The 131,897-nt window shown below is 48.1% G+C and overlaps 3 protein-coding genes and 1 pseudogene across 4 annotated transcripts; all 4 read right to left on the minus strand.

Annotated features, from left to right (window-relative positions):
* Positions 1-12,557: 12,557 nt before the first annotated feature.
* Positions 12,558-67,540, minus strand: LOC146333998 (basigin-like). Of its 2 annotated transcripts, none has more exons than XM_084825243.1 (8): positions 67,358-67,540; positions 27,957-28,116; positions 25,112-25,200; positions 23,558-23,694; positions 22,673-22,949; positions 21,803-21,827; positions 19,878-19,947; positions 12,558-18,544 (listed from the first exon to the last, which is right to left on the minus strand). In XM_084825243.1, exons 1-7 carry the CDS (start codon positions 67,425-67,427, stop codon positions 19,890-19,892), a joined length of 816 nt encoding a protein of 271 aa, XP_084681369.1. In that variant the 5' UTR covers positions 67,428-67,540; the 3' UTR covers positions 12,558-18,544; positions 19,878-19,889. The 2 variants fall into 2 exon arrangements, with proteins under 2 accessions (XP_084681369.1, XP_084681368.1); XM_084825242.1 differs by lacking the exon at positions 67,358-67,540 and adding an exon at positions 32,478-33,281.
* On the minus strand, positions 31,066-32,241 carry LOC146333999 (basigin-like). Its single transcript, XM_084825286.1, has 2 exons — positions 32,121-32,241; positions 31,066-31,659 (listed from the first exon to the last, which is right to left on the minus strand). The coding sequence occupies exons 1-2, from the start codon at positions 32,239-32,241 to the stop codon at positions 31,202-31,204; spliced, it is 579 nt and encodes a 192-aa protein (XP_084681412.1). The 3' UTR covers positions 31,066-31,201.
* A 4,124-nt stretch (positions 67,541-71,664) lies between the features above and the next one.
* LOC146334000 (ubiquitin-conjugating enzyme E2 R1-like) lies at positions 71,665-99,279 on the minus strand. Its single transcript, XM_084825244.1, has 5 exons — positions 98,848-99,279; positions 82,282-82,368; positions 81,277-81,374; positions 78,846-78,980; positions 71,665-76,331 (listed from the first exon to the last, which is right to left on the minus strand). The coding sequence occupies exons 1-5, from the start codon at positions 99,022-99,024 to the stop codon at positions 76,121-76,123; spliced, it is 708 nt and encodes a 235-aa protein (XP_084681370.1). The 5' UTR covers positions 99,025-99,279; the 3' UTR covers positions 71,665-76,120.
* An 11,083-nt stretch (positions 99,280-110,362) lies between these two features.
* On the minus strand, positions 110,363-111,332 carry LOC146334001 (tubulin polyglutamylase complex subunit 1 pseudogene; annotated as a pseudogene).
* Positions 111,333-131,897: the final 20,565 nt, after the last annotated feature.

Consider the following 131,897-nt stretch of genomic DNA (forward strand, 5'->3'; position numbering starts at 1 on the left):
TGGTTTCTAAGCCTTTACAACAAACAAACAAAAATTCGCCTTTTCTTTTCCAGGCGCCATGAGGTCTGGAAACCTGACTTTTTGCAACAGAACGGAATATATGAGTGTTTCTTCACAGACAAGGGGAATCTGAATGCATCTGATTTCTTTGTCTGTGTGCATGTTCATTCAGGCCTTGAAGTTCCTCCCCACCCCATTTTATTTTGAGCATGGGGTTTTGTTTTGCTTTTGCTTTTTCCGGGTTTTCGCAACCCCCGTTTTCCTGGCTGTTTTCAAGAAACAAGGAGGGCTAGGAACTTGATATCCCAATTTGCAAACACGAGCATCTGCATAAAGAGATGTACTTTATTAGTGTGACTGGCGGTCAGGCAATACGACACCACAGTAGCGTGTACAGTGTGCGCACACATGTGTCTTTGCAGTTTGGGCTCTGATCCTAAACACGCTTACTGCCAGGGAGGGACCATTGGAATCAGGGGGGCTTTTGAGGGTTTTGCTTAGGGTTGTCCTGCATATCTTGAATTTACCTAATGACCAGCCTTTGAAACTCTCCGTGCATCTTGCTTTCTGCTCCCTGCTCCCAATCTTTGCTCTCTCCCCAAACCTGAAGCCAAGCTCCCACCCTGGTCATCCTCCCCCTCCCCCCACACACCCCTTCTGTCTTGTCTGGTTGGTCTCTGTCTTTCCTTCTGGTTTGCAAGGACAACATCACCCTAGAAAGACTTGTCTGGAACTACTTCCCCAAATCCGAAGAAGGTCTTGGGTGTTACTTACTTACTTACTAGCCAAAAGTTGATGTAAATTACTACCGGCCACTGATTTCTAATGACCCAATTCTGCTAATGAGTGAGCTGAAATCTGTGGGGGGGGGGGGGCAAGTGGTGTGTTTTGGAGCAACCTCTCACAGTAGTGTTCCTTGCCAGCCATGCATCTTTTCTGTTGAATGTACAACCGATAACTGATTATGGCTAAACTGACCAAATGTCTGAGTGGTGGAGGTGGTGGGATTTCTGCTGCCTACAACTGGCCGCTTTCTGTTCCTTGAGCAAGCATCCACCTGCTCATCTGGACCCATCCTGTGTAATACACATGGCAGAACCGAACCACGCCTTTTTGTGTATTTTGCTCCCCACCTCCCCTTCCCCATGGTCAGACAGGGAGTGTGCTTGACGAAGAGGGTGAGTCTTCCTCCAGGGCTGTGTGTCAAATTCTGGACCAAGGTAAACCACATTGGGTTGCGGGAGAAAAAAATCTCAACTGTATACCTGATTTGAATGTGCATAATGGCTCTCACTTTGCAGAATGGATTTGAACACTTTCCTCCCCCTTTTTTTTTACATAATTGATTCTACTGTCAACCCTGAAGAGGGGTACAGGAACTGGGCATAAAAGCCCCACCTTAAAACCGCTGACAATTGTATCCAGCAGACATTCTCTGTATATGTGTTCAAACATTCTGTTCTGCCACAAGGACTAGAAAGAACATTCTGTTCTTGCCTTGCTTTTAAAAAGTGGCAGGATTTGGGGGAGGGCCAATTCTGCACTCAGTTACTCCTTTCTCTGGGTTTTCTTGGGATAGGTTTATACTGCCCTCTATCAATTTGATGTATTTGTATTCAGTGTTGTGGCAACCACACACACACCAGCCTTCCTTGCTTGGATTCTTAAATGGAATTTAGATGAATTTCCTCTTTATACTTTGGAGGGAGGGAGTGTAAAAGACAGGCTATTAACTTGTGGGAATGACTGACTTCTCTTAATGGCAGATGATTAACACAGTGGTGGATAATTAACACAGGATCTTCCTCTTAATGGATTTTCTGGCTAATTAATCCCAGCATTTTTTTTTTTTTTTTACTGCCCCTTTCTCCGCTTCCCTTCCTCTTCCGCTTCTCCATCTTGCAGGTGGCTCTGCCTAGATAATGTGCTCTCTGGTTTGGAGAACATAATGTCTCATCTCACATGGCTAATAATGGGATCCTGTCGTGGCTCCTGCTGGCCATACATGCATCGCATTTGAAAACCTTCACTCCGGCTGTTCGCCCCAAAGTCAACCTGCAGCTGTGTTGTGCTTGCCAGCACAGTACTGCTTCCCTGGGTGGGGTTTTTCTAAGGGGGCAACTTTAGAATGTCAGAAGAGCCCTGCTGGATCAGACCCAGGGTCCATCTAGTCCAACATTCTGTCCACACAGTGGCCAACCAGCTGTCAACCAGGAACCCACCAGCAGGACATGAGGGCAACAGCACCCTCCCACCCACGTTCCCCAGCAACTGGTGTACACAGGCTCACTGCCTCTGGTACTGGAGGGAGCACAGAGCCATCAAGACTAGTAGCCATTGATAGCCTTCTCCTCCAGGCATTTGTCCAACCCCCTTTGAAAGCCATCCAAGTTGGTGGCCATCATGACACCCTGTGGTAGGGAGTTCCACAGTTTAACTATGCGCTGTGTGAAGATGTCCTTCCTTTGATCTGTCCTGAATGTCCCACCCATCAGCTTCATGGGATGACCTCAGGTTCTAGTATTTTGAGAGAGGGAGAGAAATGTCTCCCTATCCACGTTCTCCACACCAGGCATAGCTTTGTAGACCTCTCTCATGTCTCCCCTGGCCCTCCTTTTTTCCAAGCTCCACAATCCCAGCTGCTGTAACCTTCCCTCCTAGGGGAGATGCTCCAGCTCCTGGATCATGTGAGTTGTCCTCCTCTGCACCTTTTCCCAACTCTACAGTATCCTTTTTTAGGTGTGGTGACCAGAACTGGACACAAGTGTTCCAGGTGTGGCCGCACCCTGGATTCGTATCGGGGCAGTAGGATATTGGCAGCTTTATTCTCAATTCCTTTTCTAATTACGCCTAATGTGGACTTTGCCTTTTTCACAGCGGCCGCACACTGGGTGGACATCTTCATTGCGCTGTCCACCACGACCCCCAGATCTCTTTCCTGGTCGGTCACCTCCAGCTCAGATCCCATCAGGATAGACTTGAAGTTGCGATTTTTGGGCCCAACGTGCATCGCTTCACACTTGCTTACGTTGAACCACATCTGCCATTTGGATGCCCATTCTCCCAGTTTGGTGAGATCCTTTTGGAGCTTTGCACAATCCCCTTTTGTTTTAACCACCCTAAATAATTTGGTGTCATTGGCAAACTTGGCTACTTCACTGCTCACTCCTAATTCCAGATTGTTTATGAACAGGTTGAAAAGCATTGGTCCCAATATGGATCCCAGAGGGACCCCACTGTTCGCATCCCTCCATTGGGAGAATTTACCATGTATTCCTACTCCCTGCTTTCTGTTCTTTCACCAGTTACTGATCCATAAGAGGACCTCTCTTGTGGTCCTCCAGATGTTTTGGCCTGCAAGTCCCATCTGTGTAGCCACAATAGTGTGGGATCATGGGAGCCCCTCTCTCTCACACACACAGGCCCAAGTTCCGCTTTGGAGAAGTTCTCCGGGCTGCGTTCCAGTAGTGGGCGTGGCCAAAGGCAAAAGCAGGTGGGGTGAGAAAAAAAAGACCAGCATAATTGGGCTTGAAGTGCTTCCTGCCTCAGGAGAGGCATTTCAGCCTTTTCGAAGGGGGAAGAAAACTGCACATGCCAGGAAACCCCCCAACCATCAGGGGAAAGTGGTGGAACCCCAGAGGGCTGGGCTGGAGCTCCAGGTGGGCTGTGTTTGGCCCACCAAGGCTGTGGTTCTGGTGAGTCCTATGTGTGAAAGACTTGAAGAGTGCTGTAGTGACACAGCAGCGGCTCGCTAGATCAACCTTCCCCAAATTGGCACCCCCTGGATCTGTAGGACTACTGGGAGCTGTAGTCTGACACACCTTGGAGAGCTCCTTTAGAGTTCTGACTGAAACCCGGAACGGGTTCACTGCCCCCCTGACACCGGAGCCACCAGCCTCTGCTACCTTCAGGGCCCCAGGCAGGGAGCTGCACTCTTGTCTCTGGGGCCTATCCTGCTCCCGCTACTATGATGTTTTCCTCCAGCCTTGCTAGCTTGGCAGTTTTTCTTTTCTGTCTTGCTCTGCCTTGACAAGTTCCTGGTGGGAGCAACAACAACAAGCCAAAGTGCCAGGAAAGTGGCCTGGGGGTGGAAGAGGGAAGATGGCATATATACAGGCCATGGCTCCTTTGGGGAGCCTAGAAGCATGTCAGCAGCTCACTAATTGCAGTTAACAAGCCATGTCCCCCCCTTCCTTGAGTGCCTGGGATTCACCATGCAGCAAGCCAGCCATTAGAAAAAAACAAGCGTGCCAGGGGACAAGGGGGGAAATGTAGGGCTGCTGAGGGAGGCTTTATTTGTTTTTTTTTTAAAATGCACAGGAGCACTTTTAATTATTGGTGAGAACTTGGCAGATGCTGGGGAGGTTAGAGAGAGGAGCGCTTTGGGGAGGGGGTGTTTGCAATAATGGGATGTCAGTCGCTCTTGCTGCTGCATTGGAAGCTGCTGTCCACAAGCTCAGACTCGTTGCCCATCTAGTCCAGGATTGTCTCCTCTGGCTGGCAGCAGTTCTGTAGGGTGTCACCTGCTCCCAGATCCTTTCTCAACAGAGATGCTGAAGATTGCACCAGTGAGCCTGGGACCTTCTGCACAGACAGAGTGCCAGGTTTTGAGGGCCGTGGGGTCTTGCTGGTGGGCCCACACTCCAGTGGGGGCTCTCTGCAGGTCCATGCTGACTCTTGGCATGCTGACTCTTGGCACTGGCCCTGCACAAGGGGATTGAACCTGGGACCTTCTGCATGCAAAGCAGGGGCTTTGCCATGGAGCTATCATCCTTTCCCCTAAATATATTCTAGTCCTGATGGCTCTGAATAAAGGGCTGATTTAAATGGGAAGCTAGTCATGGTTCTAAATGAAGGCTGATTTAAATGGGAAGCTAGGCCTCATGGTTCTACATGAAGGCTGATTGGCCTGCTGTGGGCAGCAGTGGCTCTCCAGGCTCCCAGGCAGAGAGAAGGGGACTTTCCATCCCCCTGTTCCCAGTCCTTTTAAGTAGTGGTTGACCCCGGGACCTTCTGCAGGCAAAGCAGGGGCCCTGGACTCCCCTATTCATGCTGAGTTTTGACAACGCCACCTAGCAGCGAACAGCTTAAGGAAAGTATTTTAAGCAGGTGGGAGGCCAGCTTTTTGGAGACATGCAGGAGTGATCACAGATGCATGCCATCAAGCCGCCGTCTCATTCACCAATACTTCTCCAGGCACACAGGGAGTTCATTTCGGACTGACTTCCCCAACCAGGTGCCCTCCAACTGTTCCCAAACTATGACTCCCATCAACCCAGACCATTGGTCATGCTGGCTGGGGCAGATTGGAGTTGAAGTATGAAACATCTGGAGGGCACGATGTCAGGGAAGGCTGCTTTCTGCACTCGGTGTTTTCAGTCACCAAACTGAGATTTTACCCATTTGAGCATTCATGATCTTCCATGCCAACAGACAGGAAGGCCTTTTTCCCCCCCTACCATGTTTAATTAGGGTTAGGGAGCAATCCTATGGCCGCTAGTCAGCAGCTAGATGGCCATAGGATACATCGGTTTCCAGGAACTGACCTCGGAGACCACGTTCCGAGGTCAGTTCCTGGAGACCACAGAGACCACGTTCCAAGGTCAGTTCCTGGAGAACCGACCTTCCCCCCCTCCTGCGTGCCTCGCAGATAGCTCAGAACAGCTCTGTGCTTGGAAGAGGAGCATGGAGCAGCAAAAACAGGGCATTCCGGGGGGGGTGTTCCGGGGGGTGGGAAGGCAGAAATGCCAGTACTACACATCCTATGTGTTGTCTGGCAGCCGCCACCCCCGCTCTGCCTTCCTGCGGCTAGACAGTCAAAATCGTCTGTCTAGCCGCAAATGCAGGGCGGCTGAAGCGTGGAGGGGACAATCCCCTTTGCACTTCTCCTGCCATGCATTGGATAGGTGGTTACCTCTGAGTTCGGAGGCGGCTGCCTATCCCCATACGATTGCACCTTTATTCTTTTATTTATTTAAAATATTGCTATCCCATTCCTCAGCCAAAAAGGCTTCCAGAGTGGCTTACGTTCAGCCCATAAAACAAGACAGTCGCTGCCCTGCAGGCTTACAATCTAAAAACAACAACAACACGACATGCAAGGAAAAAGGGACGGGGAGGGATGAGGAAAAAAACACGAAGTAGTCTTTCAGCATTGCTTGTCAATGTCCTTGCTTCCCCTTACTGCTCTCTCTGTTTAAGGCTCGCTGGTTTTCTTTTTTTCCCCTGGGCCCTTCAGCTCATTGGCAGCATGTTTAGATGGGAAAAAGTCTAATTCGTGTGTGTGTGTGTGTGTGTGTGTGTGTGTCATATATTTATATTATGCATGTTATATGTCTCCTATGTCTCATATATATATATATATATATATATATATATATATATACATACACGTGTGTGTCTTATTTCTCTCCGTCTCTCATCTGTTTGTCTATGTCTGTTATGTTTCTCACTCTCATGTATGCATGCATGTATAGATAGATAGATAGATAGATAGATAGATAGATAGATTGATAGATATAGTCTTATCTCTCTGTCTCTGTCTCTGATGCATGTTTAGATGGGGGAAAGTCCTACAACTCCCAGCATGCCCCAGCCAGCCAGGACTTTTTGTAGGGCTTCCCCCCGCCCCCATCTAAACATGCATAGGATTATGCCCTTAGTTTATAATACACAGGGTTTATTTTGGCTGGTTCCTTTAGAATCAAGTTGCAACATACCAGGTCATTAATCAAATCATCATTATTATGTAGTTGCATATATGGTGAAACACCATTTTTATCTTGGTTTATACATATTGAAATGAAGTTCTTCCAGGCTGTATCGCCACCGTTGATCAATGAGAACGTGTTTCATCCCATTTCATCACCGGGGTTTGTTTTCTCTTTTGCAGTTGGTGTGGATAAGATACAAGTTTCCTTTTCCTCTTTGGTTAGGTATATTCTATTATTTCAAGGAGAACTTTCTAAGCGAGATGCAATTTGCCTGTTTTGTTCCTTTTGTCAATGAACGTGTTGAGAGGGTGTGGACGTTTTGCCATCCAGGTTTTTGGTGATACCTACAGTGCTCTGAAGGATTTATTCTGAAAGGTGTTGGGCCTAAAAATAAACCTTTTCCCTTGCACCTGGGGATTTCCTCCCTTTATTTTCCCTGTACTCGATGTCTTCCCTTTTGATTTCTCCTGTTATTTTTCAGGGCCAAATGCCGCATCCCCTTCAGCACTCCCAAAGTAATTTTCTGTAAAAGCAGCTACACCCCCCCGCCTCTCAATTTGGTTCACCTCCGTTTGTTTGTTTGTTTGTTTGCCCGCCCATCTGGCTGGTCGCCCATCTGGCTGGTCACCCAGCCACTCTGGGCAGTGTACAACATACAATAAAACAGTTTAAAACAATAAAATTCTACAATAAAAACGTTTTCTAAAATACCCTAACCCACCCCAAATGCCTGCCTGAACAGCCACGTTTTTAATGCATGGCGGAAGCTCATTAAAGAGGGGGCATGGCGGAGTTCCCTAGGGAGGGAGTTCCACAGAGTGGGGGCCACCACAGAAAAGGCCCTCTCCCTCGTCCCCACCAGTCTAGCTGTCCTGGCTGATGGGACAGAGAGGAGGCCATCCGAGGCTGATCTTGTTAAGCGGCCTGTCTGGTGTAGTTGGAGGCGCTCCTTGAGATAGGCTGGGCCGGAACCATATAGGGTTTTAAAGGTCAAAACCAACACCTTGAATTTGGCCCGGAAAACAACTGGTAACCAGTGCAACTCCTTCAGTACTGGAGTGATGTGATCTTGCTGGCGGCTGCCTTTAATCAGGCGAGCTGCCGCGTTCTGTACCAGCTGCCGCTTCGAACTGTCTTCAAGGGTAACCCCACGTAGAGCGCATTACAGTAGTCTAGACGAGAGGAGACCAGGGCATGTACTACCGATGGGAGCAGATGGTCGGGAAGGAAGGGGCACAGCCGCCGTATCAGATGGAGTTGGTACAGCGCTGTCCAGCTCACGGCTGACACCTGAGCCTCCATGGACAGCTGGGAGTCCAAAATGACCCCCAGGCTGCGGACCTGGTCTTTCAAGGGTAGCCGTGCCCCATTCAACACCAGGTCAACATCCCCCAGCCTCCTCTTGTCTCCCACCTGAAGTACCTCGGTGTTGTCAGGGTTCAGCTTCAGCCTATTCCTCCCCATCCAGCCACTCACCGTCTCCAGACATTTGGACAGGGATTCTACGGCCAACCTTGGTGAGGATTTGAACAAGAGGTAGAGCTGTGTGTCATCCGCATACTGATGACACCACACCCCAAACCTCCTGATGATCGCCCCCAGCGGCTTCACATAGATGTTAAATAGCATCGGGGAGAGGATGGAGCCCTGTGGCACCCCACATGTGAGCAGCCATAGGTCCGAAACCTCCTCTCCCAGTGCTACCCTCTGGTACCTGCCGGAGAGGAAGGACCGGAACCACCGCAATACGGTGTCTCCGATGCCCAGCCCCTCCAGGCGGTCCAGGAGGATACTGTGGTCAACGGTATCAAAAGCCGCTGAGAGGTCAAGGAGAACAAGGAAGGAGCATTCGCCCCTATCCAGAGCCCTCCTCATATCATCCACCAGGCGACCAAGGCAGTTTCTCATGCCCAGGCCTGAAGCCCGACTGAAATGGATCTAGATAATTGGCTTCTTCCAAGTGTGCCTTCAACTGCATCGCCACCACCCACTCAGTCACCTTGCCCCAAATGGCAGCTTCGAGACCGGGCAAAAGTTGTTTGAGACTGGGCGAAAGTCTCCTGCACTACTCCTCAGTTCAGATCATCCCCCCTCCCCCCAATGTACTATCAACTACATAGGGGGAAACTTGTGCGTGTGTGTTTTTTTTTTAAGCTTTTCCATTTTTTAGCTGGTTAAATTCCTGTTTTGCAACCTAGGCCTTCCTGAAATCTCTGTAGCCAAAGTCTGAAAAGTAACAGCCCCAAATGTGCTTAAATTGCACGAATTTTTATGCTTTCTACTGTTGCTGACTGGTGAAGCTGACAACCCCACCAAGTTGTCTGTTATCCAGATGTGGGATTGCCAACTCCCTGGTATCGTGCTTAGCCGACCTAAGAAAGTGTAACCAGCACAGGCGCTCCAGTGCTTGAATTTTGGGCCATCCCTGGCCCATGATCATTTTCGGTAGCCCCTGAAATGACAGGGAAGTGGTTTGGTGAACATTTGGGGAGGCTTTCTGGTTTCCTGGTAGATTCCATCCCATGCCCCTCATGACCCCTTCTCTCTCTCTCTCTCTCTCTCTCTCTCTCTCTAAATAGACAGCTGCTAGTCAAGAGGGCTCTATATTACCTCCCGCATCAGAGGCAAATATACCGCTGTAGCCCAGCCGAGAAGGAAGTGTCTGTTACCCTCCTGTCCTGCTTGAGGGCTTCCCGTTGGGGCGTCCGTGTGTGTGTGTGTGTGTGTGTGTGTGTGTGTGTGTCGGGGGGGGGGAGAGTTTGGACTACATGGGCCAAAACGTCTAACCTTGGATCTTCAGGTCTTGGACTACAGCTCCTATCATCTACAGCCAGTGGCTGTGATTGATGGGAGCTGTAGTCAGACACTACCTGGGGAGCCCAACTTGGGGACAGGCTGAGAAAGGCTTTTGGCCTCATCTGGTAGGGCTCGTCTCCAGTTCTCTGCTCCTGAGTTGAGTGACGTTGACAGGTGTTCCAAATCGCCATCATATTCTGCTGCCCTGGGCTTGTAATCAGCTTTTCCCGACCTGGTGTCTCCCAGAAGTCATGGATGGCAACTCCCATCAGCCCCAAAGGTCAGGGATGCTGGGTGTTGTAGTCCAAAACATCTTGAGGGTCCTTGGTTAGGAAGACTGCCCCAAGATTGAATTTTTGTGAACCACCTGGAGAGCGTCAGCCATGGGGTGGTATACAAACATAACAAAATGAATCATGGGTGGGGAATGCAATTCCCATCAGCCCTAGCCACTGTGATTGTGGATGATGGGAGTTTGAGTCCTCCATCCACCTGCAGGGCCAGACATTCACCAGGCCCTGTCCTAGAGTTTTCCAGAGTTGCCTCCTTGGGGCTGCAGCGTTTGGTGAATATAGTTGGCAGGCCTAAAATTGGTCTGGATCTGGGATTTGGTCCTGCATCGGACTCAAAGAGTGCTCATCAATGGGATCTTCTCGAACTGGGGAGAGGTAACGAGCAGGGTACTGCAGGGCTCAGTCCTGGGCCCAGCACTCTTCCACATTTTTATCAATGACTTGGAGAAGGAGGTGCAGGGAATGCTGATCCAATTTGCAGATGACACCAAATTGGGTGGGATAGCTAATGCCCTGGAAGACAGAAACAGAATTCAAAGTGACCTTGATAGACTGGAGCGCTGGGCAGAAAACAACAGAATGAAATTTAATAGGGATAAATGCCCAGTTCTGCACCTAGGAAAAAGAAACCAAATGCACAGTTACAAGATGGGGGATACGTGGCTCAACAACACTACAAGCGAGAAGGATCTTGGAATTGTTGTAGATCACAGGCTGAATATGAGCCCACAATGTGATGTGGCTACAAAAAAGGCAAATGCTCTTTGGGGCTGCATTAACAGAAGTATAGCTTCCAAATTACATGACGCAGCGTTCCACTGTGCCAGGAGGTGGAACATGAAGGGCCTTTCTCTCTCGTTCCCACCAAGAGGGTTACAAGAGCAAGCACCGCAGACCGCATGGTTTCAGAGACAAACTACAAAATCACAGAATAGTAGCGTTGGAAGGGGCCTATAAGACCACTGAGTCCAGCCCCTGCTCAATGCAGAAATCCAAGTCAAAGCATCCCTCAGACGGCTGTCCAGCCTAGTGTGGGGGAGCCCAGCACCTCCCTAGGCAATGGGTTCCACTGTCATATTGCTCCGACAGCCAGGAAGTTCTTCCTGATGTTCAGCTGGAATCTGGCTTCCTGTAACTTGAGCCCATTACTCCGTGTCCTGCACCCTGGGATGATCGAGAGGAGATCCTGGCCTTCCTCTCCGGGACAGCCTTTCAAGCCCTTGAAGAGCACTGTCCTGTCTCCCCTCAGTCTTCTCAAGGCTCAGCATGCCCAGTTCTTCCAGTCTCTCCTTGTAGGGCTTTGTTTCCAGTCCCCTGATCATCCTCATTGCCCTCCTCTGAACTCTCTCCAGCTTGTCTGCATCCTTCTTAAAAGTGCGGTGCCCGGAACTGGACACAGTACTCCAGATGAGGCCTAACCAGTGCTGAGTAGAGGGGAACTAGGACTTCCCGGGATTTGAAGCTATAATTCTATTAATGCAGCCCAAAATGGCATTGGAAGAATTCTGTCTTCCAGGGTATTAGCTATCCCACCCAATTTTGTGTCCATCAAGTCCAACCCCCTGCTCAATGCTGTTCAAACCTTTCACTAAGGCTAGACTCATTTTCCTCCCAGAATAGCTGGAAGCGTATTTCAAAAGATTAAGGGCGCAATCCTAGGACAGAAAGAAGTCCTGTAACTCCCAGCATGCTCCAGCCAGCCAAGTTGCTGGGAGTTGTAGGACTCTTTTCTGTTGAAACATGCATAGGATTGCACCTTAAGCCACCATTATTGGGTGCCTCTAGCACTGTATGGCCTTTGTAGAAGTGTAGAGCTGGAAGGTACCTGGGAAGTCATCCAGTCTGACCCGCTCTGCTCAATGCATGCTTTGTAAAGCAGGGTGCTTCTCCAGCATTGTTGCTAGCTGGCCATCCAGATTCTGCTTAAATATCTCCAGCAGAGAATCCACACCTCCTCTGGGAATCTGTCCCCTTGCTGAACAGCTCTCACTGTTTGGAAGTTTCACCTAACATTTAGCCAAAATCTGCTTCCCTGCCATTTCCACCTGTCAGTTCATGTCCTGTCCTGGGGAGCAACAGAAAACAAACCTGCTCCATCTTCTGCATGTATACCCATCAGATATTTGAAGGCTGCTATCGTGTCTCCCTGTAACGTTCTCTTCTCCAGAGTAAGCATAACCAGCCCTTTTAACTGTTCTCCGTTTCCAAATCTGCGTCACCCTCCTGCTTAACCCTCCTTTGGACAAGATCGTTTGTTAGCATCCTGCTTAAAATGGGGTGCTCAAATCCAGACACTGTATAGTCCCTTCAATGAGCAAATGTCCTAACCACTCTGATTCTTTGCCACTGCAGGATACACATCACTGCAGTGACATTACTGCCTCAGGATTCCAGAGGCTACCTGGTGCATAGCAGACAGGGGCCCATGCAAGAACCCTAAATGAGGGATGCTGGAGAAATCCACCAGCATCAAATGAGCTTGTATTTCTATGAATATGACCTGTGGATTCCACAGCAGACTGGCTTTTTCCAAGTTGCATTGACTTGCGGACTGCTTTTTTCACTTTTGGGAGGGATTTGCACTAATTTGTATAAACTGTGCATTTGCGCAACTGCACATTTGTGCCAATGCACACTTGCTCTAATGCAAATTGGCGCAAGTAGAATGAAATTCTGGTTTTAAAAAATGCAATTCTGTCAATGAGCAGGCGATGGAATGAAAGCCACCTTACAAACCATGAAACACAGACGGAACTGATTTTAATTTTTGTTTATTGTTTCAACAAAACAAAAACAAACCCAAAAGAAATGTGCAAATAGGGCTATGTGCTTTAAAGGCCTCAGTTCCGAATATTACAATACTCTAAAAATAGAAAAAAATGAAGGAATGGTTTATACATAAACTTCAGTAAAAGCAGACCAACTATCCAAATATAAGTCCACTAGCAAGTGACTCTTTCAAATGTTGCTAGTGCTGTTAGGTCTTCAATCCATTGCATTATAGGTGGTGGTGAGCTTTTATCCTTCCAGTGCTGTAATATCAGTCTTTTAGCAGCCAAAATGGCACAAAAAATCCATTTACACTGACCATGTGTTAAGACTGCAAACAGCAAGTAAATAATTGAAAAGAACATGTACATCAGTAAATATTAAAGGGTTTTTCCATTAGTCTTTGCTAATTGGCAGCTGCTCTCAGACCATCTTTTCCATCATCTGCACTCCTCTCAGCTGGAGATGCCAAGGACTGGGCAGGGGACATTGGCCATGCTGGTTGAGAATGTGGGACTTGCAGTCCCACCCATCTGGGAGGGCACCTGTAGTCCTGCTCAATCCTCTTGGGGGGTATCTCAATACCAAACGGGCATCTTCCAAATATTTTCCAGCCCAGCAGTAGCGTAGGCTTCGTGCTCAAGTTTGACTGGGCCAGCCGAGGAGAAATATAAATAAAACCGAGCAAACAGGGAGGGAGACTGTGTTACTTATAAGGAGGAAAGGGGTGGCTGTTTTGAGTTTTCCTAATGAACAAGGCAGAAAACAGTCTGTGGAAAAGGTGAAATCCTCCATGCTTTCATGCAAGCACAGCTGAGCTTTGGTTAAAATACATCCACATGGTCTAAAATGCTTCCCTGGCAGAAGAGGGCCCTCTAGTGCCCTGTTTGGATCACACATTTTCCCCATAAAATAGTTCTACTGTATCAGCCATGCAAGGGGGGAAAAAATCAGATGAGCCACACATCAATCATAAACTGAAGCAGTGAAACTGGGAAATGCTGTCTTGCCGGCTTCCTAAAATACATTTCTTATGGAATTTCACAATTAGGGTGCAGTCCTATACCTACTTATTAAGGAGAGAGCCCTGTACAACTCAACAGGGCTTTCATCTGCGTAGACATGCACAGGCTTGCAGTGTCCCAGGTGCAAAAACAAAATCGAGCTGGCCACTTGGGCTCAAAAAGACTACACTTTGCAGGCCGGTGATAACGGTGAATGCAATAAACCTCAGGCTAGATGTGTTGCGACTACAGCTTGACCGTTGGCCATGCTGGCTGATGTCTGATGGGAGTTGAAGTCCACAAGAGCTAGAGGGCACCTGGTTGAGGAACACTGCTCTAAAATGGGTGGGGAAACTCCAGCCCTCAAGATGCTGTTGAACTACAACTCCCATCTTCCCTGACCACAGTGATGGAAGTCAGAGTCCAATCACATCTGGAGTCCCAGTTCCACAGGCCCAGCGATCCTGCCCCAAGTGGATTCCACAAAGCAATGTGGAATGGGTTTCCAAAACATCGACATTGGGAAAACAATGGCCCTGGAGAAGCAACACATGGGGAAATGAGTTCAGATCAAATGAGTTCGGATTTCTGTGAATCCAACCCTGGATTCTGCAGGAGACTGGTTTTCCATGAATTCTGCAGACTTGCAGACCATTTTTGTTCTTACTTTCCAGCATTTTTTGCAAATTTAGTCATAGAAAAATACATTAAAAAAGCACCTACTGGAAATGGCATTTCCCCATCAGCTAACGGATGAAAATGCACGTGGGGGATATGCGCATTTTCACAGCTGCAGATTTGTACACATTTGGGAAATTGGGGGGAAATCCAAGTCTGCCAATGCACGGACGATGGAATGAAAGGCACCCGACAATCCATCAAATGCGGACGGACCGGCTTTTACGAAATCTGTATATCCCTAGTGGGTGGTATCTGTCTCAGGATGACTAGAAGCTTGAGAAGTTCCTGATTAGGGCAGCGGAAGTACACAGGGGTGCAAAGGCATTCAAGTGAAGGCCAAAAGCAGGTGGGCCTTTTTAGCTGCAGAAAATGGAGAAGTGGAGAGAGATGCTTGTGCGCTGTAAATTTAGCAAGCACCAGACAAGAGGCTTTAGCAATATGTTCTCCCTGGCAGCTGTCAAAAACAGATGCTGTTGAGCATGTTGCAAGCTGAGGCATGGATTTCCCAACCCCCCCAACAATGCTCCCAGATTGGGAGGAGCCCAATACAAAAGCAGTCACTCATGCAGAACTGCAATGGGCACTGCCTCCGCATGGGGCTTTGGTTTATTTCGTATGCGAACAGCTTGCTACGACTGCATTCGATGCAGCATTGTCTATACCCCACGTTACAGGAAAGTCAAAATTGTATACCAACCTAACACAAAGCCTGCTGCCTATTAAACCTGCAAATGCTTCCATCGATTCGCACAATTCTGCCATTTTAACTATCCTACACAAGTTGTACCAGTTCCACTAGGAGGGCAAAATCCTGTCCCGTGCACCTCTTTCCACTCATTCATCCCTTCCCCTTTTGATTTCAAGCGTAATTCTTTAACCATAGGATCTAGAAACTTAACAAAAAAGTTAAAAGAACACCCACCTTCCGCCATGAGTAGCAGACATGGCTTTTATCCTTGCAACTTTGTGAGGTTAGTCAGGCTGATAACTTGTCCGGGGTCAGCCAGTGAATTTCATGGCTGAGTTGAGATCCATCTATATCGAATGCTTTAGCCCCTAAACTAGACTGGTTCATCATGAAGAAGAGATATCCACAAAGTTGAGTCCTTCACTGATTACTGTATTCTTCAAGGCAGCTTTCCCCAACCCCCTGATGTGCTGGATTCCAACTTCCATCATCCCCAACTAACCTGGCCAGGCTGCTCTTGGTACGCTCTTGACTAAAGACTTTGTAACCCTTAATTCAAGAAGCAACTGTAGTCTTTCTAGCCTCCTCCCCCCTTGATGTGGGACTCGATGGTCTCACAGGCCCCTTCCAACCCTAGTATGCTATGATTCCAACTGACTTGGCTTCCCCTTTTCCATTTTGCTCCGTCCTTCCCAGTCACCCAAGAGATTTAATTTCATTAAAAAGTACAAATAGTGCTTTATAACTTGAGTCTCTCAACTCAACGGGCAGGCCACAAGCTGTCCAAGAAAATGAGCGACGGAGATTTTTATTTTTTAAAAGTTTTTCACATCGAAGGGCTCACAACAGGCAAGTTTGGGTGTCTATTATCCGATACCTCTATAGACTTCCGGTTACATCTTATTCGGCAAAAACTTGTGTTTGGGGTTTATTGGACGCCACAACGTCTCTTTAACAAAGGTTTGTCAAACTCTGCTAATTGCTGGATGCTCTGCATGTAATGCTGTTAACACTTTTTACTCCTATGTTTCAGGAATGCCCAAGAGTTGCCTCCTTTGGGGAGGAAGTTATCATATGAATAAACTTTGTATTGGAAAGCTCTTTAAAATTTACTGATGTACGTGTTCTCGCAAACTATGTACCTGCTTTTGGGGAGTAACACATGGTCAGCGTAAATTGATTTTGGGTGCCCTCTTGCCTGCTAAAAGACTGATACAATAGTGGAAGGATAAAAGCTCACCACCTATAATGCAATGGATTGAAGACTTAACGCTAGCAACATTTGAAAGAGTGGTATAGAGGCGTCACTTGCAAATGGACTAATATCTGGATATCTGGTCTGCTTTTACTGGAGTTTGCGTGCAATCTATTCCGTTTTCCTTCTTTTTCTCCTGAGAATGTTGCATTATTTGAAACTGAGGACTCTGGAATATGTTGTTATATTTCCAGTTTTTCGGTTTCGTTATGTTTTTGTTTTAACTCACAATAAAAAATTGATTTAGAAAAAGGCAAGCAAACGGAATGTTGCCAAGGCAGCGACAGATGCCAACAGAGCTAACCAGGCCTCCGGTAGCTGCTGTGGGTTGGAGAAAGCAGTGCGAAGCAATCTGGAGAATTTGCACATAGGCCCCAAGGTGAGATAGATCTGAGATTCAGGGGTGCATAAAGTTCCCCAGAAAGTCACACCCCCTTCCTTGCCTCCAAGCACCAGCTGTTGGATTTCCCAGTTATTGTGCAGTTTTTTTCCCCACTCTAAATGGCTGAAATGCCCTCTTGCATTTCAACGTCAGCTTGGGTTCTGGCGATCACGATAACCGGCACTGGGAACTCCCTGCTCGATACGTCCACACAGCCGCCTGCAGATTAGGATGCTTTCTTTAGGGAAGAAAAAGGTAATATACCGAGAGCTGGAATCCTCAGGACTGCCCGCTCGCAGGCTCATATGCCCCGGCCGCCACAGATGCGCCCACAGAATTCTCCTGTTCAACGTTGATGCATTGTTTCTTGCGCTGTACATTTTCTGTCCAAGCATCAGATAGTGAATCTTGTTCCTCCAGCTTGCTGCCCCTTCCTCCCTGACTTTAGCGCCCTGCTGCTCCTTTGCTTAGGGCCCTCTGCTAATCTTCGTTGATGTTTTTCCTGCTACTGTAATTTTCTGCCCTGTACTGGCTGTCCCACACGTCAAATGGAACATCAAGGTTCTAGTCCTTCAGATCTCAGGAAAGGGGGCATGGGTTTAAAACTATCTCCCTCTAATTCAAGTGAACTTCCAGTATTTTCCTCATCTTCTCCTCAAGCCTCCCTCCGCCCCACACCACTTCTCTTGCAGAGAATCCCATTCTGGAGCAAGGAGAAGTTTCTGAACTGGAGAAAACGAGAATTCAACAAGGAGGGTCAGGGAAGGGGAGACACAAAAAAGTGAGTCTGCTTTATTTGGAGAAAGCCAGTGTTTAAAACAGGTGAACTATTTAAACAGTAATCAAAACAAGGGTGACTAACAGGAAATATGGATCTTTCCCTTTTCAGACTCCGGACAGGTGTTGAATGAGGATGAACCAGCATGGGGGTGTTCTGTGCCCACTGTCTCTGTAGCTCTGTAGCTGTTGCAATAGCTTCTTACCCAGAGTTCAAGCTGACAGCAACAGATTAAGAGGACATCTCCGAAGAGTCAGAAATTAAACGCGACAGGCATCAGCTTCAGCTCTGGCATTAAGCTTGGCAGCAACAGGGGCAAAGAAGGTGGCTGTGGCATAGAGGAAGAGGTTGCCATGCCTGTGATGCCGCACGCTTTGAGCAATTATGGCACAATTTTGGGGGGGGATGTCTCTCCAGAGTCACAGGGGAGAAGGCCACAAAGGGCCAAAGGGAGAAGAATGCTGCCCATGAACCGACTTACTGGAAAGGCAAGGATCTGGAACCAGACTGAAACTGGTGGCTCTGTGGGGCAACCTTGGCTCGCTTAAGACACCCTAGTGGCTCTAGGAGCCAGAGAGAGGGGGCTTCAGCAGAGAGGGGAAACTTGAACACACCCACATCCAGGCTTCCTGGAATTCTGCCCCCCCAGTCCCAGAAAAGGCAGAGTGCTGGATGTGGGGCTTTGGAGCAAAGAAGGAAGAGGAGAGACAACTTTGCCTCTTCCCCCCATGTCTGGCTAGTTGCTGACTGCTGAAATGGTGTCCTTCCTGAAACTGAGGGACATTTGAAGGGCTGAACACACCCCACTCTACTATATAGCTCAGTGTGGACTAGTTGATTAGCTTCCCCTAGGGTTGGCTGCCAGAGAAGGGAGCCGTTGACTTGAGGCAAGGAGGGACTACAGACGGATTTCAGCCCACCCTTCTACATTCTTCTGCGGTGCAGATCTGTTCCTAATCCCCCCCCTCCGCCGCCCAAGGCTCAACAGCGAGGCCTACGACAAAGAAAGGGTGCGTGTTAGAGCTGATAGGTAAAAAAAAAATGGCCTCCCTCTATGAATGTTTACATTTCTCTTAAGAAGTGAAATTAACCCATCTTTGCAAGGAAGCACTAGAATATTCTTGGTGCTGCGATACAAGACAGACAGAAGAGGCATCTAAGCTGTCTGCTTAGCTGGCACGTCACCTGGGAGAGAGCGAAAGACAAGACACAAGTAGACATGGTTAATGTTCTCCGGAGCAATGTGCGGTTATCTTCACACAGGGTTGTTTTCCATAAGCGGGGTTAAGTATTGCACATGAACATCTAAGCCATGGCTAAGAGAGCCCTCAAGCTGGGATGGGAAATCACACTCGGACGTGGATTTGCAAATCATGGTGGCATTAACCACGGTGGCACTGAGCAAACCACGGTTAAGGTAGTTTCACTCATCTCTCCACATTCTCCACTTCCAAGGGGACAAGGAGGTTCTAATGGTGTCTCCCACCCCCAATACATACCCTCCTCAAGGGGCCAGGGCTTGGCACATTTGGGGTGTTATTTATTTATTGCATCTATATCCCGCCTTTCTTCCTCTTGCAAGGAACCCAAGGCGGCTTACATTATCCTCCTTCTCTCCATTTCATCCTCACAACAACCACCCTGTGAGGTAGGTTGGGCTGAGAGTGTGTGACTTTCCCAAAGTCACCCAGTGAGCTTCCATGGCTGAGTAGGGACTAGAACCCAGATCTCCCGCTCCCAGTCCAACACTCTTGTCACTACGCCACACTGACTCTCCAGTGTGTTAACCAGGGTTAAGGCAAGAAACCATGATTAGCACTAACTGTGGTTATGTCTGTACTGGGCTACAGCGAATGGTGTGCTTGGCAGAGTTAAGGGCCGCATGCAACCCCACCATCACCACCAGAATTCTACTTTAGCCTCCCCTAGTCTCAAAGGATATCCCACAATCCTGGGTTAGCTCTGTCATATACTGCTAGGCCTATGCCCACACACAAACACAGGCCAACACGACAGCCTTGTCCAGCCTGGTTTCTCCCATCAGGAAAATAGGGAGATGGGATCTCATCTACAGATTCGGGCGGCCCCGAGAAAAGTACCAACAGGGTAGGAAGTGTTCACCAGGTTCTCCTCCTCTCCAATCAATCGTTAATCTTGCTCCCTTCCTCTCCTATGCTCAGGGTGCCATATGTGGGGGATACTCTGTATCTATCCTCACAACATCCTTGTGAGGTAGGTTGGGTGGGGAGACAGCGACTGGGCCAGGGTTAGCTGGTGAGTTGGGCGTGATGCCTGAATGGAGACGCAGTGCCTGGTCTCCCTGTTCCAAATCAGACACTATCAACTGCAGCAAAGGAGAAAATCCCTAGCTCAGTGGTCTGCAGAAGCCATTTTCTAAGCCAGAACTAGAGGGTGCTTGGAGGGCTCTGGAAGGAGCTGTGAAACACAGGCACAATTCAGAAGGGGCTCTGCTGGCTTTAACCCCTCTCCCCTGTGGAAACCCAGACAGCGTGCCCACCTTGGCGTCTGCTCAATTTGCGTTCCTCTGTTGCACGTTCTTGTCCTTATGATTTGCAGCATTGCTTTTCCTGGAGGGGCGAGGGAAAAGAACAAGTGTCATCAGAGCACGAACATGCATGTGCATGTGAGAGACCTTACAGAAGCCTGCAATGGAAAGCCAGGCCTTAGTAGCCGCCGGGGATAGGCCCAAAGGCATCCTAGTGTCTGAGGCAGGGAAACCCCAACGGGCCCCTTCTCGGGCTAAATGCAGAGCACACAGTCCATGAGGAAGCTCTTCCACCTGGGCCTCCAGAAGAGCTGCGCAGCAGCACCGCCAGGGACCGCAGTCCCTGATGGGCCTGATTCACGTGCAAGGCCGCTGTTGGTTCTGGCAGCAGGGGGATGCTTCTCACTCCCTGAACCTGCCCTAGATTGGCATCCCTGCTCCTGGCTTACATCCTAAGCACACACTGACATGACCAGCCTCACTCTATGCCCTCTGGAGAGGTACTTCTCTCTTCTAATCTCTGTTCACTGCTGTTCCCACTCTTTCCTCCTCCTCCAAAGGACATCAAGAGCCCTGCTGGATCAGACCCAGGGTCCATCTAGTCCAGCATTCTGGTCACATGGTGGCCCACCAGCTGCCCATGGGAAACCCACAAGCAGGACGCAACAGCAACAGCTCTCAGCTCGGGTCCAAGTTAACTGGAAGACTGTATTCTCCCCTATGAGCCTGCTCGTGCCCTGAGATCTTCCGGGGAGGCCCTTCTCGCCGTCCTGCCACCACCACAGGCATGTCTGGGGGGAACGTGGCAGAGGGCCTTCTCAGTGGCCGCCCAAAGGCTCTGGAACTCCCTCCCCAGGGAGGTGAAAGGGGCACCCTCCTTGGTATGCTTTCGCAGGCGGGCAAAAACTTTTTTGTTCTGGCAGGCCTTTGGGGACAGCTAGTCTGGACTTGTGAGAATAGGATGGGTGGATACTATATTCCTTGTTGTCTTAACATTTTGATATTTTATACAATTTTAATATTATTGATGAGTTAATTATATTTTTAACTTTTGTATACTTCTATTTATAGGTTTTAATTGTACAAGTTCTAATGTTGCAAAGCCGCCTTGAGTCCCAGTATTGGGAAAAAGGGGGGATATAAATAAATAATTATTATTACCACCCCCCTGCCCATGTTCCCCAGCAACTGCTGCACACAGGCTCACTGCCTCTGGTTCTGGAGGTAGCACAGAGCCATCAGGACTAGCAGCCATTGATCACCTTCTCCTCTAGGAATTTGTCCAACCCCCTCTTCAAGCCCTCCAAATTGGTGGCCATCACTACATCCTGTGGTAGGGACTTCCATAGTTTCACTCTGCGCTGTGTGAAGAAGCCCTTCCTTTGATCTGTCCCGAATGTCCCACCCATCAGCTTCATGGGATGACCCCACTGGGTTCTAGTATTTTGAGAGAGGGAGAGAAATGTCTCCCTATCCGTGTTCTCCACTTCATAATTTTGTAGACTTCAATCATGTCTCCCCTGACCCTCTTTTCCAAGCTGAACAAGCCCAGCTCTTGTAACCTTCCCTCATAAGGGAGATGCACTAGCCCCCTGATCATTTTAGGGCGCAATCCAATGCATGTTTAGACACAAAAGAAGTCCTACAACTGCCAGCATGCCCCACCCAACCATGCTGGCTGTGGCATGCTGGGAGTTGTAGGACTTTTTTTTCTGTCTAAACCTGCATAGGATTGTGCCCTTCATTGCACTTTTTCCAGCTCTACAATATCCTTTTTTTTAGGTGTGGTGACCAGAACTGTGTGGTCGCACGCTTAGTAGGCTCCTCTCTAAACAGCACCCAGCCCAGGCTCGCCAGGGGAGGGTTCAAGGGCTTCCCGCTCCACCCCTTCCCACGCACTAGAGGCCCCAAAAGCAGTCAGGCCCTGCGGTACTCACAGCGGTGCTGATCCTCCATCATCATCTTCAGGCAGGCGAAGGCATCCGAGAGAAGAAAGAGCGGCATCAGAAAGCGACCAGCACACAGCGCTTCCCCGGCCTCCCCTCCCTTGGCCCCCCAAAAGCCATCTTGCACGATCTACATGGTGTTTAGATTAGGAACCGTCATTCACACTGACCCTGCAAGAACCACGTTCTGGTATTTCATGGCATTTTTAATATTGTTTTAGCTTGCTTTGAAAGCGGTAGGCGGGGAGGCTTGCAGCAGAAATAAGCTCCAACCTCTGCTGTTTTACGTATTCCAAAGTCTGAAAGCGGCAGGGAATGATGGCATGCGGAAACCAAGGGCCAAAGACATTGTGCTTCGTCGCTCTGCAGCATTGGGAGGGAGTCATTCTGGGTCTGTACATCCTTCCTATGTTTTGGCAACAGAGTTCTTGAAAAAAACGAACACTTGGGATGTCATCCAAAACCGTGTGGCCAGGAACAACATTTGCAAAGTGACCCTTTTCCCTCCGTGTTCGTTAATCTGAAGACATACCACCCTCAAGAAGGGCTGGATGCACCCAATCTCCTCTGATCTCAGAAGCTAAGCAGGGTCAGCCCTGGTTAGTCCTTGGATGGGAGACCGCCTGCGAATCAGGCTTCCTGCATTGAGCAGGGGGTTGGACTCGATGGTCTTGCAGGCCCCTTCCACCCCTATGATTTCTATTCTCCTCTCCTCTTCTATTCTATTCTAGGCTGCCTCACATGTGTGCACTGGACACCCCCTTCCACAAAGGGCCCATCGGGATCCTCCACAAACCCACGAGCACAACCCTGTGCCATGGAGCTGGCCAAAGAGGCGGGAAGTGGTCATCTCTGCCTTACCATCAGGGACCTCATTGGGCTTTCTCCTCTTCTCATAGATGAAGATAATCGTCACGAGGACCAGCACTTCGGCCACAATCCCCAGGAAGGGCCAGAGAGCCACCAGGCGGCTGCGCACCCGTAAGCCCACCAGGGTGCTGCTTTCCCCCTGCTCATTGGTGGCGTTGCACATGTAGTCACCCGGGTCCTTCTGCAGGTCCAGGGAGGTGATGCGAAGGTCTGTCCTGTTGCCTTCCCATTTGATGAAGAAACGGTCCTCGGAGCCATTGACAATGGGCTGGAGAGAAGGAAGGAAAGGGGGAGCCTCAGTAGCAGCTACAGGGACAAGGGCCTGGTCCCTGGTGGGCCACATGTGGGATCAAAGGGCCAGAAATGTCGGCTCCTTCCAAACCCCAAATCTAGTGTGCACTATAAACCGCAAAATCTGACACTGAGCAGAGGCACCCTGTCTTGTCAGACCTCTGTATCAGCAGCTGTTCTCCAGGGTTTCAGACATGTCCTTCCCAGACCTACCAATGAACTACAGCTTCTTCTCATATACCAGCACTGTATCAGCTTTTAACAAATGCAATGATGTTTCTAGCCCTCAGGTTTATGGGGAAGAGGTCTAAGGGGAAAACGGATGCTGCATGTCTGCTTAGGAGAGGACAGTGAGGGTCTCAAAAAAGATTTGGCCGTGTACAGATTTAAGCAGGAGAAAAGGATTCTTGTATGCTTGAGGGAGCTCAGGTTGTCAAGGGCCACCTGGCAAGAAAAAGCAGCTCACCCATGCCCTCTCTCCCAGGCGGGTGCCCCCAGGCCCCCCTCCCCCGGGCCCTCGCAGGGTTGCACCCGTTTTGCGCAGGGGCCAAGGGGCAAAATGTTTGCTTCAGCGAAGACACTCACCTGAGGCACGTCGTCGACCATCTTGAACCACAACCACTGGGTGACAGGAGGGTAGGAATTGGTCTTGCAAGTCAGCACCCCGGTATCACCCTCGTTCGCGTGCTCTGACTTCTTGTAGGCAAACACGTGCGGTTTGACTGCAAAGGAGACAAGAGAAGCCGGCAGGTGAAGGGCAGCGACAGGGAACCAGGGACGGCTGTGGAGCAAGAAAGCACTCACTCACCTGTGACGAGCAGGGTTTGCCAGTAGGCAACCAGCAACAAAATTTTCAGCAAACTGCCCCTGCCCCTTTTCAGGCTGCTGAGGTCACAAATGACTTCTATGGTTAAGTGCAGGCAGATGGGCTAGTAAAAATTTTGTAGGCTAACTTTTGTGGGCTCATTTGCAATGCTGGAAGAGCATGGGAAGATGCCTTATATTGAGTCAGAGCACTGGTCCATCTAGCTCAGTATTTGGACACCTCCAAACAAAGGAGCAAAAGAAAACACTTGGTGCAAAACAAAGGAGGAAGAAGTGCTATTTTTCTTCCCGAGATGAACACAAAGCTGAGAAAAGCAGCAGTTCACTCCCCGCTGATGTGGCAAGGTACAAACAAAACCAGCCCTTTGCTCCCAAGTTCAACCTCACAGAATCATAGAATAGTAGGGTTGGAGGGGGCCTACAAGACCACTGAGTCCAACCCCTGCTCAATGCAGGAATCCAAGTCAGAGCATCCCTGACAGATGGGCTGTCCAGCCTCGTCTTGAAGGCCTCCAGTGTGGGGGAGCCCACCACCTCCCTAGGTCATGGGTTCCACTGTCGTATCGCTCTAACAGTCAGGAAGTTTTTCCTGATGTTCAACCGGAATCTGGCTTCCTGTCACTGGAGCCCATGATTCCGTGTCCTGCACTCTGGGAGGATCGAGGTGAGATCCTGGCCTTCCTCTCTGTAACAACCTTTCGAGTACTTGAAGAGTGCTATCATATCTCCCCTCAGTCTTCTCTTCTCAAGACTAAACATGCCCAGTTCTTTCCATCTCTCCTCATAGGGCTTTGTTTCCAGTCCCCTGATCATCTTTGTTGCCCTCCTCTGAACCCTCTCCAGCTTGTCTGCATCCTTCTTAAAGTGTGGTGCCCAGAACTGGACACAGTACTCCAGATGAGGCCTAACCAGTGCTGAGTAGAGGGGAACTAGCACTTCATGTGTTTTGGAAGCTATACTTCTGTTAATGCAGCCCAAAATAGCATTTGCCTTTTTTGCAGCCATATCACACTGTGGGTTCATATTCAGCTTGTGACCTACCACAATTCTGAGATCCCTCTCGCTTGTAGCATCGTCGAGCCAAGTATTGCCCATCTTGTAAATGCGCATTTGGTTTCTTTTTCTAGGTGCAGAACTTGGCATTGATCCCTACTAAATTCCATTCTGTTGTTTTCAGCCTAACGCTCCAGTCTATCAAGATCACTTTGAATTTTGTTCCTGTCTTCGGGGTATTAGCTATCCCACCCAAGCAGTGAAACTGCTGCCATTAGAGAAGGGGAGCAAGGAGAGTGCTCATGTCTCTACAATAGTTACCTTTCACGTGCACGGTCCCTTTTGAGAGCGGAGTGGTGTCGAAGACACAGTGGTACACCCCCGAGGTTTCGTGATCCACTTTTGGGATCCTGGAATGAAAACAAGCAGGGAGGGCCTGCAGCCTGCCACAACTCAACAGCTGGGATTGATGGCCTCATGTGCATCTGTACTTTCCCAGCTGCACTGGCTGCCAGTCCATTTCTGGGCCCGATTCAAAGTGCTGGTGTTAACATTCAAAGCCCTTAACGGCTTGGGGCCAGGTTACCTGAAGGATGGCCTCCTCCCATATGTGCCTGCCCGGACCTTAAGAACATCGTCAGCGGCCCTTTTCCGGGAGCCCCTGTCAAAGGAAGTGAGGCAGGGGGCTACTAGGAGGAGGGCTTTTTCTGCTGTGGCACCCCGGCTGTGGAATGAGCTCCCTAGTGAGGTTCGCCTGGTGCCTACGTTGTATTCCTTTCGGCGCCAGGTGAAGACCTTTGTATTCCCCCAAGCATTTTAGCATTCTAGTCTTTTAGCTTTGGTGTTTTAAAGTTGTATTTTAAATCTCTGCATTGCTGCTAGGTTTTATTCCGGTTGTATTGTTCTATTGTGGTTTTAAAGCTTTTATATTTTATATTGTTTTATCCTTCATTTTTGGTTTTAATTCTTGTGTACCACCCAGAGAGCTCCAGTTATTGGGCGGTATAGAAATCAAATGAATGAAAGAATGAATACTGTGCCCCTTGGCAGCATGGAACCCCCCTACATTCCAGCTTGGGGCCAATTTGCCCCTCACACGAAAAGTGGTTGCTTTCCCCACCCATGGTTTAAAGTACCAAATCCCCAAGTGAAATAACACCTCCCCCCACCCACCCCACACACACACAAAGGGGCTGGGCATATTTACTCCCAAGTGAGCTTACAGAAAAATCATTAGCCTGCAGGGAGGGGAGAGAGGAGGAAGAGAGAGAAAACAGATGGAACTAGGGACGAGGCAGGAGCACTGCAGATAATCCATTCCCATTCAGAATTCAATCCCCTCTTACTGAATGAGGTTCTCACCAATACCTTCAGAAGCTTTAAAAACACAGGGAAGGGAGGGGTGGGTGGGTGAACATAATCCACCTTGCGCCTAGAGGTAACTCTGACACTGGCGTCTCAGTTTGGAAGCTTGTTCTGATGGGATTTTATGGATCAGCCAGACCACCCAAAACACACACACACGAGATGTCAATTCTTCCCAGGGAGGGGAGGTTGCTATGTGCCCCAGGAAGGGGTGCAGCTCTTTTACTACACAGGGAAGGGCAAACCCCTGTTTCCTTCTATCTCCCAGGCTTGGACCTGCTTTCAACACATACACACAGAGACTGGCCAGAGAACCGAGGGCATGCGAGGGAGGCTGGGGTATAAATACGTTAATCCTCGTGCAGCTCCCTGTCGCTATGGGGAGAGAGGCACATCGGCTCAACTGCCTGGAAAGGACGTGATGCCTCTCCAGCTGGCTGGGCTGCCGCCAACAGGGAAAGGACAACCATCACAGTGAGGGCACTGTTTTGGTTTCTGGGAAGGCAATGGCTGGGGCAGTGAGCCATCAGGCCATGCAGAGGACAACACTCTGGGCACAGGAGGAAAGGGAAATGGGTTTGCAGGAAGCAGTGCTCTCAAGCTACCGAGAAGAGCATTTGTGAAGCCAAGAGAGGAGGCAGTTAAGGAACATGACCCACAACAGGTCTTACAGACATGGACTGAACTCCTTCACACAAGGCGGCCACTTGATCCTAGGCTCTGCATCTCGTTTGCAGCACAAAGCACTGTTCTGCAGGTTGGCCTGGCTTACAAAAGTCCACATATTGTGCCAGAAGAGGACCGCCCCCCCCCGAGGAATTTCTCTTTGTTTCAGCAAGGCTGATGGATGACGCTTTCATTGTGTCAACCCCTCGCCAAGCGCCTCATTCCTGCGAGGTAACCCAGAACACACAGCTAGACCTCGAGCTATGCACACCGGCAGGCATCGGGAGAAAACGGGAGACAGCGACCATGTGGGCTTCCCTCCTCTCGAACTCCGATAACAGGGGCTCCATCTCCCTGCTTTACGGGCCCCTGCAATATTGGGGCCTTTTGCAGTATTTTGCAAAACACGGGTCAACAGAAGCCTTCAGAAAGACCTTCTCAATGCATGCAGCAATCCAGATTTCTGCTTCAGGCCCTGCATGGTGGGTGCTTCATCACTCGAGCAAAGGACCCCAAACGCAACCCCCCTGGCCAGTCTTCTTCTGTATCTTGGAAGGGGGGAGGGATTGTCCCCACAACAGCACTGAGCTTCAGGGTGGTCAGGACAATGACAAACAAGACCCAAGCTAGAGAGAGAAAGGCTGGGGCTGGCAGTTTTGGCAGCCGAGGCACTCCAAGCTCACCAAAACAAGCCCCCCCAGGTCTAAAAGTTTGGATTAGAGAGAGGAGCATGGAGGAGTCTCCAGCCTCCTGTACAGACGCCGTCAAAGGCTCATTACAATTGTGTGCACACTCCCTTGGGAATAAATCCCACGGAATGCAAGCACAGGTTCCTTGCCTGTCACTGTAGTTCAGACTTCCCCAGCCTGGGACTTACTGCCAAGGCAATGCACCTGGTTTTGTGCTGAAGGAGAAATGGGGGGGAGGCCCTAGCTGCCACAAATTTGGGCTTGGCTTGAAGCATATTCCACAGTACTAAGCAGTGCAGGGACTCATTTTGGGGGCACCAGCACCCGCAAAGCTTCTGCAAGCTGATGAAACGTGTTTCCCGGTTTGGAATTTGGAGGGAACCTGCCCACCCAGAGGCAGAGAGCCCCAAACAAACCCAGGCATGCCCCAATCCGGAGACACCTACGTGTACCAGGTGAACTCCGAAGAAGTCCAGTTCGACTCCAGCTTCGTCTCCTCCTTCATCCAGTAGTGACCTCTGATGACCGAGGGTGGCTCGCTTATGTTACAGAAAAGGGACACGTTGGAGCCCCCAGTGATGTCTGCAGAGGAGGAAATTATGGGACCTGGTTTGGGAGAAGAGAAGGAAGAGAGGTGAGGGTCACCTGGAAGCACTGGGAAAGTGACACACGGTGGTTCCGACTTGCTTCTAGGCCTTGCCTAGCTCCTAACATTCAAAGCAAACACTCGAGGCGTCAAAGGGCACAATTGCTGGCCACACAGTGAAACGAGGTGGGGTTAACACTCCCGGATGGGCTCCAGGGAAAGCGTCCAGAGATCAGAAGGCAGAGGTGACCATGGCAGTGGCTAAGCCTAGCACAACCGCACCTTCCATGCTCGCTGCCTATCCCAGCCCCGGCCAACAGTAAATATTGCTCTCCTGGACTCTTCAGAAGAGACATTTTTATTTATTTAATTGCATTTATACCCTGCCTTTTTTCCTCTTGCAAGGAACCCAAGGTGGCTTACATTACCCTCCTCCTCTCCATTTTATCCTCACAACAACAACCCTGTGAGGTAGGCCGGGCTGAGAGTCTGTGACGGGCCCAAAGTGACCCGGTAAGCTATTATTAAATATTGCTCTCGGAAAAAAGGAAGAAGAGTAGGTTTATGCAAATCTGGCTTGCAGAACTTATTCTGGGCACAATCGTTGTGGGTTTGGGGGCAAAGGAGGCAATAGGCTTGATCGGCTCTGCCCCCCCCCCCCGCCCCTTTCAGGCCCTATCCAAACATCCTGGACTCTTCAGAAGAGACGCTCATCACCATTCTATCCCAGCCATGTGCGCTAATGTACAGGGCATTTTAAAAGTGCCAAATCATTTGACATTTAGCTTTGTCCTGGCAGCAGCGATGTGGTTGAGATTCTTAAGATGGCTCTAACAGAGAAATGACTAGGGCAGCCTTTGCCAAGTCGGTGCCCTCCAGATGCATTGGCCTACAACTCCCAGCATTCCCCAGCCAGCCACGGGGGATGCTGGGAGTTGCAGGCCAGCACATCTAGAGGGTGCTGGTGTGGGGGAGAACGGACCAGGTCAGCAGCAGGCAAGTGAAAGCCTCTAGGCCAAATGTAGACCTCATGCAACTTGTCTCATGTCCCGCCATTTTAAAATCCTTTAGGTTCAAACCTCTCGCAGTGGGGAGAGGAGAAAGCTGGAAAGGTTTCTTACTGTCTACCTCTCCTAGGCATCCTCTCCTTTTTATTTTATTTTCCCAGGCACTTTAGCTTTCTAGACTTTTAGCTTCGCTGTTTTAAATCTGCATTTTAAATCTCTGCATTGCTGCTAGGTTTTATTCTGGTTGTATTGTTCTATTGTGGTTTTAATGCTATGTTTTATATTGTTTTACTGTGTGCTTTTTGGCTTTAATTTTTGTGAACTGCCCAGAAAGCTTCGGCTATTTGGCGGTATAGTAAGTAAGTAAGTAAATAGGTGTTATGTGGGGCTGTCAGGTTCAGTGGCCACAGAAGGCAATGCCCCCTCACCATTACAGGTTGGAAAGCCAGGTTCCTTGCCTACTACTGACTCAAGGCCCTGTGTGTCGACAGAAGTGCCCGTCTCATAGAATCACAGAATAGTAGGGTTGGACGGGGCCTGTAAGACCATCGAGGCCAACCCCCATACCCGGGGGCCCTCCACATCTTTGGAGGCGTGACTACAGACACAAGCCGGTCACTGACAGGATCCGCATCATGCTGCCTGGCTCACGAGGACTGGCAGGTCTGAACGACACCAGATCATTTGCACAGAGTATGTGTGGGCACCACGTGGCCGTCTGTTTCTTCTGGAGTTAACCGGACTGAGTTAATATATGGTCATCCCCTATATGGGGCTGCAAGCAGCCATATATCATGAAACCCTCCAAGAGAGGGATCTCCACACCCTCAACTGGAGCACCAAACGTTGATCTTGGCCAACTGTCATATCCAAGAAGAGCTTCCAATTTCAAGGCAACGCTGGTGGTGGACGTTCCTTTCCCCTAACCCGCCCCACACTTCTCCCTCCGAGACAAGGTACTCAGGAGAGCTGAAAGATGCGCTTAAGACTTGGCTCCTAATTACTGAAACGTTTAATTACTGAAACGAATGATTGAAACGTTTGTGTTTTTTTTTTAAAGTCATGACAAAGAGCAGTGGCTCTCAAACTCTCTTCGTTTGGGTAACTGCTCCTCACAAGAAGCCCCCCTGAACGTTTGCTAGCGAAGCCCAGCTGCTTGCAGGAACACCTTCTACTACAACTTTCCACAACCTGACATCCTCCGGATGTGTTGAGCTACAAGTCTCAGCATCCCCCGGGTAGCCATGGCTGCCTGGAGGATGCTGAGAGTTGTAGCTCAACACATCTGGAGGGCACAAAGTCGGGGACAGCTGCTTTAGAACATGCATCTAGTTCATAAGGGGGGGGCTGGCCAGACCTCACACGAACAGGGTGTGTACCTCCCCACACATTGTTCCCCTGAGGCTGTACACTGGGGGGGGGGGGTCCTTGAGCTGCCATTCCTGATCTTCTCATTCAGGAAGGCTTCATAACCTTCCAAGGAACTGTGGGGCCGGGGGGGGGGGGGGAGAGCAGTTCTGAACATTATTTGAAAACCACTGACAAGAGGATGCAGCAAGAGTGAGAAGTCTTTTCGTGTCAAAATCCAAACGGAGACGCGTCAAATCCGATTTGTGTGTTTAATGCTTCTGCCATTAAGCGAGACGTTTCCCTTGCTGCTGGGAAAGCTGGACCTTCAGCTCTGCATTTGGGTGGGGGGGACACACAAACTAACTGGTCAATACACAGCCCAGTACAGTCATATTACCAAGCGGTGCACAGAGACAGCAAGGCCATTTCACAAATGCCTGTAATTGTCCAAAGCAAAAAGGCAGCTTTAATCCCCCCCGTCCCCCCACTCACACCCCTAAGCAAGTCAGGAAAAGCATACAAGGACCAAGACTGTTGATGTGCAGGAAGGAAAACTAGGGGAGAGCTGAAAGGAAAGGGCTGCGTGAAGCAGATCCAAGGCCTTCGATTCTACATGTATCAAGAAGCACAGCAAGGAGAAAGAGGCAGGCAAATCAGGTCCCAAAAGGTCCACCATCGTCCAGTGGTGTATTTTGGATGGAGCGGCAGCGAGAAGGGTTCATGGGAGGAAGCGAAGTTGCTCTGATTTCTACACACTTAGGGCGGGAAGGTGCGGGGGGGTTCTCGGGAAGTCACGGGACACCAGCAAAGGAGGGGTGGGGGCACCGGCAATGCCAGCGCCTGGGGGCTGCCACTCATGCTCAGTGACAATCATGTTTGCCTGGGAATGGACCCACTTGACTTTGGGGCTCTTCGACAAGTGGTTGCGATCGGGGTCGTTGCTGGCCTGGCCCTCGTACATGCCAGAGTCGTTGAGCATGAGATTGGCAACGGAGATGGTGCTGGTAGAGTGGTGCTTGTAGGTGGCGTTGATCTGGATCCGGTCCTGCCAGGCCCCATCCCACAGCTGGACGGCGGTCTCATTGGGCTCGGCCCCTTTGAACCACCACTGGATCTCGGGCACAGGCCTGCCGACGGCCTCACAGTACAGCTCCACCCTGTCCCGGGTCAGTTTCTTTTGAGACAGCAGCGACTTGACAAAGCCAGCTAGGAGTTGGAGAGGTGTCAGTGCAAAGCATTAGTGCAAAAGGGGCACATTCAGGGACAGAAAGGGATTAGTGGCTTTTAAAAAAAATGCAAGGGGGACTCGAGAGGTACACTCGCTCCTGGAACTGCTGATTCTGTTACAAGATGTGGAAAGGACTGAAGTAAACAGAGCATGGAGACACCACCACCACACACACACACACACACACACACACACACACACGCTTGTCCTTCCCTCAAAAGACAGTGACTGCCTACGGAGAAACAGGACACGGCCAATGTTCCCAGGAAGATCTTGCACTCTCTAGTGCAGGCTAGGAAGTCCACCCTGGTGGACTTCAAGTCCCAGTGTCCCCCACCTAGAGCACTCCGGTCCCTGTTGGGTCACCGTGTCCTTCCCCAAATCAGGATCTCTCAGCAGACCGACAAGCCTCAGAGGCAGCAAGAGCCTTAACACGCACCTCGGGTCTTGCTTAAAGACAACCCATCACAGCTCCAAATGCCTCCCTTATCAGCAGTGCCATAAAGCAGTGGATGGCAGCCAAGATTTGCACCATTTTTGCATGCAGCCATCACAAGCATGGCTGAGAATCTACAAAAGAGTGTCACTTTTCTTGTCAGAGATGGCCTTCAGAAATGGGTTCACGGGGAAGGCCCGACTCCCGCTTGAAGTCTGGTGCACACGAGTGAGCACTTCCCGGGTGCCTTCAGTTTGGGAGGCAGCTGCCCGTAAGCAACAGGGATGTGCGGGCAGAACTGGGTTTTGTGTGTGACATTCTGTCAAAGATCTAAGCCCTTGTGGGGCTGAGAGTCCCCACCTGTGCCTCGGTGCAGTCTATTTGCGCCTCCACTTCTTTCTGAGAAAAAAAGGGGGGGCAATAACTCAGTAACGCAGGTCATACAGAGACACGTTAATGATGAAGACAGTGACACATTGTCTATACCAACTGTCAGACCCTGCACCATTTAGCCACTGCCAAGAGAGTTTGCTGTCATGGCAAATCCAGCCAGTTCCTCTGTTAAGGCACGCCAAGGTACAGAGACAAGGCTTTTCGGACAATTACAGAGAAGGGACCTGTCACAACCGGCACACGTCCTCATGCGTACCACACAAGGGAAACAAGTGTTCCTTTGCCTACCCTCACACAGCCCATATGGTCAGCTGACCCAAACTGGAGAAGTGGCACACGGCTTGGCCATAGTGACTCAAGAGCATTGTGTGGGGTTCCTTATTGCCAGCGTATTTCACCAGCTCTCTGTGGTACATTGTGGACTTGCTCTCTTCGTGAGCCCCCGACGCCCTCATTCTCTCAGCAATGCAACAGGGCACGCACACCCTTGCAGAATCTTATGCAAGTCGGCAGTACAGTCAGGCAAAAAAACACACACTAGAAAATGTTTTACCAAGGCTGAGCACGAAGTCCACTTTGCTAAGCCTTGCCTGAAGCAATTAGTGTTAAGACCCCAAACACTGGAAGGGGTCTACTCACAAAGATGAGAAGGGGTGTGGATTTCTTGGGGGGGGGGTGCGTGTGTGTGTGTGTGTGTGTGTGTGTGTGTGCGCGCGTGTGTGGAAGAGAGATAGCATTCTGTACTAACACTTACAGGTTAGGCACTCAAGGGTTGTTGTTTTTCTCTCTTCCGTTAAAGCCAAGGTACACCCTGTTCTTACTGGATCTAGGTTAGCTGTCAGCCAATATACCTTGTTTAGCAACCAGTTAACACGAATGCACATTCAGAAAAACATGCATTTCAAAAGGGGGCGTTTGATTTACACTGACAACTTAAAAATCGTTCCTATCCATCCATGCTGCTTTGCAGGGACAGGGGCCTGCTTCAAAATGTCCCAAGTGCCTTCAGAGAGAGATCTGCAGATTGAAAGTTCACCTGAAGTGCTTATGTGATCTCACGCACAGAAGTGGAATGGTTCTTTCAGTGTGATGTCTGGCAAGTCATCACCCTGACACTGCCCTGATTCACCTCTTGATAAGGGTCTTTCCAACGCAACTTACACATTTCTAGTTGAACTGAGTCATGGCTTTTCTCCCCCTGCCCCACCCAGAGAACTTTAAATTGCTTCAGTTATGCACACAGTGTGTGTTGCAATGTGTCCTGTACATACCAGGCAGGCTGAGCAACATTCAGCTATTAGAACAGCTGCCTTGCTTGCTCTCTGAAAAGCTCTGCAAGCTTCCCAGAGGTGCGCAAAGGGCATCTCTGCCTACAGAGAACACGTAGAAGGCAGTGGCAAAACTTAGCAGATTGATACAAACAAGAAGCCATGCACTTAAAAGCAGTCTGAAATGTTGCTGCGAAATCTGAACAAGTAAGTGATGCCTAACAGCAACTCTGCAGGCTGGTTTTTGCACATTTGGCCAAGAGTCCTGTTTGTCCATCAAAATGCACTTTAAAAAGACACCGACACTTGGAAAGGGAGTTTATGCCAACAGCAAAATAATTGCTGCACTCTGGGGCGAAGGAGAAAATATCTACGTTTCTCTGCTTCTTGCATAATGCTAGAAATCAGGGTCACCCCATGACATTGTTTGGCACGTGGTTCAGGACAGGCAAAACAACGTACTACTTCAACAGAATGCAGGGGAAGCAGGGCGGTGGAATAGATGGATTCCAGCAGGGCCATTCTTACGTTCGACCGAAGGAGCAATGCCAAGGGGAGCAACAGAGTTGGTGCTCCTGTTCACCTGCTCAACATGGCAAGGGCTGAACCGATGGGGGCAGCGTGCATGGCCCCTTGCCCTCCTTGTGTGCTTAGCCTACCCTGTTCAGGTTGAACATCTGAACAGGGCTCTAGAGTTCCCAGCTCACACCACTCGACTGTACCAATGATCGGCAGCCCGTCATGGACAATGACACTTCCTTCTCACAGGCCTTGGGTGGTAGGCCTGTACTTGCATACAGCCAGTCTCCCAACCTACAACAGCTACTCACCAGCAACAGCAGACCACGTAACAGAGATACAGACCCAGGAACCAGCCCCTGTGCCAATTCTGACCTCATATCTACTCTGCCAACACTGTTACAGCACCTAATAATGTATCCACAACACCAGAGGTTCACACACCTGCTCATACGACGAGCAAAGGGCTGAATGTGCCCGATCTCGTCCGATCTTGGAAGCTAAGCAGGGTCAGCCTTGGTTAGCACTTGGATGTGAGACCACCTGGGAAGCAGGCTTCCAGCATGGAGCAGGGGGTTGGACTCGATGGTCTTGTAGGCCCCTTCCAACCCTACAATTCTATGATTCTATTCCAACGTGACCATTTGCCAGCAACGCCCTGCTGTGTTCTACAGAAGACAAAAAGGCCCGTCTCTACGCAAAAGAATAAACAGACACACATCTGAGATAAGGAATAGCAATATTCAGAAATCAGGGTGGGGAACATTCAGCCTCCAAGGACACTGTGTCACTGACCTTAAGGTGGTCATTCTGGAGCAAGGGAATTTCAGAGGGAGAGTGCAACATGAAACAGCTGGGCTACAATTCATCAAGAGGTTCAATTCCTGTGGCTTAAATAGGACGTTTTTTAATCAAATGATGTTAATTAATTCGCCAAGGCAAGGATGCCTGTGCAATCACCCAACAACTTCACTGTGAATGGCCAATATTAATGAGGTAATTATCACTGCCTATCATGATAGTGTGGCCACTGAACTTGAGCCGGACATCCTCAAGAGTGAAGTCAAGTGGGCCTTAGGAAGCATTAGTAACAACAAAGCTAGCGGAGATGACAGTCTTCCAGCTGAGCTATTTAAAATCCTAAAAGATGATGCTGTTAAAGTGCTGCATTCAATATGCCAACAAATCTGGAACACTCAACAATGGCCGCAAGACTGGAAAAGGTCAGTTTACATTCCAATTCCAAAGAAGGGCAACGCCAAAGAGTGTTCAAACTACCGCACAATTGCGCTCATTTCACATGCCAGCAAGGTGATGCTCAAAATCCTACAAGCTAGGCTTCAGCAGTATGCGAACCGAGAACTACCGGAAGTACAAGCTGGGTTTCGAAGAGGCAGAGGAACTAGAGATCAAGTCGCCAACTTTCGCTGGATCATGGAGAAAGCAAGAGAATTCCAGAAAAACATCTATTTCTGCTTCATTGACTACGCTAAAGCCTTTGATTGTGTGGATCACAACAAACTCTGGCAAATTCTGAAAGAGATGGGAGTACCAGACCACCTTACCTGTCTCCTGAGAAACCTGTACGAGGGTCAAGAAGCAACAGGAAGAACCAGACATGGAACAACCGAGTGGTTCAAAATTGGGAAAGGAGTACGACAAGGCTGCATATTGTCGCCCTGCTTATTTAACTTATATGCAGAGTACATCATGAGAAACGCCGGGTTGGATGAATCAGAGGTCGGAATTAAGACTGCTGGGAGAATTATTAACAACCTCTGATATGCAGACGATACCACCCTAATGGCAGAAAGCGAAGAGGATCTCAAGAGCCTCTTCTTGAGGGTGAAAGAGGAGAGTGCAAAAGCTGGTTTGAAACTCAACATTAAAAAACTAAGATCATGGCATCTGGCCCCCTCACTTCCTGGCATATAGAAGGGAAGAAACGGAAGCAGTGACAGATTTTACTTTCTTGGGCTCCAAGATCACCGCAGACGGTGACTGTAGCCATGAAATTAAAAGACGCTTGCTCCTTGGGAGGAAAGCTATGGCCAACCTAGACAGCATAGTAAGAAGCAGAGACATCACCTTGCCGACAAAGGTCCGTCTAATCAAAGCTATGGTTTTCCCAGTAGTAATGTATGGCTGTGGGAGCTGGGCTATAACGAAGGCTGAGCGCCGAAGAATTGATGCTTTCGAACTGTGGTGCTGGAGAAGACTCTTACGAGTCCCCTGGACTGCAAGGAGGTCAAATCAGTCCATCCTAAAGGAAATCAACCCTGAGTGCTCATTGGAAGGACAGAGACTGAAGCTGAAGCTCAAATATTTTGGCCACCTAATGCGAAAAGAAAACTCTCTGGAAAAGACCCTGATGCTGGGAAAGACTGAAGGCAAAAGGAGAAGGGGACGGCAGAGGATGAGATGGCTAGATAGCATCACCGATGCAATGAACGTGCGCATGCTCCAGGTGAGAGCGCAGGACAGGAAGGCCTGGCGTGCTATGGTCCATGGGGTCACGAAGAGTCGGACATGACTGAACGACTGAACAACAACAATACTTTCTGCATTTCATTTCCCTCTATCCTCACTGTTTACAACCCCACCTACCCCCTGTGTATATACAGCTGTAACTCAGGACAATGCTCCATGCATCTGACAACGTGGACTCCAGTCAACAAAGGCTTCTGCCATAACCAATTTGTTACGTCTTTACGATTCCACAAGAGTCTCCTATTTTTGCTGCTAACCAACATATTCCTTTGGTAATGCATGAAGAACTTTTTCCTCAAGTCCTTCCATTCCAAAAGCAACTGTAGCGTGGAGAAAATCTCTCTGCTCTGGCCCATAAGTAGCAAAGATCTGATGGGTGGGTACGGGGCCTTTTTGGAGAGCAGTGCCGTTGGGGAATTCTTGCCCTGCGGAACTCTGGGCTCTGAAGACAGTTTTATTCTATCAGGGTTTTTACAACTGATTTCACCGTTTCTGTACTGGCACCTTAGATAGTCATGCTGATGCATTTTAATACTTGCTGACTTTAAGTTGCTTTGTTTTTGTTGGGCTCTTTGGATTGTAAGCTGCCTTGGAAACATTCTCCCCCTGCCCCTCACTGCAAAAGTGGCATGTCACTAAGGTCATCTGAGGGTATGTTCCTGGTGGTTCCACATGGACCTATGGCCCAATTGGCGCCCACCAGGAGAAGAGCCTTCAATGTGGTGGCCCCCTTTCTTTGCAATTCCCTGCTCCTGGAGGTCAGGTAGGCACCAACACTGTGCTGTTTCCAGCACCTCCTGAAAACAGCACTGTTCCAGGAGACATTCCTTAATTGACCAGTCACGGTTTCTACTGGTATTTTGTTTTTAAAAATAGCACAATTTTAATCTGGTGTTTTAATCACTTTACGCTTTTACTGTTTTATCTCTTGTGTTCACTGCTCCAAAATCTGTTCTAGATACGGAGCAGTATACAAATATTGTAATAAAATAAACTAGGGCACAATCCTGTGGAGAATGTGGATAGGGAGACATTTATCTCCCTCTCCCATAATACTAGTACCCAATGGGGTCATCCCATGAAGCTGATTATGGGAGATTCAGGACATAGTCTAACTATGGAATTTACTACCACAAGATGTAGTGATAGCCACCAATTTGAATGGCTTTAAAAAGGGATTGGATTAATTCTGGACCTATAGGGCTTGGGTCCAGGTTATCTGAAAGAGCGTATTCTCCCCTATGAGCCTGCTTATGCCCTGAGATCTCCAGGGGAGGCCCTTCTCGCAGTCCCACCACCATCACAGGCTTGCCTGGTGGGAACACAGGAGAGGGACTTCTCAGTGGCTGCCCCAAGGCTCTGGAACTCCCTTCCCAGGGAGGCAAGAGTGGCACCCTCCTTGGTATGTTTTTGTAGGCACGCAAAAACTTTTTGGTTCCAACAGGCCTTTGGGGCTAGATAGTCTGGACCTAATGGATATGATGGATTGATATTGTTTATATTGTTGTTGGCTTTTTTACATTGTAAAATTTTATACAATTTTAATGTTATTGATTGAATTATATTTTTAACTTTTGTATATTTCTATTTATATGTTTTAACTGTACGTATTTTTAATGTTGTAAAGCCGCCTTGAGTCCCAGTATTGGGAAAAAGGCAGGATATAAATAAATATAATAATAATACAATTCCCAGCATTCCCCAGCCAGCTATGCTGGCTGGGGAATGCTGGGAGTTGTAGGACTTTTTTTGTGTCTAAACATGCATAGGATTGCACCCTAAATAAATATAAATTAGTAAAATAAAAGAATGTTGTAGCAAGGACTTGGAACACCGTACGGGGCATCATTTTACTTCCTTAGTATGGAAGGCGTATTCAAGGAAGATTATGGAAAGGGGAACCTCGTGAGGTACATTATAAACAGATATTCTGTAATCCTCTAATTCTGAAGAGTTTCCTATGCAACTGCAACTACATTTTAACTGCAGCCTTAGCTACTATTTAGCTTCCAAAACAAAGACGCTTGGTTCACAATATAGTCAAAGTGTAAGTTATTCCAGGGTTACTAAGTTTGTTGTTTATCATATTGATCTTATCCTTGCGAACCACCAGGCAGCAGTTTTGTCTGAAGGGCAGTAGAGAAATGCATCAAATATGCAAGCTCTAAAGATCAGAAAGGCCAGCCCCTGTCACAGGTCACGCCGGCTAGACACCTCGGCTGCTATTTCCTATTCCCAATGAACCTGAGAACGCACAGGGGAGATGATCCAAAATAGCACTACTCTTCGAAGTACAAGACAGATCGAAGCAAGGGGCAAGCTAGAGAGTGGGTTTCCAAGGAGGCCCCGAAAGGATTGCTAGCTGGGAGAGACGGAGCAGTGACTGATGAAGTAGGGAACATGGATTGTGAGCTGCTGACGGACAAGTGACAGCTCCACGCTCAGCCCTAACACTTCCTATGCATGTAGACAGAAAAAAGTCCTGCAACTCCCAGCATGTCCCAGCCAGCTGGTTGGGGAATGCTGGGAGTTGTAGGACTTTTCTTCTGCCTAAACATGCACAGGACTGCACCCGTAGCCTTATGCTTGGACATGGAATGGTTGTGTTTCCAATGAAAAGCAGGGGAAGAGGGAAAAAGTAGCCTTCAGATGTTCAAATACTGTGCTGTGAGCATGTGTTTAAAAACAAGGACTTTGAGAAACGTTGGAGTATTACCAGGGGAGGAGTGGGTGGATGGAGAACAATAAAATTCAAAAATCACTATGTTGTAACAGGAAAGAAGGGTTCTAACTTACCCTTCTTCCTGCCATTCTAGTTTTCTAGAAGCAAGGATGGTGTTTTTGTTTGTCTTAACATGAGGCATTCAAACATGCAGTCACCCTATCTGATGAGGTCTGAAATCACACACTATTTCCAAACCTGCAGTTCCGCTCCTAGCCCCTATACAGGATTGACTTTTGCTGGGGCAAAGTCTTGACCAGGCACTCAACCTTAAGCCTGCTGCAACTGGAAAATGAGTTTCCTTGGTTTTCAGTTCAGCCCTCAGTCGGTATGGAGAAAATTAGCCAGAATCACGAAGGACAAAGTACTGTATCAAAAGATAGAGGCAGACTCCAGTTTTCTCAGCTGTTTATACCCAGCTCCTATGTAACCTGCCCCAAGGAAAAACACATGATCTGCTCATTCACTCAAAGTAAAGTCACCTTCAGCTAAAAACAGACACTCCCCACTCTGAGCTGAGGGGAGGGGCTGATGTGCTGCAGACTATATCAGGCAGAGAGAGCCAGGGACAGATCTTCTTGTGTGGGTCTTGGCCAAATGCCATATCTTTTCACAGACACAGATCACTAGATCTGTTTTTGTTTTTGTTTTAATTTAAAGAAGACGTTCCAGCTACCAGGCCAACTTCTTTGGACAATAGTCTCCACGTCCCAGTTCCAGAAATCAGAAGTACTAACACAATTGACTGGATGAAACAGTACATCCTGAAGTTTAGTGCACCTCCATATGCATGTAAGGGACTGATGCTCAGTTCAAATTTTACACAGATACCCTAGTTAAACCTGGCCAAACATATCCGTTCCTTGGCACTGCAGAACAGAGGCAACATTCAAAATAAGATGCAATTTGCAATTCTGGAGCAGATGATAAAGCAATCCAACTGGAAGCACCTTGAAAACAATGCCGTGATTACTCGAAGCCAACATGGATTTGTCAAAAACAAGTCCTGCCAGACAAATCTGATCTCATTTTTTGATCAAGTAACCTCCCTTGTAGACTGTGGGAATGCTGTAGACATCAGATACCCCGACTTCAGAAAAGCTTTCGACAAAGTGCCCCATGATCTCCTGATGAGCAAACTAGCTCAAAGTGGGCTAGATGAAACAACGATCCGGTGGATCCACAGTTGGCTACAGAATCGGACTCAAAGAGTGCTTCTCAATGGGACCTTCTCAAACTGGGGAGAGGTAACAAGTGGGGTACCGCAGGGCTCAGTCCTGGGCCCAGTGCTCTTCAACGTTTTTATTAATGACTTGGCGGAGGAGGTGCAGGGAATGCTGATCAAATTTGCAGATGACACAAAATTGGGAGGGATAGGTAATACTTTGGAAGACAGAAACAAAATTCAAAGTGATCTTGATAGACTGGAGCGCTGGGCAGAAAACAACAGCATGACATTTAATAGGGATAAATGCCAAGTTCTGCACCTAGGAAAAAGAAACCAAATGCACAGTTACAAGATGGGGGATACGTGGCTCAACCACACTACAAGCGAGAAGGATCTTGGAATTGTTGTAGATCACAAGCTGAATATGAGCCAACAATGTGATGTGGCTGCAAAAAAGGCCAATGCTCTTTTGGGCTGCATTAATAGAAGCATCGCTTCCAAATCCCGGGAAGTCCTAGTTCCCCTCTACTCAGCACTGGTTAGGCCTCATCTGGAGTACTGTGTCCAGTTCTGGGCACCACACTTTAAGAAGGATGCAGACAAACTGGAGAGGGTTCAGAGAAGGGCAACAAAGATGATCGGGGGACTGGAAACAAAGCCCTATGAAGAGAGACTGAAAGAACTGGGCATGTTTAGCCTTGAGAAGAGAAAACTGAGGGGAGATATGATAGCGCTCTTCAAGTACTTGAAAGGTTGTCACAGAGAAGAAGGCCAGGATCTCTTCTTGATCATCCCAGAGTGCAGGACACGGAAGAATGGGCTCAAGTTACAGGAAGCCAGATTCCGGCTGAACATCAGGAAAAACTTCCTGACTGTAAGAGCAATACGACAATGGAACCAATTAAGTGGGGAGGTGGTGGGCTCTCCCACACTGGAGGCCTTCAAGACGAGGCTGGACAGCCATTTGTCAGGGATGCTCTGACTTGGATTCCTGCATTGAGCAGGGGGTTGGACTCGATGGCCTTGTAGGCCCCTTCCAGCCCTACTATTCTACTATTCTATGATCTGAGCCACAGTCAGCTCCAGGTCTTGTTTTGACTGACTGTATAGAGCTTCTCCATCTTTGGCTGCAAAGGACATAATCAATCTGATTTCGATATTGACCATCTGGTGATGTCCATGTGCAGAGTCGCCTCTTGTGCTGTTGGAAAAGAGTGTTTGCTATGATCTGCGTGTTCTCTTGGCAGAACTCTATTAGCCTTTGTCCTGCTTCATTTTGTACACCAAGGCCATGCTTGCCTGTTATCCCGGTTATGTCTTGACTTCCTACTTTGGCATTCCAATCCCCTATGATGAAGAGGACATCTTCTTTTGGTGTTAGTTCTACAAGGTGTTGTAGGTCTTCATAGAACCGATCAACCTCAGCTTCTTCGGCATCAGTGGTTGGGGCATCGACTTGAATTACTGTGATGTTGAATGGTTTGCCTTGGATTCGTACTGAGATCATTCTATCGTTTTTAAGATTGTACCCCAGTACTGCTTTTCCCACCCTTTTGTTGACTATGAGTGCTACTCAATGTCTTTTATTTTATTTATTATTAAATTTATTAATTGCCCATCTGGCTGGTCACCCAGCCACTCTGGGCGATGTACAACATACAGTAAAACAGTTTAAAACAATAAAATTCTACAATAAAAACATTTTCTAAAATACCCTAACCCACCCCAAATGCCTGCCTGAACAACCATGTTTTAATGCACGACGGAAGCCCATTAAAGAGGGGGCATGACGGAGTTCCCTAGGGAGGGAGTTCCACAGAGTGGGGGCCACCACAGAAAAGGCCCTCTCCCTCGTCCCCACCAGTCTAGCTGTCCTGGCTGATGGGACAGAAAGAAGGCCATCCGAGGCTGATCTTGTTAAGTGGCCTGTCTGGTGTTGCTGGAGGCGCTCCTTAAGATAGGCTGGGCCGGAACCATATAGGGTTTTAAAGGTCAAAACCAACACCTTGAATTTGGCCTGGAAAACAACTGGTAACCAGTGCAACTCCTTCAGCACTGGAGTGATGTGATCTCGCCAGCGGCTGCCTTTAATCAGGCGAGCTGCCGCGTTCTGTACCAGCTGCCGCTTCGAACTGTCTTCAAGGGTAACCCCACATAGAGCGCATTACAGTAGTCTAGACGAGAGGAGACCAGGGCATGTACTACCGATGGGAGCAGATGGTTGGGAAGGTAGGGACGCAGCCGCCATATCAGATGGAGTTGGTACAGCGCTGTCCGGCTCACAGCTGATACCTGAGCCTCCATGGACAGCTGGGAGTCCAAAATGACCCCCAGGCTGCGGACCTGGTCTTTCAAGGGTAGCAACACCCCATTCAACATCAGGTCAACATCCCCTAGCCTCCTCTTGTCTCCCACCTGAAGTACCTCGGTCTTGTCAGGGTTCAGCTTCAGCTTATTCCTCCCCATCCAGCCACTCACCGTCTCCAGACATTTGGACAGGGATTCTACGGCCAACCTTGGTGAAGATTTGAACGAGAGGTAGAGCTGCGTGTCATCCGCATATTGATGACACCGCACCCCAAACCTCCTGATGATAGCCCCCAGCGGCTTCACATAGATGTTAAATAGCATCGGGGAGAGGATGGAACCCTGTGGCACCCCACAAGTGAGCGGCCACGGGTCCGAAACCTCCTCTCCCAGTGCTACCCTCTGGTACCTGCTGGAGAGGAAGGATCGGAACCACCGCAATACGGTGTCTCCAATGCCCAACCCCTCCAGGCGGTCCAGGAGGATACCATGGTCAATGGTATCAAAAGCCGCTGAGAGGTCGAGAACAAGGAAGGAGCATTCACCCCTATCCAGAGCCCTCCCTTATTTCTTCTAAGGGATTCTTGCCCACAGTAGTAGATATGATGGTCACCTGAATTAAATTCGCCCATGCCTGTCCATTTTAGTTCGCTGATTCCCAAGATGTCGATGTTCAATCTTGCCATCACATGTTTGACCACCTCCAGCTTACCTCGATTCATTGATCTGACATTCCAGGTTCCTAAACAATATTGTTCTTCAAGGCATCGGATTTCCTTTTCACCACCAGACACATCCGCAGCTGAGTGTCCTTTCGGCTTTGGCCCAGCCGCTTCGCGCTTTCGGGAGCTACTTGGAAATACCCTCTGCTCTTCCCCAGTAGTATATTGGACACCTTCCGACCTGAGGGGCTCATCTTCCGGCGTCATCTCTTTTAGCCTTGGGATACGTTCCACGGGGTTTTCTTGGCAGGAATCCTGGAGTGGGTTGCCATTTCCTTCTCCAGTGGACCACGTTTTGTCAGAACTCTCTGCCATGACCTGTCCGTCTTGGGTGGCCCTGCACGGCATAGCTTATGGCTTCACTGAGTTACGCAAGCCCCTTCGCCACAACAAGGCAGTGATCCATGAAGGGGAAGTGAATCTGGACATGACAATTATTTTAAAAAAGAAAAGAACAGAGGGTACTCCTGATACTCCAGGCTGGTGCCACTTGCAAGAAGAAACCCCTTGTGCTTCAGTGTTCATGATGTGGGTTTCCCAGAATAGGTTACATTAATGTGTAAAAAGAAAAGTTAGCTATATAGAGAGAGCTGATGCAAATTAGGTTAGTTTGCATAGGGTAAGTTGCATTGGAAAATCTTCAGTGTTCATCAGAAAATTTTCTGCTGCCATAGAATGATCTAATTTGACATGTGTTTGTTCTTACTTGAAGTCATTAAACAAAACTAAAAAAGTACCCATTCTTTTTTGGTCCCAATACACAAGTATTTGACCTGAAATACTGGAGGGAAAAAATGAAAACATACTAAGGGTGCAATCCTATGCATGTTTAGACAGAAAAAGTCCTACAATTCCCAGTATGCTCCAGTCAGCAAGCTAGCTGGAGGGATGCTGGGAGGTGTAGGAAGTTTTTTTCTGTCTAAACATGCACAGGATTGCACCCTTATTATTTAAATGTTATGTCAATTTTTTATTGGAATACTTGTAAAAATTTAAGACATTAGCATGTACGTCCCTTACATTGTTTAAATTTAATGGGGGGATAGGAAACAAAAGGTACTAAAACCTGTTGACACTAATACATTTTAGCAACCCAAAGAACTGTGCATGACACGCTCAGAATGTCGAGACTGCCAAGGTTGGCTACTATTGTATTTGCAATTGGCATCCATTGTCACAAATGAACTTGTGGAACGGAAACTTTTCTGTGGGAAAAAGTTTTCTGCACAGTGTGATGTTTCTAAGAGGCTGAGAGCCCAAGGAGATTGAGGCCAGAGAAGAACTTGATTGGGGGCAACAACAGAATTGCATGGGGCCTGATGGAAGTGTAAAGGGAACCTGAGGTTTACTTCCTGGCAGGGCATCTCTCCAGCAGGCCCCGGGTTCAACGTCTCAGGCAGCAGAGCTGGGAACGACCTCTGCGCAAGATCTGCTGGCATTGGTACTCAGCTGGAAGAAGCAATATAGTCTGGCAGATAAAGCAGCTTCTTGAGTTCATAGATGATTCCGTGCCTGATTGAAACAGACACAAGCTCAGCTTTTCCACAGACCTGGATGATCAGGGTCGGCGCGGTTTCTTTGAAGCACCAGAGCCAGCGGCATCTAGAATTACACGGCTTAAGGGAAGTGCTGAAGTGGTTGAGCATTTCAGAACACCGCCGCTCTCGATGTTCCATTTTGCAGCTCTGTCCTGTCAAGCATTTTGTCCCAGTAAAATCTGGACTGTAACTCTAAAGCTGTGTCACATGCACATTCTTGGAGGAGCTAAGCTAATGATCTGCTCAAAGATTGGTCTGATCAAACATTAATCGACTCGTTTGTACACAGAGGTCAGCCTCTGCAACAGCGTTGCCCAACTAAACTATCAAGTCTCGATATTCTGCAACATGGAGGTATTAACAGCTCAGGGAACAAGCGTCCTGGCCTTGGATATGGGTAAACAAATGTTGGGTGGCAAAGGCAAACCACCACTCAACTTCAGCTCCCCATGCGTAAAAATAGGGAAAAACAATGATCTCCCTTACAGGGTTGTTTTTATAGAGCCAAGTGAATATAGAATTTTTATAGAGCTAGCAATACCGCTTCAATGATTTCTACCACTAATACCTACTTCTACCGCTACCTAGCATTATGGTAACGGTATCAATGATTGGATTCCTACAGTGTTCCCCAACCTGGTGCCCCTTCAGATGTAATGGACTACAACTCTCATAATCCCAAGCCGGCATGGCCACTGTGACTGGGAATGATGGGAGTTGTAGTCCAACACATTTGGAGGGCACCAAGCTGGGGATGGCTGGATTCCTAGGTTTACAAGACCTTCTGCTCTCTCACTCGGCCACAGCATGAAGGAGGGTGATGCACGACTGCATGGAGCATGTTCTTCTGAGTTTGGTGTCCCGTCCCCGATGGTCCGTCCAGCCAGATTGCCTCCGGGAAGCCCACATCCAGGACACAAGGGCAGCCTTGTATTCAGCAACTCTCCTGGTGGCTCGAGGCACCAGCAACTCAATGCAGGCAAGTGAGGGCTGGCACAGAGGAGGGATGGTTCTCTCCACCACCACCCCACTTGGTAGAAAGCAATTTTTAAGTAACCTGCAAGGAGCAGAGAAGCCTGTGTTTGCACTCAACCTGAGAAGGGGACATCACTTCTTCCGTGGCCAGCACAGAAATGCAGGCGACTAGGATGTTCTTTTGCAGGTTAGTATCTTTTGCAGGATTGTTTACAAGGCTGCATAAAGGCAATGCCTTTCCCCTGTTATATGTCTCCAGTGCCTAGCATTCATGGGTAAACAGCTTCTGAATCTGGAGGCTGGATAAAACCGCTCTATCCTCCATGAATTTGCTGAATCTTTTTTAAGAGCCATCTAAGCGAGACTGAAGGCAAAAGGAGAAGGGGACGGCAGAGGATGAGATGGCTAGATAGCATCACGGATGCAATGAATATGAACTTGAGCACGCTCCGGGAGAGAGCGCAGGACAGGAAGGCCTGGCGTGCTATGGTCCATGGGGTCACGAAGAGTCGGACACGACTGAACAACAAAAATCACCGAAATGTTATGACAGTGAGGTCCATGAGTTGATTACGCATTACATGAGAAACAGTTTGCCTGTCCTGAACTGACTGCCCATTGATTTCATCAGGTGAACTGGAGTTCTACAGCTTTTCTTAAACTAATGTTTCAAACAGCCAGTGACAAACCTTTTGTTCTGCAGATTTAATGTTGCCTGTACACAAGTACGATGAAGAAACATTTTGCGATACCGCATACACCATTTCACTTGAAACAGAGGTCTTTCCTTGTTTCCTGGGTCATTTTCACCTTCCACAAAGGAGCTCTCTTTTAGCTATTGTTGTCTAGCAGCCTTCCCCAATCTGGCACCCTCCAGACGTGCTGGACTACAACTCCCCAAATCTCCCAGCCTGCTGTATGGCATTCTAAACGACCTTGAGCCTAGGGAACAGGGTGGAATATAAATTTAAATAAATAGAACACTGAACAGTATCCCATGGTGTCATTCTGCAAACTCAAATAGCGCTAGCAAAGCTCCACTGAGTCTTTCTGTTACGCAGACGGTTGCTCATTATGCTTGCACAAGCATAATGCACATCCGCTTGTGCAACTGTGCTTGCACAAACATAACTTCAGTTAGATCCTTCTCTTGCGCATAGCTCAGACCTTAGTTTCCGCTAGTGCAATGTCATTTGGGCTAACGGAAGGACACAGTTGAATACTGCCCTGTAAAACCAGGAAATGCTGCTGAAAGATACAAGTGATCTTCAGATCCCAGAGTCACATGTATCTCGGACAATTAAAAATGCCAGCAAAAGAGGTTGAGACGTTCTGGAAAACCTGTGGAAAGACAGAGGTATTCTAGGGCCCACCAGAAGGAGACGTAACAAGCCAGACTTTCCAGCATCAGACAGGTTCATAGCATCTCACAGGAAAGATTTTTCAGTGACAGCTGATTAAGGGTTTGCAAACATTGTCCGGCACGTAATCTTGAGGAGCTTCATTGGGTATGAAAGCTTAGCATTAATAGGCCTTTATTTTTTTTTAGAAAAACAGAATTAGACAATACAAGCAACAGTATCTACTGAGGGGACGATTGCCTGGATGCCAACAGCTGAAGCTTCGGGACAATACCTTATTTCCCGAAGATTAAAGGTTTGATGGAAAAAAACAAGTCTCTACTTCTGCAAGTGACAAAACTTTAGCAACTGTGAGTAGATAACAGAACAGAATAGAACAGAATAGAATCATAGGGTTGGAAGGGGCCTCCAAGCCCATTGAGTCCAACCCCCTGCTCAATGTAGGAAGGCTGATTCCCAGGTGGTCTCCCATCCAAGTATTGACCAGGGCTGACCCTGCTTAGCTTCCAAGATCAGAGGAGATTGGGTGCATCCAGCCCTTCTTGAGGGTGGTATGTCTTCAGATTAACGAACACGGAGAGAAAAGGGTCACTTTGCAAATGTTGTTCCTGGCCACACGGTTTTGGATGACATCCCAAGTGTTCGTTATTTTCAAGAACTCTGTTGCCAAAACATAGTGTAGCAGCCATATCGGGGGTCAGACTAAGTAGCCTCATGCAGTCTCATGCTTCATGTTCTTGCTGAGCTCTTTCTCCCTTGAATATATTGTTGTAAGCTGACGAGACACAGGAATTCCTTATCTTGTCAAAGGTCATACAATTGTATATCTTGTTCTCTGCTGTTCTCTTCTGTTCTCTCCTTATCACGGCTACCCTATAACCCAGTTCTTGTATTATAAACAATAGTGCTAGGAGAAGAAATGTTGAGGACTGCAACCCCACGTGGGAGGGAGAGAAGGAGCCGTTTCATATGTGTCACAATGTCTATAAAACATTGGAGGAAATGTTTTATAGACATAAGTTTTCCTCCATTGGTGGAGGAAAACTTGTGCTGAGTCTGACCGAACACAGGTAAGAGCCCACTATCGAGCCTACTCTGTGGCGGTGAGGGTGGCAAAGAGGCAGTTCTTTTCCACCAGCATTGCATCTTCTCAGTGTTGTCCGGCGGAGCTTTTCCGAGTGGTTCGCGGCCTGTTACATTCTGGGCCAGGGAGAGAGACGGTGGAACCCTCGGTAGCACGCTGTGACGAGTTTGCGCGGCACTTTGAGGATAAAGTCACTCAGATTCGTCATGAATTGGACACCACGATTATTGCAGTTCCATTGGTAGAGGCGTTCAGAGCACCGTCTGGTCCAGTTTTATTGGATGAGTTTCAGTTACTGAGGCCTGAGGATGCGGACAAGGTGCTTGGCCAAGTCCGATCGACCACTTGTGTGCTTGACCCTTGCCCTTCATGGCTTATTAAATCAAACAAGGAGGGGATGTCCGGCTGGGTCCAGGAGGTTGTAAATTCCTCCTTGAGAGAGGGAGTGGTGCCTGCCGCTTTAAAAGAGGCAGTAATTAGACCACTCCTGAAAAAGCCTAACCTGGACCCGCAGGACGTTAGCAATTATAGGTCGGTGGCCAACCTCCCCTTCCTGGGCAAGGTGGTGGAGCGGGTGGTTGCGGGACAGCGCCAGGCACTGTTGAACGAAACGGATTATCTAGATCCATTTCAGTCGGGCTTCAGGCCTGGTTTGGAACGGAAACTGCGGGGTCGCCCTGTGGGATGACCTCTGCCGGGAGAGGGACAGGGGGAGTGCGACCCTGTTGATTCTCCTGGACCTCTCAGCGGCTTTCGATGCCATCGACCATGGTATCCTTCTGGATAGGTTGTCTGGGTTGGGAGTAGGAGGCACTGCACTACAGTGGTTCCGCTCCGACTTGGATGGCCGATTCCAGAAGGTGGTGCTGGGGGATTACTGCTCTGTGCCATGGCAATTGTGCCATGGGGTTCCACAGGGCTCTATTCTATCCCCCATGCTGTTCAACATCTACATGAAACCGCTGGGGGAGGTTATCCGGAGGTGTGGGCTGAGGTGCCATCAATATGCGGATGACACCCAGCTCTACCTCTCTTTCTCATCAAAACCAGGTGAGGCAGTGGCTGTTCTGAACCAGTGCCTGGGCACGGTAATGGACTGGATGAGGGCTAATAAACTGAAACTCAATCCAGACAAGACGGAGGTACTGTTAGTGGGTGGTTCGTCTGCCCGGCTAGGTGATATTCAACCTGTTCTGGAGGGGGTTGCACCCCCCCCTAAAGGATCAGGTTCGTAGTTTGGGGGTGCTCTTGGATCCAGAACTGTCACTTGAGGCACAGGTGAACTCAGTGGCACGGAGCACTTTTTATCAGCTTAGGCTGGTATACCAGCTACGCCCTTATCTGGACAGAGATAGCCTAGCTACAGTTATCCATGCTCTGAGAACTTCCCGTCTGGATTACTGCAATGCGTTATACGTGGGGCTGCCTTTGAAAACGGTCCGGAAACTTCAGCTGGTCCAAAATAGGGCAGCAAGATTGTTAACAGGGACTGGCCTGCGAGCTCATATTACGCCAGTACTTTTCCAGCTGCACTGGCTGCCAGTCCATTTCCGGGCCCGATTCAAAGTGCTGGTGTTAACATTCAAAGCCCTTAACAGCTTGGGGCCAGGTTACCTGAAGGATGGCCTCCTCCCATATGTGCCTGCCCGGACCTTAAGATCATCATCAGCGGCCCTTCTCCGTGAGCCCCTGCCAAAGGAAGTGAGGCGGGTGGCTACTAGGAGGAGGGCTTTTTCTGTTGTGGCACCCCGGCTCTGGAATGAGCTCCCTAGTGAGGTTCGCCTGGCGCCTACATTGTACTCTTTTCGGCGCCAGGTGAAGACCTTTTTATTTTCCCAGGCATTTTAGCTTTCTAAATTTTTATCTTTGCTGTTTTAAATCTGTATTTTAAACTCCTGTACTGCTGCTAGGTTTTATTGTGGTTGTATTGTTATATTGTGGTTTTAATGTTCTATATATTTTAAATTGTTTTATTGTGTGTTGTTTGGTTTTAGTTTTTGTGAACCGCCCAGAGAGCTTCGGCTATTGGGCGGTATAGAAATAAATAAATAAATAAATAAAATAAAACCAATGTGCTGATGTATTTCGGGGCTTCTGGCTCTTTGGAAATGATTCCAGCCTTAAGCCCGCGCGTTAAATAAAGAATCTCTTTTTCCTTCACTCCGTGGTCTCTCTGACTCTGGGTTCTGCAACATAAATGGTGCTGTGACTCGGATGTGGCAGGCTCTGAGCCAGACAGGTGGCAGTTGCCTGCTCTTGATCGCCGCACCGGGAAGACGAGCTCGGCGCATGCCTCCCTTTCTTGGCGCCACCGACCTTTTTGTCGAGTGAATGGGAGAAAGCCTGTGCCGAGATCGCCCAAACGGCAGCGAGCAGCAAGAGAACCTTGGGAAGCGGAGGAAGGAACTTGAGCCCTGCCTGTATCGCAGCTGCAATTGAGCTGAAACCCACATTGGAAGCCTTCAGGAGAAAGGTAAGTATATGGGAAAAAGAGGGCCCCGCCTTTAGGGAGAAAGGCCACTGGGCAGAAAAAAAGAGGGCCCCGCCTCATGAAGAAGGTCAGTGTTGGTGGTATACGTATACAAAAAGAACCTACTCCTTGCGGGTAGAAGGGGGGCCTGATCACACCCCCGAGAGGGCGCCAGTACCCAGCATGCCAGTACTCAGTAGGAAGCTGAGGAAGCTGAGGAAGCTGGGGAAGCCGCTTTCCACTCTGGTAAAAAGTGGGAAAAGTGGGTGGCAGGGACATATGGATGTAGTGGAGAGATTGATGATTGTGTGAGTGGCTACTGCGGTTTCTGACGCATACCGTTGACCGTCCGGGTGCCCAGGCCAGTAGCAAAGTGCGTGGTATGAAAAATCCTCTTGTGTCGGCCAGTGAGACCCCTTACTCACTGACCAATTCCCATTCCCTAATTGTGTCTGTCTTCAATTTAGGAGGGAGGCTATGGGTGGTGGGAGAAGCAAACCTTGCACCCCCTTGAGGTGTATGTCAAACAAAGAAGGAAAAAGGTTTTTTTAAAAGATTCAGAATAGAAAGAGAAAACAGCAAAAAGCTCAAGGTCGAGCTGAGAGGAAAAAAAACAAGATCTGAGGCTGTTAATTAGAAAAATGTTGCAGGACAGTCTGGCTTTTAACAAAGCGTGGGAGCGTGAGAGTGTAAGGCCGAAAAAGTAGCTGTTAGCCTAGCGCGCCGAGAGAGGGGGGGCAGGAAAATTGCCCACAACGTTCTGAGTTGTACAACATCATCACCTCGCCTAATTGAGATGAAATCCCTAAGAAATGGAAACTGAAAATGAAGACCCAGAAGATGAAGGCAAAATAGAAAATAAAGGTGAAGAATCAGCCCCCAGAGCACAAGCTAGACCCCTCTTCGAGTGAAAAATGTGCCATAAGACTGTCCCAAAGCAGAATGAAGTGGAAAGACCACGCTGAAGATCTCTGTCAAGGTAACTGTGTTTAGCTTTGAACTGTGTTAGAATTGCATAGAGCCTGTAGCTACTGACCATCGGCTATATAATTTCTGAAGAGCGTAACCATTAAGCTTTTGCCGTGGGATTCCCTGCAATGAAGAAATCTCACTGATTTAAGAGTCCAGTGTTACACTGCCTAAGTGTGTGCTGAAGAGACCAAGAAACCAGACAGCATGTTCCTGGCCAAGCCAAAATCACGCTACTACCATGCTCCTGAAAGCTGCAATAAACTGTGTAAGCTGGGAGACCCAACCTGATTGAGAAGAAAAGAAGATATTGGAGCAACTGTCTTAAAAAACAATGAGATCTGTGTAGCTGGCTGGCTGACGCTGTCAGCGATGTTACAACTTTAAATTAAGACTGTTTTCCTGTTTGAGACCCCAGCGAAGAAAGCTAACCCGAGTTATTTGTTGCCCGTGCCAAAGCAAGAATTTGGTGGCCCTGTACCTCATCGTGTCCTGTTTTGAGCTTGGGATTTACAAATACAAACAAACTGAGAAGCTTGCCTTTGAAGTCCTGCAAATCACCCCACCGCCTCCCCGAAGATTAATGGCTGCCTGAAAAATGCAAGTATAAGGCGATGCCCATCACCCCCCAGCGTCCTGAGTTTCGGCACTCAGTGTTTCAGTGCTTTCATGTACCAGGTTAGAAGAGAGAAAAAAAAAGAGTAAGTTTTTAAAATGTCTGTGAGAACCTGACAGAAGTAGAATAAAATTTACAGAGGAGTTGCCCAGGTTAAAGCGTCACGGCTAGAAAGCTGAGCTGTGCCGCTCTGTTTAGACAGAAGCCTTGCTAAAAAGTTAAAGGCCCTTGTCTGTCAGAAGGGGTGTAGGGCCACACTTCCCCTTTTTAAACTGATGCAAAAGTAGAGAGCCTTTGCTGGAAACATCTCATCTTCATTGCCCAGAGCCTTCTCTGTTTGCCTCCATCATTGTCTGGGCTTTTTAGAGACACTCTGCACATGAACTAAAATTTTAAATTGTCAAAGACTTGCCATGGACAGTGCTGTGAAGCTTTTGATAAACTTGAACTCTCATCGCTGTGGACCGTGTGTCTATGTTTGTAGTCAGCTCAGTGTACAGCAGGCTGAGTTTGATCTGTGACTTTTAGATTTCCTTCTGCCAGAACTCATGCAGCATAGAGTTGCCGAGGCAAAAATGGTGACCTAGAACTCTTTGCGTGTGTGGGTATGCCCGTCCCTTGATTTTAATGGGCCCTGAGCTTTCAGCCAGAAGAGCAGTATGATTGCTGGATCTGCTCCATCATGCCTTACCATGCAAAAAGTGTTTTCCATTCATTGTGTTAAATTGCAGAAAAAGTTTGTTGTGTATATTTTATGATTTCTTAAATATCATAAAATATATGTAATATTTGCAGATTAGTGTTAGTTGCAACTCCAAATAATACTAAGTGTGGTTCCCAATGGATGACAAGGAAAGAAAGACAAAAGAAAGTAGAAAAGAAGGAATAGAGAAAGTAGAAGACAGATAGAGAGGGGGGAAAAAAAAGAAGAAAGAAAAGGCAAGAGGCAAAGAAAAAAAAAACATTTGTAAAAAAGAAGCGTGGCCACAGTTGCCCCCAGGGTAAATTAAAAGCAGCTAATTGTGCCTGGGGTAAAGTAGCCACAATAATGTAATAGTTCTTTAAAATGAAGAAAATGTAACTAGAAGGAAAAGAAGACCCTATCCCAAATGTGTGTCATTGGGACTAGTGTAAGGCAGAAAAGTTTAAGTAAGTGAGTTTAACTTAAAAAAGACAAATAAAGAGACAAGGCTGGTGCATGGAGCAGAAAGTTTTATATAAAAAGTTTGAAACATGATCTGCAATACAGGCAGATCAGCAAAGAAAAAGAAAGCAAAAGAAAGAGAAAAAATTTGTCTTCCCATACTAATAAATAAAAGTGTTATCACGCACTTTGGGAAGCGAAGTTGTTTACAGGAAGCTGTGCCTGAGAACCAAACACTTCTAGCCTATGCTGAAAATGCTTGCTAGTGTTGTGTTGCCTCATGGGTAACATGTATGGTATAAAACCCATTTAGCCCAATAGCTCGTGGTTCAGAGAAGCTGTCTGATCCAACCATTAAGTACGCCTGTGTGCTGTAAGTTACCCAATAAAACCTCCTTGTAAGTAAACCCCCCCGCTGGAATCCCAAAACACAAGTGGGGCTAGAGCGCCTCACCCAGTATCAAACCCTGCTGTTAAAAGCCGTAAAGGCAGGTATGAAGAACTCAATTAATATGACCAAAGTGTCTAAAGTGCTGCAAGGTGCCACCGAGGCCCCAGAGCATACTTGGAGTGTCTTTCAGATGCCTATCGCCAGTATACCCCCCTCGACCCAGAGGCCCAAGAAGACGTAAACGAAAAAAGAAAAGAAAAAGACCCGGCAGAGGCAGAAGATTCTTAAAAAAGAACCAGTGTGCCCAGTGTGGACAAGATGGACATTAGTGGCATGAATGCCCAAATAAAATACATCAAACACAAAGGAGAAAACCAAAGGGGCCAGAATAGGTGAAGAGGGAGACAGCTTGAGAGGGGCCGTGACATTGACTGTGAAGAGCCCTGACATTGACTTCATAATTGACACTGGAGCAGCATCGAAAGCAAGCAAACCTTAGCCTTAAACAAGAAGTCCAAACACTGAACAAAGTTCTTCAAGCCCAGCGTCGCTTTGTCTTAAAAAATAAGCCCCCAATTCCCATCACAAAAGTTCATCCTTTCCAACCAAGAGTTAAAGTATGAGTTAAAGAGGGAAAAATAACCCTTTGACTCCCAGATGGAGAGGACTGAGAACTGTCATACTTTCCACCCCCGCAGCTATGAAAGCAGCTAGAGTTAAGCCCTGGATACATTAGACACGAGTCAAGACAGCAAGAGGGGGAAAGTAGACTGTAAACAGAAATCCTGAAAATCCTTTAAAAATCATTCTGAAAAAGCAGTAAGAAGACTCAGGCTAGACCTTACTGTAGACACACCGGGAGACTGTCCCCCTGCATACGGTCAGACCTGCAACTGGAGAATTGAAGAAGGGGACTAGACCTTACTGCAGCTTGCCAGGTGAATAGCTGCCCAGCGTACGGTCAGATCCCAAAGAAGATCAAACATGCGGGTTGTAGTGTTAGTAGTGTTGCATTGTGTCTCCTTAATAAGGTGCAAAAAGGGGGGCCAGCCCCTGAAAGAGAAGTTTGTCCCAGTGATTTGCTGATAATTACTGGCTTCACCTGGCTAACATCACGAGAGTAAAACATTTTTGTTTGCCAAGAAGTATACCTGCAAACAGGCTTATTAGCTCTTGCCTGATACCTGTCTGTAGACATCCTAGAAAAATTCAAAAAGATACCATGTTAAGAGTTTATGGTGTAAGTTTAACTTATTCCCAAAATGCTAATTGGGGCGTGGTTGCAAAGATCCTACCCCCTACAGAGTTCACTCTACGCACCCCCATCGTTGCTAAAACAAATGCTACGTGTGCACAAATGCTTAATTGTCAAAATTTTTTCCAGAAAATACAAAGCTATCCCTGGCCCCCTTCCACTGTAATAAAATTCAAAACATATTTTTTAATGATGCCAACATACTTTTGCCTCATAGATGGTTTTAGACATGTAGTTCCCTCACTTGGTCATTCATTCCTGCCAACTTGTCTAATAACCACCCATGTTGCCTCAGCCGCCAATTAAACTGGTGCCAATTCTTCCCCTGTAGCCTGAGAAAATCCGTCGACGGCAGCCTCGAGCACTCCAACTAACTAAAAATTGTAATAGTCATGTGCAGTTATATTCTGACTCAAAAAATTGGCCTTAGCAATGTCACTGGTTAGGGTTCCAGGTTTAGCCTTGGCTAATGGTCTAAAGATCAACCTCACGAGCATTGTCATTGTTAAATAAAGAGTTGCGTAACCTAAGAGGTGCAGTTCTAGAAAATAGAGCTAGTATAGATTACCTCTTCCTTCTTCATCATTTAAGTTGTGAGACACACCAAAAGCTCTGTTGTTTTAACTTAACTGATAATGGCAATGCTGTAGATGAACAGATCAACAAGCTGCGCAATATAGTAGCTAACAAAACAGTAAGACAAAACAATTAGCTCAATTAGTTAACCCCTTGGCTTCCAGATCTTAGCTGGCTTGAAGCATTGTTCATCCTAATTCTACCAGTGTTGTTCATAAAAGTTCTGTTATGTCTCTGCGTTCCTTGTCTTATGTGCTGTTTAACCAATCTGTTTTATGTCTCAGCTAGTAAAACTGCTGCCCTCTACGCTCTAATAGCCCAACAAGAGGCTAAGTAATATGTATGTCACAAAAAGCTTTGTATGGTTATCAGAAATGCTATAATTGTAATGAAATTATGCATTTAAGGGGGGACTGTAGCAGCCATATCGGGGGTCAGACTAAGTAGCCTCATGCAGTCTCATGCTTCATGTTCTTGCTGAGCTCTTTCTCCCTTGAATATATTGTTGTAAGCTGACGAGACACAGGAATTCCTTATCTTGTCAAAGGTCATACAATTGTATATCTTGTTCTCTGCTGTTCTCTTCTGTTCTCTCCTTATCACGGCTACCCTATAACCCAGTTCTTGTATTATAAACAATAGTGCTAGGAGAAGAAATGTTGAGGACTGCAACCCCACGAGCCGTTTCATATGTGTCACAATGTCTATAAAACCAATGTGCTGATGTATTTCGGGGCTTCTGGCTCTTTGGAAATGATTCCAGCCTTAAGCCCGCGCGTTAAATAAAGAATCACTTTTTCCTTCACTCCGTGGTCTCTCTGACTCTGGGTTCTGCAACAATAGGAAGGATGTACAGACCCAGAACGACTCCCTCCCAATGCTGCAGAGCGACGAAGCACAATGTCTTTGGCCCTCAGTTTCCACACGCCATCATTCCCTGCCGCTTTCAGACTTTGGAATACATAAAAAGGCAGAGGTTGGAGCTTATTTCTGCTGCAAGCCTCCCCGCTTGCTGCTTTCACAAGCTAAAACAGTATTTAAAACACCATGAAATACCAGAACGCAGTTCTTGCAGGGACAACATGAATGACAGTTTCCAATCTAAACACCATGCTGCTGAGAACTGTTTCAGCAACACTGGAGAGGTGTTTAGATGAAATTATGGCTGCACTGACATTATTTATGAAACACATGGATGACAGAATTCTTCCATTAGGAGATTAGCATATTAAAGACTGTGCAGGCACCAAAAGGACGCTAGAGAGAGAATGAAGATCCATTTTCCTTTTACAGATGGTTAAGTTTATGCAAACTGACGAAATCTTCCTACCTAGTCCTTGAGCTGTTAGCAAGGAATAAGTTATTTATTTTACCATTTGGAAGAAGGGAGGAGGAACAAACCCTGAACAAGCAGGAGGAAGGACGGGATCAAACCAGCTTTGCAAAATCGAAAACATTAATTACACTGTTCAACCTTTAAAAAGGAGAGTTCCATCAATCTCACAGCCCCAGGAGATATGGGTAGAAAAAGTTATTTTGGAGAGAATGTAGCGTTTTGCTCCCTTCAACCCCCTTTATTTTATTTATTTATTTATTAGATTTATTAGCTGTCCATTTGGCCAGCTACCCGGCCACTCTAGGCGGTGTACAATACTAACAAGAAATACAACAAATTTACATAATCAACTGAACAAAACATAACAAAACAACACTGCTCTAAACCCCCCCAACCCACCCCAAATGCCCGCCTGAACACCCAGGTTCTTAAAGCCCAGCGGAAGCTCATCAAAGAGGGGGCACCCTTTCTCCATTTCCAGATTTTGGGAGTAAGGAAGAGATACAATTATTTCCAATGACTGAAAGGCATAGCTTAGACTGGTGGGCCCCACTCCCCAGAAGGATAAGACACCCATACAGAGGCATGCATACGCTTGGGCATGACCAGACCAGGCCGAGACTTGTATGGGATTTTAAGTGGAAGTACCAGATAGTTTTCCTTTCTCCCATGTTCCGGCTCTCCACCCCCCTCAGTCAAAACATGGCTTCTGTTTCTACTCTATATCCTAGCACCTCTACTGGCAATAAAACCCCACTTTGCTTTTGAAGGTAAGGAGGAAGATGCATCGAGGACTCCCAACCCTTACATCACGTTTGCATCCTCCTTCATATGGGAATGAACTCACCCCGTCCCTCTTTTGGAAGAGGAACCCATCTTCCCACAAGCCATCACGCATCTCCAGGGCATCCCCGTACTACTGTGGTCAGACTCCACATAAGCAAAGAGAAAACGCCCCCTGCAAATCTAGAGCCTGGCTCTCACCAGCACCAAAGTACTATGGGCAGGCAGAAAGTCTCACCGTCCCGCACTTGCAAACACCCAGACCCCTAATGTGGGTCTTTCACTGCGCTGAGGAAGCAGCAAGGTGGAGGACAAGAGGCAATTCCAGCCCTGGCTTTCCCGCTCCTCTCCCAGCAGAGCCTTCAGGCTCTCTCCAACCAGGGCATAGGGATGCAGGAGAAATTCGAGACGAACTAAAATGAGCTCGGATTTCTAAGAATCTGACCTGCGGAATCCTCTGCAGAGTGACCACCTCAGGCTTCGTGGAGTCCGTGGGCTTCCAGATGATTTTTTTACTTCCCTGAAATTTACGCATATAAATTTGTCGGAAAATACGTTAAGTTTTTGCTGAGGAAACGTTGAATGGAATGGGGGACAATACGCTAAATGTTACGTACTAAGGTAAGTTATGTAAATAAGGAGACAGAGGCGAAGAGGGAAGTGGGCTGCAGGAAGCCCAGGGGGCTGTCCTTTGTCCTTCTGAGTGGCTGTGAGCTCACCAGGTGCTCCTGAGAGCTCCAACTGAATTGGGGGGGTGGGGGTGGCCTTGTAGTAAAAATGTAACCTAAAAGCCATTGCATGTGTCTTAAGCAGCACGTAGTACTGTAAGAGCTGCGCATGCCTGGAACGAGCGGACAGTAACCCTCGATAAGGCAGCCAGGCAAACCGCTGGCAACCAATCAAAGTGACACGCTGGCTGAGGAATGCAAGCTGAGGTGATAAAACTGTGGCGCGGGAGCTGCCCAGGGTCGACTCTGCTTTGAGCGTGCGCTCCTTTGTCGAACTGTTTGCAAACAATAAAATCGAGTTGGACCCAGCCTGAAGTTGACTCTCCTCTTTGGGGCAAATTGGACTCGCCTCCAGGGGGCGACACCAGCATTTTGTGCAACAGCCTGAGTACTCCCAGCAGCTGAGTGGGCGGGAAGCTTCAGTCTGTGTCCCGCCTCCCAGCTGAGCAGAGCAGAGCAGAGGAAGCTGCTCCAGCGGCTATACAAGGAAGCAAGCTCCCAGAGAGGGAGCGAACAGGGGGAGTAAACAGGAGTTGGCCAGGGGAGTTCAGAAGGGGAGGTCAGGGGGGAAGCCCCTAACTTTTTATTTTAATTTCTTTTTCTTGAAACACACACTTCCATGCCAGTGGGACTCTGTTTTTAACCTCTAGTGAGTAGAGCACCGGCCACAGGCTACTCTAGAACAACCAGGAAGCTAGACACAAAAAGGGAAAAGAGACTACGGAAGGACAAGACTCTGCGGTGGTGGTGACCTGCAAGGCCTGTGCCATGTTTGTTTTCTTGCCTGAGAACAACATGGCCTACATGTGCGACAGGTGCAAGTTGATCACGCTCCTGGAAGAGAAAGTAAGAGGACTGGAGCAGTGAGTGTCGACCCTCCGGGGCATAAGAGAACACGAAGAGTTCTTGGACAGAAGGGGGAACTGCAGCGGCAAAGCTAACGCAGAAGAGGAAACTGATGAGGTGAAGAAAAATGAAGTAGAGGATATTCCTTGGAAAAGGGTGACAGTTAGGAGCAGAAGAACTAGAAGCCAGCCTACAGCAGTGGAAGCAGTGGAGCTGTGGAACCGATTCCAGGTACTTGAGGATGAGACTGGAGGACAGCCTACACAGGAAGAATTACAGGGGATCATGCATGAGAGTGAGCAAGAGGCTGAAGGTCAGCCAAGCAGAGGCGATGAAACCAAGGCCTACAACAAGAAGAGAAGAGTGGTAGTAGTGGGAGCCTCCTTGCTGCGTGGGATCAAGACCCAAGTATGTCGCGAAGACCCGTGGACTCGTCAGGTATGCTGTCCCCTGGGAGGACAGATTAGAGACGTGACTGAAGGGTTGCCTGCACTCATAAAGCCCACTGACAGGTATCCCTTTCTTCTCATCCATGTGGGAACAAATGATACAGCCAAGCGGAGCTATGAAGAGATCACGTCAGACTTTGAAGCTTTGGGAAGAAAACTCCAGAACTTTGGGGCCCAGATAGTTTTCTCATCCATCCTTCCAGTAGTTAGAAAAGGATTAGAGAGGGAAAGAAAAATACTCCAGGTGAATGACTGGCTACGAAGGTGGTGCCGACGAGAGAGATTTGGATTCTGGGACCACAGGCTATACTTCCTGGAAGATGGGCTGTTGGCAAGGGACGGGTTGCACCTCACAAGGGCTGGGAAGAATGTGCCTGGCCAAAGCATGAAGAACTTCATCAGGAGGGCTTTGAACTGAATCCTACGGGGGAGGGAGACATAAAGTTGGGGGTAACAACGGACAAAGGCTCATGCACCGCAACAGAGAGAACAGCTCTAATAGCACCCAATAGTAGGCTTCACAAACATGTAGGAAGAAAGCCAGAGCATGAAGCACACGGTCTTTGATGTCTCTATACTAATGCCCAGAGAGTATGGGAAACATACAGAGCGAACTTGAACTCTTAATACAAGAGGGAAATTATGACTTGATCGGTGTAACTGAGACTTGGTGGGATGACTCCCATGACTGGAATACAGCAATTGAAGGATATAACTTGTTCAAAAAGAACAGGAGGAACAGAAAGGGAGGTGGGGTTGCACTGTATGTGAAAAATATATACCTCTGCACAGAAATACAGGAGGATGAGCTTGGTAGCCCCATCGAGAGCATCTGGATCAAAATAAATGGAGCAAAGAATAAAAGGAACCTGCTGGTTGGAGTCTACTACCGGCCACCCAATCTAGGAGAAGACGAGGACGACACTTTTGAAAAGCAAATAGCCAATGTTTCAAGGAAGCATGATGTAGTAGTAATGGGGGACTTCAATTTCCCCGATATTTGTTGGGAGACAAATTCTGCAAAACATGCCCCCCACAGGAAATTCCAGACATGTGTGGCAGATAACTTCCTCCTACAGAAAGTAGAGGAAGGAACTAGAGGATCAGCTATCCTTGACTTGATCCTAACCAACAGAGATGACTTAGTGGATAAAGCAGCAGTTACAGGAGCTCTGGGGGAAAGCGACCATGTTATACTTGAGTTCTTGGTTCTAAAGGAAGCAAAAGCCGAGTGTAGCCAAACACGTACCCTGGATTTTAAGAAAGCTGATTTTAATAAACTCAGAACAATGATCAGTAAGGTCCCATGGCAAGCAACGCTAACAGGAAAAAGAGTCCAAGATGGGTGGGAGTTTTTAAAAAAGGAAATTCTCAAGGCACAATCACAAACAATTCCAACAAAAAAAAGACAGAAGACAACAGAAGAAGCCACTGTGGCGTCACAAAAAGCTTAGGGATGACCTGAAAACAAAAAAGGACACGTATAGGAAGTGGAAAGAAGGCCAAGTAACAAAGGAAGAGTACAGGCAGGTAGCACAGAATTGCAGGGATGGCGTCAGGAAGGCTAAAGCTGAGAACGAGCTGAGGTTAGCGAGGGAGGCTGAAAGCAACAAAAAAGCTTTCTTCAGCTACGTGCATAGTAAAAGGCAGAGGAAAGAAATAGTGGTTCAGCTATTAAATAAGGATGGGAAAACAATAACAGATGACAAAGAAAAGGCAGAGGTGCTCAATTCCTACTTCGGCTCAGTCTTCTCCCAAAACAGGGTCTATGAGCCCCCTGGCAAAGGCGAAGTACAGGCTGAAGGGACAGGATTGCAGCTTGAGATCGATAGGCATATGGTCAAGGAACACCCAATGACTTCAAATGAGTTCAAATCTCCAGGGCCAGATGAACTGCACCCTAGAGTAATAAAGGAACTGGCAGAAGAGCTCTCAGAGCCAGTATCTTGAGAAACCATGGAGGACGGGTGAAGTGCCAGATGACTGGAGGAGGGCTAATGTTGTCCCTCTCTTCAAAAAGGGTAAAAAGGAGGAACCTGGGAACTACAGACCAGTCAGTCTGACATCAATCCCTGGGAAAATTCTGGAGCAGATCATAAAGCAATCCATCTGTGAGCACCCTGAAAACAATGCAGTGCTGACTCGAGGGCAACATGGATTTGTCAAGAACAAATCCTGCCAGATGAATCTGATCTCATTTTTGGATCAGGTAACCTCCCTTGTGGACTGTGGGAATGCTGTGGACATAATACACCTTGACTTCAGCTAAGCTTTCAACAAAGTGCCCCATGATATCCTGATGAGCAAACTAGCTCAAAGTGGGCTAGATGAAACAACGATCCGGTGGATCCACAGTTGGCTACAGAGTCGGACTCAAAGAGTGCTTCTCAATGGGACCTTCTCAAACTGGGGAGAGGCAACGAGTGGGGTACCGCAGGGCTCAGTCCTGGGCCCAGTGCTCGTCAACATTTTTATTAATGACTTGGAGGAGGAGGTGCAGGGAATGCTGATCACATTTGCAGATGACACAAAATGGGTGGGATAGGTAATACTTTGGAAGACAGAAAAAAAATTCAAAGGGATCTGGATAGACTGGAGCGCTGGGCAGAAAACAGGATGAAATTGAATAGGGAGAAATGCCAAGTTCTGCACCTAGGAAAAAGAAACCAAATGCACAGTTAGAAGATGGGGGATACGTGGCTCAACAACACTAGAAGCGAGAAGGATCTTGGAATTGTTGTAGATCACAAACTGAATATGAGCCAACAATGTAATGTGGCTGCAAAAAAGGCAAATGCTCTTTTGGGCTATATTAACAGAAGCATAGCTTCCAAATCCCGGGAAGTACTAGCTCCCCTCTACTCAGCACTGGTTAGGCCTCATCTGGAGTACTGTGTCCAGTTCTGGGCACCGCACTTGAAGAAGGATGCAGACAAGCTGGAGAAGGTTCAGAGGAGGGCAACGAGGATGATCAGGGGACTGGAAACAAAGCCCTATGAAGAGAGACTGAAAGAACTGGGCATGTTTAGCCTGGAGAAGAGGAGACAGAGGAGAGATAGAATCGTGCTCTTCAAGTCTTTGAAAGGTTGTCACAGAGAGGAAGGCCAGGTTCTCTTCTTGATCATCCCAGATTGCAGGACATGGAATAATGGGCTCAAGTTACAGGAAGCCAGATTCTGGCTGAAGATCAGGAAAAACGTCCTGACTGTTAGAAGAGTAGAACAATGGAACTGATTACCCAGGGAGGCAGTGGGCTCTCCCACACCGGAGGCATTCAAGATGATGCTGGACAGCCATCTGTCGGGGATGCTCTGACTTGGATTCCTGCATTGAGCAGGGAGTTGGACTCGATGGTCTTGTAGGCCCCTTCCAACCCTACTATTCTATGATTCTATGTAAATACATAAATACTTCTGTAATTATTCGTGCATTTTCCTGCGTGTCCAAAAAAAAATGTTCACATCTGTGTGTGGGTGATGTTGGAACAAAAGGCACTTGACAATCCACAAAACACAGACGGAGCGGATTTTACACAGTCTGCACATCCCTACCAGGGCGGTAGAGTACCCCACATCTATCGTGTTTGCTTCCATTTCTCCAGCAAGCCTGAGAAGCAGCCCAGATGATGAACGAATGCATTGTGTACTGTTCCAACCAGCCATTCTGAGCATCTGCCTCTCCTCCCTGTTGGAAAAGGAGGAACTGCAACTCCAGCACCCTCCCTCCTGTCAACCTGCCCCCCAAGTTCTGCCCTAAGTTCACCATGGGGAAGGAGAACAGAGGATCCCTTGCTGTGTTCACTATGCTGCACATTTCCCTCGGACTTTGCTCTGGATGGCAGTCAGGGAGGAGAAATAGCCCCTCATCCCTGCACTCACCATCTTTCCTTGACTTGCACCTGACTGATCTGTCTCCAAATGGGATGTATGTACACTCTACACCAACGCTTTGTTTTTCTGTCCCCCTTCAGTCTAAGACCATCCCATTAACACCTACAGCCGGACTCCTTCGAATAAAGGGGAACTGTTGAAAAAGAGGTTACCTTTTTTGTGAATAATCCATGTCTGCTATGGATTATTCACAGAAGTCAGGGCTTGACATTGCACCTTCCGCAAAACTGTATGGGGAGTGGGGTAGAAGAGGGTTGAAAGAAGAGAGACCCTGAGCCTTCAAAGAGGAGTGCTTTAAAAAACAACAACACTTAAAATAAATGAAGCACCATGCATTTTCAAACAATAATATTATGTATGCATATACTCATAGAAGGACTAATTCTTAATGCTGCATAAGAACATCAGAAGAGCCCTGCTGGATCAGTCCAAGCGTCCATCTAGTGTGGCATTCCGTTCACACAGCGGCCAACCAGCTGTCAACCAGGAACCCACAAGCAGGGCATGAGTGTAACAGCACCCTCCCACCCATGTTCCCCAGCAACTGGTGTACACAGGCTCACTGCCTCTGGTACTGGAGGTAGCATCATGGGCTAAAACCTTCATCAGCCCCAGCCAGCACAGCCAATGGTCAGGGATGATGGAAAAGCTGTAGTCTAACGCCATCTGGAACCACTGCGTCATAAAGCCTCTGTTCTCAATGAAGCACTGGCCTTGAATCTCGTGGTATGACTTCAAACAGCCTCGCATGACTGAACGCATCTCGATACAGAAACAAAAATCCATACACACAATGACCATGACCATGTCAGAGAGAAGGCCAGGCTAGAACTCTTTCCATGAATGTTTGATGTGGTTTTTTTTCCCTTTTCATACAAAGAAATGTTCCATCACGTGATCCCCCCACCTGTCACCTGAAGTGGTATAGTCCAGACACAGGGTTGTAACCCAAGTGAGAGCTATGCCCAAGGAACACAACCCAGGACGGGGCTATGCTGACAGTAGCAGGTTTGATTTCTCAATGGCTGGGAGATTCTCACCAGAGAGAGATTTGGCCCCTGCCCCCTTTCAGATAAGCACGTGGGCACCATTAACTAGTATAAAAAGCATAGTGTGGCACAGGAGAAGAGAGTTGCAGTGAGTGCAAAGCCAGCCTGGGCCCTTCTCCCCCTCAGGGTGGCCTGGACTCCCCCACCAGTGACATGTGCACATGCACCTCTGTACACAAGCCCTACAGCCATGTATTTCCTCACCCTCCCCGCTAGGTCTTTGCAATATAAACACCCTCTCTCCACCACATTAATCATAAGCAACAGTCTGCTAGCAACATATTACATTTTATTAATGCTACATTTTGCAATCATAACAATGCTATGCACATCAGTATAGATATTAGCGTAGTTATGGTCTCCCACATGGTTGAGATTTAGATTGTAGACACCTCGGGGCAAGGACCTGAACTTTAGAAGTAAACAGTATTTTCAGTGCCCCTGCTATCAGGCAGGCGGCACATGGGGATGTGGAACTTTGCCAACTTTGCCAAAAGGCGTTGGCTGTGCTGCCACTTCCGCTTAGAGTTTGAGTCTGCTTAGTTGCTAACCTGAAGCCAATCAGAAACTTGTAAGCACTTTTAAGTTTGATACCCATGCGTAGGAGATGCTTTGCATGCTGCCTTGTGTAACTACCTCAGAACAAAGACATTCCAGGCTACTTTTCTGTTTTGAGGCAGACTGCCTTGCTGCAGCAATAAAACAGCATTGGATCCTTACCCGGGGTCTACGGCTTTGTTGGACCCGCACTAGATGCGACCTACTGGGGCCATCCTGCCCTCTTACCACAGGGCCTTCAGTGTGGTGGCACCCTGCTTGCAAAACTCCTTTCCCAAATATATTCACCAGGCACCTACTTTGTTGAGCTTTAAGACTATTCCCTTTGCCAGTACTTCTAACCAGACAGTAAGGTGGTTTTATAGAATTTTGCTGCTGTGTTGTATTATTTTTTGTGACTACTGATTTCTGCACTCTTGTTAGTGTGTTTTACAGATAAGTTCAGCAAGCATTCTATAGTGTTCTGCCTTTCAGTTTTGACAGGGGAGCTGCCACGATGATATCTTCTTGCAATATTGAAAGGTGGAATTAAAAAAAAGGTACCCTAAATCAACAAAAAAATAAAGAGCATATATTTTTTTTTAAAGAAGTAATGAAAGCCCATCATTTCTCTCTTTATTTTTAAAATAAAAATACTTTCGTAATGTATAAACCCAAGTAATACTGCTGCCAAAATAGTAAGATGTACACGTGTATAAGGAAGATGCATAGCAAACTAACCCCCTCCTTTCAGCCTCCCCCAACTATAACATATATGGGCCACCCTCTCCCGTTATATGACTGGCTCCCTCCTCCCATAATACAGGTGGGAGCATCCTCCTTCCCATAATATACATTGGAAAGTCCTCACACCTTCCCTTGCACGATAGGAACAGGTCACCCTGTCCACCTCTCATTCCAGCCCATAACATGGGGCCATCTCCCCCGCCCTTCAGCCTTCATTACCAGATCGGGGCCTCCTCACACCTATCCCACCCTCCCAGTATAGGAGAGGTTCGGTCTTCATGCCTTGCTTCCCCCTCTCTTCACTCTCCTGCTTCCCATAACCCGAGAGGGGCCATACTCTCCCCCTCCCCACCCCTCCTTCTGGCCTCTCCCCCTCCTCACACCCTCCCCCCTCCCATCATATGAATCGCCCCCTCCCTATAACACAAGTAAGCCCATCTCGTCCTTCTCCCCCCCTTCAACCTCTCCCCATCCATTAAAAGACTGGGACCCTCCTCCCCCGTCCCATTATATAAGTGACTCCCCACCACCACACAATTCAAGCAGGGAGCCGCCTCCCCCTCCTCCCGTTCCGTTCCATCAGTAGCTCCCCCCCTCATCATGTATAAGGGACCATGTTCTCCTTCCTCCATTCAGCCTCCCCATTACAAGACTACAGCCCTCCTCACAGATCTCCCTTTCCCCCACTACAACAGGGGGACGACTCCCCACTCCCCTCCCTCAGGGGGATGACCGCTTCCTCCTCGCCCTCCCCAATACATTAGGGGAGGACCGCCGCCCTCCCTGAAGGGACGCCCCCTCCCGCGACTGGGACCAGCTTCGCCGTCCCCACCGAGAGCGGCCATACCCCCATGACACCCCCCCCCCCGTCGTCCCCTCAGAAGGCCCCGCCCGGCCCGCTTCCTACCTGCCGCCAAGGCCCCTCCGAGGGCGCCAAGGAAGGCGCCCAGCACCAGCAGGATCGGCCTGGCGCCCATGCTCCCCCACTCGTTTCTGTCCGAACTACTCCGACCGCCACCTAGGCTCTCTGCCGCCGGAGGCGCTCGTCGGCTCCCCACAGGCGAGGGCGGAGGGGGCGGGCCGGCAGGGCGACAGCCAATCGCCGACGGGAACAAACCCGGCGGGACACGCGGTTGGGCCGAGCGAGAGCGACCGGCGGGAGGGAGAGCCAATCGGATGGGAGAGCGCACGAGACGGGACGGTTGGAAGGCTCGGCGTGGGTAGGGAGACGCAAAGGGAGAAAGGCAGGCGCCCTCACTAATCCGAGAGGGAGAAATAGGTCTGCGGGGTGCGGAATTGGTCAGTTACAGGCGGAAGGTGGGGCTCGCAGTTGAGACGTTGTGATTGACACATAGAGATGCCAATCGGAAGAGGAAAGAGTGAGACGACGCTAGTCACCAGCTTGCATGACTGGGCTACAGCTACGACACAGCCCTCTGGGCGGTTACGTACGCAAGAGAGGCGGGCATAACATCTCTAACCAATTGGAGCGCCGTCTCCCCAAAGCGGCAGCGATCAATCATGCGCCGCGTTCACTCCAGTAGCGGATGTCGTCAGAAGAGTACAGCGCGAGGGGAGGAAAGGGTGGCTCGCCCCCACTTCAACCCTCCTTCGACGGGTGCCACGGATTGACAAAAAGCCTTCAAAAAGCGTTGCGACGCCCTTCTGTTGCAGGTCGAGGGCGCCCGGCAGGACTTTGTCAAATTCGTGTATCTATAGTAAAAATAAATAAACAAACAAACACACACACATATATATATGAGCGCGCCAATATATGCTATATTAAAAAAAATTAATATAGATACGCGAATTTGACAAAGTCCTTCCGGGGAGGGGGGAAGGAGGGAGGGGGAGATTAAATATCCATGGGGTCACGAAGAGTCGGACACGACTGAACAACAAATTAGATATACAAATAATACATATAAATATAGAAAATACAATTATATTTATAGGAAATATTGTTAAAATTATATACATAAATACTCATACTCTGACCATAATATGTATTTACTAATATATTGTTAATAGTAATTATTATTTTATTAATTAATAAATAACTATTATTAATAATAGCATGTTATTGTTAACATTTAATGTTATTAATTATTAATAAAATAATTATAATTATTAATATCATTATTAATCATTGTGCACCATCCAGAGAACTTCGGCTATGGGGCAGTACAGAAATATAATAACTGAAATATATCATTATTATTAATTATTGTTAATTATTACCACTTCTGAGGGAAACTGCTGTGTCCCTAACGTTAAGGGAAACCCACTGCTCCAAGGGAAATGGGGGGCTGGGTGAGGGTCCCTTTGGAAAGGGCCACAGGCCTGCCCCTTCTTGATTTGAGCCAAAGGCCCGGAAGCTGCCATGGTTCCTGTCCTTTGTGTCCTGCCAAATAAGGAGGCAACCCGAGCTGGTAGTGCAGTGCCAGACACCAGCCTGTTCTGAGATAACTCAGCGAACTGTCAAGTGGGGGACCAGGCTGCCTCAGTAGCGGGCCACCTTTGCTGGAGGTATTTAAGCCGAGGATGGAAGCCTACCTGCCAGGGATGCAATAGCTGTACCCTACATCGCGTTGCGCAGAGGTTAGACTAGATGACCTCTGAGGTCCCCAAAGTTAAAATTCGATGACTATGGCCCAAAGGCAAGCAAACCCAGGCCTCCTCAGTCCAAGCCCCGTGCGCTAACCCAGCTTTCCTCAACCTGGTGCCCTGCAGATGTTTTGGACTACAGCCCCCACCGTTCCTGACCGTTGACCATGTTAGCTGTGGCTGATGGGAGTTAAGCCCCAAATACCTGGAGGTAGCAGGTTGGGGAAGGGTATTCTAAGGCACTAGACAACCCGCCGTCATTTTTCATAACTGCTGCGACTACAGCTGCCCTGACTCAACAGCCTCCTGCAATGTTATTTGCTTAGCTCAGTGGTGGGTGACCTGCAGTTGTGGACTACAACTCCCATCAGCCCTAGCCAGCAGAGGCAATGGTGAGGGAGCTGTAGGCCAAAACAGCTGTAGGGCCACACGTTGCCCACCCCTGGAATGGGCCCCACTGGCTGGAAATGAGCAGAGTTGCAGTCCCTGACTTTCAGCCTAGCCTACCTCACAGGGTTGTTGTGAGGGTAAAATGGAGAGGAGGTTGCCTTGGGTTCCTTGCAGGAGGGGAATAGGTGGGATACAAATGTAATCATAAAAATAAAGAAGGCACTCTAGAGTCAAAGCTTGGATTCTGGAGAGGATACTATTAAAGTGGTGCAGCTCAGTCATTTTAGACTTCTGGACTTGGGACACAATCCTATGCATGTTTAGCCAGAAAAAGTCCTACAACTCCCAGCACACCCCGGCCAGCAGGAAAGAAGCCCTTACTGGTCTTTTTTGGGCTAAACATGCATAGGATTGCACCCTTAGTTTAGATACGAAAGGTTTATTCTGGCTGCTTCCTTTAGAATCAAATTGCAACATTGCTTTTATACCAGGTCATTCATTCATTCATTATTTAGCAGTATGGATGGCAAAACAAGTACAATGTTGCTTTTACTTGATACATATTGAAGGATTAGCACCTGTAGCTAACCTTAATGAGATGAACAAAATTAAATATTTGTTGCCAAGTACATCCAAGTTTGTTACACTTAACACAGCTAGATTTGCTGTAAAAGCCGCCCAGCTTGGAACAGCCCAAGAGGATCAATGTTTTCTTAAGTACTCTCTGCAATCACATATTCTTGTAAGGCACTGAGCATTTATATATGGAATTTTAACCTGGTGATAGAATTCTTATCATTAATACCCTGTATTGTATTGATAAGGGTCTGTTGGTCTCTTTGGCTATAACCTGTACTTGGTTGCCTAATAAATAAATGAGGAATGATACATATTGAAGTTCTTCCAGGCTGTATTGCTCGCCTTCAAAAATGAGCAGGTGTTCCCATTTCATCATCTGGGTTTGGTTTGACCTTTTTGCAATCTGCATGGATTTGTTCAATGTTTCCTTTCCGTCTTTGGTTCGGTATATTCTAGTATTTTGGTGGGAAAGTTCTGAACACCACAGGATTTGCCTGCTTTGTTCAAAGGGTGCTTGCTGGGAGTTTTAGGACTTATCTGTCAAAACATGCATAGGATTGTGGCCTTAATAATCTCAAGGGGGATGGGGGGACTTTAGAAGGTGATGTGCTGTGAAACACACAACTATAAATAAGAACTGTGCAGGATCAGACCCAGGGTCCATCTAGTCCAGCATTCTGTTCACACAGTGGCCAACCAGCTGTCGACCGGGAACCCACTAGCAGGACATGAGTGCAACAGCACCCTCCCACCCACCCATGTGCCCCAGCAGCCAGTGTACATAGGCTCACTGCCTCTGGTGCAGGAGGTAGCACAGAGCCCTCAGGACTAGTAGCCATTGATAACCTTCTCCTCCACGAATTTGTCCAGTCCCCTTTTGAAGCCATCCAAGTTGGTGGCCACCACTGCATCCTGTGGTAGGGAGTTCCATAGTTCAACTATGCGCTGTGTGAAGAAGTCCTTCCTTTGACCTGCCCTGAATCTCCCACCCATCAGCTTCAAGGGGTGACTCCACTGGGCTCTAGTATTATGGGAGAGGGAGGAAAATGTCTCCTTCTCCACTTTCTCCACCAGGCCTCATTTTGCACCCTTCTGTCAATTCTCCCCTTACTTGCCTTTTCTCCAACTAAACAATCCCAGCTGTTGTAACCTACAAGTAACATTCCTGATATGTTAGAACAGCAATGGTAACAAGAGTTAACTCTGAGCATGTGCAGTTTTGCATTTTAAACTCACTCCAGTCATAGCACCGCACCTGCAGGAATAAAATGGGGTGTGCTTCAGCTGCTGCTCTTTGGTGGTGGGGGGGGGAACTTGGGCACCTCCTGGGCTGCAGGACCATGGACTTTGGACCCAAAGTCCAGTTGTAGCTCTACCACGATTAACTGCTTCTGCTTAAGGCCGCCTTCCCACCCTTGCAAGAGCCAAAGTGCATGCGTGGATATCCGGTTCCTTGGGGGCTTAAATTTCAGAAAAGTCACAGGGCTCAGGGGGCTTGTTTCGAACTAGTACTGTGCCGAAAATTTCTCCCGTATTTTTTTATTGTTCTCATTCAATTTTCAGAGAAATTACTTTCAAAAAGAAATTCAATACTGAAGAATTTTTAGATAAATTATCATGGGTTGGGTTTGGGTTTCTTGGGCATATCTTACTTAGGAGGTGGCTGAGGAACAAGCCCAAGCATCCTGTTTTTCATTGTACAATCATCTCTCTGGCCACCTGCAGCCTCCTCAGCTTCCCACACTTCAATTAAAGCCCAGTTTAAGGCACCATGAGCTAATTTCTCCCTTAGGGCTTTTTCAGATCAGGACGTGCAGGCAGCCTGGGAGGTTAGCTGCGATTAGGTACGCTCAGAAACACTACCAGAAGAAATTCAATGTAAATTATAGACTGTCCTGAGAATGAAGCAGGATGACAGAAGCCCCTTTCATGGGGGAAGAAAACTTTCTGGAAATTAGAGGACATATTTTGGCAAGGCACTAACTCCACCTCGTCCCTGGAGCTGGACACCACACTGCCCCCACCTGCATTGCATTGGAGGCCTTGGGGGCAGCCTGCTAAGATAGTTGATGCTTTTGCATCACGAAACCCCACAAACCCCTTACCAAGAACAAAAGAAGTTGGGCATGTGGCTTAGCACTCAAATGGCATGGTAAGCATTTAGTTCAACGAAAGCAGTGCTTTCTACTGTGAGGCCCGAGGGTTACTGCAGCTCCCAGTCACCTGGAGTGCATCTGTCTGCCTCCCTCCCTTTCTCTTTCTCATTTTCTCTCATTTATTGTAGCATTGTGCCGAAAATTCCTCCCACTTTTTCCGACCGCTCTCATTCAATTTGATAGCAGAAAAATTGCTTCCGAAAAGAAATTCAATGAAGACATTTCGGAGAAATTCTCAAGGGTTGGGTTTGGGGGCTTACTTTCCTTAGGGGGCTGAGGAATGAGCACAAGTGTCCTGTCTTTCATTGCACAATCATCTCTCTGGTCACCTGCAGCCTCCTCAGCTTCCCACACCTCAATTAAAGCCCAGTTTAAGGCACCAAGAGGCAATTCCTCCCATGGGGCTTTTTCGGGTCAGGATGTGCAGGCAGCCTGGGAGGCTAGCTGTGAATAGGTAAGCTCAAAAACACCACAAAAATAAATTATCAAACACCCCGAATGAGGCAGAACAATGGAAGCCTCTTGCATGGGGGGAAAAAGCTTTTGGGAATTGGGGGGCAGATTTTGGCAGAGCATTAACTCCACCTCATCCCTGGAGCTGGACACCACACTGCCCCCACCTGCATTGCGGTGGAGGCAAACCAGGGACCAGTCTGCCAAGACAGTTGATGCTCTTGCATCACAAACCCCCCCAGACCCCTTACCAAAAACAAAAGCTGTGCTACAAGCCCTACCAATGGGGACCCCTGCCTGGGAGAAACTGTGGAGAATTTCTCCTTCCCCCAGAGACGCTTTTCTCCTTCTCATATAATACTAGAACCCCACAGGGTCGATCCCATGAAGCTGAATGGTGGGAGGTTCAGCGCAGACAAAAGGACTCCTTCACACAACACAGAAACTTTGGCATTCACTACTACGAGAGATAGTGCCAGGTGCAAACCTGGATGGCTTTAAAAGGGGATTAGACAAATTCATGGAGGCTATCAATGGCTACTAGTCATGAGGCCTCCGGTATCAGAGGCCTCTCAATACCAGTTGCTGAAGAACACGAAGGGGAGGGTGCCCTTGTCCTACTTGTGGGCTTCCCATTGGGGCAGCTGGTTGGCCACTGTGGGAACAGAATGCTGGCCTAGATGGACCAGGCGTGGACCAGTGCCCCTGGGGCACTGCAATAGTGGGGAGGGATACAAACACCAGTATATTTTAGTTTAAAGTTCTTCCTGCCAGTAACTAAGCCTTAGGAGAGGCATTTCAACCTTTCAGAATGGGGACAAAAACGGCATGAGAGCCAGGAAACCCACACAACGATTGAGCTGGGCAGGGCTCGGACCCCCTGAGATAGGCCTTGGGTTTGATCCCACAGTCATCCTCGTGTTCGCAAGCAGAATGGTGGCCAAGAGTTGAGTCGCCACTGTGACTCGGCAAGAGCTGAAGGTGCATCCAAGAAGACGGCCGATGTTTCCCCTGTGACTGCATGTTGTGAGGGATGTCGGGCGAGCCGTCCATCAGGAAAGTTTGCACCCAGCCCCCTGCCAATCTTCTCATCAAGGGAACCCCTTTCTTGACCTGCTTCTCAGTTCATCGTTCTAAATCTCCACTTTTAAATGGATATTTAGAACGATCTTTTCAACTTGAATCGGCAACCCTTGAGCTGTCAGAACTTTTGCCCTGATTTATATCACAGAATCATAGAATCGTAGGGTTGGAAGGGGCCTATAAGACCATCGAGTCCAACCCCCATATCTAGGGGTTTCGTTGGTAACAGCCAGCTTATTGCAGTTTTGTACTGTACAATCTTTCTGACATGGCCTTTCCCAACTCGGCCCCCTCTACATGTGTTGGACCGCAACTCCCATCATGCCTGGCTGGGAAATGATGGGAGTTGTGGTCGCTAGCTTGGGCAGGGCTGCTCTCGCTCAACCAGTTTTTCTTACGCCAGATGCCGCCATCCATACAGTGTGTCCTTTCAAAGTCCTTTTATTAAATAGTTTCAAAAACCACGAAAACAAACAAAAAAGGAATAGAACAAAACCACAAAGCAAAAAAAGGAAAAAAATCTCACCCACTGCTGACTTAAAAGCACTGTCCCCTTTCTTACCAATTCCACAAAACCATCATTTTCTGCCCACAGACTCCCATGTCTTTCTAACAGCCTCCCCTCTGTCCCACCCCAAGGATTGAAAAACACACCACCAAGGTGCAAAGAAACCCCACCCCAAAGGGGGTGGGGGGCTGGGCAGGAAAGGAAACGTCAGAGAACGGCAAGTGCTTGGAACGGATCTGCCTCCCGGTGGCTCCGACGCCAAACCAAGGGGGACCCCACCCCAAACTCCCAGGGTCATGCAGTTTTGTGGAGAGAATGGTCTAGCTAAAAGCACGACCGGCAGGTCTGCAAATCTATCGTCCTCATCCCTCACTTTAGCAGCTCTCACGGAGAGTTCTCCCAAAGGAAGGGGGCCCACCTCTCTTAAAAACAGCCACCACGACCACCCAGTGCTGTGTCTGGTTCCTCCAGACTCGCTGGTGTCTGCCCTAGTCTTTTTAATGCAAGCAGGATGACAGGGGTGTTGCTAGGAATTGAAAAGATTGGGCCCCCATGACACAAACCTGCATAAAATCTGCATATGTTATTTATGCAAATCTAGAAAGAATTAGCAGAAATGATTTAAATTTCATAGGAGGCAAAGCCAGCCAAGTAATGTCTCATCCGAATCACCCCAAATTCAGTTCTACAATTAATTTGTCCCATGATCCAGATCATCACAAGCTGGGGAATTTTTCTCCCTCGGCTCTTTTGCCACGCAGGGGAATATGGAGGGGGGTTGCAGCATGTCGGAAGGGGGGAGTTAATCCTTCCCTCCCCCTTGAAACCTGCCCCCTGCATGGCAATTAAGCAGAAGAAGAAACCTGTCAGGGTGGAAACTGAGCCCATAGAGCCCCAGAGCAGTTCTGATTCTGAGGAGCAACAGCAATCCGTGGGAGAGGGGCCAGCTCATCCCTCACAGGCACAGCAGCTGGCAGAGATTCCTCCTGCCAGCATTCCTGGGATAGCGACCCTGGCAGCAAGAGAGTGCGGGAGGGGGGCTTGCTGGACGCTCAGTGCGGACGCAGGGAGCGGTGCCAGATGGAGAGCGCCGAAAGGAGGCGCTCCGCTCGTTTGGCACTCCAACAACGGTCGCGTCCCGGGGACCCAAGGGAAAGAGGGAGGATCTCTCCATAGCCCATACGTTCAGGGTCTTCCCATGGTTCCCCTTCAAATGGGGACCAACTGCCTTACCTGGAGCTTCAGCTACTCTGCTATCTTTCCCCAGTGCAGTTTCTTGCTTAGTCGCTGGTGATTAGTATCTGAAAGGGTCATAAAGTAATAAAGGAATAAAGCCTCGGAAAGAATCCTCGTCGTCTGTGTCCTGAGTTGGCTATTGGAGGGGACTGTAAGAGGCAGCTAGGGCGCTCCTGACAAAACCTTGTATTGGCACCAAAAGGCACTCAGGGCTCTGTGAAATAGATCTGGAGCCCTGGAAAAGAGATTCGGGGTTCGCAGGCCTAGCAACAGTCCTGAGGGCGGCCCACCAGATTGCAAGCATCAAGGCAAGATTATCTGGAGGAACTAACCACCCGCCCAATTAAAATGAAAAAAAGTGAAAACACGCAACATCCGAAGCCAAATTGTACAACTGCTACCCACCCCCCACCCCTCAAAAAACACCCTACCGCCCACCCGCCACAACAAGCAGAAGCTGAGTCTCCTTCATGAGGTAGAGTTTTTTTTTCGTTTCATTTTTGTCTCGGGGCCAAAAAGGGGTTCCGAAGTCTCAGCTGGTTGTGTCCTGGGTTCAAGTAAAAGAGTCAGATAGTTTATTGCTACTATCAGGAGCAGCGGGTGGCAGCAGGGGAGGGAAAGGAGCAGAGAGGGGAGAGAAAAAGAGGGGGGTTCCTCATCAAGACTCCTCATTGCCGGAGTCGTCCACGTCCCCATAGCAGCTCTCATCCTCATCATCCATCTCATCATCCTCGTAATAGTCGTCGTAGAAGAGGTCGGAGCCCTCGTCTGGCACAGGGGTCTTCGTCTTGATGCAGTACTCCGCCAGCGTTGTGGGGACTTCGATGCCGTCCCGCTCGGCGTCCACCTTGGTGCCCAGGACTTGCTTCCTGGGAGGGAGGGAGGGAGGGCGGGGAGGACGCATTTGTGAACGGACAAGGGGAATTTGACATGCAGGTGGGAGAGGGGAAAACCGTGGCTCCGGCAGCCATTACGGCCCTCCCCAAAGCTTCTTCCCTGCTGCATTTTAAATATCTGCATTGCCGCTAGGTTTTATTCTGGTTGGAATTTATATCGTCGTTTCAAGCTTTTATATTTTATATTGTTTTTAGGCTGTACGTCATGGTTTTAATTTTTGCAAACCGCCCAGAGAGCTTCAGCTATTGGGCAATATGAAAATGAAATACATTTTTAAAAAATTGCACTTGCTGAAATAAAGGCATGGGAGCCCCAATGATCTCTGTTGCATCACATCCCACCGGACTAGCAGGCTTTTTACCCACATGCACTTCCCCTCCTGCGTTTTTTTCCCCTGAAATCTCATGCCCTCCTCTCCCCTGTCCATGCAACCCTTTTTACAAATAGGGCTGCCCTTAGGAGACAGGTCCTTTAAGACACACAGAGACATACCTTTGAGAGCCTGCGGCAACTGGTTCATAAATACCCCCCCCCCCCCGCATCTTCTCAGGTCCATAAGGAGGACCCATAGCCCAGTGGCTCTTCATTCAGAACCATGAGGACTGGAAGCTTGCTTTCTGTGGGGAGGGACCATAGCTCAGTAGTAGAACCCCTGCTTTACATGCAGAAGGTCCCAGGTTTGATCCCCACAACATCTCCAGGTAGGGCTAGAAAAATTCCTGCCTGATTCCTGGGAGAGCCGTTGCTGCCAGCCAGCATTGACAAATGGTGGGCTGGATGGACCAAGAGTCCGATTCGGTATAAGACAGGTTCCTACGCTGCTATTTAAAGCAGCCCTTTATTCAGAACCATATGGTCTAGAATCTTACTTTCTTAGGGGAAGGGCTATAGTTCAGTTGCTGCCATTTATGTTTCTATTTAAATCATCCCTTCATTCAAAACCATGAGGACTAGAACCTCACTTTGCCTTTAGGGAAAAGACTGTAACTCAGTAGTGGAGCCCCTACTTTGCATGCAGAACGTCCCAGATTTGATCCCCGGCAGCATCTTCAGGTAGGGTTGGAAAGAATCCTGCCTGAAACCCCGGAGAGACACTGCTACCATTCAGTGTTGACAATACTGGGCTAGATGGACCAAGCGTCTGACTCTGTATAAGGCAGCTTCCCATGTTCCTATTCATATCAGCCCTTGATTCAAAACCATGAGGACTAGAATTTTACTTGGCCTTTAGGGAAAAGACTGTGCCTCATTGGTTTGCTTTGTGCACAGAAGGTCCCAGGTTCAATCCCTTTCTTCAGAACCATAAGGACTGGAAGCTTACTTTATTTTTAGGCCCTGCTTTGCATGCAGAAGATCCCCAGTTCGATCCCCGATAGCATCTCCAGGTAGGGCTAGAAAAAACTCCTGCCTGAAGCCCTGGAGAGCTGCAGCTGCCCGTCAGTGTTGACAATACTGGGCTAGACGGATCACGGGGCTGACTCAATATAAGGCAGCTTCTGAGGTTCCTACAGTGCGACTGAGAAGCAGAACGTTGGGGGCAGGCCCCTCTCACCATCACTGTATATACCAGTGGCCATGCTGATGGAGAAAGATGGGTGCTGTAGTCCAACACATCTGGGGGCGGGGGCAGGTTGGAGAAGGCCAGCTTAACGAATGGTTACCAAGAACCTGGCTGTTAAAAGTCAGTAATCATACCTGACTCGAGGTGGTGCTGGAGTTCCACCTGCCACAGCTCTGGATCGAAGCCGTGCCAGTTCCACCAGGGGCAAGGCAGTTACCGGCAGAAGAAATCTACCTGCCCCAAATGGTCAGCGATCGAGGCCGTGACTCTGGGCCATTTCGCTGCCTTTCCCAACCGCCACTGCCTCCATATGCTGCTGGATTACAGCCAAGGTTGGGAAAGGTGAACTGAAGGCTGGGAAACTGCGCTCCTTCTAAAACTGGGCCCAGGCAGTGCCGTCTCAGCTGCTTCAGGATCGGCACTCCAAGGATGAGTTTGCTGTCGGTATACACCAGCTTTCCCCAACCTGAGGCCTTCAGCGGTGTCAGACTATGTGAAGGAAGGCCTGATGAGGCTTCTTGAGTAGTTTGGTTCAAGCAACCAGCCAAGGTGCCTGATGGGATTGAGAGAATGTGTCTGTGTCTGACCATGAGAAGGTGAATTGTAACTTGCTCATTATAAGCAGGACATTCCTACCCACCAAAGTAGCTCATCCCTGAAGATAGGCATGCGGCTGTGCCAATAAGACCATTGCTAAGATAAATTAGCTCTTGACATGCATACTGTATTGCCCTTGTTCTCCAACTAACAGTCTGCATAAATGCATCTTCTTCTTTTTCACATTACTGGGAGAGGCTCCTGTGCTTTAAGGAATTCCTGACTGTTCAACCTAACCTGCCTTGGCTCTTTCCTCAACAACTACAACTCCCGGCATTCCTCGCAGCCCAGGATTGGGGGGACCCTATGCCCTGACCGCTGCACCCACCTGATGAGATCCGTGTATTCCTGATTGTGCCCTTTGCTTTCCTTCCACTTCCTGTACATCACGGAAGCATCCACGTTTGCTGGGGAGAAGGTGTTTGGTTCGTTGAGCAGCGAGATGACACTCAGGAGGATCGTCCTGATTTGGGAAGAAAAAGAGCAGAAGGGGCATGAGGACAGGGGCATGAAACCTTCCCTTGGCCACACACATTGGGTAGCTTCCGTGCAGTTTTTCTCCTCGTTCTAAAACGGTAAAATGCCTCCCTTAAGACTAACCGGCAGCAAGAGCTTTAAGAGATAACAGGATTAATAAGCCCCAAACTCGTGAACAGACCCAGCTTTGCATGGCTTCGAATAGCCCTTTGTTTGATACAGCAAAGCCTTCAAGCAAAGTTATGCGCCTGTCAGAATTAGAAACACTGTGTCCACCCCATCTGAGTGATGCCAGGCCGGCTGGCACCCCTAGACATGGACCCTGACATGGGGCACCCCTACAGCTCCGAGGGAGGGGGCTGCCCACCCCATTCCCCTGAGGGGGGGCTGTCCCGCAACAGGGGTGAGGGAGGAGGCAGGCGTCTAACTCTGTTCCTCGGCCACCTAATGTTCCCTGGTGTCAAACTGCATGGACTGCAAGCGATGTGCTGGCTCGAGAAGCCTGCCACCTCATGGCTGAAGATGTTACTGCAGGCTTCAACCACACAGAGACATTTAAATGGATTAAAACGAATTCATGTGGCTTAAAAAGAAAATAACCCCTGAGGTGCACAGCTCTAGGGCCCACATATAGCATGCATGCTGTCAGGGTTCCCTTTTGTCCCTGATGAACTTCAAATAGCCAAATCAAAACACAAACAAGAGGCTTCTATCCACGGCTCTTTAATCCTTTTACTTCAATGGGTCATACAGATGCTAATTGTCAGTGACTCACAGTCTACAAAGGAAATGTCTTCAGGGAGTTCAAAGGGAAGTTACGAAGGTTGAAAGTTGCCCACCGTTTGAGAAAAGGCGGGTACACTTTCCTAACTTAAGGGGTGGGGGGGATCTCCCTCTATCTCGTGAGGTCTCTACGCGTAGCTGTTCCCGCCGGGCCCATCAGGCAAATCACCTAAGCTCCGCCCAGGCCATCTCTCTTTTGGCTCTGCGTCTGCGCCTGGCATCTAAGAATTCAGGCTCTCCAAGCCCACCTCTCCCTGTTCACTATCTCTCATGGGGAGTGGGGTGAAGAGGGGCCTCTCCGTCCAGCTGGACTATTGAAACCTGAGGAGTCTTTCTCTCCCTGTCTGGAAGAGTCTGGGAAAGTTCCTCCCCCACGTTTTATGGTTCCTCTTCGGAATCTGAGCTACTCTGCCACTGCCTATGCTCAGAGGCATCCCTGACACATGCCACGTTTTAGGTGTCTAGGGTTCGTGGTCTTGGCACGGACAGACAGACACGCATCCTCTATTATTATTACAGATCGTTCTGAAGGGATGTGTTAGATGCTTTTGGAAGGGCTTTTGTGGCCCAAAGATGGGGTGGAAATCTTTACATTCGCCTCTGAATGCAGGGAGCTCTGCTCATTACAGACACATACAACAGTATTGTGTTCATTTGGCGAGCCACAACGTGGCTGCATTTGGCCATCATACGCTGACCTTAATTTAATTACATCTTGGAGTCAGTGGCTGAGACAGATCCAGGGCTGGCAGAGCCTCTGCGGCCATTCACACAACAAAAGAGGTAAGTGTCAAGCTAGTTGTGGGTAAGTCATATCCAGGGGAAGGAGCTTTGCTTCATTTTCTCTCTCCTCCTGCTGTTATGGCTTCTATACTTGATGCATTCCCAGCCCCACAAATATTCTGCTTTTTGTTGGATAATAGGAACAACTCCACAGGCTTCCAGACACAAGGGGGCGATAGAGAACATCCTGTAGCTCGATCAGTTCCTACTTCCTGCTCCCTCCCCTTTCTCTTCCTTCTCCCTCCTTCTTCTTCTTGCCTCTAGAACAAGCACCTGCAGCCTCTCCCTGAAGGAAGCAAGTAACCATATCTCATGCCTTTGCTTACTTACACTCACGCACCCAGCTTTAGGGGGTGCTCATAGTTAAACAGTGTCAGATTGCCTTCTCTGACGATGTGTATAAAAGCACTAATAAAGGAAGTTGATTTGAATTTCTTCTGAACTGGCTCTAGCTTGCGTTTATCACCTACGATACCAAATGCTGTGTTGCCACGTTTTCTCTGTATAAAGCAACTCTGCTGTGAGTCACACCAGACATTCCAACACTTTTCTCAGTTATGGTGGCATTCCTTATCAGAACAGAGGAACGTTTATTTTGTTTTTTTAAAAAAACATTTAACAACTTGAAAAGGGTGTTGTTTTTTAAACACACACGCAACAACATCCTCTTTGCAGCCTGGTGGGCTGGGTGGAGGAAGAAAGGGGAAAGGTCTCACCTCACGTTCTGGGTAGGATTCCACCTCTCTGAAGGCAGCTCTCCACTTTGTGGGTCGTCTACCGGAGGATGTAAAATGGAGATGCAAACATCGCCAGTCTGAAAAATAAGTTACTTATTTTAAAAAAAGGATCTATCCAAAGAACATGAGAGCAGCCATGCTGGATCGGACCAAGGGCCTCTCTAGTCCAGCATTCGATTTACCTTCTACTACCCCTGCCGTGTACTAAGGTCAGGGGCCCTTTTCGAGTGCCTGCCATTACAATCCATTAGTTTGGTGCGCACAAGAGAGACAGGGCCTTCTCAGTGGTGGCCCTATGGAACTCCCTTCCTCTTGACATGCACCTAGCCAAGACTTCTTCAAATTGATGACCTCCAGATGAACAGAGAAAGCTCTATACCAAGTCAGAACCTTGGTTGATCTAGCCCAGTATTGTCAACAGTGAATAGCAGCAGCAGCAGCTCTCCAGGGTTTCAGGCAGGGTTTTTCCCAGCCCTACCCGGAGATACTGCCAGGGATTGAACTTAGGACTTTCTGCATGCAAAGCAGGGGCTCAACCTCTGAGCTATGGTCATTTTCCTAAAAGCAATGTAAGATTCTAGTCCTCATGGTTCTAAATAAAGGACTGATTTAAATGTAGGAAGCTGCCTTCTACTGAGTCAGACCCTTGATCCATCCAGCCCAGTATTGTTGACACTGAATAGGAGCAGCGGCTCTCCAGGGTTTGAGACAAGGTTTTTCCCAGCCCTACCCGGAGATACTACCGGGGATTGAACTTGGGACTTTCTGCATGCGAAGCAGGCATTCTCCCACTGAGCTACAGCCCCAGCCCTGGCTGGGGGTCATGGGAGTTGTAGTCCAAACACATCGGGAAGGCACCAGGTTGGGGAAGGCTGAGACATGTGTTCTGGAACAGTGCTTCAGACATAAAAGGGGGAGGGCGGGCTGAGTCTTTGCCCTCCCTTCCAGGATGGGCTCCTGTCAAGCCCTGGCGTGATGATGTACCTCATATATGTTCGGATGCCACATTTTGGTCAGGAATCGGAAGGCAGGTGGTGAATACGGATAGTCAATGGGGAACCTGAGACGAGCCTACGGAGAAAGAGGGAGAGGAGGAAAAGCGTCAAGAACGGAGGAGACCAGGCAAACAACCCTATTCTGTTCTGGTCACCACACCCCAAAATGGATATTGCAGAGTCGGAAAAGGCACAGAAAAGGGAAACCCAAATGATCCGGCCACTCCCAGATGAGGAAAGGTCGCAACGTCTTGGACTGTTTGACTTGGAGAAAAAGCAAGTCACGGAAGACATGACAGAGGTGGACAAAATCATGCCTGGTGTGGAGGAAATGAGCTGGAAAGTAGTTTTCTGCTGCTCCGATAATAACTAGAACACAATGGGGTCATCCCATGAAGCTGGATGGTGGGACATCCCAGTCCGTCACCTATAGTCATCTGAGGGTTATCTGCTGCAGCTGCCTAATGCGAGATTGGCAGCCACACGCAGGAGGACCTTTTCCTTCGCTGCCCCTCCGCTGTGGAATGACGTGCCGGTTGAAATGCGCCTGCTGACCTCTTTGGAGGTTTTTAAGCAGGAATTAAAGACTCTTTTATGATGGCAGGGCTTCCCTTTGGAGAACTCTCATTCCTCTTTGTTGACTCTTGTATACTGTTTTAAAGCAGTATTGTTTTATTACTGTTATCTACTGTTATTATTTATTTACTGTTTTTATGCTTTTTTTATTGTTGGATTTTGGGTTCAACTGTTTTTAACTTTGTACGCCGCCTATGGTATTCGTATAAAGGCGGGCAATAAATTGAATAAAGAAATAAAGAAGCAATAAAAAACAAGGTTCAGGACAGACAAAAGGAAGGACTTCTTCACACAGCACAGAGTTACTCGTGACCATGAGATGTGGTGATGGCCACCAATCTGGGTGGCTTTCGAAGGGAATGAGACCAATTCATGGAGGATAAGGTGATTGATGGCCTGATTGTTTTATATCACCTCCTGTAACTATAGTTCCTGGAAGATGGGCTGCTGGCAAGGGACGAGTTGCACCTCACAAGGGCTGGGGAGAATGTGTTTGGCCACAGCATGAAGAACTTCAGGAGGGCTTTAAACTGAATCCTACGGGGGAGGGAGACGTAAAGTTGGGGGTAACAATGGACGAAAGCTCATGCACCGCAACAGAGAGAACAGCTCTAATAGCGGCCAACAATAGTCTTCACAAACATGTGGGAAGAAAGCCAGACCATGAAGCACACGGTCTTTGATGTCTCTATACTAATGCCCAGAGTATGGGAAACAAACAGAGCGAACTTGAACTCTTAATACAGGAGGGAAATTACGACTTGATAGGTGGAACTGAGACTTGGTAGGATGACTCCCATGACTGGAATACAGCAATTGAAGGATATACAGCCATGTGAAAAAGTACACCCACTTTGAGTTCTATGGTTTTACGTATCAGGACAAAATAAAAATCATCTGGTCCTTAGCAGGTCTTAAAATGAGGTAAATACAACCTCAGATGAACAACAACACATTACATATTACACCGTGTCATTATTTATTTTACACAAATAACGCCAAAAGGGAGAAGCCATTTTGCCAGCTGAGTAATTCTTCTGCCATCTGAGCTGGCCATGAAGGCAGAGCCCACCTGGCGCCCTCCAAATATCTTGGACTACAACAGCCATCATCCTCAACCATCATGTTGGCTGGGGCTGATGGCAGCTGTAGTCCACAGGAACTAGAGGGCCCCAGGGTTGCCTGCCCCTGAGCTAGAGTGCTGTAGCGCTGCCCAAACATCCAGCTACATCTTCCCCATTGCCTAAGGATATCCAAATAGAAACGATGAAGAGTCTTGCAACTCCTTAAAGGCTGACACACTTATTCTGGTCACAGCTTTCATGGATGCAGTCCGCTTCATCCAATATGATCACTGGCTATAGCCACTGATGCAGCCTCTGATTGTATTGGATGAAGCAGACCGCGTCCATGAAAGCTTCCACCTGAATAAATGTGTCAGCCTTTAAAGAGCCACAAAACTCTTTGCTGTTTCTGCTGCAACAGATGTAACATGGCAACCCCTCTGAAAAATACCCAAACATCCGCTCCCCCCAATAGGATTCAAGCCAAGCCTTCTCAGGTAAAGCCCAGATATACGTTTGGAAATGCCCTCTCCCTCCCGCCTTGTTAGGTTTTGTTTTTGTTTTTTTACTGTTTAATCCAGGGACAGGCAACTCAGTCCTACAGATGCTTTGGCCTACAATTTCCATAGCAATACACAATGGTGAGGGATCATGGGAGTTGTAGGCCAAAACACCTGGAGGGCCACAAATTGCCCACCCCTGGTTTAATTGTATTTTCTTGATGTAAACTGCCCTGAGTTTTTTGTTATTTTTAGTTAAAGGGCAGTACAAAAACCTCTAGGGAAAACTGTTTATCTGTGAAATGGTTCTAGGGAAAACCGTTTATCTGTGAGATAGAGGAGCACAGCAGGGCCTTCTTGGGCAGTACAAAAACCTCTAGGAAAGAGAGAAAAAACAAAACTCCTTTTACCTGTGAAATGGTTCTAGAGGAGGAGCACAGCAGGGCCTTTTTGGGGGTGGCCCACACAACCGAGAACAGCCTACCTGGTCTAGGAGGCCTGTCCAAGCCCCCCTCTGAACATCGATACCAAAAGGGTTTGGGGGGAAGGGAAGGTTGTACGGTGGGGGAAAGATTGTGTGTTTAACACCAGAACAGGAAAGATTCTAACTTCCAAATTTCTAATGACAAGAAAGGTTACCCACCTACCCTCGAATCAGGCTGGTGAAACAAAGAAAGCTGGGGGAACCAGGACAGTGTGTGCGCAGAGGTGGGGGGAAAACAGGAAGAATGGAAGAGAGCCTGGCGGCCTCAGTTCCAGGACAGAAAATAAAATCCTGGGCTCAGCATATGCTCAGAGGCACCCTTTCACTGAAGTCTATTACATCCATGCCACTATTTCCCACCAGCATCCAAAGTGGGGTTCAAATAAAAACCATGACAGATCCAGCGATGTGGGGTGGAAAACAGAAAATGTAAACCATCAAAGGGAAGTACACGTTATTGCCTTTACATTGACAACAAAAATATCTACATTATATATTCATGGCAGAAGCATCACAATTAAAAAACATACTATAACACATAACATTTAAAATATAAAATGTAGAAGTTAAAATATATAAAAATTAGACAAATCTTGCCCAGAAACTAGCAACATTGATTGCGTTCTGTCACGCTGTCATAAGGTCCTCATGTGTACATTGGTCAGGGCACAAAGGGCAAGTATACATATGTGTTGTTGTCTGTAAGTCTCCGCAGTCGCATAGGGCAGAGATCTCCAGATAATCCCATTTATTCAAAGTGTCTCTAGATCTTGCTACACCCGAATGCAGTCTATTCAATGATCTCCAAACTTCCCGGTTTCGATGAAAGCTGGGTGCCAGCTCCTCTGCTGGTTCCCTCCAGTGTTGATTCTTTGTAGCTTTCCGTAAGTCCATTCTACTTTTGAATTCATCAAAGTCTTCCATTGATCTGAGGAAGCTTTTCCTGGCTTTTAATCTCTGAGGATCTGGTTGTAGGCCGTAAAGAGGGTGTTCTTCGGATATTGAGGATTTAAGCCTCTCTTTGTATGCTGCTGCTTCTCTACGAACAGCAGGCAGGGCAATGCCAGCTATATGGCAGATCTTATCTAGAGAAGTAGGTTTTAGACTTCTGGTAATGATTGTACTTGTTTCATTCAAAGCAACATCAATGTGCCCAACATGTGCCAATTTATACCAAAGAAAAAGAAATGCAAGAAAGCCAAGTGGCTGTCTGATGAGGCTTTACAAGTAGCTGAGGAAAGAAGGGAAGCGAAAAGCAAGGGAGAAAGGGGAAGATATATACAACTGAATGCAGAGTTCCAGAGGATAGCAAGGAGAGACAAGAAGGCCTTCTTCAATGAACAATGCAGCAAAGAAATCGAGGAAAACAGTAAGATGGGAAAGACTAGAGACCTCTTCAAGAAAATCGGAGGTCTCAAGGGAACGTTTTGTGCAAAGACGGGCATGATAAAGGACAAAGAAGGCAGGGACCTAACAGAAGCAGATGAGATTAAGAAGAGGTGGCAAGAATACACAGAAGAACTATACAGGAAAGATCTTAATGTCCCTGATAGCCATGATAGTGCGGTCACTGAACTTAAGCCGGACATCCTCGAGAGTGAAGTCAAGTGGGCCTTAGGAAGCATTAGTAACAACAAAGCTAGCGGAGATGACAGTCTTCCAGCTGAGCTATTTAAGATCCTAAAAGATGATGCTGTTAAAGTGCTGCATTCAATATGCCAACAAATTTGGAACACTCAACAGTGGCCACAAGACTGGAAAAGGTCAGTTTACATTCCAATTCCAAAGAAGGGCAACGCCAAAGAGTGTTCAAACTACCGCACAATTGTGCTCATTTCACATGCCAGCAAGGTTATGCTCAAAACCCTACAAGCTAGGCTTCAGCAGTATGGGAACCGAGAACTACCGGAAGTACAAGCTGGGTTTCGAAGAGGCAGAGGAACTAGAGATCAAATCGCCAACTTTCGCTGGATCATGGAGAAAGCAAGAGAATTCCAGAAAAGCGTCAAGGGACAAGAAGCAACAGTAAGAACCGGACATGGAACAACCGACTGGTTCAAAATTGGGAAAGGAGTACAACAAGGCTGCATATTGTTGCCCTGCTTATTTAACTTATATGCAGAGTACATCATGAGAAATGCCAGGTTGGATGAATCACAGGTCGGAATTAAGATTGCTGGGAGAATTATCAACAACCTCAGTTACGCAGATGATACCACCCTAATGGCAGAAAGCAAAGAGGATCTAAAGAGCCTCTTGTTGAGGGTGAAAGTGGAGAGTGCAAAAGCTGGTTTGAAACTCAACATTAAAAAAAACAAAGATCATGGCATCTGGCCCCATCACTTCCTAGCATATAGAAGGGGAAGAAATGGAAGCAGTGACAGATTTTACTTTCTTGGGCTCCAAGATCACCGCGGACAGTGACTGTAGCCTTGAAATTAAAAGACGCTTGCTCCTTGGGAGGAAAGCTATGGCAAACCTAGACAGCATAGTAAGAAGCAGAGACATCACCTTGCCGACAAAGGTCTGCACAATCAAAGCTATACATTTCCCAGTAGTAATGTATGGCTGCGAGAGGTGGACTATAAGGAAGGCTGAGCGCCGAAGAATTGACGCTTTCGAACTGTGGTGCTGGAGAAGACTCTTACAAGTCCCCTGGACTGCAAGGAGGTCAAATCAGTCCATCCTAAAGGAAATCAACCCTGACTGCTCATTGGAAGGACAGAGACTGAAGCTGAAGCTCAAATACTTTGGCCACCTAATGCGAAGAGAAAAGTCACTGGAGAAGACCCTGATGCTGTGAAGGATTGAAGGCAAAAGGAGAAGGGGACGGCAGAGGATGAGATGGCTGGATAGCATCACCAATGCAATGAATATGGACTTGAGCAGGCTCCGGGAGAGAGCGGAGGACAGGAAGGCCTGGCGTGCTGTGGTCCATGGGGTCATGAAGAGTCGGACACGAATTAACGACTGAACAACAACAAAAGGCAGGCATATTTGCAGGCCGAGTGGCAGAGGGCTAATGCTGTAGTCTCAAGAACCCTTGGTTTAGCACCCCAAGTAGTGCTCATTAATTTCCTTATGATGTTATTTCTTCCACTGACCTTCAGTTTAGTGTTGATGCAATGCTGTTTATATGTTAAGGTCCTATCCAAAGTAACCCCTAAATATTTAGGGTTAGTGCAATGGTCCAATAACACTCCTTTCCATGTAATTTGCAGCTTCCTAGCAGCCTGCTCATTGATAGATGGAAGGCACATGCCCGAGTTTTTGCTGGATTTGGCCTTAGCTGGCTTTCGCAGTAATATCGATCCAGCTCTTCCAGAGCTTCGGTTAATCGTTGTTCTACATAATATTGTTGTCTACCTAATATCACTTTAAATCCCATTATCTTTTCCCCTCAAATAGTTCAGGTTCAATCAATACTTGGGGTGTTATTGGGACAAAAAGATTAACACGGGGTGCTTTTTTTAACATTGTTTTCTAAGTAGAAGTAAAATAAACATGCTAAATTATATCAGCCTTCCCCAAACTGGTGCCTTCCAGATGTTTTGAATGACAACTCCCAGCATTCCTGAGCTTTGGCCATGTGGGCTGATGGGAGCTGAAGTCAACAACATCTGGAGGGAACCAGGCTGAGGAAGGCTTCTAGGGGATCAGAAAACATCCCGATGCAAACTGAAAATTTCTCTGATGGAGATTAGCCGAATTTGCACAGGAAGAAACCCGGCATTGCGAGGTAGATCCCACATGGAGAAAAGCTATGCAGGCTGTGGCCCAGATGTGGCCCACCTTGTCACCAGCCCACTTGCCACTCGCCTACTCCCTGTCTTGTGTCACAAGGATCTCTGGCTGACAGGTTACCAGGTCAGGCTGGAGCCGGCTAGAGGTTTAAACCAATGACACACTTTGTCTGTCCGGCCAGAGAGGTGCTTTTCAGGTCAGGTGAGTCACCAACACCGGCTTCCTCTGCCATCCGGGCTCGGGGCAGATGCTCACGCCACTTTTGAGAATCTCTCTGGCAGCCTTTCCCCATCGCTGCTGTTCGGTTGGCCAAGCTGGCTGAGCCTCATTCACCCCCGCACCTGATCCTTCCACCCGGCGAGCTCAGGGGAAGTTGAGATAAGTGTGGTATAGAATCATAGGGTGGGAAGGGGCCTACAAGGCCATCGAGTCCAACTCCCCACTCCATGCAGGAAGCCTGATTCCCAAGCGGTCTCCCATCCAAGTACGAGCCAAGGCTCACCCTGCTGAGCTTCCAAGATCAGACGAGATTGGGTGCAAACGTCCCCCTGGTCTGATTCCTTCCTCATCTCCACACCAGTGGAGAGGATCAAGAGGCCGGCAAGAACAACAGAGGGCCCACAGCGCTGTTCGGAGCAGAGGCAACCAGGGGTGCAGCCAGCCTCAAATAAGTTAATTTTTGCGAACCGCCCAGAGAACTTTGGCTATGGGGCAGTGCAGAAATGTAATAAATAAATACATAAATAAATAAAATAAGTCAGTTTAGAGTTTGGGTGTTGTCTCAGAGCAGGGGTATGCAACCTGATGCCCTCCAGGGGTTTTGGACTACAGCTCCCATCATCCCCAATCATGGGCCATGCTGATGGGAGCTGTGCCAAAACATCTGGAGGGTACCAGCGTGCCTCCCCATCTTACGAGAACTACAGCCCAAGCTTTGACCAAGCAGTTCAGATGAAGCTGTCTGGAAGCTTCACCTGGTGGCAGCTAGGTTGCTAACCAGTGCTTGATATCAGGACTATGTTACACCCGTCTTGAAAGGGCTGAGAAATTAAAAGGCAAAATTAAAATTGCCAGTTGCTTTCCAGAGTCAATTCAAGGTACAGGTTCTAAACTTCAAAGCCCTAAACTGCGTAGGGCCTGGCTATCCAAGGGAATGGCTGTCTTGTTACGAACCTGCCCAAGTATTAAGATCTGCAGGAGAGGGCCTTTTGCTGGGTGCATTTTTTCCTGTGTTCCCCCCAAAACTAGGGAATGTGCTTTGTTAAGAACTACAGTTGGTCCTCACTCTCTTGGCTTTCAGAGCTGCTCTCTTGGCTTGGTGTGCAGACTCATCTCTTCCATCTAGCTTTCTAAACTGTGTCGCTCTTTTAGGGCGCAATCCTATCGATTGCACCCTTGATGATCGGAAGCCCCCGAACTCAGAGATTTCCGATCATCCAATGGAGGGCAGGAGAAGCAGTGGAGGCTACTTTCGCCTCTTTGTCCTCCCGCACTGCATTTTTCTCTAGATGGCCTTCTTTCCCCAGAGGGGGAGAGGAAGAGGGTGATGAGGCCTCAGGATTACTCGTATCCTGGCCTCTCTGGTCTCCTCCCCTCCCTGTCCACTGAAATGCCCCCTTTTCCCGCTCTCCAAGGTCACTTTTCTGATCTCGGAGGCCAACTGACACGGTTCTTTCCACACTGGCTGTGACGGGGCAGGGGTGGTGGTGGATCTCTGACTCCCCCTTCCAGAGTTGGAGTGCTGTCTCCAACCACGGAGGGGGGGATCCCCAGTATCCTATGGCTCCTCAGACAATGGGGGCCGTAGGATTGCTCCCTCCATGTTTTTAACATTCTTGTTTTTTGTAATAGTGTTAAGGTCATATTGTTGCAAATTGTCGTACCTTGCTGCTTTTTAGCAAATAAGGCGGTACATAAATGCTAACAATTAAAAAACACAATATTCGGCAAGCCCTAATTTGGGATCTCTGCCCCTCCCCATCTTCCAATGCTCTCACACACCTCTCCATCTCTGTGTGACAGACCCCCTGGAGACAACCTGATCATGCTTGCAAACATTCTGTGACACCACAGAAACTCAAACAATGGCTAGGGAAAGCTCCCAGAAGTGCAACGGCTCACTTCTAGCCTCCCACAGCCCCAAGAAGTGCAACGGCTCATTTCTAGCCTCCCACAGCCCCAAGATCTAATGCTTTCTTAAAAAACACAGTTCCGTTGGTTTGACAGTGAACATGCAGTGAGTCACGCAAAGCAAATGTCAACACAGACACACCCTGCCTGACTTCCTCCCAAACCATCCCAGTATTTTAAGTTTTGATCACCACCCAGGTTTAACTCAGCCCCTATGGAGCACAAAGTTGCCCAGGCTTGTCAAAAGCAACTCACCTAGTCACCTAAGGTGAGCACGATTCAGCTCTAGGTGACCAAGCTCTGGTTAATGAGGAGACAGTGTTGGCTCTCTCATCTCCCATTTTAGGCCATTAAAGAGCTGTTAATGATTAACATAGTTATGTATGGGCCAATTGATATAAAAAAAAAATCAGATCTGGCAGATAATCGCCAGACAGACATTATTAAGGGTTGCAAGCTCTACATGGGAGACCTAACAATTAAAACTTCAATTTGATTTCAGAACCTAAGAGCAGCCCTACAGGATCAGAGTAAAGGTCCAACTGGGTTATTCCTCCCCTTTTTCCATCTTGAATCCCCTTCCCAATCTATTTCACTTAGGAAAAGGGAAAGAACTCCTCTCTATCTACTTTCTCTGCAACAGGTATAGTATTATAAACCCCTATGACATTTCCCCCGTTCCATTAGCTGCCTTGATATCTGAACTAAAAAGCCCCCAAACAATGCAGGGATGTTGCTCCAGCCCCCTGTTTCTTTTGGTCGCCCTTTTCCACGAATGGAATGGTACGGTACAGAGCATTTCGAACTGGCAAAATCATTTTTACGTGGACTTTATTTGAAGGCTGAACCGGAACCCATTATTTATCTTTTTCCTGCATTTTTAACAGATAATTATTTTCCAAAGTGGCTCACATCAATGAGGGGGAGGGGGCTGGCTTCACACAACACGACAACCCATAGTCAAAGTTGCGTGTGGGAAGTCGTTGAACCATGGTTTGTCATTGAACCATGGTTTGTTTTGTTGTGCAAACCCAGCCATGCTAACAAACCATGGTTTGTTAACCACAAACAACCCACAAGGAAAACCCATGGTTTGTTGTTAGGTTGTGAACTCTGGGTTGTTCGTAGTTAAAAACAGCATGGTTTGTTAGTGTGGCTGGGTTCACACATGGTTCGACAACAGCCCTCACAAAATCTTGAGTATGGGGTGCTGTGTGAACCCAGCCAGAACGAAAGGCCTGCAAAACTAAAATGACAACCTGCACAAGGGAAGCGGTGTGGAGGGGAAAGGAAGATCCGTTTTTCAAGGCCTGAACAAGGTGGTGAGTTAGGAGAGGGCATTTAAATACACTTCGGGCCAGGCTGATCTTCTCTTGCTGGTGTTCCTGGGGATCATAGAAATCGTAGAACCATAGGGTTGGAAGGGGCCTACAAGACCATCAAGTCCAACCCCTGCTCAATGCAGGAAGCCTGATTCCCAGGCGGTCTCCCATACAAACACTAACCAGGGCTGATGTTAGTTGTAGTCCAACACATCTCAAGAGGGCACCAGGTGGGGGGGGGAAGGCTGATTTAGAATCACAAAAACTAGAAACTTACTTTATTTTTCAAGTAAAGACCAATGGTAAATCACAAGCTGTGGAAGGTGACAAGTTCATTTCTCAGCACCTCCAGGAAGGGCTGGGAAAGAGCCCTGTTTGAAACCCTCTTAGTATGGACCAGGGCTAGGCAACCTGGTGCCCCCCAGGCGTGATCGACTACAAGTGGCATAGACATTCCCAGTGGAGGCTGGGGGCTCGGATTTTGGTGGGGCTGTGAATCCATTCTGGGTTTCAGTCAGAACCATCCAGAGCTCTAAAGGAGCCATTCAAAGCACCAAACCTATTTTGGGGATGGGGCTCAGCACCTTAAATAAACTCCTTCAAAGAAAGGGGGCCACCACACGGAAGGCTCTTCTCTGAGTGCACTCCAAACAGGCCATAGGTCCATGAGGAACCACCAGGAGCATGCCCTCTGATGACCTCAGTCATCGGGCAGGTTGGTAAGGGAGAAGGGGCTCCCTCAGGTATCCTGGTCCCAAGTTGTTCTACCACCGAACATCAGGCCCCCACTGGAGGAATCCTTCTCTGAGCAAGAGCTGGAGCTGGAGCTCCCAAGGCGCCACCCATGTCAGGAGATCTAGGGGAACCTGGGCCCTCAGAGGAGATGACTGCCAGTGCCTCCCTGCAGGAGGAGGGGAGTTCTGCCTCTGGGGCACCACCTAGTCCCCAAGAGCATAATCACCAGTATGGCTCCTCTGACAAGGCGTGCTCAATTATAAAGGAGGACTCCTCGGGAGCAAGGCCCTCCTCCTGAGCAGGACTTTTGCCAGAGGGCCCTGTAACGCACTGCAGCTGAGCCCTGGGTGGGGCTTAGGAGGACCTGGCTATATACACCTTCAGGGTTAGCCTAGCCAGTACTGGAACAACATAGTTCTACTAGCTCCAGTGCCTTGTATCTTGTTTCCCTGACCTTGCCTTGTGACTGAACCTCTGTGCTACAGATGCTTGGATTCCTGCTTGACTCGGCTTCTGGACTGTGTATTGTATCTGATTGCTTAACTGTGTGTTGACAAGATATCAACCTGTGCCTGTATCTGAATCACTCCTGCCTTAGCCTGATCCCATACCGGACTGAAACCTTTGTGCTTGACCATTTGCCCGCTTTCTTGCCTTGCCGTTTGGATTGCCCCACAATTTGCCCTAAGGCCAGGTCTGACTCAACCATAGCAGGACACCAAACTACAGCCGTTCCTGTAGACTAGGTGCAGGGAATGTGTAGGTATCTCCTATCAGCCCTAGCCAAGCAAATCCAAAGGTGAGGAGGGGGTGATGGGAGCAGTAGTCCCAACAACATGTGCCCCCTCCCTGCTGTAAACAGAGGATTGAAGATGTCAACTCTGGGTGACCCAAGGTAACGAGCCATGGGTGGGCAACATGTGGCCCGTCCTCCAGATGTTTTGGCCTACAACTCACCATTGGTTATGCTGGCCAGATCTGACATGAGAGGTAGGCCAAAACATCTGGAGGGCCACATGTTGGTCGCCTCTGCTACATGTGCAGGGGTGGGCAAACGAGAGATCTCCAGATGATTGGGATTTCAACTCCCAGAAGCCCCTGCCAAATTAGCCAATGGCCAGGAATGCTGGGAAATGAAGTCCAAAACATCTAGAGATTTCCCTTGTGCTCACCCCTGTGCTAAAGGGTCAAGGAAATCCCCCAAAACAAAACAGGTGATAGAGAAGAATGCAGCCTTCTCCAACCAGGAGCTCTCCAGCTGTGCTGGATGCAAACTCCCATCATTCTCAGCCAGTATGCTGGCTGGGAATTATGAGAATTGGAGTCCAACACATTAAAAAAAGACTGAGGGGGTGAACTGGGGAAGTCCTTAATTCCTTTCAGCAGCAAGCTCACAGCACTCTTACAGCCTCACTTGTTCTACCTGCAATACTGGGATATTACCGGTCTACCTTACAGGGCTGTTTAAAAACACTCAATGAGAACATGTACATAACACACTCAGAACACAAAATATATACGTCCGCGCTAAAGATGGTTACTTGCAAAAACCCACTAAGAGAAGCCATTATGGCACGTTATGGCGGGTGGCTACTAGGAGGAGGGCTTTTTCTGTTGTGGCACCCCGGCTCTGGAATGAGCTCCCTAGTGAGGTTTGCCTGGCGCCTACATTGTACTCTTTTCGGCGCCAGGTGAAGACCTTTTTATTTTCCCAGGCATTTTAGCTTTCTAAATTTTTATCTTTGCTGTTTTAAATCTGTATTTTAAACTCCTGTACTGCTGCTAGGTTTTATTGTGGTTGTATTGTTATATTGTGGTTTTAATGTTCTATATATTTTAAATTGTTTTATTGTGTGTTGTTTGGTTTTAGTTTTTGTGAACTGCCCAGAGAGCTTCGGCTATTGGGCGGTATAGAAATGAAATAAATAAATAAAATAAATAAAATAAATTCTTGCTCATTGCCGGTGGCATTTGGTGGGTGACGTTTTACGACGCGACCTGCCTGATGGAAAAAAAAGCTACCTGATGGGCCATGAGCAACTCCAAGCTGACTCAGGACTGTTTCTGGCTCCACCTAGTCCTATCAGGAAGAGAGAGAAAGGGATCGGGCAGGAAGCCAGGAATTGCAAAACAGACTCATCAACATGACCACCTCTACCAAAATCTGCCCAGAGGAAACAGCCTGTTTGTTTACTTCCCTCAGAGCCATATGAGGTACTAACCATTTACCCAGAAAAACAAGCCTCCACCTCACATCCAGCTCCTTCCCACCAGCTCAGGAGTGAAACAAAGGCCTGGTTCACACATAACAATAATAGTTTAGCATGTGCTCCCCTCTCCAGCATGGCCACAAAGAGGAGAACAGAAGGTTCCCCTTTCATTTTAGACTGTCCACAGTTTAGTGTTACATCCAAGCCCTGAACTGTGGTTAAATCTTAACTATGGGAAGTTGAAACAAGCTAGCTTCTTAAACCGTAATTCAGCCTTCCCCATGGTGGCTGGGGAATTGTGGGAGCGGTAGTCCAACACATCTGGAAGACACCCAGTTGGGGAAGGCTGAACTATGGTTTGAAATTGGCTTGTTTCCTCTAACAGTAGTTAAGACTGGCCCTAGTGTGTCCAGGTTTGTACGTCACAACGCGCTGAGGATCGTCTCAAAACAGAAGCTTCCAAACTCTGCCTTGTGGCCGTGCCGGAAGAGGGAGCATGTAAGCACGAGTTTTGTTGAGGCTCGTCCCAATAACACCAAACCATGGTTTAGTGGTGTGTGCAAACGTAGACAAGGATTGTGGAGAGGGGAGAGAGAGCTTGACGCAAACGCCATGCCCTAAGACAGAAATATTTGCTTTTTCTGAGCACCCAGACTATTAAAGAGTACAGCATGATTGGACAGCTTGTATCTACTCCATCTCAAGCGTAGTTTGGGTTTATTCCCTCATTTCCAATCTATGTCTTCTCCTACTGCTGGTGGGGTGGTGGTGGGGGTGTCTCTTTGTTTTTTCTATAACAGCCTGGGTTGGAGTACAGATGGGTTGGAGTACAATTCCAAGTCACCCTGGCCCATGGTCAGGCATGATGGGAGATGTAGCCCAATATCATCCGGGGACTCAAGGTTGGGGAAAGGCTCCTCTAAAACCAGAACAGGTTTCTCCACCATTAACCCCTTACATACAGCCCTCTCTTCACTCAGCTGAACCCAGCCCAGAAAGCATGCCGGGAAATGTTATTTGCCCATACAGGCTTGGTCAGTTGTACCACATCGGTACACTAGAACACCCTTCCCCAACCTGATCTGTTGCACTACAACTGCCCTTTGGATATGTTGCACTGGACATTGGCTCTACTCTCTGGGGGTGAAAGAACATGTAGTCCAAGCCATGGGGGGGCAGGGGCAAGTTGGGAGAGGCTGGGCTAAAAGAACTAACCCTCTTCCAGTTATTAGGAACTACCCTAACCTCAAAGCAATTCTTAGCTACTCACTTGGGGCAAAGGGCGATTTTTAAACCTGCTTTAATTCTGCCCCTCGTTTAAGGTAAGGGGAAGCTCTCATACTGTTTCCTAGCATTCTCATCTGCCAGTAATTACCTTCCACCACCCACTCTAAAGGAAGAGGGACATTATTCGTGTGGGACAACATAAACGAATTCCCCGTGTGGAACAACACCAAAGAATTACTCCCGTCAAACATTACTTTGTGGTGATGGAAAGGGGAGACTTAGGCTATACACACTTACCTGGGAGTGAGCCCACTGCACTCTGAGAAAAATTACTTCTGAGAAAACACATACAGGATTGCGCTGTCATTCCAATTTCCACTGTTAGTGAGAACAGTTCCAACAAACCTGGTGCTCTTCCAATGTTTTGGACTGCAATTCCCAAGGCACCACTGCCTATGGCCAAGGATTGTGGGAGTTGTAGTCCAGAACATCTGGAGGGCACAAAGTTGCCAACCCCTTGAAGAAACAGGGGAAAGCGAATTAAGCGCTTCTTTTTACTTGGGAGGAGAAATGGGGAGATTACACAAAGCCTTAATGTTTACCGGAAACAGTTTCTAGTAGTAAAAATTTTAATAGTGGAAAAGAAAAGTTTTGGTGGAAAAGAAACATTTACCCAAATTCTTATTTGCAGGAATTGTTCCTATTATCAAGGAGAATGATTCTTTCAGGGTAACTTGAAATGGTTGGAAAATGGGAAAGAATCTCACGATTGTTTTCACAGGAAGTGGAATAGGATGGAGGTGTTAAAAACACACACATTCTGCTGAATTCCCCATATGACTGGGGACTGCTGTCACTGAAAAGACCAATTTCAATTATTTAGTCTACTTGAAAGGACCATGGGAAAAGGTAAATAGCTATGCCTTATCTGGTAATAAGCGGTGCGGGGGTTGAGCGAATAAAAGCGCTTGCTGATATTCTTAATATTACCATGAAACACAATTCCAACCATTTAGATTTTTCTGAAGGAAGCAGGAAAAGAGAATGATTTAAACGCTTGTAACGCTGAGTGAGACAAACAAGGACATCACTGGTGTAATTGGGAAGTGCCATTATTGTGATGAATTATTCCCCTTGTTTAGGTCACACTGGCAGGAGGGAAAACAAGGGATTCCTTAGCATGTTTACTCAGAAGCAACTTGGTACTTGGTATAAGATTTATTATTAGAACCTGAATTACTCAGAACAGGGACTGAGCCATTGAGTTCAAAAGTCAGCAGCCTTAAGTACTGTTAATATATTTTTTTACTTATGCTTACTTATATACTGATACTCTTCTAGTGCAATCTATACATGTCTACTCAGAAGTAAGTCCCACTGTTTTGAAGGGAGCTTACTCCCAGCATTATGGATTGCAGCCTTAAATAGTCCTATGTTTAACATTTGGACACTGGTTTCCCATTTCACTCTTAGTTACATCTCTATATCATAGGATTTTATTGTTCTTTTGATGAGTTTTGTTTATTGTTCTGGCTGTCTATTTTGCACTTTTAATCTTGATATGGGTCTGAACTGATTTTTATCATTACTTTTGGTACTCCACATAGAGAAAATTTGCATTTTAAAAGGCAGCCCATACATCTATAATGTAATTGAATAAGTTTACTGTTTACACTTCTGTTTATATATTTCAATGGGACAGCAACTTTGGTTCACAACTCTCCCCCTGCTCCAATTATGGGGCTGGAAGAAGAGAATTTCGTTTTTTCTTGTCCCTATTCCTGGGGGCATAGATAAGATATTCTCTTACGGTTATGGTTGGATTTATGTATGGGAGAAGGATAGTTTCGTTTTTCTTGTCCTTATTACTAGGGGGAAGATTAAGGATGCAATCCTATGGATTTTTAGACAGAAAAAAAGTCCTACAACTCCCAGCATCCCCCAGCCAACATTTTTTTCTATTGTCTTTCTCTTATTATTGGGGGGGGATAATAATTTCTTTTTTCCTTGTCTTTATTACAAGGGGGAAGAATTAGTTATTCACTTATGATTATGATGGGGAGGGGAAGAATACTTCCTCTTTTCTCTTGCTTTATCACTGGTGGTGTGTGTGTGTGGGGGGGGGAGATAGTAAGTTATTCTCTTATGATGGGGGGGAGAGAATACCTTTTTTTGGTCTTTATTACGAGTGGTGTGTGGGGAGGTAGATTCAATTATTCTCTTATGATTGGGGGGGAATAATAATTCCTCCCCCCCCATCTTTATTACAAGGCAGGGGAGAGAATGAGTTATTCTCTTAGGATTATGATGGGGAGGAGCAGAAGGTTTCCTTTTTTCTTTCTATCTAGTGGTGTGTGTAGCGGGGGAGACTGTTACTCTCTTATAACGGGGGGGATTCCTTTTGTCTTTGTCTTTATTACTAGTGGCGTGGTGGTGGTGAATTAAGTTATTATCTTATGACGGGAGGGGGGGATAATTCCTGCCCCCTCCGTCCTCTTCCTAGGCAGCCCCTTCGCCCTCCCCCCAGAAAGGCCTCCCCTCGCCCGGCACCCCCAGCCCTCACCTTGAAGTAGCCGCCCTCGTAGTGGGTGTTGGGGGGCCCGAAGATGGCCACCTCCCAGTTGTAGAGGTCCCCCTCGTCCACCAGGCTGACGCGGAAGCCCTCCACCGGCTCCTCCTGCAGCCCCTTCAGCTCCAGCAGCAGAGCCTTATGCGAGCTGGGCACGGCCGGCCGGGCCATGTCGCCCGAGGCGGGGGGGAAGGGGCAGGCCGAAGTGAAGCCGGGGACTCGCGTGGACGCGACGGCTGGGGAAGACGGCCGGGAGGACGGAGCCGAGGACGCGAAGGAGCGCCGTCGAAGAGAGCCGGCGGTGACACCAGAGCACGCGCGGGGCGACTTGGAACGCGTAGGTCCTCGGCGGGAAGGGCGGAGGCGGCGCCTTTAGCCGCGCGTCCCTCCCCTCAGGCAGCTACTGTCGCCGCCACCAGGCAGGCGGGCAAGCAGGGCGGAAGAGGGCGAGGCCGAGAGGCGGCGGCCACGACTACAGCTCCCAGCAGCCCTTGCGGCTTTGGCAGGAAGAAAGCGGAAATAAACACACATTCAGACTAGATGGAAGATGCCTGGCAGGCGTCGGCAACGTGGCGTCCTCCAGATGGGTCGGAACTACAACTCCCATCACCCCCAGGCAGCCAGCCAGAGGGGGGCTTTGGCTGGGGGTGATAGGAGTTGTAGTCCAACCCATCTGGAAAGGCTGTAATGCCTTTCATGTGCATATGTGCGCATACGTAGATGTGTGCATGCGTTATGTCTGTATATTTGTGTTTTTTTATTTATATATATATATATATATATATATATATATATATAATAAATACACATATTTTTGTGTATTTTGTGAACCACCCAGAGAGCTTTGGGTATTGGGCGGTATAGAAATTAAATGAAATATTTATTTTTAAATTATAATTATTAGTTCTAGGTGATTACGGCTGTTTTATCGATCCCTGTGGTGTTTCTTGTTTTGGATTCTATTGTTTTTGATTCTTTTAAAAATATAAAATACAATACAAACATTTAACTGTGTTTAAATGTGCCCACAGAACATTAGTTATTGGGCAGATTAGAAATGCAATGAATTAAAATAATATAAATATTACATTTATGTCCCACCTTTTCTCCTCTTGCAAGGAACCCTAGGAGGCTTAACATGGTCCTCCTCTCCATTTTAACCTCACAACAACCCTGAGAGGTTGGTGCGGCTCAGGGCCAAGTGACTGGCCCAAAGTCTCCCAGTGAGCTTCAGTGAGTGGGGACTTGAACCCAGGTTGCCCCAGTTCCAATCCAATACTACACCACACGGGCTCTCCATACTGGAGCAGCTGAAGGCGTAAGCAGAAACATTTTGCTCTTAAGTTTAAAATTCTGTTTTGCTATTCATGCTAATATGCTACCTCCCATCTCAGAGGCAGTAAGCCTATGTATACCAGTTGCTGAGGAACATGGGTGGGAGGGTGCTGTTGCACTCATGTCCTGCTTGTGGGTTTCCCTGTGTTCCTCATCTATCACCAATGGCTCTGTTGTCTGAGGCTGAAGAGACTTGTAGACCATCAGTGATCTATTGTTGTTCAGTCGTTCAGTCATGTCCGACTCTTCGTGACCCCATGGACCATAGCACGCCAGGCCTTCCTGTCCTCCGCTCTCTCCCGGAGCGTGCTCAAGTTCATATTCATTGCATCCGTGATGCTATCTAGCCATCTCATCCTCTGCCGTCCCCTTCTCCTTTTGCCTTCAGTCTTTCCCAGCATCAGGGTCTTTTCCAGAGAGTTTTCTCTTCGCATTAGGTGGCCAAAATATTTGAGCTTCAGCTTCAGGATCTGTCCTTCCAATGAGCACTCAGGGTTGATTTCCTTTAGGATTGACTGATTTGACCTCCTTGCAGTCCAGGGAACTCGTAAGAGTCTTCTCCAGCACCACAGTTCGAAAGCATCGATTCTTCGGCGCTCAGCCTTCCTTATAGTCCAGCTCTCACAGCCATACATTACTACTGGGAAAACCATAGCTTTGATTAGACGGACCTTTGTCGGCAAGGTGATGTCTCTGCTTCGTACTATGCTGTCTAGGTTTGCCATAGCTTTCCTCCCAAGGAGCAAGCGTCTTTTAATTTCATGGCTACAGTCACCGTCTGCGGTGATCTTGGAGCCCAAGAAAGTAAAATCTGTCACTGCTTCCATTTCTTCCCCTTCTATATGCCAGGAAGTGAGGGGGCCAGATGCCATGATCTTAGTTTTCTTAATGTTGAGTTTCAAAACAGCTTTTGCACTCTCCTCTTTCACCCTCAACAAGAGGCTCTTGAGATCCTCTTTGCTTTCTGCCATTAGGGTGGTATCGTCTGCATATCTGAGGTTGTTGATAATTCTCCCAGCAATCTTAATTCCGACCTCTGATTCATCCAACCCGGCATTTCTCATGATGTACTCTGCATATAAGTTAAATAAGCAGGGTGACAATATGCAGCCTTGTCGTACTCCTTTCCCAATTTTGAACCACTCAGTTGTTCCATGTCTGGTTCTTACTGTTGCTTTTTGACCCTCGTACAGGTTTCTCAGGAGACAGGTAAGGTTGTCTGGTACTCCCATCACTTTAAGAATTTGCCACAGTTTGTTGTGATCCACACAATCAAAGGCTTTAGTGTAGTCAATGATAAAATACAATACATATATTTAAAAGAATAAAATACAACAGAATGCAAAATGAGAGACAGCATGGGAATCAATAAAGCCACAATATCCTAGGACTTGATCTCTAAAATGCCTGGGAGAAAAGAAAAGTCTTTGCCTGGCGCCGAAAGACAACAACGTTTAGACATTTAGAAATAGACATTTTTCTGGAATTCTCTTGCTTTCTCCATGATGCAGCGAATGTTGGCGATTTGATCTCTAGTTCCTCTGCCTCTTCGAAACCCAGCTTGTACTTCCAGTAGTTCTCGGTTCGCATACTGCTGAAGCCTAGCTTGTAGGATTTTGAGCATCACCTTGCCGGCATGTGAAATGAGCACAATTGTGCGGTAGTTTGAACACTCTTTGGCGTTGCCCTTCTTTGGAATTGGAATGTAAACTGACCTTTTCCAGTCTTGCGGCCATTGTTGAGTGTTCCAAATTTGTTGGCATATTGAATGCAGCACTTTAACAGCATCATCTTTTAGGATTTTAAATAGCTCAGCTGGAAGACTGTCATCTCCGCTAGCTTTGTTGTTAGTAAGGCTTCCTAAGGCCCACTTGACTTCACTCTCGAGGATGTCCGGCTCAAGTTCAGTGGCCGCACTATCATGGCTATCAGGGATATTCAGATCTTTCCTGGATAGTTCTTCTGTGTATTCTTGCCACCTCTTCTTAATCTCATCTGCTTCTGTTAGGTCCCTGCCTTCTTTGTCCTTTATCATGCCCGTCTTTGCACAAAACGTTCCCTTGAGATCTCCGATTTTCTTGAAGAGATCTCTAGTCTTTCCCATTCTGTTGTTTTCCTCGATTTCTTTGCATTGTTCATTTAAGAAGGCCTTCTTGTCTCTCCTGGCTATTCTCTGGAACTCTGCATTCAGCTGGATATATCTTCCCCTTTCTCCCTTGCTTTTCGCCTCCCTTCTTTCCTCAGCTACATGTAAAGCCTCCTCAGACAGCCACTTGGCTTTCTTGCATTTCTTTTTCTTTGGGATGGATTTCGTTGCTGCCTCCTAACAATGTTACGGACCTCCGTCCATAGTTCCTCAGGCACTCTGTCTATCAGGTCTAATCCCTGAAATCTATTCCTCACCTCCACTGTATATTCATCAGGGATATGATTGAGGTCATACCTGAATGGTTTAGTGGTTTTCCCTACATTCTTCAATTTAAGCTGAAATTTTGCAACAAGAAGCTCATGATCTGAGCCACAGTCAGCTCCAGGTCTTGTTTTGACTGACTGTATAGAGCTTCTCCATCTTTGACTGCAAAGGACATAATCAATCTGCTTTCGATATTGACCATCTGATGATGTCCATGTGTAGAGTCGCCTCTTGTGCTGTTGGAAAAGAGTGTTTGCTATGATCAGCGTGTTCTCCTGGCAAAACTCTATGAGCTTTTGTCCTGCTTCATTTTGTGCACCAAGGCCATGCCTGCCTGTTATCCCGGTGATTTCTTGACTTCCTACTTTAGCATTCCAATCCCCTATGATGAAGAGGACATCTTTTTTTGGTGTTAGTTCTACAAGGTGTTGTAGGTCTTCATAGAACCAATCAACCTCAGCTTCTTCGGCATCAGTGGTTGGGGCATAGACTTGAATTACTGTGATGTTGAATGGTTTGCCTTGGATTCGTACTGAGATCATTCTATCGTTTTTGAGATTGTACCCCAGTACTGCTTTTCCCACCCTTTTGTTGACTATGAGTGCTACTCCATTTCTTCTAAGGGATTCTTGCCCACAGTAGTAGATATGATGGTCACCTGAATTAAATTCGCCCATGTCTGTCCATTTTAGTTCGCTGATTCCCAAGATGTCGATGTTCAATCTTGCCATCTCATGTTTGACCACCTCCAGCTTACCTTGATTCATTGATCTGACATTCCAGGTTCCTAAACAATATTGTTCTTTACAGCATTGGATTTTCTTTTCACCACCAGACACATCCCCAGCTGAGTGTCCTTTCGGCTTTGGCCCAGCCACTTCACTCTTTCTGGCGCTACTTGGAAATACCCTCTGCTCTTCCCCAGTAGTATATTGGACACCTTCCGACCTGAGGGGCTCATCTTCCGGCGTTATCTCTTTTAGCCTTGTGATACGTTCCATGGGGTTTTCTTGGCAAGAATACTGGAGTGGGTTGCCATTTCCTTCTCCAGTGGACCACATTTTGTCAGAACTCTCTGCCATGACCTGTCTGTCTTGGGTGGCCCTGCACCGCATAGCTTATGGCTTCACTGAGTTACGCAAGCCCCTTCGCCACAACAAGGCAGTGATCTATGAAGGGGTATATTTATATAGGTACACACAATCCCTGACTGTTGGTCGCACTATTTGGAACTTATAGGAGTTGTAGATCTTTGGACTAAAACTCACATACTGTAAATCCCAACAAGTGTGGCCAATGCTCAGGGATTGTGGGAGTAGCAGTCCAAAGCATCTGGAGAACAGATTTAAAATGACAGAAACGGAAAGACTAAAATGTAGGGGAAGCTCTTTTTTATGTATTTTATTGCTGTAAGCCGCCTTGGGAGGGCTTCTGCCCTGAAAAGCAGCCAAGAAATATTTTAAATAAATTTTAAGCTCTTCGCATCTGTTTTTGACTCGTCTGCACTTACAACCCTTCTCTCCCAGGGCCCTATGTCCTGCAGGTGGTAATCCGGTTTGGGACCAGAATATTTAAAGGCTCATCTCCTCCTGCATGTACTGTTCAGACCTTTAGGTCATTTTTTGACACCCTCCGGACGTCCCCACCCAAGGAAGCTACATGGGTAGCTAGAAGAAACAGGGCTTTCTCAGTGCTGGCACCCCACTTATGGAGTAAACTCCCCAAAGAGGTTTGCCTGGCACCTACGTTGTTGTCTTTCGGCGCCAGGCAAAGACTTTTCTTTTCTCCCAGGCATTTTAGAGATCAAGTCCTAGGATATTGTGGCTTTATTGATTCCCATGCTGTCTCTCATTTTGCATTCTGTTGTATTTTATTCTTTTAAATATATGTATTGTATTTTATCATTGACTACGCTAAAGCCTTTGATTGTGTGGATCACAACAAACGTTGGCAAATTCTGAAAGAGATGGGAGTACCAGACCACCTTACCTGTCTCCTGAGAAACCTGTACGAGGGTCAAGAAGCAACAGGAAGAACCGGACATGGAACAACCAAGTGGTTCAAAACTGGGAAAGGAGTACGACAAGGCTGCATATTGTCGCCCTGCTTATTTGACTTATATGCAGGGTACATCATGAGAAACACCGGGTTGGATGAATCACAGGTCGGAATTAAGATTGCTGGGAGAATTATCAACAACCTCAGATACGCAGACGATACCACCCTAATGCAGAGCTTTCCAAACTTTTCATGGTGGTGACACACCTTTTAGACATGCATCATTTCGTGACACGGTAATTCAGTTTTACTAGCAAACCGGAGGTTAAACTAAACCGTTATAAGAGATACGGACACATACATAAATTGTAATAACGAAATGTATGGGGATAGAACATAACTCATGAAAACCTTTCATTTATATTTTTAAAAATATATGATTTGTAAGATAACATACATTGTTGTCATTTATGAGTAACAGTATGTAAATAAGTGCAAGAAAATGTGAAAAATAAACAAAATTAACTAAAGTACTTACAATACATATTAGGACACATAGGCCCAGGTAGGAGCTCAGCTGCAAAAACACATGAAGTAGAGAAGCAAAAGTCCAACAAAAATGGTGTAAATATATATGTCTCACTACAAGGCTATATTGCTGTAAATATTTGCCATGCCTATGTCCAGAGCCCAGTTCCAGCACTCTCCGGTGATACACTGCCAATGGGTGGTTAATCCACAATTACAGCAGAGTAAACATAAAAATAAATGGCAGAAATCAAATTACAAGTGCCACGTGGTGGGTGGCTTGCTGTTTGCCACATTGGGTTTGGGAGGGTGGCCTCCCCTGAGCCAGCAGCAGGTGGGTTGACTGGGTGACAGCCTGCAGCTGCGCTCGCCCGGGTGATTGGGAGCACGCTGATTCCGAGGCCTCTGGCCTCCACTGAGCTCCGTTCCGACTGGCCAAGATGGCGGAAGGCCTGCGTGGTGCAGTCCCAGGCGGCATGTCCACCCGCGCGCTACTCTGGCCTGGCCGCGCAGGAGCGCAGTGCAGAAGTCCACGAAGGGCACGCTCGAAATCTTGCAGGCTGGTGACCGCTGCCACTTCTCCGTCCCAGCATCGGCCAAGCTCTGCTCCCAGGGCAGCGCCTCCCCTCCCCTCTCTTCGCCCCACGCCTCCACCTCGCCGTACTGCTCCAACACCGCCAAATCACATGCATCCTATGTCAAGACGCCACATGATCCTAGCTAATGTTAAAGCAGCTAAGCCTTAGCTGCCTTAACATTAGCTGCTTTAGGAAGTTCTGGGGGAGGGGCCAAGGGAAGCAAACGCGAGTAAGGGAGCACCATGGTGCCCTTCCGCACAATTTTCTGCATTTCGCGCAACACACCTACACACTGCCGCCGACACACTAATGTGTCGCGGCACACAGTTTGGAAAGCTCTGCCCTAATGGAAGAAAGCGAAGAGGATCTAAAGAGCCTTTTGTTGAGGGTGAAAGTGGAGAGTGCAAAAGCTGGTTTGAAACTCAACATTAAAAAACTAAGATCATGGCATCTGGCCCCATCACTTCCTGGCATAGAGAAGGGGAAGAAATGGAAGCACTGACAGATTTTATTGGGCTCCAAGATCACTGCAGACGGTGACTGTAGCCATGAAATTAAAAGACGCTTGCTCCTTGGGAGGAAAGCTATGGCCAACCTAGACAGCATAGTAAGAAGCAGAGACATCACCTTGCCGACAAAGGTCCGTCTAATCAAAGCTATGGTTTTCCCAGTAGTAATGTATGGCTGTGAGAGCTGGGCTATAAGGAAGGATGAGCGCCGAAGAATGGATGCTTTTGAACTGTGGTGCTGGAGAAGACTCTTACGAGTCCCCTGGACTGCAAGGAGGTCAAATCAGTCCATCCTAAAGGAAATCAACCCTGAGTGCTCATTGGAAGGACAGAGACTGAAGCTGAAGCTCCAATATTTTGGCCACCTAATGCGAAGAGAAAACTCTCTGGAAAAGACCCTGATGCTGAGAAAGATCGAAGGCAAAAGGAGAAGGGGACGGCAGAGGATGAGATGGCTGGATAGCTAGTATCACCGATGCAATGAATATGAACTTGTGCACGCTCCCGGAGAGAGCGAAGGACAGGAAGGCCTGGCGTGCCATGGTCCATGGGGTCACGAAGAGTCGGACACGACTGAACAACAAATTGTATTTTATATTTGTTTTATTTATTGCATTTATATCCCACCTTTTTCCCTCTTGCAAGGAACCCAAGGCAGCTTACATTATCCTCCTCTCCATTTTATCCTCACAACAACAACCCTGTGAGGTAGGTTGGGCTGAGAGTGTGTGACTGGCCCAAAGTCACCCAGTGAGCTTCCATGGCCGAGTGGGAACTAGAACTTGGATCTCCCAGCTCCCAGTCCAACACTCTAGCCACTACACTGTGTTTTAAAATGGTATTTTAGTTTTTTAAATAGTTCTAATCCACCCAGAGAATATTAGTTCTTGTGCAGATTAGGAATGTACTACATAAATACATACAAAATAAATAAATCTACTCTCTGTTTTCTGCCTGCATCACTCCGCTTGCGGTCAGACGGAAACTGCTTTCCTCTGTCTAGCTGACAAGCTGTTTGCCTTACCTCTTTCAAATCACATAGATACACACACTAGGTTATCAGTACCATTAGGATACTTCAACGTGTTTAGAATTCATGGAGGAGGCAGCTACCAATGGCTACTAGTCCTGATGGCCCTATGCTACCTCCAGTATCAGTTGCTGGGGAACATGGGCGGAGGGTGCTGTTGCACTCCTGCCCTGTTTGTGGGTTTCCCATCGGGGCTGCTGATTGGCGGTCTCAGAGGCAGGGTGCCTGTGTGCACCAGTTGCTGGGGAATGGGCGGGAGAGTGCTGTTGCAGTCATGTCCTGCCTGTGGGTTTTTCGTGGGCAGCTGGTTGGCCCCTGTGTGAACAGAACGCTGGACTAGATGGACCCTTGGCCTGATCCAGCAGGGCTCTTCTTGCGTTCCTATGTTGCACGGGTGTCCTTCTGAGGCAACAAAAACTTGAAAATGGGTTATTTCTTCACTTCTCCTCTAAAACAGAGGGTGTGTGTGTGTGTCTGAAGCAGATGCCCAGCCTGTTAATACACATCAGTACCGCACGATAGCCCAGTTTGGACACCACAATGACCCAGGTTTTTTGTTTTTGTTTTTAACCCTGGGCTGTTGTGAATGAAATGGGAGCAGTTGAGCAGGCTCCTACTGCAAGCGGGAAATACACAAACCAAGCACCCATGGGTTCCAGCCCTGGGTTGCTCACTCCTGCTCCATTCACAACCCAGGGTTTAAAAACGGAAACAAACCTGGGTTGTTGGGATGTCCAAACCAGGCCAGAAATTTGATTATATGGGTATCCCAAGAGACTGAGATTCCTGCAGAAGTCCAAACAGGGGGACATGATAATTTTCTCTGATGTTTAGAAGTGAGGGCTGGTGCTTACTTAACTAAAATGGCACAGCCCACACAAAGGAGGGAGGGATCGGTAGGTTTGGGGGAACCCCCTGCCCTCCCAATAGCCCAAGGAGTCTGGAAGCCAAAGAATGCTGACAGTTGTGGGGGAAATGGAAAACTGTAGGGGAAATGGAGCACGGTGGAGGAGAGTTTGGTTGAATGACTCAAGTACTAAAGAGGCGCATTCCATACTGCAACATTTTGCTGCAGATTACACTGGTTACCTGTAGATGTCAGGATGCAGAAGATGGCTGACTTCATAACAGAGAGCCACAATCCAGGCAGGAGGGGAAATACTGGAGTTTCAAGTTCCACGATCCACTTTGGCTTGGGGCAGGCAGGGATGTGTGGGGCAGGCATGGACGTGATCTGAAAGGGGCCAAGATGTAGAGGAACTGTTTCCACCTTCACAACCATTTTACTCTTCTTGAATCAGAAGAAAGGGTGCTTCCTAGCTGGAGGCAAAGAACTTGGGAAGGGGGATATTTAATAAACAACACACACCCCCCAGAGAATTCGCAGTAAAACCAAATTTAAATACCTCCTTTATCGTTCGAACCCACCCAACCTTTGCCATAAAAATCTACGGAACAAGATACAGTCCGGTCAACTCCAGCTGTTTGGCATCGCTTACATGGTAGCAGCACTTGATGCTGTCAAGGTGATGCATGCCATATGCCAGCAAATTTGAAGAACACAAGAATGGCCAACAGATTGGAAAAAATCAACCTATATCCCCATACCAAAAAAGGGAAGCACCAAAGAATGTTCAAACTATCGAACAGTGGCACTTATTTCACATGCCAGTAAGGTGATGCTCAAGATCTTGCAAGGTAGACTCCAGCAATTCATGGAACGAGAATTGCCAGATGTACAAGCTGGGTTTTGAAAAGGCAGAGGAACTAGAGACCAAATTGCCAATATCCGCTGGATAATGGAGAAAGCCAGGGAGTTTCAGAAAAACATCTATTTCTGTTTTATTGACTATTCTAAAGCCTCTGACTGTGTGGATCATAACAAATTGTGGCAAGTTCTTGGTGGTATGGGGATACCTAGTCATCTTGTCTGCCTCCTGAGGCATCTGTATAATGACCAAGTAGCAACGGTAAGAACAGACCACGGAACAACGGACTGGTTCAAGATTGGGAAAGGGGTATGGCAGGGTTGTATACTCTCAGCCTACCTATTCAACCTGTACGCAGAACACATCATGCGACGTGCTGGGCTTGATGAAGCCAAGGCTGGAGTTAAAATTGCTGGAAGAAACATTAACAATCTCCAATATGCAGATGATACCACTTTGATGGCTGAAAGCAAGCAGGAGCTGAGGAACCTCATGACGAAGGTGAAAGAAGAAAGTGCAAAAGCTGGGTTGCAGTTAAACCTCAAAAAAACCAAGATTATGGCAACCAGCTTGATTGATAACTGGCAAATAGAGGGAGAAAATGTGGAGGCAGTGACAGACTTTGCCTTTCTAGGCACAAAGATTACTGCAGATGCTGACTGCAGCCAGGAAATCAGAAGACGTTTACTTCTTGGGAGGAGAAAAATGACAAATCTTGATAAAATAGTGAAGAGTAGAGACATCACGCTGACAACAAAGGTCCACATAGTGAAAGCAATGGTATTCCCCATAGTAACCTATGGCTGCAAGAGCTGGACCATAAGGAAGGCTGAGCGAAGGAAGATAGATGCTTTTGAACTGTGGTGCTGGAGGAAAATTCTGAGCGTGCCTTGGCCTGCAAGAAGATCAAACCAGCCCATCCTCCAGGAAATAAAGCCAGACTGCTCACTTGAGGGAAGGATATTAAAGGCAAAACTGAAGTACTTTGGCCACATCATGAGAAGACAGGATACCCTGGAGAAGATGCTGATGCTAGGGAAAGCGGAAGGCCAAAGGAAGAGGGGCCGACCAAGGGCAAGGTGGATGGATGATATTCTGGAGGTGACGGACTTGACCTTGGGGGAGCTGGGGGTGGTGACGGCCAACAAGAAGCTCTGGCGTGGGCTGGTCCATGAAGTCATGAGGAGTCGGAAGCGACTGACCGAATAAACAACAAAAACACGGGAGCAGAGCTACAGAGAACAGGGAGCAGAGCTACAGAGAACAACAGGGAAAGTCGGCCCACTCAGATCCCTCCCTAATGTATACACCCACACGCAGAAAACACAAAGTTGGCATCCTTGGTCCGGGCCCTACATGTGGTTGATTGGGGAGCCTGAGAAAGCAAAACGTTTATCCTGCACTCGGGGTCACTCAACAGGTTTCATTTTCGCAATGAAGATGGAGGACGCTCTCTGCAGGAACTTGTCCTTCTCCAGGGCCTCGCTGGCCTTCCTCTCACTCAGCGCCTTGTCTATGGCCAAAGCCAAGCAGTCAAGCCTGAGCTTGAACCTGGCCTCCAAGTAACGGATGGGAGCAGAGACATCAGTTGCGAAGAAGGTGTCTTCCAGGGTGCCCAGAACCGCTGAGCAGACCCTTCTATCCGCTGGCCTGGTGCCGCTGTCCAGCGCATTGTACAGGGTGTCCGCCTCGGCCAAGAACTCGAGCAGAACCAGGCAGGTGAGGGCCCCATAGCAGAAGATGTCAAATGGCACTGCCTCATGCTCCTGGCATGTGACCTTTTGCAGCAGGGGGAGCACGATCTCATCAGGGGTGCCCCGCTCTTGGCACACCAGCCTCAGCAAGTTGCTGTAGAGCTTCCCGGTGACCCCCGGCTTCTTGCACCTCCCGCCGGCAGCCAGGGTGTCATACGCCATGCTGACATTGTTGTTAAAGGCTGTCCTAATGGAAGAGGGAAAACATCGTTATAATCTAAGGCCGTGGTGTCAAGGCACCGGACACAGTGACTCTGCAGGTTTCGGTCTGCTCAGTGCAGGGATGGTAGATGCCCCTTTTAATTTTTATTTTACAAATATGATGCGATCAGCCATTTGAGGCAGCTTCAGTAATTAAACCAAAAGACACGTGACCAAAGTATCACATATTCTTCCCCTCTGAATCCCTGGCTTCATTGTCTCCCCCTCTTCGTGTTTATCTCCCATGTCGAATTATGGACTGTAAGTCCTTTGAGGCAGAGACCTTTCCTTTTGTATTTTGTGAAGCAGGTTTCCCCAGCCTGGTGTGTTGGACTGGGGGATGCTGGGAGTTGTAGTCTCAACACATCTCAAAGGCCACAGGTTGGGAAAAGGCTGCTGTAAAGTCTCACACGCACCATGGCATCATGACAGCAGCAGCAAAACGTGCCACATAATGGTCTCAAAATGATATCAGTAGCATTTAGATCCCACCCATCGTCCAAGAAGTTGGAGTAGGGCTTAGCCCCAAATAATGCCGCATTTGCAGTCTTTGACTATGGTCATTTATATACAGTCAGGGCCAGAAATATTGGAACAAGGATAACTGTTTTGGCAGTTGGCCTCTGTACACCACCACATCAAAGTTGAAAGGAAACACACCCAGATGGGAGCGAAGTCAGGACTTCCAGCTGTAATTCAAGCGGCTTGACAAAAGCGGGGCACTGACCATTCAGGAAGGACAGCCAGTGGCACGCGCACACCCCCGTTGTTGGGGGCTCATAAGTAATGGAATGAATGGCCGACAAGCAGCTGCATGGCCAGGGGCGGCCTGTTTCCTGGGTGCCCCATGACCAAGCAAGCGGACAAAAGGCCTGGAGGTGGTTCTGAGGGTTACATTTGCATTTGGTGGCTGTTCCTGGAACCCCCAACATGAGGTCCAAAGAGGTGTCCATGCGAGTGAAGGAGGCCATCATTAGGCCAAGGAAACAACATAAACCCATCAGAGAGATAGCAAAAGCAGTGGGAGTGGCCAACAACAGTTTGGGACATCCTGAAAAAGAAGGAATTAACTGGCAAGCTCAGCAACAGCAAAAGGCCTGGCAGACCATGGAAGACAACTAAAGTGGATGACTGCAGAATTCTGCTCATGGTGAAGAGGAGCCCTTTCGCAACATCTAGGCAGGTCAAGAACGCCCTTGCGGAGGTAGGCATGTCACGGTCAACATCTACAGTCAAGAGACGGCTTTATGAATGTTAATACAGAGGCTTCACTGTATGAATGTAAATACAGAGGTGCAAACCACTTGTAACGCTCAAGAACAGACAGGCCAGATTAGCCTTTGCCAGTGTTAGATAAAAAGTTCTTGCTTCTGGTTGAAAGAAAGGATGCCAGGCAGGCAGCAGTGGATCCAACACTATTTTATTAGTCGTTTTGCAAAACGGGTGCAGAGCAGTCTGGACCCCGAGTTAAGCATGCACAAATCTTTTATACCCCCCCCTTTACAATTTTCTGTTAGCCACAAGTCATGTCAACTGACTGAGCCGTTAGCTGACTCCTTAGAGCACGACTGTGTCAACATGTTTATTTCTGGTTGTGCTTATGCGACTGTCTCGCCAGACTTCCCCTTTTTCTAACAATTCCCTCCTTTAAGTCTTTACTCATGTCTTAAAGCGGAGTTTCTTTGTCTGTGCAGTAAAGCAAAAGCATTTGTTTTGACAGGGCAGTTTCCATTAACCACTGGGATTTATAAACAAGAGGCGATTGTGGCTCCTGGATGGCTTCTTCGCCTGTGTCCCTGGCAGCTTCCGGGGGGGTGCCAGGGAGCAGAGGACTGTTGCCCGTGTCCTCCTGTTCTCTCCGGGTGACAGGAGGAGGCAGGGGTTATCTAAATGGCCTTAACCGGCTGCAATGTGTCCATTTGCTAGAACCTACAAGTTTCACACATGAATGGCTGGTTGGTCCCACCAAGTAGGGCCCTTCCCACCCTTCTTTTAGAGCTTCTTTATTCTACTTTTTCAACAACACTTTGTCTCTCGGCTGGAAGAGATGGATGGGAGCATCTAGCGGCAACCTCTGGAACGGGACGGAGTAAGCTCGTAGCTGTGAAAGCACGGACTGTAGAGAAGTCAACTGGCCCCTCAACATCTGATCCCCCATTTCCCACTTGACTTCTTCCCTCCTTCCGCAGTGTACCCGGGGCGGGAATCTAAACATTAGCTCAAAGGGGGACAACTTTATGTCTTTCTTGGCATCCTTTGAAGCTTTGTTAGAGCTATTGGCAAAGCCTCAACCCAAGTAAGCTTTACCCCTTGCTGGAGCTTGGTTAGGGTCTCCTTGAGACTCCGATTAGTTCTTTCAACCTGTCCACTCGCCTGGGGTCTCCAGGGGCAATGCAAGTGCCACTCTAGCCCCAGAGCTTGTGCCAGGCCCTGTGTAACAGCTGAGGTGAAATGTGAGCCCTGGTCGGACTCTTCAACCTCAGGCAGGGAGAACCGGAGCATCACCTCCTGTAACAACTTAGCAACTACAGTTTTTGCTTGACAGCTTCTGCATGGGAACGCTTCTACCCACCCCGTCACTATTACAAGCAAGTATCTGCAACCCCTACACGGTGGCATTTCAGCAAAATCAATCTGCACCCTCTGGAAGGGATAATGCGCCCATGGTCGCCCTCCCCTTGGTGGAGGGGGTGCCCCGGGGGAATTAATTTTCTGGCAAACCTCACATGTTGCTGCTAGTCGATGGGCGCGTACAGTTAGGCCAGGAGAGACGAACAGCCTCCTGCAATAGTCAATCATGGCTGATGCCCCAGGGTGTCCAAGAGAGTGATGCACTTGTTCCAGGATAGCTCCCTGCAGGGTCTGCGGTAGGAGCAGCCTCCCATCTGTCATCTGGATCCATCCGTCGCCGCGGGGACTTACTCTGTGTTCTTGCGCCATCTGCAACTCGGAAGGGGAGTATGTGGGGGCTCCTCTCTTCTGGGTGAGACGAGAAATGTCCCTTGGATTCCTTCCTTGGCTGCCCTCTTTGCGGCCCCATCTGCCCTTAAGCAACTCGGCCAGCCTCTTGGCGCGACATCAAGGACCTTGGAGTAATATCCCACCGGCCTCCAGGAGGGGCCCTTTCGCTGGCAAAGTACGCCCGAGGCTACGCCTTTATTCCCATGCACATAGAGTCTAAATGGTCGACTGGGGTTTGGTATGGCCAGGGCAGGTGGCGACACAAGGGCAGCTTTGAGACTGAGGAAAGACTTATTCATCTCCTTAGTCCATTTCCATTTATCTAATTTATCTTTTTGCAGCGCCTCATACAGCGGTCGCGCCGTCTCCCCATCCATGTAGACAAGAGGGTGGGCAGCTGGCTGGGGTTGAGGCACATGGAGATCCACCCAGGAGGAGATTTTACATCCCACAGAGTTGCGTCAGGGCAGGGCCCCTAGAGGTCTTCATCACCAATGCCCTCAAAGGCGCAGTTGCCATGGGCGTCGTTGGCCCCAATGTCAGCAGAAGAGCTGGAATGGCTGATGGCACGCAGACCGACGGAGCCCAGTTTGCCCGAGACCTTTGCAATAGACTCCCTGCTGGCATCAGGAGAATCCAAAGAGGGGGAGACGTACTTCTATCCTTCCGTCAGAAGTGAAAGCAATCTCAGTTTGGAGCTTAGTCAGCAAGTCCCTTCTTAACAATGCCACCGGACAGGAGGGGGTACAGACAAAGGCGTGTGCTAGGTGTGTTTTCCCAACCTTGGTGAGCAAGGGACGAGAAAGGGGCACTCGGGTTGCCCTTCCCTCGACCCCCATTATGGTGGTGGATCCCCCACTTCCCGTTGGTGGTTGGCTAAGGGGGGAGGATGGACAGGGCGGCCCCTGTATCTACAAGGGCATTGTAGGAGCGGCCCCCAACTTTAATTTTGACTATGGGGTCCCGTCTTGCCTCAGAGACGGCTAAGAGGGGGCCGGGCCCCGGTCTGTCCTAGTCTCTTTCTTGTTCATGCAAAATCCTTTCTGCCCCCCCCCCTCGCACCCTCCTCTCTCTCTTTTTGCTTCAAGGCTTCACAGTCACGCTTCCGGTGCCCAATTTTCTTACAGAAGGCACTCTGGTCTCTTCTCAGGGAGGACCCCTTCCTCCCTCCTTTTCTTCTCTTTTTAGCTCCTCCTTTGTCGGGTCTGAGAACCGCAGCGAGGAGCTTCGCTTGCCTCTTGTCTTTCATAAACTTTCTGAGCTACCTCTACTAAAACACTTAGGTCAGCCACCAATCCCCTCTCAACTTTCTGCAACTTCTTTCTGATGTCTTGGCAACTATTTCCCACGAACTGAGTCGAGAGAATCTTTAAATTATTTGGGTCATTCAAGTCAATATCAGTATACTTGGCGAAGGCTTCCCTTAGCCTTTGGAGGAACACGGCAGGAGGTTTGTTTTTGTCTTGTTTTAAAGTCAGGACTTTTTGCAAATTGTAGCTAGGTCCCCTTTTGTCTCTCTGCCCTTTTCGGGGGCCCTTTCCTGTGACGAGGGTCCCCATGTGTCCTCTAGTATTTCTAACTTTTTTCAAGGGAATTTAGACGATCTTGCAAAGTGTCCTGGAACTCAACTAGAGGGACGGGGTCCTCTGGCACCACTTTGCGAGAGGTGCCCTCCTCGGGGACATTTGGCCGCCGAGTGGGCTCCTCAGGAGATGGTGGTGCATGTAATGGGCGCGGTCGTCTGGTGATGGCCGTCCCATAGGGAGGAGGAAGCAGTGGGTCCTCCGGTGCCATGGCCACGACCCTAGGTGGCCCTTTCTTTGTTGGTTTCTTATTGACCACCACGGGAAGGGCTAGAGACATGCATTTGACAACTCACAGAGCGGGCTTGCCACCAAGGGGTACGCAGGTCGCCCATGAATCAATATAGGAGAACTGGTCTCAACTTCCCCTTTGTGTTACTATTATACCACACAACAGATACCAGGGTTGGGTCAAAAGACCCCTCGGGTGGCCATTTGGGTTCTAATACCGGCCATTCCCGGGCACAAAGAAGGACAAGGCGATCCTTTGTCATCTTAGTTCCATAATCTTGCTTAAAATGTGACCAATTGCGCAAACAACACTCTAAGGGCATAGGGGACTCTTCTTCAGGCTTGGATTGGGACCTGCCCATGACGGTGGTAATTTCAATCAACCAGTCTCGCGCTTCGCCCTCATCTAACCCAGCCCGTCGCCGGGGTAGGGAAATGCAGATCGGGGCTCCTCACTCGCTTCGCCCGTAGGCGTCTCACACAAGCACAAACACACCACCGTCCCGCGTTTATCCCCTAATGTAAGCTGTTTCACTTACCCCAAAGGCCTCTTCTGTCCCGCCCGCAGCTGCGTCCAGCTGCTTTATTGATCCACTGCCGGTGCCTAAAAGGAGTGATCACGTCTCCCTCTTCCTCTGGCGTTGGTCCCCAAGCGCCTTCACTGCCGCCGATGTGAGGAGAAGGCAGCGTAAAACAACCGCCTGTGGCCACTTCCCCTCCGCGGCCCCTCGGTTCAGCGCAAAGGGGACGCGCCCCGAAGCAGGATCCGAGTCACGGCACCAAATTGTTAGATCAAAAGTTCTTGCTTCTGGTTGAAAGAAAGGATGCCAGGCAGGCAGCAGTGGATCCAACACTATTTTATTAGTCGTTTTGCAAAACGGGTGCAGAGCAGTCTGGACCCCGAGTTAAGCATGCACAAATCTTTTATACCCAAATCTTTACCTTTCAAAGATTTATACCACAAATCTTTACAATTTTCTGTTAGCCACAAGTCATGTCAACTGACTGAGCCGTTAGCTGACTCATTAGAGCACGACTGTGTCAACATGTTTATTTCTGATTATGCTTATGTGACTGTCTCGCTAGACTTCCCCTTTTTCTAACACCAGCAAACACCTAAAAAAGCCTGCACAGTTCTGGAATAAGATTCTTTGGACTGATGAGACCAAGATTAACTTGTACGAGAATGATGGGAAGAGAAAAGTACGGAGAAGGAAAGGAACAGCTCATGATCCAAGCATGCCACATCATCTGTCAAACATGGCGGAGGCAGTGTTATGGCCTGGGCATGTATGGCTGCCAATGGAGCCGGGTCACTGGTGTTTATTGAGGACCTGACTGCTGATAAAAGCAGCAGGACGAATTCTGAAGTGCATAGGGCTATACTTCCTGCTCAGATTCAGCCGAATGCTGCCAAACGGATAGGACGCCGCTTCATATCGCAGATGGATAATGACCCCAAACAGACAGCAAAAGCTGCCCAAGGGTTTCCATGGCCAAGTCAGTCACCTGATCTCCACGCAGTAGAGCATGCTTTTCACCTACTGAAGACAAGACTGAAGGCAGAAAGACCCACAAACAAGCAGCAGCTGAAGGCAGCTGCAATGAAGGCCTGGCAAAGCGCCTCGAGGGAGGAAACTCAGCATTGGGTCATGTCCATGGGTTCCAGGCTTCAGGCAGTCATTGACTGCAAAGGATTTTCACCCAGGCATTAAAGGCAATCCTTCAGTTTGAAATGACGTTGGCTTGCTCCATTACTTATGAGCCCCCAACGATGGGTGTGTGTGTGTGCCACTGGCTGTCCTTCCTGAATGGTTAGTGCCCCACTTTTGCCAAACCCCTTGCATTACTGCTGGAAGTCCTGACTTCGCTCCCATCTGGGTGTGTTTCCTTTCAACCTCAATGTGGTGGTGTGCAGAGGCCAACTGCCAAAACGGTTATCCTTGTTCCAATATTTCTGGCCCTGACTGTACAATATGCCTGGAAAGTGTGCGAAGAGAATCAATGGGAGGGAGTGACGCAGGTCCAGTGGGGCTTTGTCTTGAGCTAGTGCAGAAAGACACAGAGGGAGGGGGAGGAAGGGGGTGTTTGCTGAGGCAGGAGGAGTTGCCGCTCAGCCAATGAGAGGCGCCTTGCTGGAGAGCGGGTAAACAGCACGGCGGGGAGTGTGAACCAGCATAGCGCATTCGAGGAAGCACTGGAACCGGGGAAGATGGGTGAGTGTGGATAATCACGTTTTAATGCGGGTGCGTTTAAGCTGGCAGGAGCCCAACTTCATTGCAGTGGCAGGCACAATGTAGATCAGGCCCTAGAGACAAATACCAAGTGCTCCAGAAGGAAGTAAAGGAGATCTCAGAGACCCAGGGATCTCAATCCAACAGAGGCATCCTGGCTAGCATCAGCAATCTCTTCCTTCTGCTCATTGTGGCTGGGCTGTGTAGTAAAAATGTAACCTAAAAGCCATTGTATGTGCCTTAAGCAGCACGTAGTACTGTAAGAGCTGCGCATGCCTGGAATGAGCAGACAGTAACCCTCAGATAAGGTTGCCAAGCAAACCGCTGGCAACCAATCAAAGTGACAGGCTGGCTGAGGAATGCAAGCTGAGGTGATAAAACTGTAGCGTGGGGGTTGCCCAGGGTCGACTCTGCTTTGAGCGTGAGCTCCTTTGTCGAACTGTTTGCAAACAATAAAATCGAGTTGGACCCAGCCTGAAGTTGACTCTCCTCTTTGGGGCAAATTGGACTCGCCTCCAGGGGGCGACACCAGCATTTTGTGCAACAATCTGGCGAGCAGCCAGGAGTCCCTTGGACCACCCTGGGGTCAAACGACAGAACCGGCAAAGGTGCCTGTGGGGCGCGCCGGACCGCCTTTGAGGTCTGCCACGGCACCAGAGAACGGGGGTCGGGACACCCAGGAGGTTAAAGGCGTGGACTCCATTGATTGAGTCAACCAGGCTGAACGGGTCTGAAGAGACGGCACTAGGGTGCTGGGCAGAGTAAGTACTTGATTTCCCTTCTGTCTTTCTGTTTGAGTTGCCTTCGGAGCGTCGGAGGTTTGTCAGACTCTGTGTAAACGTCGGAGGTTTGTCAGGCTCCGTGTATGGTTTCAAAGAGAGGTAGGCACAATGGGGGCGGGTAGCTCCCGTTTAGAAAGCTCTGCCACTCCCTTGGGATGCATGCTAAAGAACTTGAGCAAAGTCAAGCGCCTGAGGTTTGTCAGACTCCGTGTACTAAGATGTCGAACCACATCCCCCACTCAGGGTGTTGTTGTTTTTAAATTCAGGCATTATCCTCGCAGAATTGGGGCTTCTCCGCGATGTTTTTTTTTTCTAATTCAGGCATGATCTTCGAAGATTTGAAGTTGTGAAGCTGGACAGCCATCTGTCAGGGATGCTCTGACTTGGATTCCGGCACTGAGCAGAGGGTTGGACTCGATGGCCTTGTAGGGCCCTTCCAACCCTACTAGTCTATGATTCTATGAAATAAGCACTATAGCTGCAAATGAAGTGATTTTAATTTTTTTTCAGTGTTGATGGGAGGAAAACGGTTAAAAATTTGCTACTTCTGTACTTCCCCACACCTACAACAACATCACACCCACATCACACCCACTTTTGCGGAGGAAACACACAGCAGGATAAACTCAGGGGGGGGAGTACAACATCCCCAATAGTGCAGTAAATCCGCTGCAATTCTGTTCGTAGCTTACAGTGGAAGAGCCATGACCGAGGAGCGCTAGGGACCCGTCCCTCTGGAATGACCCCAAGAGTCCCCACTGTGGTTTTGTAGCACTGAGCACCAAGAGATCTGCCCAATCGCTGCTGTTCCTCCTCCTCCTCCTCCTTTTACACGATCTCAGTGGGAAACAGGATCTTTCCAAACAGAACCAGAGCAGAACGGAGCTGTCACCACTCTTCCCAAACATTTCTGAAGCGCACTATTACCTAAGGTGCATCCAGACAGGGTTTTTATCCTGCAATTGCCTTGCCTCGTTCGTCGAATTTCACAAGGGGGCATTCACACCCTCCCATGTTTTTTCAACACTTCTTCTATCTGGTTTTTTTCTGCCCGCAGAAAATCCGCAAAGGAAGAAAAGGAGAAAAGCTGTGCAATGTTTTCAGACTGGTAGCACCTGGAGGTGTCCGTCTGGGAGCACCCTGGACCGTTGAGTTTGAAAGGGGGGGGCTTTGGGTGTTTAGGGGTTCAGTTCCCTGGCAGGGGGACCACATCCTCTCTGAACCAGTTCTGAAGTTTGGGGCCCGGGTTCAGGTTCGGTTCAGCTTGACTACCTGCCATGATGGAAGGCTCACCAAGTTTCTGGTGGGGCACCCAGAAGACTTGGATGGCTGTGTCTGCGATCGAATTTGTCATCATCCTCATCTTAGCAGCCGTGCTGGCTCACTTTGCGACTCACACAGATCAGGACCACAATGATCCAGAGAGCTGGCATGTTAGCTTCACTGGACAAAGTGAACCAGACCCTCCAAGTGGCCACGAAGCGCTGGGCATCTTGCCAGAACCAAATGGTAGGCTGGGTTTGTTCGTCTTTGGGGGTTCCCTTCCATCACCAGCCCAAACTTTTATTCCACATGCTGCTTTTCTGCTGTTTTGTTTGTTTGTTTCCTCAAGTACGGTATGCGCAGAAGTGTTACAGCCCAGACAATGACAAACTGAGTGCCTGAGCAGCTGTCAGGCATGACAGCCTTCAGGGTCTCTGCGCTTCTCAGAAAGGGAACGATGGTTCTGGAGGCAACAGACAGCTTTACACAGGGCATGTTTGCTCAAAAGTAAGTCCCAGTGCTATCTATCTAGGTAATAAGACAGATTACAGAGAGGGGGAGAGAGAGAGAGAGATGATAGATGGAAGGAAGGAAGGAAGGAAGGAAGGAAGGAAGGAAGGAAGGAAGGAAGGAATCTATGATTTAAAGCAGCAAACAGCACTTCAGACAAGTTCTGATCTAGATCCCAGAAGGAAGCAGTTAATCATATGTCTGTGTGTGCGCAAGATACAAAGACTAACAACAGAGTAATTTTAAAATATATTTAGTGCTAAATGTTTCAGCTTCTGCCCTCATCAGTAGCCATGATGTGAAATGGAAAGTGAGAGAGTTTCATCACAGCTGCTAATAAAGGTGGAAGCTGAAACATTTAGTGCTAAATATATTTCAAAATTGCTCTGTTGTTAGTCCGTCTTTCTTATATAGTTTAACCTAAAACTGACTGGATCCATAGTGTAGTAAAAATGTAACCTAAAAGCCATTGTATGTGTCTTAAGCAGCACATAGTACTGTAAGAGCTGCGCATGCCTGGAATGAGCAGACAGTAACCCTAAGATAAGGTTGCCAAGCAAACCGCTGGCAACCAATCAAAAGTGACACGCTGGCTGAGGAATGCAAGCTAAGTGATAAAACTGCGGCGCGGGGGTCGCCCAGGGTCGACTCTGCTTTGAGCGTGAGCTCCTTTGTCGAACTGTTTGCAAACAGTAAAATCGAGTTGGACCCGGCCTGAAGTGGACTCTCCTCTTTGGGGCAAATTGGACTAGCCTCCAGGGGGCGACACCAGCATTTTGTGCAACAAATTGGCGAGCAGTCAGGAGTCCCTTGGACCACCCTGGGGTCAAACGACAGAACCGGCGAAGGTGCCTGTGGGGCGCGCCGGACCGCCTTTGAGGTCTGCCACGGCACCAGAGAACGGGGGCCGGGACACCCAGGAGGTTAAAGGCGTGGACTCCATTGATTGAGTCAACCAGGCTGAACGGGTCTGAAGAGACGGCGCCAGGGTGCTGGGCGGAGTAAGTACTTGATTTCCCTTCTGTCTTTCTGTTTGAGTTGCCTTCGGAGCGTCTGAGGTTTGTCAGGCTCCGTGTACTAAGATGTCGAAAGGCAAGCTGGTTACACTCTGTCAATTGGACTGGCCAGCATTTGGAATTAGTTGGCCAGACATAGGATCCTTTGGTGTAAATCTTGTAAATGCTGTATATAAAAATGTGGTGAATAATGGGCAATGGGATCAATTCGCCTATATTGATGGGTGGTTGAATTGGTGCGGAAAGAATCCCCCTTAGTTACAGAAGTGTAAATGTGCAAATGTGTTACTGGCAAAGGACCGCAGGGGCAAGAGACCCCGGGTGGTGTCCGAATCAAGTAGTAAGAGATAAATTTGCCTCAGGGAAGGTGAGGTTATCAGCATTTGGATGAGTGCCAACCAAAATCCACTGAAGGCGAGAAAAGGTTGAATATAAAGTTCAATATTGTAAAGTCATGATGGTACGCTCCGAGGTGAAGCCCAAAGCCCCTGTTCCCCCCGATTCAAGCCCCACGGAAGGAGCTTGAAGACTGGGAGACCCTGCCCAAGGTGCCCTGAGCTCCCCCCGGTCTGATTCGGCCTGTTAGGTTGGGAGGAGAGGTTGTTGGGGGAGGGAGGGGGCCCTCCAGAGACAGTTTGTCTGCCACCGAATCCACGTTTGTTAGAAGAAGCAAAAGCAGTTGAAAAAGTTGCAACTTCTGAAGAAAGAGATTTGTTTGACGTCTTAAAGACTGTGGCAAAATCAAGAAACAAAGACAGAGCAAGTTCTTAAAATATCAGGGTCTGTGTGAGCTTATCTCTGTCAGCCTGCTCAGAGCAGAGCCAAGGGGGACTTGCCTAACCCCCCTTCGCCGCGGCTGGTTTAGCCTTAGCAAGCAGAGAGGCTGGAAGGTGTCTGTGAGGACCTGACAAAAGAGTGAGATTTGCAAAAAAAAAAAAAAACAACAAGAAAAGCATCACAGCTGGAAAGCTGAGCAGCACTGCTCTGTTCTTACCTGTGGAGGGATCTAGAAGAGGTGTAAGGTTACACCTTCCCCATTCGAACTGATGAAGAGACACAGAGCTTTTGTTAAAAGCATCCCTTCTTTATGGCCCAAAGCCTTCTTTGTTAGAGGCACTCTGCACATGGACTGGAACTGTAGACAGTTAAAGACTTGCCGTAAAAAGTACTGTGAGGCTTGTCATAGCCTTAAACTCCCGTTGTTGTAGATTGTGTGTTTGTTTGTTTGTGATCAGCTCAGTGTACAGTTTGATTTGTGATTTCAACACTCAGATAAAAAGCTGCATTTGACTGAAAGAACTGGGCATATTTAGCCTTGAGAAGAGAAGACTGAGGGGAGATCTGATAGCACTCTTCAAGTACTTGAAAGGTTGTCCCGGAGAGGAAGGCCAGGATCTCTTCTCCATCATCCCAGAGTGCAGGACACGGAATAATGGGCTCAAGTGACAGGAAGCTGGATTCCGGCTGAACATCAGGAGAAACGTCCTAACTGTTAGAGCAACACGACAATGGAACCAATTACCTGGGGAGGTGGTGGGCTCTCCCACCCTGGAGGCATTCAAGACGAGGCTGGACAGCCATCTGTCAGGGATGCTCTGATTTAGATTCCTGCACTGGGCAAGGGGTTGGACTCGATGGCCTTGTAAGCCCCTTCCAGCCCTACTATTCTATGATTCTATGATTTCCAAGGCTTTGATTTCATTTACCCTAATGAAGCATACAGATACAAATTTCTAGAGATTCATAGACTACCAAGGAAACAGCCTTCAAAAAGTTCAAAGAGAAACTACGAAAGTTAGTTTCCCTTTAAAAAGGGGGGCAGCAAATTCTCTTAACTTAAGAGGTGAGAGAGAAAGAGTCCCCCACTCTCCTGTGATACTTCTAAGCCCAGCTGTGTTTCTGAAGCCTAAGAAAGTTCCTGCCCCATGTGTTCCAGCTCTTTCTCAAAATCTGAACTGTTCTGACGTTCCATTTGCTCAGAGGCAAACCTGACACTCTGCCAAAACTCATGCAGTGTGGAGTTGCCGATGCAAAAATGGTGGCTTGGAACTCTTTCCACATATGAGAACGCCCTTCCCTTGATTTTGATGGGCCCTGACCATGCAGTCAGAGGAGCAGTATAATGGTTAGATCTGCTCCACCATGCCCTACTATACAAAACAAATGTTTTCCAGTCATGGTGTTAGATTTTAATGATATGAAAAAGGTATAAAAGAAGGCAGAAGAAAGTAGCAGACAAAAAGGCTTAAAAAAAGAAAAAAAGCTTATCCCAAATGTGTGCTGTTGAGATTAGTAAGAAGATCTAAGCAAGCGAGTCTCTGTCGAAGCAATGGCAAACAGCCTAACTTGCAGAGAAAACAAAGAGTTAAAACTGGTGCATGGCACAGAGAATTTGAAACATGATCTGCAGAACAGGCAAGCCAAAAGGTAAGTGTGCCTGTTACAAGAGGGAGGCTATAGTAGCCATAAAAAGGGGTGAAGCCCCCGTATGAAGCTTTAACAAAAATATTACCCACTAGAAGTGGACAATTAAAATAAAAAAGGCTTTTCTTAAATTGAAGCAAGCCTTAATATCACCGCCTGCTTTAGCCTTATCAGACCCCAGATCATGAAGTTTTTAGAGCTATGGTGCACATGAGAGCACATAAAAAAGTGCCATTCCTGGAAAAAGGAAAAGGCAATGCTGGCAGCCACCATGGGCGGAGATATAAACCGCGGTTTGAGAGCACAGAAGCGACCAGAGGGGGCGGGCAGAAAAGGAAAGGGCCGACCGGGGCTCAATAAATGTGCGTATTGCCGAGAGAAGAGACATTGGAAGAAAGATTGTCCAGAGCTGAGAGAAAAGAGAAAAGAGACTCACCCTGAAGGCTGCCAAATGCTGGCAGGGTCCTCCAGTGGGGGGGAGTCTAGCTGAAGGGCCACCACCCTACGAACAAACGCTCGGGAGAATCCCAAGGTAAAAGTAAGGGTTGGTGGCGAGGACTGTAAAGCCCTAGTAGATACTGGAGCCACATTTTCTATGATCCCTGTGAAGCCCCCCGGCAAGAGAAAGTGGAAAGCATGTAACTATAAAAGAAATTAAAGGGAAAAAAAAACAAACTAAATTGCCCCTGTGTAAGCCCCTCCTCACGAAGACTGGAAATAACATACTGGAACATGCCTTTGTAGTTTCATCTGCATACCTGGTTGCCCTCTTGGAGCGGGACTTGTTAACAAAACTGCAAGCTAAAATCTTCTTCCGTGATAATCAGATTGTAGTACAGCTGCCAGCAATGCAGGGCTCAAATTAGCAGATGGCCCTTCAAGCAATCAAGATTGTGTCAGAGGCCAAAGGGACTGAGATTTTAGAGAATGTTAATCCATGTGTGTGGGCAGACAGAACCCCTGCCTGACCAAATGCATAACACAAATTAAAATCTTCTTTAACAAGGGAGAGCCCTGTGTGTGTGAGGCAGTATCCTCTGACAAAAGCCACCTGTGCAGGCCTGAAGCCGCTCATTGAGAAGTTCAAAAATTATGGTTAGCTAATAAAGGGATCATCCCCCTTTAACACCCCGATTTTGGGTGCGCCCGAGGCAGATAGCACCTCCTTCAGGTTAGACCAAGACCTGAGAACAGTGGCTGACTGCCCTTTGTGCCTCAAAAACGATTCAAAGATGTTTGAGCCCCCAGCTCAAATGAGAAGTCGCCCATGCGCTTACTATCCTTTTCAGAGATTTCAAATTGACTTTTCAGAGTTGCCCCAGACTCATGGCTATCGGTACCTGCTAGTAATGATAAAACCAATTGACCGCACCTTAAAGACAATGCTCACTAGAATTTGTTTAAAGATTAAGTTGAAAGGCCACAGGCCTTGCCCATCACCTTGACTCGAGTATGGTGCGCCCCCAAGGGAAGTATTAAATTGACACCTTTTAAACGTTCCATAAGTGCCCACCTCGGATATTACCTATGGCTGATAGCTTAAATGTGAATTTAAAAGTAAAAGTTTTAAGATTCAGGGTTATGTTACTGCTTTGCAGTCTGTTTTGTTTTCACAGGTTTGCGACCCCGCACCAATCCTGGCCTTTAGATGCTCCAGTGCATAATCTCAATCCCAGCGATTGGGTGCTAATCCAGTCCTGGAAAGATGAACCACTTACTGAGAAATGAAAGGGTCCATTCCAGGTTCTACTCACCACTCACACGGCTATAAAAGTCGCTGGAGGAAAGAAGTGGATCCATCACACTGAATAAAGGCATCACCTGCACCAGAGAGGGTCACACCGGAAGCTGACCCACCTGGAGGTCACCGTTGGAATAATGAACCCCTGAAAGGACTCAAGTAGCTCTACAGAAAGAGGGTGCTCTCGTTTCAAGGGTTCCTGATGAACGGAACAAAACTGAGTTCCAAAAGTTTAAAAAAAAAAGTGTTTTTGTTGTCAACATTCTAGTAGCTAGAACAAAGGTGTCCCAGGCCTCACTTGCTGTTTAGAGAAAACCATCAATGCCACAGCAATAATAGTTTGCGCCTTTAAGTGCGTAGTCCACCGCGGGACCAAAGAGAGTATAAATTTGAGAAAAGCCTTTTGAGGGGGGAATTGTAGTAAAAATGTAACCTAAAAGCCATTGTATGTGTCTTAAGCAGCACGTAGTATTGTAAGAGCTGCGCATGACTGGAATGAGCAGACAGTAACCCTCAGATAAGGTTGCTAAGCAAACCGCTGGCAACCAATCAAAGTGACAGGCTGGCTGAGGAATGCAAGCTAAGTGATAAAACTGCGGCGCGGGGGTCGCCCAGGGTCGACTCTGCTTTGAGCGTGAGCTCCTTTGTCGAACTGTTTGCAAACAATAAAATCGAGTTGGACCCAGCCTGAAGTTGACTCTCCTCTTTGGGGCAAATTGGACTAGCCTCCAGGGGGCGAAACTAGCATTTTGTGCAACACGGTGGAGCAGATCTAACCATTATACTGCTCCTCTGACTGCATGGTCAGGGCCCATCAAAATCAAGGGAAGGGCGTTCTCATATGTGGAAAGAGTTCCAAGCCACCATTTTTGCATCGGCAACTCCACACTGCATGAGTTTTGGCAGAGTGTCAGGTTTGCCTCTGAGCAAATGGAACGTCAGAACAGTTCAGATTTTGAGAAAGAGCTGGAACACATGGGGCAGGAACTTTCTTAGGCTTCAGAAACACAGCTGGGCTTAGAAGTATCACGGGAGAGTGGGGGACTCTTTCTCTCTCACCTCTTAAGTTAAGAGAATTTGCTGCCCCCCTTTTTAAAGGGAAACTAACTTTCGTAGTTTCTCTTTGAACTTTTTGAAGGCTGTTTCCTTGGTAGTCTATGAAGCTCTAGAAATTTGTATCTGTATGCTTCATTAGGGTAAATGAAATCAAAGCCTTGGAAATCATAGAATCATAGAATAGTAGGGCTGGAAGGGGCTTACAAGGCCATCGAGTCCAACCCCTTGCCCAGTGCAGGAATCTAAATCAGAGCATCCCTGACAGATGGCTGTCCAGCCTCGTCTTGAATGCCTCCAGGGTGGGAGAGCCCACCACCTCCCCAGGTAATTGGTTCCATTGTCGTATTGCTCTAACAGTTAGGACGTTTCTCCTGATGTTCAGCTGGAATCCAGCTTCCTGTCACTTGAGCCCATTATTCCGTGTCCTGCACTCTGGGATGATGGAGAAGAGATCCTGGCCTTCCTCTCCGGGACAACCTTTCAAGTACTTGAAGAGTGCTATCAGATCTCCTCTCAGTCTTCTCTTCTCAAGGCTAAATATACCCAGTTCTTTCAGTCAAATGCAGCTTTTTATCTGAGTGTTGAAATCACAAATCAAACTGTACACTGAGCTGATCACAAACAAACACACAATCTACAACAACGGGGGTTTAAGGCTATGACAAGCCTCACAGTACTTTTTATGGCAAGTCTTTAACTGTCTAAAGTTCCAGTCCATGTGCAGAGTGCCTCTAACAAAGAAGGCTTTGGGCCATAAAGAAGGGATGCTTTTAACAAAAGCTCTGTGTCTCTTCATCAGTTCGAATGGGGAAGGTGTAACCTTACACCTCTTCTAGATTCCTCCACAGGTAAGAACAGAGCAGTGCTGCTCAGCTTTCCAGCTGTGATGCTTTTCTTGTTTGTTTGTTTTTTTGCAAATCTCACTCTTTTGTCAGGTCCTCACAGACACCTTCCAGCCTCTCTGCTTGCTAAGGCTAAACCAGCCGCGGCGAAGGGGGGTTAGGCAAGTCCCCCTTGGCTCTGCTCTGAGCAGGCTGACAGAGATAAGCTCACACAGACCCTGATATTTTAAGAACTTGCTCTGTCTTTGTTTCTTGATCTTGCCACAGTCTTTAAGTCGTCAAACAAATCTCTTTCTTCAGAAGTTGCAACTTTTTCAACTGCTTTTGTTTCTTCTAACAAACGTGGATACGGTGGCAGACAAACTGTCTCTGGAGGGCCCCCTCCCTCCCCCAACAACCTCTCCTCCCAACCTAACAGGCCGAATCAGACCGGGGGGAGCTCAGGGCACCTTGGGCAGGGTCTCCCAGTCTTCAAGCTCCTTCCGTGGGGCTTGAATCGGGGGGAACAGGGGCTTTGGGCTTCACCTCGGAGCGTACCATCATGACTTTACAATATTGAACTTTATATTCAACCTTTTCTCGCCTTCAGTGGATTTTGGTTGGCACTCATCCAAATGCTGATAACCTCACCTTCCCTGAGGCAAATTTATCTCTTACTACTTGATTCGGACACCACCCGGGGTCTCTTGCCCCTGCGGTCCTTTGCCAGTAACACATTTGCACATTTACACTTCTGTAACTAAGGGGGATTCTTTCCGCACCAATTCAACCACCCATCAATATAGGCGAATTGATCCCATTGCCCATTATTCACCACATTTTTATATACAGCATTTACAAGATTTACACCAAAGGATCCTATGTCTGGCCAACTAATTCCAAATGCTGGCCAGTCCAATTGACAGAGTGTAACCAGCTTGCCTTTCGACATCTTAGTACACGGAGTCTGACAAACCTCAGGCGCTTGACTTTGCTCAAGTTCTTTAGCATGCATCCCAAGGGAGTGGCAGAGCTTTCTGAACGGGAGCTACCCGCCCCCATTGTGCCTACCTCTATTTGAAACCACACACGGAGTCTGACAAACCTCAGACGTTTACACGGAGCCTGACAAACCTCCGACGCTCCGAAGGCAACTCAAACAGAAAGACAGAAGGGAAATCAAGTACTTACTCTGCCCAGCACCCTAGTGCCGTCTCTTCAGACCCGTTCAGCCTGGTTGACTCAATCAATGGAGTCCACGCCTTTAACCTCCTGGGTGTCCCGACCCCCGTTCTCTGGTGCCGTGGCAGACCTCAAAGGCGGTCCGGCGCGCCCCACAGGCACCTTTGCCGGTTCTGTCGTTTGACCCCAGGGTGGTCCAAGGGACTCCTGACTGCTCGCCAGTTTGTTGCACAAAATGCTAGTTTCGCCCCCTGGAGGCTAGTCCAAGTTGCCCCAAAGAGGAGAGTCCACTTCAGGCTGGGTCCAACTCGATTTTATTGTTTGCAAACAGTTCGACAAGGGAGCTCACGCTCAAAGCAGAGTCGACCCTGGGCGACCTCCGCGCTACAGTTTTATCACTTAGCTTGCATTCCTCAGCCAGCGTGTTACTTTTGATTGGTTGCCAGCGGTTTGCTTAGCAACCTTATCTGAGGGTTACTGTCTGCTCATTCCAGGCATGCGCAGCTCTTACAGTACTATGTGCTGCTTAAGACACATACAATGGCTTTTAGGTTACATTTTTACTACAATGTGGAACTAAGGGATCCTTCTCTGGGAGAAGGTCACTGACCCTTCTTTGGGGGGAAAGGGCTGCCGGTCTGCTTGCAGCACACTTCGATTTGCACTATAGCCAAGTCAGTCCGTTTAGTTCGCTCTCAGATACGATTGTTCCGAAACACAGGTATGCACACTTTTAGAACCTCACTGCAGTTGAATGGTGCTTCGTTGCACCTAGCTCTGTGCTGGATCATGGCCTGAATGTTTCAGAGTTTCGAAAATGCAGTATATGCAGACACAAAAAGGTGTTTGATCTGGACTCAGAGCAAAGGAATGGGTGTTTGGATTTCGTCTTTAGTGCTCAGTCAAAATGTCTGGGCTTGAAGTTGAGGCCACAAGGGTGAGGAAGGGAGTTTTGCTATAAAAGGCAGCACAATAAATACCGTGAGACACCCTTACCTCACCCAGACCACAGTTCCAGAGCTGTAAGTTTCTTAAAACCTGCCAATATCTTCCATCCAAGAATTCCGTGGGCTTGGTCTGAAAATGTCATTCTGCGCCAAAGCAATTCTCAACAAAGCAAAACTTGGTAGATAGTGGGCACTTTCATTTTCAGCAAACAGTACCATTGAGAAAACTTGGATAATTTGATTTTTAAATTGCATGCATACATACACAGCAGCAGATGCCAATTTTATGCAAATCCGGGTCCTCTTTGGCCCCTCTGTTTTGGTGAAGCATAAATGGTCACCCTCTGGAGCGGGAGAGGTCCCTGCCCTTAGGAGATCACCATCAGAGGCAGAGAGTAATTTATTTATTTATTACATTTCTGTACCAGCCAGTAGCCAAAGCTCTCTGGGTGGTTCACAACAATAAAAACCATAGAATACAAGACAATAAAATACAATATAAATGTTTAAAACTACAGTATAAATAATAATAATAATCAAATAGAAGTTAGCAACTAGATTTAAAACAGAACACCAGACTGAAAACACAAACTGAAAAACTAAAGAGCAGATTGGGGGTGCGGAACCTCTTTCCGCCCGAGGGCAGAATTCCGTATCTCAGATTCTCTCGGGGGATGCATTCCAGTGGTGGGCGGGACAGAAGACAAATGGGGCGGAGCAAAATATGGCAGCATATTTGAGCGTAAAGCTTTTGTGGCCAGTGCGTAAGCCTTCGGGGAGGCATTTCATCCTTTTCAGAGAGGAAATAAAATCAGCGCAAAAGCTGGGAAAGTCCCAAACAATCGATGGAAAGGGGCATTATTGGGAATCCTGGCATGAAGCGTTGACACCCCTGAGAGAGAGGGAAAGGAAATAAAGAAAATGAGACTGGGGTTTGGTCCCGATGCAGCTGGTGTTCCTTGGGGGGATGGATAAAACTCACCATAAGTCCTATTTAGAGTAGACTCATTGAAATGAACGGGGGTTAAGTTAGTCATGACTCCCTGAAGTCCCATTCATTTCAATGGGTCTACTCTAAGTAAGACTTGCATTGGATTTTACTGAATAGGGTTTATTCCAATTAAATCAGCATAGCAGGATGGCCCATTATCAGCAATCTGCTGTCTGGGACTTTCCATTTCCCCTACAGGGCCTGGAGGGAGGTGGCTGATCCTGGTGCGATGTCTGGCCTTGGAAAGGAAACCGCAGTAACTGGAAATGAAATCCGTTCATGGAACAGCAGCCCAGAAGCTAACCAGATGCCTCCGCCTCCTCCTCTAGCTGGGGAGGAGAGTGAGAAGGAGCGATCAACGTTATCGTGAGCACATTACCTCTGAAGAAAGATGAAAGCCTTGGGGTGGGGGGGTCACAGAAAATGCAAGGACAGGGGCAACATGGCCAAGGTTTGTAAAGTGGTGCTTACTGGTCGGAGAAATGTTTTTCTCCCTCTCCCATCATGCTGCACCAGGGGTGCAAAACCTCAGGCCGAGGGGCCAAATATGGACCTCCTATGGGGTGAAATCCAGCCCTCGAGGTTTCTTCAAATGACCCTCTCCCCCAACCACCCCTTGCTTGGTGGCTTCCCTGTTTTTGTGCAGTTTTCTTCCCCCCCTCCCATTCTAAAAGGTCGAAAGGCCTCTCCCAAGCCTTAGGATCCTCTCAGGAAGAGCTTTAAGAGACAATATCAATACCAGCATACTAATATAAAATAAAGTCAATATGGATGCCCATGTAGAAGTTGTTGTTTTACTTTAAACAGAAATGCAGCCCATCTTGGCCTAGTGTGGAAGACGCTGAACAGGCGATCTTTGTGCCAAACTGACCCACAGCTGGTCAGCCACTGTGTGAACAGAACGCTGGACTAGATGGAGCCTTGGTCTGATCCAGCAGGGCTCTTCTGATGTCCTTCTCCGTGCTGTGCCGAACCTGCCCCCCTACCGTCGTGAAATTCTTCCCTCTCTGCGAAAGAGCCATTGCTTTCTGGGCCCCTTTCGCAGAATGGGACAACGCAGGGATGGGACGCGTTTGCAATGGGGTTCGTCTGCAAGCTCTTCAAACGTTGGAAAAACCCCTTTCCTGCTTGCAACACTGGAAACTCTCGTTGGCAGCCTTAGAAACCCACCACTTCCCATGTCCATTGTTTTGGCAAGGCTGCTAATAGAGGGTATGTCAGAGGGGATTTAAGAAATAAAAGGGGAT

The sequence above is a fragment of the Heloderma suspectum genome, chromosome W (genome assembly GCF_057233095.1).
Source record: "Heloderma suspectum isolate Gila_16-S chromosome W, 16-S_ref, whole genome shotgun sequence".
NCBI classification, from domain to species: domain Eukaryota; kingdom Metazoa; phylum Chordata; class Lepidosauria; order Squamata; family Helodermatidae; genus Heloderma; species Heloderma suspectum.

Bases quoted from the DNA above. Each gene is read 5' to 3' on its own strand.
- LOC146333999 (XM_084825286.1), bottom strand. From the start codon at position 32,241: ATGCTTGTGATGGCTGCATGCAAAAATGGTGCAAATCTTGGCTGCCAT. The intron at 31,660-32,120 runs GTGCGTGTTAAG...TCCAACTCCTAG, and splicing joins GTCTTTAAGCAAGACCCGAG to CTGGCTTTGTCAAGTCGCTG.
- LOC146333998 (XM_084825242.1), bottom strand. From the start codon at position 32,625: ATGGTGCAGGGTCTGACAGTTGGTATAGACAATGTGTCACTGTCTTCA. The intron at 28,117-32,477 runs GTGGGGACTCTC...CTCCCAAACCAG, and splicing joins TAGACTGCACCGAGGCACAG to GTCCCATAATTTCCTCCTCT. The intron at 25,201-27,956 runs GTAGGTGTCTCC...TTTTCATTCCAG, and splicing joins TCGGAGTTCACCTGGTACAC to GATCCCAAAAGTGGATCACG.
- LOC146334000 (XM_084825244.1), bottom strand. From the start codon at position 99,024: ATGGCCCGGCCGGCCGTGCCCAGCTCGCATAAGGCTCTGCTGCTGGAG. The intron at 82,369-98,847 runs GTGAGGGCTGGG...CTTTCTCCGTAG, and splicing joins ACGAGGGCGGCTACTTCAAG to GCTCGTCTCAGGTTCCCCAT. The intron at 81,375-82,281 runs GTACATCATCAC...CTTATTTTTCAG, and splicing joins GGCATCCGAACATATATGAG to ACTGGCGATGTTTGCATCTC.